The sequence below is a fragment of the Leuresthes tenuis genome, unplaced genomic scaffold (genome assembly GCF_036924035.1).
Source record: "Leuresthes tenuis unplaced genomic scaffold, fLeuTen1.0.hap1 SCAF_22, whole genome shotgun sequence".
Lineage (NCBI taxonomy): Eukaryota > Metazoa > Chordata > Actinopteri > Atheriniformes > Atherinopsidae > Leuresthes > Leuresthes tenuis.
In genome coordinates this window covers 26,829,188-26,968,568 of record NW_027325376.1, presented here as the reverse complement: position 1 = coordinate 26,968,568, position 139,381 = coordinate 26,829,188, and the positions used below count along the sequence as shown (strand labels likewise).

The following is a 139,381-nucleotide window of genomic DNA, read 5'->3' as shown; positions in this document are numbered from 1 at the left end:
TGTGTTTTTTCTGTCTTGTCATCTGGTCATTAACTCCTCTGTCTCACCTGTTTTCACTTAGCCTGAACCTGCTAGTCCGGCAACAGAGCACCCTGTAGCGCCTCCCGGAGGGGAGGAGGTCAAACAGTCTGTGGCTGGGGTGAGAGCTGTCCTTGACGATACTGCGCACCCTCCGCAGGCACCTCTAGCTCTGAACAGTCTCAATGGAGGGGAGTTGGGAACCTGTGATGCGTTGGGCGGTTTTCACCATCCTCTGGAGTGACTTCCGTCTGCAACAGAGCAGCTGCCATACCATACTGAGACACAGTTGGTGAGGATGTTCTCGATGGTGCAGTGGTAGAAGTTCACCAGGATCTGAGAAGAAAGATGGGCCTTCTTCAGCCTCCTCAAGAAGAAGAGATGCTGGTGTGCCTTCTTGACCAGGGTTGAGGTGTTGAGAGACCAAGAGAGATCCTCGGAGATGTGGACCCCCAGGAACTTGAAGCCGGTGACATGCTCAACTTTCGTCCCCTCGATAAGGATGGGGGTGGGTGTGCCACTCTTCTTCCTGAGGTCCACAATGAGCTCTTTGGTCTTCTTGGTGTTGAGAGCCAGGTTGTTGGCGGCGCACCACTCTGCCAGATGCTGAACCTCTTCTCTGTACACCGTCTCGTCGTTGTTGCTGATGAGGCCAACCACCGTTGTGTCGTCCGCAAACTTGATAATGGTATTAGAACCATGTACAGGCGTGCAGTCGTAGGTGAAGAGGGAGTAGAGGAGAGGACTCAGCACACAGCCCTGTGGGATGCCAGTGTTCAGGATGAGTGTAGAGGAGGTGTGGTTCTCCAGCCTAACAGACTGAGGTCTGTTGGTTAGAAGGTCCAGTACCCAGTTGCAGAGGGAAGCATTGATACCCAGGTCACTGAGTTTGGTAATCAGTTTGGAGGGGCTGATGGTGTTGAATGCTGAGCTAAAGTCTATGAACAGCATTCTCACATAGGTGTCGTTATTGTCCAGGTGAGCAAGGGCAGAGTGTAATGCTGTGGAGATGGCATCCTCCGTGCTCCTATTCTGGCGGTAGGCAAATTGGAAGGGGTCCAGTGTGGGTGGTAGGCAGGTTTTGAGGTGAGCCAGGACCAGCCTCTCGAAGCACTTCATGATGGTGGGGGTGAGTGCAACAGGGCGGAAGTTTTGAGGCTCTCAGCTTTGGAATGTTTTGGCACTGGCACAATGGAGGTGGTTTTGAAGCATGTGGGAATAGCTGCTTGGGCCAGCGACAGGTTGAAAATGTTAGTCAAGACCTTAGCTAGCTGCCCAGCACAGATCCTGAGCAAGCATCCAGGGATGCCATCAGGGCCAGCAGCCTTACGTGCATTGGTCCAGCTCAGTGCAGCAGACACGTTGGTGGGGGAGAGTGTGAGAGGTCCTGTCATGAGCACAGCCTTGGTGGTTGGCTCCTGGTTGGCCCTCTCAAAGTGAGCAGAAAAGCTGTTAAGCTTGTTCAGGAAGGAGGCGTCGTTGGATGTTGGGGTGGTGTTGGTGGGTTTGTAGTCAGTTCAGGCCTGGATGCCCTGCCACATGCGTCGGGGGTCGGAGTTGTTCTTAAAGTGCTCCTCAATCCTTAGCTTGTGGCTGTGCTTGGCCTCCCTGGTGCCCCTCTTCAGGTCAGCCCTGGATGAAGAGTAGGCCTGAGCATCACCAGATCTGAAAGCGGCGTCTCGTGCCTTCAGCAGTAGGCGGACTTCTCTGTTCATCCACGGCTTCTGGTTCTGGAATGTAGTTCCAGAGACCGGACACGGTCTCAGAGTCAGCCAATCCGGGTCACGGCACCAATTGTTAGCCCGATTTTTTCATTGGAAGCCCAAGAACAAGCTGGAGAAATCGTTTATTAAAAAAGTATTTATTAGTGGTCACAAGTAGAGTATATTGCAGCGCTGGTCTTGGAGTGCCAGAGCTCCCGCAGGAAATCCGTCAGGCCGAGCCCCGATATCCGGAAACATGTCATATTTATATTCAGCTTTATCTCACAGAAGTTGTATTCACACTTGTCAGAGTATAATTGGCCAGTTTTTAGTGGCATGATCAGGCCAGCTGCTGTCCTTGTTGTGTTCTTTGGATGTGATAAACAATGTGTGTGTGTGTGCTGTTTTTAGGCGTGGATCTAATGTACCAGACCTATCTACTCTACTAGAGATGTTTTGTCTGACCCAGTTCTTTATGTCATTCTAAGGTCTTGGACCCTTTTAAGGTCATCTATTGTGCAGTATGAGCAGAGTGGAAAAGTACCAGCTAGGAACATAGGTTATTTAGGAAAATACAGAATATGAATTTATAATGTCTAAGATCAAAGCCAATTATAACAACTCCCCCTTTTGACATGATTTAATCATGTCAACTAATTGAGGTAGGACTGTTATATTCTGTATTGTGTCACACCTGTTAGAGGCAGCCAACTTAGCAGGTCCCCAAACTGCAAGTGGCCAACTACCTTGAGGTGCAGCACAACCAGACAGGAGATTCTTGTTATCCCCCTTTTGATATAATTTAATTATGTGAGCTGTTATGTGTAAGCTGTTCTTCTTTGCGATTATCAGCAGCAAGCAAGTTTTCATTGCATACGCATGTGTAAAATAATTGTAATGCGTTAGCTAAACATTTCTGTATCAGGAGTGTTTATCATGATGCTGGGAACAGAACCTCTTTCCCAGAATAGTTCAACCTTCATTACTCAACTGATCATAACTCTGCAATGAGCACATTTCTTAAAAGCTATAAGTATCACGCCTGTACGTGTATGCAAGGAATAAATTAATAAATGTTTTAATATTTCTTAAAATTAGTGTGTGTATGTGGCCCCGAACCCAATCTCTGTGTAGAATCTTAGTTCATTTTGGCCCAAAACTATATGTGGTTTGAGCAGTGTCGAGGACCTGCTAACCCATAAGTACCATCACAACATATAACAATCATTAACTAAACTACAACAATTTATAAAATATTGAAACTCCAAAAGTGCTTAAGGCAATTAACATTACCATCAGGATCGTCCACTGTTCGCAGCGAATAGGAGCGAAAAACCCCATGGCTGATATCCGGGAAAATTCTCCTATGGCCCCATTCCCCCTTGGCGACCGACCACTTAATTACCTTTCAGTGCCTAAGGTCCCGCTCCGAACAGCCGATTCACACCAATGGCAATGGACATATTTATGATTGGCTATGATTAGTAATTGGTCTACTTAAAATCATTAAAATAAAGAGGAACATCACAAAACAATACAGACATTTAAACATGACGTGAATATGAAGATATGACCCTGTTGAGAAATGATGAGTAATGTTAGACGTAGTGTAAAAACTGACAATTTCTTTTGAGTGAAAATTTCATGATAACATTGTGCAGAGTGGTACAGTGCAGCTCAGTCTCTTCTGGTCCAATCCTGTCACTGCTTGGTGTTTGGTTGTCCTTCTTGCTGAACCTCAATTCAGCAGTCTGAGCTAACTGGGAAGGAGAGGTTACCAGCACTTCACTTCCACAAAGGGGTCTTTACCACCCGTTTTCCCTAACTAATCTTTTTCTTTGGGACAATTCAGGAGAGTATTCAGATTATCTTGCTGACAGTGGTTGAAGATTGTGTGGTTGTTCAACCATTATCTTGGCATGATCATCATGCCTCCGAGAATTTCAGACTGACGTCTTGTCAGTCACTTGGCTGTGAGTCCTTTAGAGGTTCTGCTGCTGATGCAGTTGATTTAAGCTGTGGATGAATGTTAGCAGGAGAGAACCGAGCAGCACAACAATGCAACATGTCTTTTTCACAATGTTTTATATTCAGAATTGCCTTTTAACAGGTTCAATCCCAGTATTCATTGGTCGACCAATTAAGTTTTCATATGAACCCCAAACAAAAACAAATAAATAAACCGAAAAAAAATAAAAATAAAATAAAATAAAATAAAATAAAATTAAATTAAATAAAAATAAATTAAATGAAATGAAAAACAAAACAACTGGCCAGTTGATAGAAACCATGTTTTAGGACAGTACCGTAAGACTCACCAATCTGCTGTACAGCATTAATGAGAAATCCAGTACCATCAACTTTTTCTGTGGAAAAAACTTCAAAGCATTTAGAGAAAACAGCAAGACAAAGACAAAACACAAGACAACATAGAACAAAAGACAAAAGGAAGACAAAGACTCACAGAATTTTGGGGAAAACTTGAGAAGTGTTAGTAAACTATGATTAATTGTTGTGCCTCCACCCCGATGAGACTTAGTCTCATCCGTATGTTAGTTCTGCTGAACTCTTCCACTGCAGTTTCTGCTCCTGTGTTGCTGCTGCAGGACAGAAATGTTTGTGGTTAGATTTCATTTTGGGAGCAGCACAGCATCAAGAAAGCAGCCATTTCTTCTCAATGAGTAACTGATTAACCTTTTTGGGATAAATATTGTCTGTCCTCTCTTAATTCAGCTCAGAGTGCTTTTGATAAAATTTCAGCATGATCTGCTTAATTCTCACTTGTTACTTTATACTAAATTCTATTTAATTCTTACCAGTGGCTGTGTTTCGTGATGCTGAGCAATCCACAGACAGTTCAAGATCAGCATTAAGTTTTTTTTTTTTTTTTTTTCTGCTCCATTTGAATTAGAAACACTTGATGTGGTACCAACAGTGTGACATCAGAGTTTCTTATAACATCACATGATACAATAACATATTTCCATACAAATTAGAATCAAAGACAAAGGTTTATTCTATTTTTCTATTTGTCTTAATTCCTCATTTATTTATTTTTTAGATGAGCCATGTGGCCTTGTGCTGCTAACTTTTTCCTTAGCAGTGCCACAGCATCGTGCTTGTGTTGTCAGACGTCAGATCTTTGGTTGGTTATTGATCACTGTTACCTTGCATGCATGCTTTGACCTAAGGGCCCAGATTCTTGATATTATTTTGTAATATTTTTCTTTGCCCGTAGCAGTTTTGGAATGTTAGGTAAATTGTTCAGGATACTTCTTGTTTTTTCTTGACACGAATTAGGCCTTTAATCGTGCAGTTCAAAGCTCTGTGCTTTACCTTACGTAGAGCAGCTCTGCCTCAGTTTATTCTGTTTTACTTAATCTTTACTTCTTTCTTCCAGTATGTGTGGATGTATGTGGGTGTGTGTGCGTATAGATGTGCGTGTGTGTGTGTGTGTGTGTGTGTCTGTATGTGGCCTTGGGTTTCACTGTTTTGTTTTATTTTCTTCTATCTTGTGAAGCACTTTGTGCTACATTTTCTTGTATGTAAAGTGTTATAAAAATAAAGTTTGATTGATTGATTCATTGATTCATTGATTGATTGCACCAGATTAAATAATTTGGGTCATCTCCCGTGTAATTTCTCGAACGAACCAGAACACATGATTAAAACGTTCTCACAGAACATTTTATTCATCCCATTCATATCCTTTTCTTTCGACCAACATGTCATGACTGAGCACAGATTGGATTGTACATATTGTTTCTCAATAAATTGCAATTGAAGTGGGTTGTTGCCATTTTTCAGAGATCTTTTAGTCACCTGGTGTGGAGTGGTGGGAAGAGAGGGTGTGTCCAGATTACTGTTGTAGTTCTTTGTCACTTGAGCTTTTAATGTCTGACTTTCACACAGGAGAGGTGTGAAAATTAGTTATTGTAACCTTTATTGTTTCTGCTACTGTGGTTCTACAGTCTAGTCTCCACAGTAGTGTTTTCCTTTGGTTTCATCGTCAGTGGTCCGTTCAGTCTCTGATAGAGTTTTAGTCCCCGTGGTCTAGTCTTTGTCAGTAGATGAGGTTCCTAAGTCAGTCCGGACCTCAGTTAATGTTCTTTCGGCAGGATCTTGAGCCTGAGTACAGTGATCCTTGTGGATCCAGTTACTCAGTCTATTCTCGGTCAACCATACCTTTGCACAATGTGTTGTAGCTTCTGCGTCCTGTCCATATAGGAGAGGACCAGTTAAGTTTGTTCACTTTCCTGGTCCTGTTCCTTGGTGAGTATTTCTGTAACCTGTTGAGATATCCTCATCACCGTGTTATTCAGTTGTTTCACATTCACACAAGTTTCCATACTGCACTACAACAGGGGGTGAGCCTGTTGAGCCTGTTTGCTTCTTGACATAGCAAATTTAGTAGTCCAGTTGGAGCTACTATTTTGCCTTCATGATTCCTGCAGCGTCCTGTGGAATCTTTTTTTTTTTTTTTTTCGTTCCATGCTTGCTTTTCAGATGGTGCCGCTGCTTCGTGAAGTTCTTTAATGTTTTCTAAACATAATTCTCGTTGTGATTTTTCCTCCAATGTTTTCTGAGACATCTGGTTAAATGCAGTATACCTTGCTTTTGTTTTTGCTGCCTTATCTGCCGCATTGTTGCCTCTCGCTACTCTCCCATCTCCCTTTTGATGTCCTCTGCACTTGACTATAGCAACTTGTTTTGGTTCAAGTATGGCATAATATAGTTCGAGTAATTGATTTAAGTGTTTAACCGGGGTGCCTGCTGAGGTCACAAAGCCTTTCCTTTTCCCGTGACACATGTCTGGTATAGAGGCATGTCTTTAACTGTAAACACTGTTTTTGTTTTAATTTCACTCATTTATTCAATGTTTATTGTTAGATTAATTAATAGTTATCTGCAGGGTTAGAATTTGCTAATAGTATTAATCTAGTGTTCAGCTGTACAGCTGTCTGGTTGCTGTGGCTGTTTTTAAATGTGCCATGAAAACAAACCTTGACTTGACTTGTTATGAGTCAGACTTACTGCAGCGCAGCTGTCTTTAAATAGCTAAATTCTTTTAGAGTTTTCTTCTTTAAGAAACTCATTGGTGATATCTGACTCTCGTTGTGCCTTTTATTGCCATGTTTTTGTTAATTTCCTAATAATCTAAGTCACTTTAAACCTTTATATAAAGCATTTTGCTGCTCTGTTAAGATAACAGATCCATTGATTCATAGATCTGCTGCAGTTAAATAGTTAAATGGTTTAATGAGATTAAATATAAATACTGATGATAAATATTAACTCAGAATTGGTTAAAAGAAGCAGAGGAAAAGTATTTAGATCAGCTAAATTTTAAGTCATGTTACTGTGATCTCTAACACAATAAAGGCTAACCTTTAATGCTTTAAGATGGTAAGAAACTGTCTGACACCAATCTGTCTGACCTTGCTGTTAAATCCTGATATTTTCTAATATGTCATATGGTCTGACTGTCCGGTCTCAGACCTGCTTCAGGTGGAAATCATAAAGTCTCAATTTGTAGAACATCTTTTGTTCAGGCAGTTTTTCAATTAAAGGATCAAAGATTTAAATGCTATGTTTGTTTGTCTGACTTTAACTTTTTAAGAGAGCTGTTAAATCTTAATTCAACAACAAACTGGTTCTAATGTTTAGTTTTAAACAGTCTGTTCTTCCTGGATTTATTTTGGATTTTTTTATTTTGTTATCTCTTCACTGTGATACTTGCATTGAAGAGCGGTTTTCAGATTGTCCATTCAATGTGGTATTTCTCCCATTCAAATTTATTTAAAAATAAATTATTGAATTGATGATAAATGCTCTAGTAAATACTTCCATTATCATTGTAAATTTTTCGACTAAATAACTATATGTAACTCTGGTACTCTTTAAGTACAGGCCAATGATCAATCAGAATCTGTCCTCACTCTCAGGGCTGAATGGGGGAAGAAGGAAGCAGGGTTGGGATGTTATAATCTTAGGGTGAGAGCATTTATGACAAAGCTAAGGATATCTAACCTTGTCTTTTCCAATTACACATGTCCACATGTACAGCCTAAGCTGTTTATGCTGAATCTGTATAACTGGTCAGTTTTTTCTTTTGCTAAATGGCATGATTCTGTCATTGAGCATGCGTGATTTTGGGAAGAGGTGTCTTATCTTCTAGTGTAGTAGGATGTGTCCCTGGAAAAGATGACGTTGTGTCTGGCACATGCTGTGTTAGTGGTGCAGAGGACTGCGTCTGAATAGAGAATTTAACTTCTCCTAAAAAAATGCTGACAGTTTTTTTTTTTTTCGTCTTTATCTGCCCTTGCTTTCTGGAATAAACCTGCCTCCTTTAGCTTTGCTGTAGCTTGATTCCTACTGCCTGTTGCTTGTTTTGAAAACATAGAGAAATCACTCAGTTGCGGAGGAGCACTTTCATGCCCTCCAAACATTCCTTTCCCTTGCATTTCTCTAGTTCAGTTTACAAATCTATCTGTCCCTCTTTTTTCGTCTTCTCTTGGAACTTTTTTTTTTTTCAGCCTTCTCGTCAAATAATACCGACCCCAATGAGCCGGGTTTACATGTTTTCCACTTATCAACCAAGGTTTGTGACATATTCAGATATTTCACACGTGTTAATCAGAATGTGTGAATGGCGCAATGCCCGAGTGTTGGACCCGACCAAAAAGCTTCTACACAGAATCTTTTACTCTGTGCGCTTGATAGCTGGGGGTTCTCCCAGTCACTTCACTGGTTTTAATTCACCAATCTCTGTAACACCCTAACTAAATTCCCCTTTAATTTGTAGTCCAATGCCCCCTTTTACAGAACCACTTGAGATCTGTGTCAGTGTAGGAATTCTCCAGCAGTCTCTATTGCTAGATACACTTCCACTAACACAGTAAAATATCAACCAAGTAGCAAACCACCCCACATTTTCATGAAAAATAACAAACTTAGCCCTGTGTCCTTATGCAGAGATAAACCCTTAGTGTATCGTCTGTTCACAACAACTGCAGAACCACCGCCGATTGCGAAAAAAACAAAACAGACACACCTCCAATTATGGAGAGGGAGAGAGAAAAAAAAACAACAAAAAAATAGACACACCGCCGATCGCGGATTTTACAGTCCAAACACCTAATGTGAAGTAATACAGACCCACCGCCGATTGCAGATAAAGGTCCAAGCGCCGATTGCACAGAAATTACTCACTCCGTCTATTGTGAAGTAATACAGACCCACCGCCGATTGCAGATAAGGTCCAAGCGCCACTTGCACAGAAATTACTCACGCCGCCTATAGTGTAGTAATACAGACCCACCGCCGATTGCAGATAAGGTCCAAGCGCCACTTGCACAGAAATTACTCACACCGCGATAGCGGACTAATAGACCCCAGCCCATTGGCTCATCTACTTCCTATTCAGTTTAGAAGACAGGATGAATTTTATGTCTTTTATTTGGCCAAATTGTACTAAACGAAGACACAAATCACTCTTCCTATGTGAGACTATGTGTTTATACTTTACATGTGACCACCCAATAAACCTGCAGACACAAATTTTGTGCTTTTGATTTAGTGATCGGAGGACATCCTAATTCAGACAATTTAGTTTAGAATGACCAATGTGCAGAAATTTCACATATCCTGATACAAGAGGTTTTCTGCTCACCTTGTGTTTTAGGCGCCTCGAATTGTCTGAAGAAGAGTCCCCTCCAACCAGCTCCGGAAGTCCTCGATCGGACACGGTCTCAGAGTCAGCCAATCCGGGTCACGGCACCAATTGTTAGCCCGATTTTTTTATTGGAAGCCCAAGAACAAGCTGGAGAAATCGTTTATTAAAAAAGTATTTATTAGTGGTCACAAGTAGAGTATATTGCAGCGCTGGTCTCGGAGTGCCAGAGCTCCCGCAGGAAATCCGTCAGGCCGAGCCCCGATATCCGGAAACATGTCATATTTATATTCAGCTTTATCTCACAGAAGTTGTATTCACACTTGTCAGAGTATAATTGGCCAGTTTTTAGTGGCATGATCAGGCCAGCTGCTGTCCTTGTTGTGTTCTTTGGATGTGATAAACAATGTGTGTGTGTGTGCTGTTTTTAGGCGTGGATCTAATGTACCAGACCTATCTACTCTACTAGAGATGTTTTGTGTGACCCAGTTCTTTATGTCATTCTAAGGTCTTGGACCCTTTTAAGGTCATCTATTGTGCAGTATGAGCAGAGTGGAAAAGTACCAGCTAGGAACATAGGTTATTTAGGAAAATACAGAATATGAATTTATAATGTCTAAGATTAAAAGCCAATTATAACATAGTGATCCATTTGTGTGTAGTGACACTGTTGATGCTGGTGTTGATGAAGTCCAGCATGGAGGAGGCGTAAAAGTCATTGTCCGTGTGGGAGTCCAGTGTGGCCTGGGTAGCAAACACACTCCAGTCTGTGTGTTCGAATCACTGCTGTAGTTCAGAGTCTGCTACCTCTGGCCACAGTTTGACTGTCCTCACTGTGGCTTTCACACGTTTGATGTGTGGTGAGTACTTGGGGATTAAAAACAGAGAGGTGGTCAGACTGTCCAAGGTGGGGGTGGGGGACTGCTTTGTAAGCATCAGCCATGTTGGTGGTCCAAAGTCTTGGCTCCTCTTGTGGGGCAGGAGACATGTTGTTGAAATTTAAGGCGGACAATCTTCAGGTTGGAGTGGTTGAAGTCACCGCAACAATAAAGGCTGCCTCCGGATGTGATGTCTGTTGTTTGCTAATGGCAGCATGCAGTTCTGTGATGGAGGTAATTTAAGTTACAACATTGTGGCTAAATGGCCGGGATCAGTTCATGATTCTTGGATCTTCCGAGCATCCTTACTGACACAGAGTTTTGCACAAGGTGCGAAAATTTTACTTACCCAAAGAAGTGTACTTTTGAGGTAAGGTGTATTTAGCATAGGCATAATTTTGGTAATCGGATGAGAGGTCAGGTGTAGAGGTCATCTGAAGGAATTTAAAGTGCTCGTCCTATTTCAATATAGATAACCATATAAGGCACATATTGCATCAAATTGCCAAGTCTTAACACATGTATATCCAACCAAAATGTATCTTATTCTGCAGGAGAGTTCAATGGTGTCCTGCTTGAGGACAGAGGCTATGTGTCAGGTCTCACAAATGCTCTTAGGTTTTTTTGTACCTTGTCTTGTCACTTCCTGTTTTATTTTGAAATATTAACAACTCCTCTCGTTTCAGATAACTTGTCCTTCCTCCCGTGTCATGCGTCTCATTGTCTTCCCTGATTCCCAAGTGTTTCCACCTGTTCCCCTTGGTTCCTCATGTGTATTTAGTCTGCGTCTTCCCGTGTCTCGTTGCCAGTGTTGAATTTGTCTCTCGAACGTTCTTCCTCTAGCCTCCACAGTGACCACAGTATAAGTATCAAAGATCTTGTTTATTGATGATTTCCTCTTGAAGTTTTGTTTACCTTTTGTCGTTATCAGTAGTATCTCCGTTAGAGGAGTGTTTCTTGATTTATAACTTTAATGTTCATAGCAACTCCCATAGAAGGAGTCTCTTTCTGTTTTTGATTTATTACATTTCTATAGAGCCTCCGACGGTTCGGAGAGTGATAAGTTCATTTGTAAAATTGATATAACTTTTGTTTTGTCCTCCTAGCGTGGAGAGAACTTTCTTTTGATAAGTTTTATAGCCTCACTCTCCTCTCCATAGGTATCGAGGAGAATGGGTTAGGAATTTATAGCCTATTGCTTTGCTCATCAAAGAGACTATCATTGTATAAATAAAACCATATTATTGATACGACCCTGCATCTGCCTCCAGTGCTTTCACAGATCGTGACACTATGCATGCTGGCCGTACCACCTCACGCCATATCCTGATCCAGGAACAAGGGTGGAGTAGGCATTCAACCATACACATGCTAAAACAAGGGCACAGATAGAAATTACCTTTGGCCAAATTAAATCCAGATTCATTGCTTAAAGTTCTCAGGCACCATGGCTGATGTCTGATAGAGCCATCTTAAATTAATCGTATACTTCATATTTTGTCTTGTGGATAACTTTTCAGGCTCAAATCTTTTCTTGCTTGATTCCCAGTAGGTTCCAGTGCCTGAAATGTTTATGCTTATGTTTCTGTATTGAGCAGACGCTTTTATCCAAAGCGACTTACAAATGAAGATATAACAAGCTATATAAAAAGTTAACAATAAACTACATAGAAGGAACCCACGAGTCCGACTCTGTCAGAGGTGACAGAGTAGAGATAAGGTGCAGGCATAGAAGGAAGTGCACAAAGATAAAGTGCAGAGATAGAGGGGGTAGGTAAGTACAAGGTAAGTGCTAGGATAGGAGATGCTCTCTGAAGAGCTGGGTTTTCAACAGTTTTCAAGAGATGACTCAGTTTCTCCTGACACAGTGAGGGTACTGGGACACATTTCTGTTGATCCTTATTGTTGTGACCTTTTAGTTAGAACTTCTTTTCATAATTCAGCATTGACACAGTAGCAGTTTAAGTTAGAGCAAGTGTAAGAAGGCTAAATGAACAGAGATCATTTATAATTTCCCAAACGTTAGGTCATGGCACCCCACTGTGAAAATAAATGTATAAACACATTTCTTTGCATGAACCGTACAATAATGACAAGTTTTGAGTTCAAGTTGTGTTGAATTGTTTAATTATTCATGTTTTTCAAGCTGTGGAGAGACAACAGAATTAAATGCAGTTCACACCATGACCTTCTCCTTTGTCAGAGTTTATACTTACATCACTCTCCAGTTTCATGTATTCCATATCTTAGAGATTTTTCCCACGCCATTGTTGTTTGTGTTTACGTTCCTCTGCGTGCTCACGCCGAGACCGTGTGTGACATCATCCATGCCATTGTTTTGAGGCTGCAAACACCACAACCAGATGCATTCATCGCCATCTCTGGGGATTTTAACCAGAACTCACTGGACACCACACTACCAGACTTTTACCAGTTTGAAAGCTGCCACACCAGGAAGAACAGCACTTTAGACCTCCTGTATGCCAATGTGAAGGAAGCTTACATGGCCACCCCTCTGCCCCCACTGGGAAAGTCTTATCATAACCTGGTCCTGCTCACACCACACTTCAAACCAAAGATCCAGAGACAGTCCACAATCACACACTGTTTCAGGAAATAGTCTCCTGAGGCAGTGGAGGCTCTGAGGGACTGCTTTGAATCTACTGACTGGAACGTCTTGCAGAACGCACATGGTGAGGACATCGAGGGGGTCAGCCACTGCACTACTGACGACCTGAACTTCTGTATGGATATTGTGGTTCCTTTTAAAACTGTACGCTGCTTCCCCAACAACAAGCCCTGGATCACCAGTGATGTCAAGGACATCCTTAACAGGAAGAAGAGGGCATTCAAGGATGATGACAGAGAAGAGCTGAAGCGTGTACAGAAGGAATTCAAGGTCCAGCTGAGAGTGGCAAAGGAGGAATACAGAAGGAAGGTGGAACAGAAGCTGCAGCGGAACAACATGAGTGAGGTCTGGGATGGCATGAAAACCATCACCGACTGCAAGAAGAAGGGCAGCAGCACAGACGAGGGCAGTGCTGGGAGAGCAAACCAGCTAAACCTGTCTTTAACAGGTTTCATACTCCAGCTCACACAGCCAGTGACTGCCCACTTCACACCCTTCACACCCCCATCACGTGCATCATCATGTCCATCATCACCTCAGACAGCAGAACACCCCCACCCGCCACACCCACAACAGACATTTCAGCCCCCCTCACCTTCACTATCACCAAGGAGCAGGTGAGCAGAGAGCTGAGGAGGCTGCGTCCAGGAAAAGCAGCAGGCCCGGACAAAGTGTGTCCAAGGATGCTCAAGGCCTGTTCTGCTGAACTGGGGGAGCCGCTTCAGCATATGTTCAACCTGAGCCAGAAGCTGGGGAGGGTCCCCCTGCTCTGGAAGAGTTCATGTCTCATCCCTGTTCTGAAGATAAAACACCTCAGGGAGCCGCGTGACTTCAGACCAGTGGCACTAACATCACACATCATGAAGACTTTCGAACAGCTGCTGCTCCATCTCCTCAGACCCCAGATCTTCCACGCACAGGATCCACTACAGTTTGGATACCAGGAGAAGGTGGGTGTGGAGGATGCCATCCTCTATCTGCTACACTGGGCTTACTCTCATCTGGACAAGGAGAACGGTGCTGTGAGAATCATGTCCTTTGATTTCTCCAGCGCTTTCAACACAATCCACCCCCTCTTGCTGAGAGACAAGCTGACAGAGATGAGGGTCGACTCACACCTGAGATGGATTACAGACTACCTCACAGAGAGACCACAGTACGTCAGACTGAAGGATTGCACATCGGACACTGTGGTTAGCAGCAGAACAGAAGTTTCCATTTCTACTGAGTTCGGACATCCTGTAATAGAGGAAATGTGCCTGTGTGCAACAAAGTACGTGGGCAGTGATAGTAATGTGAAGAGTTACTTACTTCACTCTTTGTTGCTGGAATTTGTGTTCCTGTTGCAACCTGCAGTAAAGAGTATTGGTGATAATTAGGCCTATTGTTATAGAATAGTTAGACTGCAAACGCATCCAAACAGTTTCACAGTTTAAATAACAAATAGCTTACCTGTGGCATTTTTGTGTCTACAGACACAGTTTCATCATTGAATGCCCAAGATGTGCTGGAGCCATCAAACTGCAAACAGAGAAACACTGCAGCTGTTGAAGCAGGAGATCACAGGGATGGATGAGATGCAAAGTATTTCCATCGAAAGAAAATTAAATTGAATACAACTACTCACACATGGGTTAGGCATGTCTTCTGTGGTCTGAGGATCAAGCAGGCAGATGATGTCTGGACGAGCTTTTCAGCATCTGAGAGGGAGAGAATGGGACGGAGTTTGGAGAAGTTTCGTAGGTAATAAAAGGAGGTCTTGCAGAGATGGTTGATATGGGATTTAAAGGTGAGTTGGGGGTCCATTTTTAAGCCAAGATTTGTGACTGATGATGAGAGAGGGATATTGGAGTCAGAAAAGGTGATGCTGGTTATTGGTGATGATTTGGTTTGGTGAGGAGTGTCAATCAGGATGGCTTCGGTTTTAGAGCTATGGAGTTGGAGGAAGTTGTACCCCATCCATGCCTTTATTTCCTCCAGACAGATGGTGAGTTGAGACAGGGAGAATGGCGATGATGAGGGTGGGGTTGCAGCAGTGGCATTGAAATAGAGCTGTGTGTCGTCGGCATAGCAGTGAAATGAAAGACCATGATGGCTGATGACCTGACCAAGGGGAGTGAGGTAGAGGATGGGACCAAGAACTGACTCCTGGGGAACACCGCAGGTGACTCTGTGGGGGTTTGAAGTGGAGTTGCCCATGGAGATGTATTCTGTCCGGTTTCTGAGATATGAATGGAACCAGCTGAGGGCAGTGTCAGTGAGTCCAGTGGTGGTGTTGAGCCGGTTTAATAAGATGTCAAATGCTGCAGATAGGTCCAGGAAAATGAGGAGGGAAGGGGAGCCGGAGTCTGATGACATCAGGAGGTCATTTGTGACTCTTACAAGAGCAGTATCTGTGCTGTGGGCGGGGCGGAAACCAGACTGGAATTTTTCATAGATGTTATTGAGTTTTAGATGGTTCTGAAGATGGCTAGCCACTGCTTTCTCAAGTACTTTAGATATGAAGGGGAGATTGGAGATGGGTCTGAACTGAGAGGATCTCTGGGTCAAGGGTGTGTTTTTTGAGAAGTGGTCTGATAATGGCTGTCTTCAAAATGGGGTGGGGCGTGGCCAGTTTGGAGAGACTGGTTTATAACAGAGGTGATTAGGGGACTTAGGACAGTGATATGGGTTTTTTCCAGGGAGGTTGGGAGGGGATCCAGGGTGCAGGTGGTGGGTTTCATCATCTTTATGATATTTTGTACCTCTTCTGAAGAGACCAGGGGAAAGGAGCTCAGGGGTTGAGGGAATGCAGATGTTGGGGGAATGGTTTGGGTGAGGGGACCAGAAAGAAAAGAGCGAATGAGTGCAATCTTGGAGGTGAAAAAGTCCATAAAAAGATTGCACTGTTCTGCTGTAGTGTCAGTAAGTGGAGGAGGTTGTGGTTTGAGAAGATGGTTGATGGTGGAGAAAAGCTGTTTGGAATTTCCTGGGCTGTTTCTGATTGCATTGGAGTAAAACTGTGGCCTTGCCTCTTTTAGGGACTTTGAATATTGTTGTTGATGCTCCCGGTAGATTTTGTAGCGCTGCTTAAGGACCCGCCCTGCTGCCTTCATCCTCCGAATCTGTAAACCAGGGTGCTGCGCAGCAGACAGTGACTGCTCTGGATTTAGCAAGGGCATGGTGGTCCAGGAGGCTACTGAGGTGGCGGTTGTAATATTCCACTGCTTCGTCTGGTGATGAGAAGTGTGTGGAAAGGTGCTGAAAGTCTGCTGTCAAGTGTTCTGGGTTTATCCTTTTGAGGTTTCTAAAACAGATATTGCGTTTGGGCTTGGAGAGGTTGAGTGAGGACAGCAACTCCACAGAAACAACCTTGTGGTCAGAAACACCTAGGTCATACACCTGCAGGTTGGTGAGAGGGGCAGAGTTTGTGATTACTAGGTCCAAGGTGTGCCCTCTGGTGTGTGGGGGCATCAACAAATTGCATGAAATTGAAACAGTCCAGTAATTGAAGAAATTCAGTGGCAAAATGGCAGGAGGGGGAGTCAACGTAAACATTCATTTCACCTCGTATGATAACATCTGCAGACGATGTGTAGATGTGGGATAGATCTTTTCAGTGGCAGTAGCAGACTAAAATCCACTCCATGTTTTCCATCCAGCCCTCAGAGAGACGCCATGGAGACACCCAAACTACTAGTCCCGTCGGAGACATTGCTGTGGCTGACTAGACAGCCCGTATGGTGGGACTTATCCCGGAGTAGAAGAAATTTCTTCGGGAACTTCTGTGGATATAACGTGGACGGCGGAGAAGTCCAAGTTCTTTAATCACCGTTGTGTATGGTGGAATGAAGAAACGGTTGTTTAACTCAACATAGTGGTACCGGCCGGTGGTATGGCGTGGAAGTGCACAGCAAGATTGTTTTTAGCCGCGTAGCTGATAGCAAGGATTCTACGTGGACTTCCAGCTATGTGGTGTTGATAGCAATGGATGGCATCGGGCTTTCCCAAGGGCACTTCACAATGGTAGGGAGGAGCAGGATCCAGGCTGTCCAAGACAAGACTTAAAACGGAGGTTCTCCGGCCATAGTGGCAGCGGCGATAATGCAGATTTAGGGTGTCCCCAAGCAACAGGTTGGTAGGCAGCCAAGACTTGATAACGTTAGCATCACCTTAACTATCCAAAAAAGGTTGAGTGGTCTGTGGCACAGGTAGTAAAAAGGTTACTTTAAAAAGATTGCTTATTTTAAAGCGCGATGCTTATTTATAACTCATCGTTGTTTGGTTTGGCTGGAGAAGCGGTGAACAGGCAGCGCCAGCGTCCTCTCCCAGCTTTCGAATCTTATTTAAGAATTACTATGTGGGTCACACACTCACAATAATATAGTCACAAAGTATGATGCTTGCTGATTATTGGGTTATTAATAAACTGTACAGGGCCAGTATATTTGTGCAGTACAGCTCATACAGAGACAATTCAGCATGCTTTATGTAAAAAAATTATAACAAAGAGGAGAGCATAAATACATGAGGACAGTAAAATAAACATGTAACAATTGACAATGGTATGAAACTTGTATAACTTATTCATTTAGTCTGTCGGCAATTGTTTGCGGCCGTTTTCCTTGCTTTATTTATTACAGCTGTATTGTCTTTTCTGGTGATCACACTTTTAAAATCCTCCTACAGCTCCATCAGCATGGAAAGCTCTCCTTTCCTGCCATTTATCATCTCCTTTTCTCCACCATCCACTTGTCAGGGCTTCCTATGTTCCTCGGGCACTTGCACATATCCAGGCTTTGTAAGCCTGGCTTGAATTAGCCTCGATTAGCTGCAGCTGAAATGTCTTAGTGGAAGACTTGAGGCTTAATTGGGAGATAGTGTTAGTCTAAGCGAGGTTTTCCCGATAAAGCCTGGCTTTCTTTAGCCACGTTCATGGAACACCCCTTAGGCCTCTGGTACACGATCCGAGCTTGAAAAGCCGGTAACCGGCTACAGTCTTGGCATTATCTATCTTGTGGTATTTATCTTTTTTATGATTTATTTGGGCATTTTAAATAAATTTTTATTGTATGTAAACTTTGTATATTATTTAAGCTTCTGTCAAATGTCTGAAAGTGTAGCATGCACTGAAATTGCTGTCTGGACCAGGTCACCCTTACAAAGGAGATCTTTGATCTCAATGATATCCATATATCACCTCAAGAATTTTCTTAAATTCTTTCTTAAGATGTTCTTGATTAAATTCTCAAGGAAATCTCTACTTCAGTTTCATGAATATGTTCTTGAACCGCAAAATTGTTTGTATCTATGCTCTTAGATTAATGAATGCCAGTCTCGTCTTAATTGAAAGGATGTGCCAGCTGTCCCTAATTTGCATAGGTAAATTCCCAAAAATTCACATAATTTATTTGGAGAGTTTCAAGAATTGCAGTATTTTTGTGTGTGGTGTTGAAACGTTATCTTTCTTGTAAAGAATGCAGGAAGTGCACTGCCTTTTTCCTTCAGGGCCCCACTGATGTTTTGAGCCATGTTTGAGCATGGCTGATGCTTGATGTTTGAGCCTACTCATCTTATTTGCAATGAAGCTTTAATCTTGTACAGAGGCAGGTTATTGGCCTGGAGTTTTATTAACCCCCCCCCCACTTCAGTGGATCTTTCATGATCAGGACTGTCTGACCTTGGGTTAACCAATCTGGTTCATTTGTGCTGCTCGGTGTTCAAGGAGCACAGTTAGTTTCTTTAGCCAGTATGATAGATAAGATGGATGAAGAAAACCAGCACACTGTTTCCCATTCACTCGTTTGTATTGAGTGTTTTTACATTAACAATGTACAAACAATACAGTGGTTTAACAATATGACATAAGATGCCTTCAAATCAAGTATGTCAATGAACCAATTTTTTTTAACTCTCCATTATCCAACTTGTGCTTTTATCCAGTACCAGGCAGTATTTTATATGAAATGCACTGCCACCCCCACCACCACCACCCTCACCCTCACCTTCACTGCAGCCATCTCTCCTTCTTCCCACAACACACCTCCCCCCAGACACCACAGCACCTCCCTCCTCCACCCCCACCTCAACACAATCCCCGCCCCACATCACCACAGACCAGGTCAGAGGACAGCTGAGGAAACTCCGACCCAGGAAAGCAGCAGGCCTGGATAAGGTGTGTCCAAGACTCCTGAAGACCTGCACTGCAGAACTGGGGGAATCACTACAACGGATCTTCAACCTCTGCCTGCAGCTAGGGAGAGTGCCCACCCTCTGGAAGACATCCTGCATCGTCCCGGTTCCTAAAAAGAACTGACCCAGCGAACTGAATGATTTCCGGCCAGTGGCACCTCAGGCTCCTCAGACCCCAGGTGCAACACGCCCAGGACCGCCTGCAGTTCACCTATCAGCCGGGTGTTGGTGTGAGGATGACATCCTCTACCTGCTACATCGCGTCCACTCCCATCTGGTTAGGGGAAGAGGTACAGCAAGGATTCTCTTCTTGGACTTCTCCAGTTCCTTTAATACCATTCAGCCCACTATGCTTCAAGATAAATTGAACAGGATGGGAGTGGACCCCCATCTAGTGGCCTGGATCTCCACCTACCTCACCGACAGTATGTCAGACTGAAGGACACCATGTCTGACACTGTAGTCAGCAGCACTGGAGCCCCCCAGGGCACAGTGCTGGCCCCTTTTCTCTTCACCCTGTATACCTCGGACTTCTGCTACAACTCAGAGCTGTTTCACATACAGAAGTACGCCAATGACACAGCCATTGTTGGATGCATCAGGGACGACAGAGAGGAGGAGTATCGGAGTCTGGTGGGGGACTTTGCTGTTTGGTGCCGCACAAACCACCTAGAGCTCAACACCTCTAAGACAAAGGAGCTGGTTATAGACTTTGGGAGGACCAGACCGAAGCCGAGACCAGTCCTACAAGAGGGAGCTGAGGTGGAGAGTGTAGACCCCTACAAATTCCTCGGGCTGTGGGTGGACAATAAAGTGGACTGGTCAACACACACCAGCCACCTGTATGGGAAGACACAAGGCAGGATGTACTTCCTAAGGAGACTGCAGTCTTTCAACATCTGCAGCAAACTGCTCTGGATGTTTTACCAGTCTGTGGTTGCCAGTGTCCTCTTTTACACTGTGGTGTGCTGGGGAGGCAGCACATCAAAGAAGGACACATCCAGACTGGATAAACCGATCAGGCATGCCGGCTCTGTGATCGGCATGAAGCTGGACCCTCTACTGACGGTGGCAGAGACAAGGACTCTAAACAAACTGTTGGACATTATGGATAATGCCAGCCACCCTCTGCACACTGTCATCAACAACCAGAGGAGCCTGTTCAGTGGGAGACTGCTCCTTCCAAAGGGCAGGACCAACGGACTTAAGAACTCCTTTGTCCCTCAGGCCATCAGACTGCATAACTCCTTACTTGGGGGGAGGAGGTAACAGGGACAGAAGAAGAGGAATATTCAATTGCTCAATACACACTACAATTCCTGTACAATTTCCTGTGCAACACATCTATTTATCAAAATGGTCAGCCTTGGTGCAATAACTCATTTCATTCATTTCAACTACAGTGCAATAACCTAATTGAATTTAATCTATATTTAGTTCAGAGTTTATATTTAGCTATTTTATGTATATTGCATACTTTATATAGTATATTTTGTATCCTAATGTGTATTGATCCTTTATTTTGTGTAATTTTTGTATAAGCTGCTGGAGACTTGAATTTCCCTGAAGGAGTCATCCCAAGGGATAAATAAAGTTGAGTCTAAGTCTAAGAATATATTGAATAAATGGAAATATTGCAAAAAGGGAATGTATATGTAGCAAAAGCAATGATAAAAAAGGAAATCACAATAATAATGAATGAATAACAATGAATGAATAATAAAATGAGTGAATAATAAAATGACTCCACTAGAAATTAAACGGAAAAACGTATATCGTGTGACTTTTACACCCTGAACAATTTAAGCACTGTAAAAACTCATCTCATACCAATAATACTGGATCCAACAATCATCATTTAAAACCTTTAACATTACCATTAACATTGTCCACTGTTCGCAGTGCACAGGAGCTAAAATCCCGTCAGGTGCTTCTTTTGTAACTCATGTTCTTATTCACAGGAAAATTCTCCTATGGCCCCATCCCCACTTGGCGACCGACCACTTCATTACTCTCTCAGTACTAAAGGTCGCATTCCGAACAGTTGACTGACACGAATGGCAATGGACATAAGTGATTAGTTATGATTGATGATAAACATAAAATTACTACACAAAAAACAATATCAAATGAATAAATCACAGTTTTGTGCAATGTATGATACAGAAAATCAGGAATACTCCCAACAATAATAATGTGATGTAATGTAGCTCATCCAGGCCAGTCCCGTCACCAGTACTCTGGAGTCATCTTCTTCTGACCGAAAATCAGTCCGGCTGGGTCTGGAACTGCTAAGCTATCTTGGAAGGAGAGGTTACTTGCACTTCACTTCCATGAAAGAGGTCTTTAACACCTCCTCTCCCTGTTAGGCTCTTCCACTCTTTGTCTGAACACCAATTGTAGCACCCACCTCCTCAGAATGGGTATAATGCAACACACCAATTGGGAGATCATTATCAGTATTACCAATACAGTCATTCCCACTTTAACTGCCATCGCCCCCAAGTTCTCAAAATCCCATCCAGACCACTCCACCTCTCTGAGTGTGTGTGTATTGTTGCATCATACTCATCTGACCCAGGTGGGTTCATCACAGGACCCCTTCCAGCCCCACTGATTGTGGGATCCTGTCCATCATCTCCAGATTCTGCTCTCTTGGATAGATGCTGTCTGCCAACACCCACACCTGGATGCTCATCAGTATCAGAGATCTTAACACATTGTCATGAACACATTGTCATGACTTTTTCGAACTTAACCATGTCTGTGTTTTTAGTCCGAACCTTAGTGCAGTGATTCATGTGTTGCTACCTTCCACTTGAACTGCCATTGGTGTTGCTCGCATCACTGTGTACGGTCCTTCTTGTCTTGGCTCGTGCCACTTCCTCCAGAACACTTTGATGTTTTCCTGGTCGCCTGGTACCACTGGTCTCTCAACCAGCTGTTCAAGATCCAAGTCTCTGGCCTTCTCCTGCAGATAGATTGTTTTATGGATAGCAGTTAGTTTTTTCATAGAAGCTTTCAACTCTGTTTGCAACTGCTCAAGTAGGGACCCTTTAAAGGGACCCCTCAACTGAGGTGCCGGCATGGGTCGACCTGTTAGCATTTCATGCGGTGTTAGGTGCGTGATCCTATGGGTCTGCATACGATAGCTCATTAGTGCAAGCGGCAAAGCATCTACCCAGTTTAGTTTAGTTGAAGCACTGGAATGTGTCCCACTGGTGTCTTCACATCCTTTCGCACATTGTTCTGTGCACAGATTTCAATATCTCTCCCCTGGCACAGTGATGCACACTGTGAACATCAGAAATCAGCATTGTTAGCAGAGCCACCGGTGCCACCAGGAGGCCATCATGTGATCTCCACAATCCCTTCTTGTTCTTTGTGGCACCTTTCTGCGTCTAGACATTGTGATCTCTCACACCTGCTTCCTGTTGCATTAAAATTATGTCTTCTGGAGTGACAGCTGGCTCCAGTGACACCATTGGTGCCAGAACAGCCAGCTGGCACTTTGCTGCTATTTTTGCTGCTTCATCAGTCGTGTTATCACCTTGACTAACCATTTCGTTACCTTTACGATGAGCTTGACACTTTATCACTGCCAGCTTCGAGGGGAGCATCATGGCTGCAATCAACTCCTTTATTTGGTCCTCATGTTGCACTGGACTTTCGTCTGCCCTTCTGAACCCTCTCTGCTTCCAAACTGCTCCAAACAAATAGCAAATACCATGAGCATATACAGAATCTGTGTACACATTTGCAACCATACCTTTTGCCAGTATACATGCTTCTATTAATGCCTTCAGTTCAGCCAACTGCGCTAAACATGGCTGTTCACACTTCTCAGCTTTCACCGTCACAAAGTCTCCACCTTCTTGTTTCACAACTGCATAACCTGCATGATTACCCAAATGAGCTCTGAAACATGATCCATCCACAAAATAGGTAACATCAGCTTGTACAAGTGGAGTTGCTTCTAAGTCAGGTCTTAGTTTAGTGTACCCCAAAGTTTCTGCTACACACTCATGTGGTTCTCCTTCAAACCCAAGTAGAATGACATCTGCAGGGTTTGATGTAGTACACTTCTGTATTCTCACATCTGGATACGTCAAAAGATGCATAAACTACAAACCTCTTGCCTGAGTCACTACAAACCTTCCCTGAAAGTGCTTTAAAGCTACATTGAATCAGAAGAAGGCGAATTAAATCATTCCAAAAACATAAAAATAATCATTAATTAATTAAGTTAAAAGCAAAGAGTTTAGATAAAATACTTCCAATTGTCATATGCACAGCTAAATAGAACTATTTTCAGCCTGTATTTAAACATTGTCAGAGTTGAGACCTGTCTCACACCTTCTAGAAGACTGTTTTTTAAACTGAAACGCAGCCTCATCTTGTTTAGTCCTGACTCTGGGTACCAGCAGGAGACCCCTCCCTGAGGTTCTCAGAGTCCCAGTTGGTTCATATGGCTCTGACATGTCAGAGATGTACTTTGGCACTAGCTCATGAAGAGACTTGTACATGAGCAGAACTGTTTTAAAGTCTATTCTCTGAGCGACAGGAAGCCAGTGCAGAGACTGGACTAATATCGTTGTATTTCCTAGTTCTAGTCAGGACTCGAGCAGCAGCATTCTGGATGTACTGCAGCTGTCTTACAGCCCGTTTAGAGCCCAGTGAGCAGGCTGTTACAGTAGTCTAACCTGCTGGAGACAAACGCATGGATTAGTCTTTCTAAGTCTGGTTTAGACACTATTCATTTGATTCTGGCAATGTTTTTAGATGGTAGAAAGCTGCTGATGTTTTTTGATTTAATGCGGCTGTTAAAGTTCAGGTCTGAGTCCAATATTAGTTGTGTGCCGTTCAAAGCGAGGCACTGGAGGTCTTGTCCAAGGACCTTATTAAACACATGAGGGCTATGTTTAAAACCTTAGGGCAGTCTGGTGTAGAGCCCTGTGCGGGACTTTTTCTTCATCCCGCTCTCACAAAACTTTGAGAAATTACGCTCACACAATAATAGAAATGCATTGATTTAGTGTCTTCTCCCGTCATTTTATAGGCTATTAATAAAGAGATTCTGGTTGTCTGTTTCGTTTACCTTGCCAGCATGTCTTTTGAGGCACTGGTCAGGAATAGCACTCCTATTTTATTGTTTTTAATTAAGTAAAGGCTGTTTCATATTCTCTTCTCCTCCTCTGTATTTTATATATTTTTATATCTTTATATAATCACAAAGTGATTGAGGTGATTGAATAAGAAACATTAATGAGATCATCCCGATTCCACAGTTTTTTTTGGCCGCCTGCTCCCACCCGCAGCAAACTTTATACCGCCCGCTCCCGTGAGATTTGAGTTGGGAAGTTCGACTCTTTTTACTGACTCTCGAACAGTAAATTGAACAAATCTTTTTTTGAGTCATTTCGTTAATTTGTCCAGCAAGCGGCGCTGTAATCCTACTGTGGGCAGTGCACAAAAAGGCCACGGTTCTAAACACTTAGCACTGAAGGCAACATAGTTTGCTTCAGCTGAGCTGACAAAATACAATACACAAAATGCCACAAACAATTCAAACCATGTGAAAACCTGGGAAAGCAAATACACAATAAGGTGACTTGTGTCGGTATCCTCCCTGCCATTGTTGTTTAAAGCCCGACACTGACTCGGTAGCTGTCACGTGACAAATTAACGAACGAGAACGATCCGTTCAGCCCTGTCACGTGACAGCTGGTAGAGGACAAGTGAATGTAAAACTCATATTAATTTAGACAATTAGTAACACAATTAAGTGAGAAAAAAAGTAACAATAAGTTCCTTAAAATGTTACATAGTGCATTTATTGTGTCCTATTACTATTATTATTATTTTTATTATCATCGTCATCATCATCATTATTCTCATAATTATTATTATTATTGTCATTATTATTATTATCATACTATATTATTTTATGGTAGAGTATAACACAAAATCAACATGTTGATATAACTTTCAAAAGTATTTATTCACATTATTATCATTTATTTATTTACACACTTCACGTATTATATACACAAGAACACTATACACATCTACGAGAACCGAAGACCACTAATTAATTAGGATTTCATGACAAATGAATGAAAAACACAAATCAGACATCATTCATTTCCTCCTTTGTTTCTCAGTCCACAGCCCCGCAGCTGAGCTGCAGTCACATGTCAAATGAACGAAAGAACGATACGTATGAACAATTCGGTTTGTGAACGAACTGTTGTGCCTACTGCTCTTCAGCCTGAGCTGACTGTCACGTGACAAATGAACGAGGACCCGAGGAGTTGAGTCATCAACAAATCATTTCTGTTTCCTGTCCCGCTGACTGAGCTTATGCAGCTGCCGCCTGCCATGTGGCGAGGGAGGGTACTGCATGAAAATTAAAGAATCACTCACTGAGACGACTTGTTACTCCCGAGTCATCTACAAGATTAGTTCATATTGAACATTCGTGAATGACACATCACTAGACCCAATCCCAATGCAGCCCTCGAGAATGAAGCCTGCGTTTACAGTGGAGCGTGACCCTATTTTAATGTAACAGCGTCACAAAAGTTGCATCACGTTTTTACATGTAGGCAAAGTAGCTGCGAGAAGTCGCTGATTGACACGTGGGTTGCCCTATCACTGGGGCACAGAGGTCAGCAGATTGACAAGCGAGTGAGAGGGGGGTGTCCGCCCTCTCCACAACCACCATTCATACTGTGCATCCTCAAAGGTAGGTATTGAACATGCGTACTGATCAATTAATGCTAATGGAATCTGAATGATAAAGTCAACGCTGTCTAGGCCATCATTCGTTCATTATTTATCATCATGAGTTTATAGGGTTCTGTCCAATGACATCCAGCATTATATTAGCCACCGCATTTAACATTTGTTACAGTCTGAGTGTGATGCTGTAGGGGAGTGTGATGCTGTAGTGTCGCGAGATTGTGTGAGACTATCGGCAGATTCAAACAAGGCGCGCCTCAAATAGAGCAAACAATATAGTAAGATTATAATTACGCCAATAACTACTGTTTAAATAAATATATTATCGGGTGAAACAAAAACAAAACACTGGAGTACAGTGAAGAAAGCCTGGAGAGCCTCACGGATTTCATCGACGAGTGTTTTGACAGGATCGTCATGGGGAAAACTAACCAAACCCCATCTGCTAGCAGCAAGGCTTCAACTTCAAAGAGAAGTCGCAATGAAGAGTCACCCGGAGCGACGTCTCCAGCTGGTAATGATTCGACGGACATTTTAACATCGATCGATAACAAATTATCCAGCTTCGACGCCCGTATGTCTCTGTTAGAAATTCTACACAGAGAGTTCCAGGCATTACGGGAGTCGTTGGAGTTCAGCCAGCAACAGGTGCAGACGCTGGCTGCAGAAAACGCAGCCCTCAGAGGATCGGTGAAAACACTCACCGAGGGAATGAGCCGGATCTCTGATGAGAACAAGAGGATGAAAGAATCAATTTTTGATCTCCAGGCTCATAGTATGAGGGACAATCTGGTGTTTTCTGGAATCCCGGAGCAGGCAGACGAGGATCCTGAACTCGCAGTGAAAAACTTCATTCAAAATCAGCTGAAACTTCCAGGAGATGTAGTGAAAAACATTACTTTTCACCGAGTCCACCGCCTGGGAGGGAAGAGACCTGATGCCCGCCGACCGAGACCGATTGTGGCCAAGTTCGAGCATTTCCAACAGAAGGTCCAGGTGAGGGGCCGCGGCAGGGAGCTGAGAGGAACGGACTTCAGCGTCAACGACCAGTTTCCCAAAGAAATCCTGGAAAGACGCAGGGTTCTGTTCCCCATCCGGAGAAAGTTCATGGAAGGAGGCTCCCGAGCTGTCATCGCGGTGGATAAGTTATTCATCAACGGGCAGCTGTACCGCGACCAGGAAACCACTCCTTGGCTCTTCTAAACTCCAGGTGATCTGTATTCGTTAACTTGTATAAATCATATCACCATAGATGGTACATAAGTAACTCTGAAATAGTCTATCCAATTCACAGTTATCTATCAAGGCAAAATATATAGCTCACTGCCAGTCTCACCAGCATAGGATATATGCAGCTCATATTTGTTTATTTGGGTATGTTTTTTTGTTTTTGTTTTTCCTTTTTCTATCTCACACTTCCACTCTTTTGCACTGTTTTTCTATTCTGTCTTTCTTCCCCAACCCGCTGCGTTTCCACCTTAATAAGTAATGTTAACAAGCACGGCGCACATAGAGTTTTGAGCAGAGCACATAATCAAGTTCCACACAGCATCGACAGCGCAAGTACATATTGTAGCAATCTCATATTGACAACTGAAACACCAACAATGGCATGTTCATGGAAGCATATATGCACACACATGCACGGGATGCTTTTAGCAAGCATCCAGCACTCACTGCGTTAGTCTGAGCATGTCCACACTGAGGTTTATCTCATGGAATGTGCATGGAGCTGGGTCCAGGGAGAAGAGATTAAAAATCTCCAATAAATTGAAGGATTTACAGGCGGACATTGTTTTATTACAGGAGATTCATTTATCAAAGACTGTAGCTGATGTTCTCACCACAGCACAGTTTCCTCATGTGTACTCAGCCTGTTACAACTCCAGACAAAGAGGTGTAGCCATTCTGATAAATAGAAGAGTAAATTTCACCGTAAACAACACAGTTATAGATCCAGAAGGTAGATTTCTAATAGTTAATTTATCTGTTCAAAATATGAATTTATGCATTGCAAATATATATGGTCCAAATGTGGATGACCCCTCATTTTTTCACTCCTTTTTCACTTCACTCTCTGATCACTCAGATAACACACTCATCATAGGAGGGGACTTTAACATGGTATTAGACTCAGGAGTAGACAGACTCAGTACTTCAGGAAGTCAGCAGAACTGGCAGTCCACGAATATTGTTAAACAGTATATGAAAGATTTTGGTCTTTGTGATGCTTGGCGCTCCCACCACCCCACTCTTAGAGAATACACCTTCTTCTCACCGGTACACCACTCATACTCAAGAATAGATTATTTGTTAGTTAGCAGTTCCTTGTTGAGGGATATTTCAGACACCAAAATCCACCCCATCACTATCAGTGATCACGCTCCAGTTTCTATCACACTGAAGAATAACAGAGTTACACCACCAGCTAGGAATTGGAGATTTAATACATCATTACTAAAAGACCCTGATTTTATTAATTATTTCAAAAGGGAATGGTCTGTATATTTAGAAAATAATGACCTGCCAGGAATGTCAGCTTGTACTCTTTGGGAAGCCGGAAAAGCAGTTATGAGAGGCAAAATAATCTCTTTTTCATCAAATAAGAAAAAGAGGGAAAGTTCAAGGATATCAGATTTAGAACTCAGGATTAAATCATTAGAAATTGTCTACAGTACCTCCAAAGAGGAACACACACTGAATGAATTAAGAAAAGCTAAACTTGAATTAAACAAAATTATTGATAAACAAACACAGTTTCTGATACAAAGACTTCGCTTGGAGAACTTTGAGCACGGCAATAAATCTGGAAGGTTCCTAGCTAACCAACTAAAGAGAAACAAGGAGAAAACAACAATCACTTCTGTTAAAGACTCAAAAGGAAATGTCACCCATGACCCCGATGTAATCAACAATGCTTTTAGGGACTTCTATAAAACCTTATATTCATCACAAAATGATCCATCAGACAGTAACATAGATCAGTTTCTTAGTAATATCAACCTTCCAAAATTACAAACCGAACAGACAATGGCTCTGGATTCACCTCTTTCAATAGGAGAACTCCATGAAGCCCTTCAACATATGCCTAGTAACAAAGCCCCGGGACCAGATGGTTTTCCAGCAGAGTTCTACAAAGAATTTTGGACTGTTTTGGCACCTGCATTTCACAAAATGGTATTACAAGTTAAGCAGAATGGCAGATTATCCCCACACATGAACTCTGCTAACATTATCTTGCTACAGAAACCAGGAAAAGACCCCATACTTCCATCCAGCTACCGCCCAATATCTCTAATAAATGCAGACCTCAAAATTATTTGTAAAGCCCTCGCCAAAAGAATAGAAAAAATAACTCCACTTATAATACATCCTGACCAGACAGGTTTCATAAAGGGTAGACACTCATCCACTAACACTCGCAGGCTAATTAATCTCATAGACTATTCTAACATCAACAACCTGGAAACCACAATAGTCTCTCTAGATGCAGAAAAAGCATTTGATCGAGTGAACTGGAAATTTTTATTCGCAGCATTAAACAAATTTGGGTTTGGGTCACACTTCATCAACTGGATAAGGATATTATATAGCTCCCCAAATGTGTGTGTCAGGACAAATGATCAAACCTCTCCAAGCTTCAGTCTGCAGAGAGGTACAAGACAGGGTTGCCCACTTTCTCCCTCAGTTTTTGCTATTTTCATCGAACCTTTAGCAGCTGCTATCAGACAAGAAAGAAATATTAAAGGCATCCAACCCCAAAATATTGAGCATAAAATAAGTCTTTATGCTGATGATGTTTTACTTTTCCTTCAGAACTCTCAAACGTCTCTCACTCACACGATCACACTCATAAATAAATTCTCAGCACTTTCTGACTACTCTATCAATTGGTCTAAGACCACAGTTCTGCCCATTAACTGCAGAGTCCAGAATATACCTGCGATCACTTTACAGTCAGGAAATATCAGATATTTAGGCATAAACATTTCCTCCAGGCTCTCAGAGCTAACAAAGCTAAATTATGTGCAATTATTAAAGAGAGTAGAGGACGATCTCTCTCGTTGGAAGTCCTTACCTATATCACTTATGGGGAGAGTTACAACCATTAAAATGATGATACTACCAAAAGTTAATTATTTGTTTTCAATGATCCCCATAAAACCATCTGCTACTTGGTTTAAGTCACTAGATTCTTGCATCTCCAAATTTCTGTGGAAAAACAAACCACCACGTATTAGTTTAAAAACCCTACAGAAGACCAAGGACTGGGGTGGATTAGATTTACCTAATTTTCAGCACTATTCCTTAGCCAATAGGTTACAGTATATATCAAAATGGTTTAAACCTAGCCCAATAGATGAACCATGGATAAATGTAGAACAAGCATTGTGTGATAATCTGGAAATCTCTGACCTGCCACTTATTAGTCAAAACGTAAAACATCACAAATGTTTCAAAAGCATTAACATCAGCACCTCTCTGACAGCCTGGTGGGAATTTCTTAAAATAACAAAGTCTTCAATTGTCCCATGTAAGCTTACACCCATCTGGAACAATCCTGACATACTGCAAAACAAAAAAATGCTAAACTTTACTCTGTGAAAGATCAAAGGAATCAAACATCTGGAACATATAATCCAAAATGGAAATTTTATTTCATTTTATGAGCTCATATCACAACACGAGATAGGCAGCAATAAATTCCTAGAATATCAACAACTTAAGTCTATAATAACAAAGAAATATATCCTCCACCAACCAGACTTACAACTCCCGATTAGGGTAGCAGAATTTCTAAGCATCTGCACCCCAAAACTACTATCAAAAATATATAAATTATTGTCTAAAATAGATGACACAATGTCTCTTCCATCCTCAAAATGGGAGGCAGATTTATCCATCAGTTCTAGTCATAGCTTCTGGCCACAAATATGTTTGAACACCTTCAGAATGACTCAGAATTCTAATTTACAGCTCATACAATACAAAATCCTTCATAGAACACACTATACAGGACAAAGGATGTTCAGGATGGGTCTAACACACTCAAACATCTGCTCACATTGCACAGATAACACACCTGATGATTATGCACACGCTTTGTGGTTCTGTGCGCCTGTCCAGAAGTTCTGGCTTGAAGTCTGTGCGGACCTATCAACATGGCTAAAGTGTAGCATCCCTGCATGCCCCACACTGTGCATACTGGGTGACTTAGACAACATCAACATGGAAATTAACTCAGCACACATGGTTCTCACAGTGTTATGTATCGCAAAGAAAACTATTCTCATGAACTGGAAAGCGAAGAACAATCTGTGTATTAACCAGTGTAGAAATTTTCTTTTAGATTATATTAGCATGGAAACAATGTCTGCCTCCTCAAAACATCAATTGGCTGAATTTAATTCTCTCTGGTTCCCGCTGATTAGCTTTATCACATAGTGGTGGTGGTGGGTTGCTGTCCCGTCGCTCTGGGCGGTTGGGTGTGTGCTGGGGGGGGCTGTGTGGCTTCGGGCGTCTGGTGGTCTCTCGGGTCGTGGGGACCGGGTTGTTCATTGCTGGGGGGGACTGTGTGTCGGGCTTGGAGGGCAGTTTTGGGGGCTTGCGGGTGGGACTGTCTTGCGGTGTGGGGCGGGGATGGGTACCTTCTGGGGGTACAGTAGCTCCCGCAATATGGTCGCTGCAGGCCCCGAGCCTGGTGGACATCAGCCCCTCCTGCCCTGTGTTGGCTCCCAGGTAGCGGGGATGCCTATTGCAGCCAGTCCCTGGCTGCTCTCTCCGGGGGAGAGTAGCTCCCCCGGTGTATATCCCCATACCCCTCTCCCTTCTGGCTCCTGTACACAGCACACACTCACACATGAAGGGTTTTGGGGGCGTGTGTGTTCGGTGGGGTGTAGTGGATGGGGCCACGTAGGTGGTCCCCTTTGGTTGCACTCTGCAGTTCCCCGCCCCTGTTTTAATTACACCTTAGACATTACTACTTATCAAACACACACACACATTAGGTCTTGGGGGGTGGTTACACTGAGTGGCATCTGGTGGGCGGGGCTCTTTGGGTATGTAGGCTGCCCAGAGGGCCGCGCTCCCAGTCCTACAAGTTTGGCTGCCCCTCAATTTTAATCGCTCACTATTAGAAAATATTGAAGAGCCAGAAGGGTGAGGCGAGGGGTCTTCTTCCCACACCCCTGCTTCCTGGTTGCTGCTCGGGACAGGAGGGGCCAAGAGGATTAATTAATTGTTCTGCTGGTTCGGGGTCTGTGGTGGCTGGGGGGACGTGTGGATGTGTGGATGTATGGGACGTGAAAGTGTGTGTGGTAATGATTGGGCCTGGATCTGGGACTTGCTGTCGCCTGGCCTGCCTGTGCTTCTCCCGATGGGGGGGCGGCGTTGCCTCTCCCCGCTGCTCGCGACTTCACCCACCTGTGGGCACGTCTTGACTCCCAGGGCACTTGGCCAGGGGCGCTGGGGCAGGCGCTGACCCACTGCGTGGCTGTCTGGGGCACTTGGCCCTCCTGGGTATTGGGTGGGGCCTCTGCCGGGGGGTTTGGAGGCGCTCGGGCTCCCGGGGCCCGGGTCCAGTGCACGGCCCATGTCTGGGCGGGGTCGGTGGGCTGTTGCCCCGGGCTCTCTGAGGGCCTCTGCCCTATGCTTATGGGGGCTCTTTCCGGGGGCTTCCTCTGCAGTCTTCTGGGTGGATGCGTGGTTGTCCCTGCGGTGGGCTTCCTGGGTTCTGTGCTCCGTGGGGGCTGCTGGTGGCCTGGGTCTTGTGGCCCTCTCTGCCTGCTTCTGATCGCTGGGGGGGGGGGGGGGGGGGGGGGGGGGCTGTGGATTGTGGCCCTGTACACACTTATACACTCATAACTAAGCACGGTTACCATGTAGGTCCTGTGCCATGGGTGTTGCATGTTCTCACACACACACACACACACACACATTCATTAGTCCAGTAGCATGCTCGCTAAGCAGTTGATGTATTATCATGTTGTCTCAGGTCATCTATATTTACAGCTGTGTTGTATGTGATTACCGCTTCTTGTGCTTGTTTTTGTTTGGTTGTGTGTTTGTTTTTTCTCTGCTTGTCTGCTTTCAGGTGCTCCTGGTGGCGCTAAGGCTGTATTCCCCTCCGAGGGCACGGATTGTTGTCTGTTTTGTTTTTTACAGGTGTAGCAGCTGGTTGTCTGGTTTTTGTTTCTATTTTTGTTCTGTTTCCTCTTCTTTCCTCTTCTTCTTTCCTTGTCCCCCGGTCCGGTTCAGTTCTATTACATGTTATATATTGTAAACAAAAATAAATAAATGGGCATCAAGGGGAGCTTTACATTTATAAAACTTCCCTTGGCAAAGCAAATCTATTTGGCATCAAAGGTATTCAGACTACAATTCTGCTGCCATAATGCTGAACAGGACAAGGGAAGAAAAAAAAAAAAAAAAAAAAAAACATTTGTTACAGTTGGCAACAATGTGCTAACCGAGGTCAGAATGATAAGTTCTAAACTTTATTGATTCCAAATTCACGTCACTGCAGCAGAATCAATTCAATTCAATTCAATTCAATTCAATTTTATTTATATAGCGCCAGATTACAACAATTGTCCTCTCAAGGCACTTAAGTAATATAGTCCAATTCAAGCCAATTGGAATTCAATTCATTGTAATAATAATCCAATTAATTCATATAGAGCCAATTCAAAAATTAATATCCTAGCTAAGGAAACCAACAGATTGCACCGAAACTTGTCTTCAGTCCAATCTCCCGTCCTGAGCGTTCCTGAGGCAACTGTGGAAAGGAACGACTCCCTTTTAACAGGAAGAAACCTCTGGCAGAACCAGACTCAGGAAGGGTGGCCATCCGCCTCGACCAGCTGGGGTTTGAGAAGACAGAAAAGAGGGAAAAGAGGGGGGAAAAACACCATAACGCCATTCAAAGGATATCTGTTGGAACAGGGAAACATACGTTAATAACCACAATAATGTCACATGTACATAAAATCAATTGTGAAATTAAACAGGGGGAAAAAAGAGAGCAAAGTGAGGAAAGGTGTGACAGATGAGGTCCCCCAGCAGTCTAAGCCTATAGCAGTTTAATTATGGGATGTTTCAGGATTACCTGAGCCATCCCTAACTATAAGCTTTATCGAAAAGGAAAGTTTTAAGCCTAATCTTAAAAGTGGAAAGGGTGTCTGCTTACTGGCAGCTTATTCCACAAGAGAGGGGCCTGATAACTGAAGGCTCTACCTCCCATTTTACTTTTAGAAACTCTGGGAACAACAAGTAAACCTGCAGTTTGGGAGTGAAGTGCTCTGTTAGGAAAATACCTGACAATTAAATCTTTAAGATATGATGGAGCTCGGTCATTAAGAACTTTATATGTGAGAAGAAGAATCTTAAATTCTATTCTGAATTTAACAGGGAGCCAATGAAGAGAAGCTAAAACTGGAGAAACATGATCTCTCCTGTTAGTTCTCATCAGAACTCTGGCTGCAGCATTTTGGATCAGCTGGAGGCTTTTCAGAGAATATGTGGGACAGCCCAATAATAAGGAATTACAGTAGTCCAATCTTGAAGTAACAAATGCATGAACTAGTTTCTCTGCATCACCCTGAGACAGGATGTTCCTGATTTTAGCAATATTACGAAGGTGAAAGAAGGCAGTCCTAGAAACCAGTTTTATATGTGCGTCAAATGATAAATTCGGGTCAAAAATAACTCCAAGGTTCCTCACTGTAGAACTAGAAGCCAAGGAAATACCATCTAGAGTAACTATATAACTAGACAATTTCTCCCTGAAGCGCTCAGGTCCAAAGAGAACAACTTCAGTTTTGTCTGAATTTAAAAGCAGACAGTTCTGAGTCATCCAGGTCTTTATGTCTTTAAGACAGGCTTGTAGTCTGACCAACCTGTTGGTTTCATCTGGTTTCATAGATAAGTACAGCTGAGTATCATCAGCATAACAATGGAAATTTATGCCATGCTGTCTGATAATGTTACCTAATGGAAGCATGTATAAAGTAAAAAGAATCGGTCCAAGCACAGAACCCTGAGGAACTCCGTGACTTACTCCAACGTGTGAGGAAGATTCTTCATTTACAAGAACAAACTGGAATCTATCAGATAAATATGACTTAAACCAGCCTAATGCAGTTCCTTTAATCCCAATAACATGTTCAAGTCTCTGTAACAGAATGCTGTGATCGATCGTATCAAATGCAGCACTGAGATCCAACAGGACAAGCACAGAAACAAGTCCGCTATCAGAAGCTAACAGGAGATCATTGGTAACTTTCACCAGGGCTCTTTCTGTGCTATGATGCACTCTGAATCCTGACTGAAACTCTTCAAACAGATTATTTCTATGTAAATGATGACAAAGTTGAACTGCAACTATTTTTTCAAGAACTTTAGACAAAAAAGGGAGATTGGATATAGGTCGATAATTAGCCAACACTTCTGAATCAAGAGTAGGTTTTTTAAGTAAAGGTTTACTTACAGCATCCTTAAAAGTCTGAGGTACATATCCTATCAACAAAGACCGATTGATCAAATCCAATATGGAAGTGTCAATTAAGGGGAAAACCTCCTTGAACAGTCTGGTTGGGATTGGATCTAACATACAAGTTGATGGTTTAGAAGAGACTATTGCTGTTGTTAGCTCAGAAAGATCAACTGGACAGAAGCTGTCTAAATACAATTCAGGTTCGAAAGATACTTCTAAAGCTGCTCTACTTGATGATACATCAGTGATAATAATGGGAAGGATTCCATTAATCTTCTCTCTGATAGAAACAATTTTATTGATGAAGAATCTCATGAAATCATCACTGCTGAGAGTTAAAGGAATACATGGCTCAACAGAGCTCGGACTCTTTGTCAGCCTGGCAACAGTGCTGAAAAGAAACCTGGGATTATTCTTATTCTCTTCTATCAATAATGAATAATAAGCAGTTCTAGCTTTACGAAGTGCTTTCTTATACGTTATTAAACTATCTTTCCAGACTAATTGAGACTCTAAATTAGAGGAACGCCACTGTCTCTCCAGCTTTCTTGCAGGCTGCTTTAACGCACGCAGCTGTGAATTATACCAAGGAGCCAACCTCTTCTGACTGATTACCTTCCTTTTCAGAGGGGCAACATTGTCCAGTGTTGTACGCATTGAAGCTATAGTGCTGTCAACAAGAGAGTCAAGTTCTACTGGAGTAAAATTTAGGTAGCCGTCCTCTGTCATATCAGCACATGGCAGTGAAGAAAAGGATGATGAAATCAACTCTTTAAATCTGGTTACAGCATTCTCTGACAGACACCTTCTATATGTAAAATTCTTCTCAGAAACCGTGTAGTCAAGTAATGTAAATTCAAAAGTTATTAAAAAATGGTCAGACAAGACAGGGTTATGAGGGAACACTGTTAACTGTTCACTCTCAATGCCATAAGTCAGCACAAGGTCAAGGGTATGATTAAGGCAGTGAGTAGGTCTGTGAACACTTTGAGAAAATCCAATAGAGTCTAATATAGAATTAAAGTTAATATTCAGGCTGTCATTTTCAACATCTACATGAATATTAAAGTCACCCACTACAATGACTTTATCTGTACTCAGCACTAACTGGGATAAAAACTCAGAATTCAGAGAGAAACTCAGAATAAGGGCCAGGTGGACGATACACAACAACAAACACAAGAGGTTTTTGTGATTTCCACTTTGGGTGGGAAAAACTGAGAATCAGAGATTCAAAAGAGCTAAAACTAATCTTGGGTCTAGGACTGATTAGTAACCCTGATCTGAAGATAGCTGCCACTCCTCCTCCTCTGCCTGTGGTTCTAGGAACATGAACATTTAAATAGTCAGAGGGAGTTGATTCATTAATGCTAACATTATCCTCCTGCTGCAGCCAGGTTTCTGTAAAACAAAATATATCAATATGATGATCACAAATCAAATCATTCACTAACAGAGACTTTGAAGGGAGAGATCTAATATTCAGCAAACCTCATTTAATAGTTTGATGTTTTTGTTCAGTTAAAGTTTTTGTTTTAAATTTTTTTTTTGCACAAGAGGATTTGCTCCTTTTGTGTTTTTTGATTGGGGGGGGGGGCAGCATCAGGTGGGAAGCCGCAGAGAAGTGTGTAAGACTACAACTCTGCGAGGTATCAAAACGAGGTATGAGCTACAAATCTAAAAAATACAATATACCGAGATGAAAACAGAAATCAACATCAACTGGCGGCCCACGGGCCACATCCGACCCACCAATGCTTTCCATCTGGCCCTCAAAATATTACCGGATTCAGGAATAGCCTAGTGAAGAGGACAAAGTATGTTTCTACATGTTCTTCAAGTGAAATTAAACAAACGCCCTGAGAAGAGTAGCTTGTGCCAAAGCTGGTCTCCAATCAACACTGACAATAAACGTGTTGCTCTTTTATTTACTCTTTTATTATAACAGAACAGAGCACTGTAAGTGCAAGCTGTGCACATCAGCAAATAGATACAAACGAGAAATAAAACTGTCAGACTTTCAGTTATTTTTGCTGCAAAGGATAATAGCAGTTAATGGGATGTGATGCTATGATGTGAACACCATTGAAACAGTGCAACATGAAGTGTTGATGTCTGATATGACTGATAATGCTGAAGTAGGCCAAATTACAAACATTCGTAATGTGATAACACTTAAAGAATGCAGTTCCTTTTGTCACTTTGGTTATTAAATGTTGATTGTTTTATATTCTAGTTTTAAGATGCCACGAGGGTCAACAACAACAACCTGCGTGAGCTGCAAAGCAGCTATTCATGTTGCCACAAAAACCTGCAAATATTGCCAGTCAGTACAGCCAAGAAAATGAAGAAAATTTTAAATTTGAGACCAGGAAGGACATGTGGTTGAAAAAAACATAATTACAGCTCATGATGTTTCAGAAATGTATAATTGTTTATGTTTCTGTATATATTATATTATAAACTGTATATCTTCATTTTCAGGTCAAAAAGTTAAACACGCTGGGGTACAAAGCCATAATGTTGATTGTAAGAAAAAGGAAAAAGTAGAACACCTGGTCCACACTAATCCTTCATCATAAATGGGAGCTGTCAGAGCAGTCTGAAAAATGCATTGACAGGATGAAGGCACTATATGAAGTGTTAATTAATGGTAAGTGTGTGCAATTATTTATAAAATCTCACTCCACAGTCCATATAAAAAAAAATGTGGCACAGACACAACAATTACAGTTGCTACATTTCCTTATGGAGCACACTCACTGCTAGAAAAAAGGGGACATTTGTTCTTATTACAGGAGGTTAATAATTTCCTCTTTTTGTACCACTGAGGTTGTACGAGCCAGCAGCCCACCACCAGTCCTCCACCATCCAGCTCACCACCAGTCTTCCGCCCATCCAGTCCACCACCAGGCCTCCGCCCATCCAGTCCACCACCAGGCCTCCGCCCATCCAGTCCACCACCAGTCCTCCGCCATCCAGCCCACCACGAGTCCTGCCATCAGGCCCACCATCCAGTCCGCCTTCCAGCCCACCATCCAGCCCACCATCCAGCCGACCATCCAGCCTACCACCAGTCCTGCCATCCAGTCCACCATCCATCCTCTGCTCATTCAGCCCACCACCAGTCCTGCCATCAGGCCCACCATCCAGTCCGCCTTCCAGCCCACCATCCAGCCCACCATCCAGCCCACCTTCCAGCCGACCATCCAGCCTACCACCAGTCCTGCCATCCAGTCCACCATCCATCCTCTGCTCATCCAGCCCACCACCAGTCCTGCCATCAGGCCCACCATCCAGTCTGCCTTCCAGCCCACCATCCAGCCCACCATCCAGCCCACCTTCCAGCCGACCATCCAGCCTACCACCAGTCCTGCCATCCAGTCCACCATCCATCCTCTGCTCATCCAGCCCACCACCAGTCCTGCCATCAGGCCCACCATCCAGTCTGCCTTCCAGCCCACCATCCAGCCCACCAGTCCTGCCATCCAGTCCACCATCCATCCTCTGCTCATCCAGCACACCACCAGTCCTCCTCCCATCCAGTCCACCACCAGTCCTCCTGCCATCCAGCCCACCACCAGTCCTGCCATCTGGCCCACCACCAGTCCTCCTCCCATCCAGTCCACCACCAGTCCTCCTGCCATCTGTCCCACCACCAGTCCTGCCATCCAGCCCACCACCAGTCCTGCCATCCAGCCCCCCACCAGTCCTCCTCGCATCCAGCCCACCACCAGTCCTCGTCATAAGTTGTTTAATAATGATATACATGATAACCATGTTAAACATTTAAACTGTCTGTCCTTCTTAAACTTTCCTTCCTAAACTTAAATAATACTCTAAAGAAGAAATTTGGAAATAAATTACAAGTGACTGATTAGTGTGAGGTGACTTCTGAGGTGTTATACCAGTAACTACTAGGGGTGTGACGATACACTCAGCTCACGAGACATGATATTGGATTCACGAGAATGAGACCAGACGAGATTGTAAGAAAACTACAATGACAAAATATATGACGGGACCAACATACTTTTATCTAACCAAGTTGCACATGCATTTTGAAATGCTTTATTATAACTCTTTACATGCATAATGTAAGCATGAGCCTTTAATAAACTTCTTCTTCCACAAATTGAACTAAAACTAAAATTTATAAAAGTTCGAATGATATAAATAAAATATTTCTTTCTTTTTTTCAAGTGCAAACAATACTATGCGCAAATAGTGCGAACAGAGCCCTACCAAGTATGTCACTGACAACTTGCTGCAACTACACAGCCGTGCCTTATCAGTCACTCTACTGACATTTATCATTTCTGCCAGGTACCCAAAATGCTGCCAAACAAATGACTTGAAAGTGGCGGGGGCATCTTCAGTGGTAATACCAGTATTTTCTGACATGATTCTGGCTGCTTGCTGCTTCCCCTCCTTCTCCTCTACTTATTCTTCTCCTTCTCCTTCTTTAGGTTCTGGCAGGCTAGACATAGCAAAGGCGCATTACTGCCCCCACAGGTCACAAATACAAGTTTGGATAGCTGACAAATCTCGCGAGACAGATTTGTAACGTGACGAGAAATATTGTTGAGTTTAATCTCTTAAGATCTTATGGCACAAGATCTCGTCACACCCCTAGTAACTACTGTAATATTTAGGTCTGGATAACTTGCCTTTCAATTGTTACTAAAGGGAAATATAACGTTTCAAAATTCTGACAGGATGATTGACAGATGCTAAAGCAAAAACAAACTTTTGGCAAGTGAATTAGGCCACAATGTGCCACCAGATCAGCTTCAATCTATGTTGGAAGTGATGATGATGGAAAGCACCGTTGCACATCCAAAGTCTGCTGTAGGTGTTTGGGGCCTCATTTTTAGCTGTATAGAATTCACTTCAGTCTACTGTGTATATGGACGAGCTCAGTATCTGCACACACAGACATCAAAATACATGGCCGGAACAATTCATGTCCTATGCTGGTTTCTGTTAATAAATGATAGTCAACTCAATATTCTGTGGGGGAGCATGAATTTCTGTCATCATAAACAGTTTCTTATTTCTCAGTTTGTTTATACATTTATAAATTAGGCCTATGATGATGATCATACAAACCCCTATTGCAGTGAAGTTCCTATATTCAATAAATATACAACAAAAACAAGATATTTAAAGCTTTATTATTTGATGGCAAAGATTCACTCTGTTTGAATGTCATGGGGCATGGGTATGCCATGGACACTAACACACCCCTATAGCATCACAGATGCTGGCTTTTGAACTTAGCGCGCTGATAACAATCTGAGGTCCTTTTCCTCTTTATCCCGAGGAACACAAAGTCCATGATTTCCAAAAAGTATTTTAAATGTGGACAGCACTTGTAGAAGCGATAAACTGTGTTAACTGAGAATTGTTTTCCACATGATAATATCCTTTACAGCAGTGATTCTCACCGTCACATAGCATCCCCAGAAGGCTCAGTCATTTACAACCAAGGATGACTTGCTTGTGAATGAATTCCGGGAATGCCCCTTATAGCAAGTTTGCTGCCACCGTGGGTTCTCTCAGCTTATAGACCTCACAAAGACAGTTGCCGTTTAGCTGTTCTTTTATTTGTGAGGGGATAGTCACCAGACAAACCACATAATATTCAGCCGATCACAGGCTACTTCGTCGCTGCCATCTGGATGTTGGCTTTTCTGTCCTCCGACTGCTCTCTCAGGTCCAGCACACTACTGTGTTAAAAAGGGGAGAGTGATTAGACAACTATATGCAGGTGTGCTAATCACCTCCCCTGGCACTGCTCTCCTGAGCCATCTCCACACCTCTCCCCTCCAGCTGATGTACCACGCCCCCGTCGACACCCCTTTTATGCCCAATCATGAAACTCACATGGTTCCAATGAACATGCTCACCTGTGGAATTTTCCAAACATTCCCAGCCTTGATCCTGTCCCAGGTTTTTAGAAGCATGTTGCAGGCCTCAAATTTAAAATGAGTGAATATTAGCTAAAAAAGTTTGAAGATTAAATGTCTTGTCTTTGTAGAGTTTTTAATTTAATATAGGCTGAAAATTATTTGCAAATCGCTGTATTATGTTTTTATTTTTGTTTTACAGTTGTCCCAGCTCCATTGGAATTGGGGTTTGTAAAACCTATTGAATCATATTGACAGAATCTTCATACTCAAATATACGTAAATCATTCAGTGAGACCCTGTGCCCTGTGAATTGAAGCATTATCAGTCTGGAAGACACAACTCCCATTAATATTGAGATTATAGGATACGCGTAATCTGGGTGGGAGAATTACATTCATTGTTTTCCCCTCATCTTCCAGGCTTTTCCTTCAATTGGTCACCTGTTTGTACATCTTGTAGTCTCGAACCCTTGGTAGAGCGAAGAAGTGACCATACTGCATATGGTTTGTCATGTCACGTTTTGAGTTTTGTTTTTGTCTGGTCTTGTTTTCAGGTTTTAGGTTTATTTCTTGTCATGTTTTTTTCCCTTGGTCCACTCAAGCCACCTGTGTTTGTTTCACAGCTGCACCCCATCACCAATCACCTCCACACAGTATTTTAGTTTCCAGGTTCCCTCAGTTCTTTGTCAGATCCTTGCCACCTTAGCACCGTTCATGTTGTCAGGTTGGTCTGTACTCGTTCTCATAGTCATTGTTTCACAGTTTATGCCAGTTTTTGTTTGGTTATTTATTCATAGTCATAGTTTCCTCTGTTTAGTTTTCTGACTCAGCCTTTTGTTTGTTCCATTTATCATCCATAACTGCTGCAGCCACTTGACTGAACGGGTTGTATTTGGGATTGCCATCTGTATGTGGCTTGCCTTTAATTTATTTTGTGCAAAACTCTTGCTCAAATCTAAATGAATTATAATTTTGTGCTTGCAGGTACAATAAGATTAACTGGATGCATTGTTTAGAAACTAAATAATGATATGTCGCATACTGCCTAAAGTTTAACGATACAGCGCAAGGAAACGGAGATCTACTATGCAAAGCAACTAACTGAGACTGAGTTTCATTTATTAAAATGTGCTATCACATCAAGCTCGTAAGAGGGTGGACAATTTTTTGGCTCTGAGCTTTCAGTTAAAGTTTTACAGTATTTGTGTATTTCATCAGTTATGTGGTTGTAACACCCATTGTTTAAAGGCATTTACAAAAATCCAAAGACTTGGGAGGTCTTTCATGACTAAATTTTCAAGACTAATATTGTGCTGCAAATTTCAGAGATCTTTTACAATGGATACCTTCAGAGCAGAGGCATATGATTTCAAATCAATGGCTACACCGTAGGTAATACATATACAAACCTTAAACAAATAGTGCTGCAACTAACGACTATTTTGATAGTCGACTCGTCATCGATTATTGAAACGATTAATCAACTAATCAGTTAATTACTAATTAAAACAATCCAAAACTGAAAAAGGATACATTCAAGCCATATTATATCTTGACTTTTAACATTAACAGAAAATGCTAAGAAGAGTGCTGGCAGTAATGCACCAACAGCCAAATCAATACCAAAAAATTAACAAATGAAAAAGAATACAGCCTGGTTGTAACTGTGGACTGTGAAGTTGAATAATAAAATTTTAATCAACAACGTCGACTAATCGTTGCGCCCTTAAACCAAAATAAGTTGTTCCTCATTGCCCTTAACCTTGTCATGTTTTGAATTTAATTCATGGCTGATGTAAAGACCTAAATAAATAACAGTCTCTTTTTATTACAGTGGGAAAACTTGACCAGCACAGTGGGTGATGGAGGAGAACACCACGAATAAGAAATAAAAGATAATGTGAAATAAGTTAATAATACACCAGAAATAAGTTCTTGCTAAGACCAGACACGTGGTGGCAGCACTGTGTATGTCATAAGAAACGTTATCAGTGGAACACTGTCTGGCTTTTTATTGAAATATCACGATCGAGGACTAAAACCACAAATAACACGCCAGTCCATATTCTTACAAAGGGAAAATATTCAAACAGCTAACAATGATTCCAACAAGCAAGCTAAAAGGACTTCCTCTTCTTCTTTTTCTTCTTGGGGCCATAACGCGTCAAATCCATAGACATAGCTTGTGTCCGAAATCACTCACTCATTCCCTACTCCCTACATAGGGAAATAAATGTAGTGGACTATATAGTGAACTCAACAGAAAAATCTTTTGGTCACTTTCAGACACTACTCTTGGTGCCGGTATTTACATCATCGCTGTCGCACAATTAAAACGTACCACATTAATGCCGTCTCACACAATACACAATACTACTGCATTGTTGTTAAATTAGATTGAAATTTGATTTCGTATTTTGTTCTCTATTTAAGCTTATTTTCCCTTTCTACTCTCTTGGCTCTTTAGTAACAGCAAGTTACAGTGTAACCTACTGGAATATTTAATTATATTCTGTCAATTTTTGTTTCAATGAATGCAGGAAGCCATTTAAATTGCCTTTTTTTTAAGTGTGTAATAAAATAAACAATGGAATAAATATTCGGACACCACTACAAAATGGTGTGGTCACTATATAATGCACTATATAGTGGTTTGGGAGTGATTTCGGACACAACCATATACATACATATATACATGTATACCTAGCCAGCATGTACATGTGGGCCCCATATGGGTCACAAAGGGGCTGCATGGGTACCAAATGGGCATGGGCTTCAACTGAGCAAATTGTCTTAAGTATCAAATTGATTTAAGTAACATTAGTCCCATATAGGAAGCCCATGCGGGCTGACCATATGGGTCCCATAGGGGTTATGTGTAGGCAAAGTGGGCATGGGGTGGAAGTAGGCAAGTTATGTGGGCTCCATGTGGGTTACCTGACATGGGAAGCCCATGTGGGCCTTTTCAATGGGCCCCATAAGGGACATAAGTTGGCAGAGTGGGAATGGGGTGGAACCGGGTGACATTATCCGGGACCTACATTGTTTCAGTAACATGGGCCCCACATAGGAGACCTATTTGAGCTCACTGGCCTCAGGGATATGAGTAAGCTAAGTGGGAATGGGCCAGAAGTAGAATAGAGGTACAGAGCTAGCAGAGGCATGTGGTGCATGAACTTATGAAGAAAAGAGGTACTCCTCAATCTTAAAGTAGAATTATTCACAGAATTTTGGACCGATTTCCAAACGTATTGATTTGTTAAAAACATCAAACCTGTAGCTGATACAGGGTGATTAGATATTTTAAAAATGCTGGTTTTCACTTGCCTCAGCATTTCCCTGAAGCTGAACCTCATTCTAATGTTGTGAGTATTTGCAATATTTTTCAAACACATGAGAGCATCAGGCCCCATATTAAAACTTATTGCATACTCTCTGCCACTTACACACACTGAAATACACATGAGTGTAGCTGAATAACTGTTAATGTGTTACATTAACATACCTGACACCTTTTCAGCCTGTTGTTCTGCATGCAATTGTGCAGTTGAATAACTTTTCTTTCCAGATGAATGTCTGTTCTTGGACTCAGATTTTGTGAATTAAATTTCTAAATAAATGATAGTCCTGTGCGACTTTTTTCCCTCTTCATGAGGCAATTTTTTCTTTATATTTACCTGTGTAAAAGCATTAATTATAAAACACGCCTGTTGACTTCCTTCAACCATTGTCTTCCTGTCACATTTAGATTTGTCCAGATCACAGTTCATCACACTCTGTTGGAAAGTGTTCTTTGTTGCCACGTAAGTATTTGTAGTCTACTTCCTGCTTCTAAAGAGCGCAGATGCGTCTCCGCTTCCTCCTGCTGCTTACTGCTTAATTTGCTTTTAAATTATTCTATTTCTTTCCACAAGTAAATGGTAAATGGACTTGTACTTGTATAGCGCTTTTCTAGTCTAGCTGACCACTCAAAGCGCTTCAGTACATGCCGCATTCACCCCACTCACACAGCACGTCTTAAGATTCATAACTACGTGCTTTTCTAATCATTCATACACACATTCATACCCCCAATGATACACTGGGGGGGCAACGTGGGGTTCAGTGTCTTGCCCATGGACGCTTCGACATGAAGCCAGAGTCGAACCACCGACCTTCCGATTGGTGGGTGACTGCTCTTCCTCCTACAGCCGCCTTGTCTTGGATATAATTCTATTCTTTTTCTTTTAAGTGAACCAAGACTTTTTAAATCATTTTTAATAATTTTTTATTCTTTTTACAACTTATCTGACAAGCCAGCAACTCCGTGTGCGTGGCCTACACACAGCTGAAGCCTGATTTACGGTGTCCGGGCACCTAGCACTCAGCTAAAGCTAAATAGCCTGGAAAGGTGCTAACCGTTAGGCTAACTAGCAACAAGATGCCTCCCTTCTCCACAGATGACTACTACAGCCTCCTGCAGAAGATTGCAGTACTGGTAGGAGGTAAATGGACTATGTGGAAATTAAAACAACCTTGCCATTGATTCAAAACAGCGGAGATGAGCAAGCTAACACACAGCTAAGGAGCACAGATAACACAACCAAGAAAGTAGACTCTGTGCATTATTATAAATCAGCTAATAATAATCCTCCCTGGAACTGTCTCGGTGCAAAACCAAAGAGTAAATCATGTCTCCTGAAAGTGGGAGGATGAGAAACCGACTGGCCTTCACTCCCTATGAGACAGAGGAGCTCTTCTACCCCTGTACATGGGAGGAAACAGGACTGGACATCTGTGAATGGGAAGGTTAACAACAAACCTCCAAAACAACCGAGTGTGAAACTGCAGAACAGATTTGCTCCACTATCAAAGGACTCTGGATCTCTATTGGATGACCATCCATCCCAAAGCAGCAAGGCAAGGACTGAAAACCAGTTGGAAAGTAAAAGGCCACAGGGAAAGCTAAAGGCTGGGCCTCAAACTCTGATTGTGGGTGACTCTGCTGTAAATGATGTTCAAAGGATGTGCGGTAAGAACACTAAAGTCCTCTGCTTTCCTCGGGATATGGTTAACGATCTAAAGGAGAGAATTCTTGGAATTGCACATGAATATCCAACTGTGACAAACATCGTTCTACATACAGGGTCAAACGATGTGTCCAAGCAACAATCCGAGGTTCTGAAACGGGACTTCATTGGATTATTAAACACAGTGAGCTCGCTGAATGCAGCTGTATCAATCAGTGGACCTGTACCACCAGTCCGAGGAGGAGAGGAAAGATTCAGCAGGTTGCTGGCACTGAATAAATGGCTTTTATTGGCATGTGCTGACCACTCAGTGTATTTTTTTAATAATTTTAACATTTTTTGGGAACGCAGGCATCTTTTTAAGGCAAATGGATTTAATTTTAACAAGTCAGGGGTGAAACTGTTCACCTCCAACATATTTTATTTCCTACGTCATCCATCTGTGCTCGGGGCCAAGGCTGAGATAAACAAGGAGTTATCTCATAGAGAGGAACAAACAAATCCCAGCAGAAACCTTGAGGAGGAACTCCATCTGCCCCCACCCAAGAGGAACTTTGGAAAGGAGAGACATCAGAGGCAAGAAGAGAGGTCTTTATTTGCCCCCAACCCTCTCAACAGCACTAATGACCAGGACCAGGGACCAGGACCAGGACCTTCCCCAGCCCCCCAAACCCCTGACAGGTCATTGTGCTCCTCACCCTCCCTTTCTCCCTCCTCCTCCCCTCACCTGAAATTCACTGAGGAAATGATGGAACGGGTCAATGCTGGGCTTAGATCTACCCCCCAGCCCAATCCCTTTTTATCCCCCATAAACCCCCCACCAAAGCGGCCAAAGGTTCCCCGCCGAGCCCCGCCCCTACTAGAGCAGCCGAAGCGATGGAGCCCAGCCCAGATTTTTCTGAAGACCTCAGTGAACTGCTGTCTATGATCTGTGTTGATTTTGACTGTATAATTATTGTTGGTGATCTTAACATCCATATGGACAACCCTCAGGACAGAGGGACTAAAGATCTGAGTAACACTCTGGACAACTTTGGACTGACTCAGCATATAACAGAGCCCACGCACAATAGGGGGCACACTCTAGACTTAGTGATCTCTAAGGGTCTAAGCATTTCAAAGATTACTGTGTCTGATATGGGCTTGTCTGACCATTCCTGTGTTTTTTTTGAGAGTATGATCTCAGTGCACACAAATGTCTCAACAGCAGTGATCTCAAAACGGTGTATAACTGAAAACAGTAGTAAGATCTTTAACCAGGTCTTCTCTTTAACACCTGCCCTGTCCGGGGGTTCAGTCAGCGAGCTCGTCAGTAGCTTTAATACTAAAATGTTAAATGTTATGGATACTATTGCTCCCATTAAGGTGAAGGTTATCTCTGGAAGGAAGAAGTCTCCATGGCGAAATTCCACACTGGTGAAAAATGGGAAAAGAGAGTGTCGGAAAGCTGAGCGCAGATGGAGAAAAACAAATCTCCAGGTTCATTATGACATCTATAAAGAGAAACTTCCCTCTTATAATTTACAACTGAGGAATGCAAGGAAATACTACTTCTCTGACATCATCACCAAAAACAGTCATAATGCTCGGGCAAAGTCCAAAATATTAGACAAGCAGTTGGTACATCAGCAGCAGGTTCAGCATATGTACTGTGTCCACCGAAAACCGATTTAAACACCATGATACTATTTCAACCCATTAACAGTAAAGACCTGGAGGACATTGTGTCAATAGGTAACTTTACATCTGAGCAGACAAGAATCACATGTGGAGTTCCCCAAGGTTCCATCCTGGGACCTCTTCTGTTTAACATCTACATGCTCCCACTGGTTATAGATTATATAGATTATAAAAAACAACCAAATAAACTACCATAGCTATGCAGATGACACACAGATGTATATAACAATGTCACCAGGAGACAGGCCCTCGGTCTCCTCGAGGGCCTGTCTCCTGGGGACATTGGAAAATGGCCCTTGGAAAATGCATTGAGGAGATTAATGACTGGATGTGCCACAACTTCCTCCAGCTAAACAAAAACAAAACTGAGGTAATTGTCTTTGGAGCCAAAGATAAACGATTGAAAGTCACCACAGAGCTTCAATCTATAAATCTAAAAACTACCAACCAGGCCAGAAATCTGGGTGTAGTGATGGACTCAGACCTAAATTTGGACAAACACATTAAGGTAATAATAAAGTCAGCCTACTACCACCTTAAGAATATATCAAGGCTAAAAGATCTGATGTCTCAGCAGGACCTGGAAAAACTAGTCCATGCATTCATCTTTAGTAGGCTTGATTATTGTAACAGCATCTTTACAGGTCTGCCTAAAAAGTCAGTTAGACAACTGCAGCTCATCCAGAACTCAGCTGCTCGAGTCCTCACTAAGACCAAAAAAGTGGAGCACATCAGTCCAGCTCTGAAGTCTTTACACTGGCTGCCTGTCCATCAGAGGATAGACTTTAAAGTTCTGATGCTGGTCTATAAAGCTCTGAATGGTCAAGGACCAAAATACATCAGTGACCTCCTGACCCACTATGAACCTTCCAGACCCCTCAGGTCATCTGGATCCGGTTTTTTATCAGTTCCCAGAGTCAAAACCAGACATGGAGAAGCTGCATTCAGCTTCTATGCTCCACATGTCTGGAACAAACTCCCAGAAAGCCTCAGATCAGCTGAAACACTCAGTGTATTTAATTCCAGGTTGAAGACACATCTATTTTCAGCTACATTTGAATAAGCTTGAGTTTCAAAACGGAATCATGTTTTAACTATTGATTTTATCTTTCATATATATAATTTTTTCTGATTTTATCTATTGTTCTTATTTCCTTCTTTTGTTTAAATTTTAAATCATGCTTTTTATTTCTTCTGTTTTAATGTCTCTGTAAAGCACTTTGAATCACCTTGTTGTTGAATTGTGCTATACAAATAAACTTGCCTTGCCTTGCCTAGTATATTTTTGTTTAGTGGGCAGAATTTAATGACCCTTGCTCTGGAGGCTGTGGGCCAGGTAGTGCAGGATCAAGAAGTGCAGGTGGTGGATCAGGTAGTGCAGGATCAATAAGTGCAGGTGGTGGACCAAGTAGTGCAGGATCAAAAAGTGCAGGTGGTGGATCAGGTAGTGCAGGGTCAAGAAGTGCAGGTGGTGGATCAGGTAGTGCAGGATCAATAAGTGCAGGTGGTGGACCAAGTAGTGCAGGATCAAGAAGTGCAGGCGGTGGGCCAGGAAGTGCAGGATCAAGAAGTGCAGGCGGTGGATCAGGTAGTGCAGGATCAAGAAGTGCAGGTGGTGGATCAGGTAGTGCAGGATCAAGAAGTGCAGGTGGTGGATCAGGTAGTGCAGGATCAAGAAGTGCAGGTGGTGGATCAGGTCGTGCAGGATCAAGAAGTGCAGGTGGTGGACCAGGTAGTGCAGGATCAATAAGTGCAGGCGGTGGACCAGGTAGTGCAAGTGGTGGACCAAGAAATGCAGGCATTAGATCCGGATGTGCAGGTTGAGGAATATAAGGAGAACAATGTTGATGTAAATCTGCAGTTGGACTTTGACAGTGATGTTGATGACTTGTACATATGTAGTGACTATGATGAAGATCCTGCCTATGATTTTACTGAAGGGGAGTCCCACTCTGATGCGGAGGAAACTAGCTGAATGGGCAGCTAACTGTCCGGTGTCTCATTCTGCACTGTCAGAGTTACTGGATGTACCATACCCAAGGATCCCAGAAAGTCCCAGAACTTTCCTCAGTAAAGTGAAAGATTGTGAAGTCAAAGAGATGGGACAGGGAGGTTATTACCACTTTGGGCTTGCAAGTTCAATACTGTCAGAACTGAAGATGACAAATGAGCATGAACTGACAACAGACACATTGACTATTCTTGTGAATGTTGATGGGCTGCCTCTTTCAAGGAGCTCTTATATACAGCTGTGGCCTATTTTAGGTCAAATAGTCGAACTACCAAAAGCAAAAGTGTTTATCATAGGTGCACATGCAGGTCCCTGCAAACCTGAATCTGTGAATGACTACATACATGATTTTATTGAAAACTTAAAAGCCATCATAACAACTGGTGTAATGTTAAGTGGGAAACAGTACAATGTTGCACTTCCAGATGTTGTTATTTGTGACACTCCAGCAAGAGCTTTTTTAAAATGTATCGAAGGGTATGGTGGCTATAGTTTTTGTGAGAGTTGCACACAGTATGGCATTTATGTTGACAGTAGAGTTGTGTTTCCAGACATGGATTCCAGCCTGATGACAGACACTCAGTTTGAACAAATGTCTGATGAAGACCACCATCATTCTAAATCACCTCTCCAGGGGCTAGGCATTGGTGTGGTTTCTGCTTTTCCTCTGGACTACATGCATTTTGTTTGCTTGGGCTTTGTGCGCAAATTGATTGCTCTGTGGTTTAAGGGACCATTGCAATGCCGGGTTCTATCTTCTGTCCTTTCTGCCATCTCTGAACACTTGAAACTGTGTAGACAAAGCTTACCCCTGGAGCTTCTCTAGAAAGCCAAGATCTTTGTCCGAGTACAACCAGTGGAAGGCTACAGAGTTCAGGCAGTTATTATATACAGGGCCAGTTGTGCTTTTTCAAAGATTGCCAAATCAACAGTACAGAAACTTCCTGGTTTTGTCATGTGCTATGAGAATACTTCTATCGCCTCTGTGTGGAGAGTTCTGTGGTTTTGCCAGGAAATTGTTAAGAATCTTTGTTACCGTCTTTGCTAAGATATATGGGACTAAATTTCTGGCTAACAATACACACAGTCTTATACATTTAGCAGATGATGCTGAAAAATATGGCAGGTTTGCCAGCCCCACCGCACAACACTTAGCCAGCCCTACTGTCCAGCAGGTCGCCAGCCCCACTGCCCAGCAGATCACCAGCTCCAGTTGTGACGCCATGTTCTCAAAACTTCTTACAATTGTGGAAGATATGAAGGAGACCTTGAAGGTTCATGGCAAGATGCTAAATGACCTCCCGAAGAAGCAAGATGCATCAGTAAGGGAGGTTCCTGATGGAGTAGTCTTCCTGCTGCAAAGTCAAGAAGATGTTGAGGCTCTCGAGGAGAAACTGGGGGACCACAGACTAATGTCTGTTGTTGTAAGTCTTTTTATTTTTTTATTTTTTCAAAGCTAATTGTCTTGGCAGTTAATGTAATGTATTTCCTCCTTTTGGCTCTCATCCCTAGGTTGCCATGGTGTCAGATATACAAGTGTCCACGATGCAACAAGGCGAATGATAAAATGCATTCTGTCCAATGAGCTGGCATTGGACTTTAATATGTTTGGTCGTCACGGGAAAAAGCTTTAAAGACTTGCGTCTTTTCAATGTTGTTTATGCTTTTATGAAGTAAACATTCCATCTACAGGGATTAAAGCTCAGGCCTTTTAATGGGAAAAAATGTGCGTCATTTTATTATTTGTACACACCTCACGAAGCTATTATATATTAATTATGATTATGAAGGAGTATATAATAAAATGTTTTACTACATTCAAGTGCTTCATAAATATTTCCTTGTGCTAAAAATCCATAATAATTATCCTTCATACTTTTGCCAATATGGCCCTGAAGTTGGCCATAGTTAAATTCTAAATGTCTATGTTTATGTATTTGGCAGATGCTTTTATCCAAAGCAACTAACAGGTAGGCAGATAGGGTAAGGGGGTCTTGCCAAAGGACCCCTACTGGAGATAGTACCTTTCATGCAGGGGATTTGAACCCAGGTCTCCCACACAGAAGGTGGCAATCACACCACTACACTATCGAGTGTGAAATTTGTTTTACAGAGGCTGTTAAGAAGAGCACCTTCACTGCAAAGGAAGCACACAGCAGGAAGCAGTTCACTGGGGCAAGAGACAAGGGAGGACTAAGGGCATCCAGACAGCAAGTGCCAAATTAAACTGGAATATGTGCAGAATTCTTTATATGTATATATATATATATGTTATTACATTTCTTGCCAATGTTAGCTTAAAAGTTCACAAAATGTTGCATTTTCTTTTTTTCTATTAATCAGTCTAATTTTTGTACTATTAAAATGTTTGACAGAAAACATTCATGAATAAAAAGTTGAAATCGTAGAATGTGTCAATTTTATAAAATTAGATTCAGACTGGTTGATCATTTATTTGAGCTCTAGGTTGGATGTTTACTGTACTCAATTTGTTTTTTTTAAGTAACTAATTGGATTACTTTGTAATGCATAAGTACAATTAAAACTACAAGCTTTAAATTATGGAGCTATTATATGTTATATGAAAAACAAAGTAACCCTAACCCCAGCTGGGGCCTACCTAAGACCTAGTGTAATCCCACTTTAAACCCACATGGGCAATAGGCTTGGGGCCAACATAGAACCCGAAGACAATCCCATATGGGTGAGATCTGAGAATCCCATATGGGGCCCATTATTCAGCCCACTTTATACCCGCATAAAAATGTTGGCTGGGATATATGTCTATGGTCAAAAGCCATCAATGAGATTGCACCACACAGGCAGTTAGATACACAGAGGATCCGGTAGATTTCAAAATAAAACAAAGCGGACAAATGTAACTCAAGTTTAATAACATTAAGTAACAAATAACATTTGTTTCTCCCGCTGCCACGGAATAATGTTTTGATCAGCAAATCAACCTCAGACGCAATGCATGTAGTGGGCAAGGGTTTGATCCATCAGACAGAGTGAAATTACAAGGGAGTCCTATGTGGATTGTGGAGCCACAGCTATGCAAGGCGATAGCAGCGTCCATAGCAACCAAAACGTTTCAGTTTCACATTGCTTCACGAGCAAGCGAGTGATTATGTACATACACTGAGTGAATATTATGAAAATGAAATAAACATTTTTATGCAGAAACTAACTCAAAATATTGTTTTTTTTCACTGAAAATAAGAGAAATGTCCGCCACGTTTTTTATTTGTAACAGTCATACAATTCAAGGGCCATTATTGTAACCCTTTTACGTTATTGCACTTTGGACCAACATAGCCAGGGTATGTTTTCATATGAGACTGGGTTGCCATGAGCGTATGCTTTACATCACTGACTACACCCTACTCGCTCCGAAAGTGTATCTACAATTCTAGTTTAAGCTCATGGACTTATTCCCGGCCAGGGCTGAGCGACTAGTCATTGACAATTACCACCAATATACAGTAAACTCACAATACAGCACAGCTTCCTCCACAGCCACATGATTCACAGACACATCTCACAAGCTGCTGTTTGCCCAATTATTGTCTTAATTCAAACACTCAGCGCTTCTATGCTCAACATCCATCCATCCATCCATCATCTACCGCTTCTCCGGGAATTGGGTCGTGGGTGCAGCAGCTTGAGCAGAGAAACCAAGACGTTCCTGTCCCCGGCCACTTCTTCCAGCTCTCCAGCTCTTCCGGGGGGAGCCGAGGCGTTCCCAGGCCAGCTGAGACACATAGTCTCTCCAACGTGTCCTGGGTCTTCCCCTGGGCCTCCTCCCAGTGGGACGTGCCCGGAACACCTCACCAGGGAGGTGTCCAGGAGGCATTCTAATCATATGCCCAAGCCATCTCATCTGGCTCCTCTCGATGCGGAGGAGCAGCGGCTCTACTCCGAGCCACTCCCAGATGACCGAGCTTCTCACCCTATCTCTAAGGGAGAGCCCAGACACCCTGCAGAGGAAGTCCATTTCGGCCCCTTGTATTCGCGATCTCGTTCTTTCGGTCACTACCCACAGCTCGTGACCATAAGTGAGGGTAGGAACGTAGATTGACTGGTAAATCAAGAGCTTCGCCTTCCGGCTCAGCTCCTTCTTCACAACGACGGGTCAGTGCAGAGCCCGCAACACTGCAGATGGCGCACCGATCCGCCTGTCAATCTCCCACTTCATTTGTCCCTCACTTGTGAACAAGACCCCGACATACTTGAACTTCTCCACTGACACGGAGACGGCATTCCACCTTTTTCCGGCTGAGGACCGGAGCACCGCCCACTGAACTCCCTGAGGAACACGGTCAAAAACCTTCTCCAAGTCCACGAAACACATAGATCGGTTGGACGAACTCCGATGCACCCTCCACGACCCTGCTGAGGGTGTAGAGCTGGTCCGCTGTTCCACGGCCGAGACTAAAAAAACACACTGCACCTCTTGAATCCGAGATTTGACTATCTGACGGATCCTCCTCTCCAGTACCCGCAAATAGGCCTTACCAGGGAGGCTGAGGAGTGTGATCCCCCTGTAGTTAGTAGAGGGGGACCACTATTCTGATCTGCCAGTCCAGATGCACTGTCCCCGATGTCCACGTAATGCTGCAGAGGCAAGTCAACCAAAACAGCCCTACAACATCCAGAGCCCTGAGAAACTCAGGACGGACCTCATCCACCCCTGGGGCCTTGCCACCGAGGAGCTTTTTGACCACCTTGGCAACCTGAGCCCTAGAAATGGGACTCTCTGACTCTGCATCCTCTGAAGGCGTGTCGGTAAGATTGAAGTCTTTTCGAGGCCGTCCGGAAGTCGTTCTCCATGGCCTCACCGAACTCCTCCCAGACCCAAGGTTTCGCCTCAGCAACCACCGAGGCTGCGCTCCGCCTGGCCTGTCGGTACCCATCAGCTGCTTCTAGAGTCCCACTGGCCAAAAAGGCCCAATAGGACTCCTTCTTCACCTTGATGGCCTCCCTCACTGCTCGTGTACACCAGTGGGTTCGGGGGTTGCTCAATGTCCCCCACCTCCCCCAGGACATGGTTGAAGTTCTGCCGTAGGTGGGAGTTAAAGCTCCTTCTGACAGGGGATTCCGCCAAACATTTGAAGTGTCCACTTCTGCTAAAAACTGAAGTTCAATTCAATTCAATTTCATTTATATAGCACCAAATTACAACAATTGTCATCTCAGGGCACTTAATAATATAGTCCAATTCAAGCCAATTGGAATTCAGTTTTAATCTTAAAAGTGGAAAGGGTGTTGGCTTCCCGGACATTCATTGGCAGCTTGTTCCACAAGAGAGGGGCCTGATAACTGAAGGCTCTGCCTCCCATTCTACTTTTAGAAACTCTGGGAACAACAAGTAAACCTGCAGTTTGGGAGCAAAGTGCTCTGTTAGGAAAATATCTTACAATGAGATCTTTAAGATATGATGGAGCTCGGTCATTAAGAGCTTTATAAGTGAGGAGAAGAATCTTAAATTCTATTCTGAATTTAACAGGGAGCGAGTGAAGAGAAGCTAAAACTGGAGAAACATGATCTCTCCTGTTAGTTCTCATCAGAACTCTGGCTGCAGCATTTTGGATCAGCTCGAGGCTTTTCACAGAATATGTGGGACAGCCCAATAATATAGAATTACATCTCTGCTACTGCTCTTCTGTGAATAGCATCTGCCCATTCATCATGTAGATCTACAAACTTGCTGTGAGCTTTGTGCTCTCCTGGACTGTCATGTTCTTATTAATATATCCAGCAGCAACCCTGATAAAATACCTGAGTGCGGAGCTCCTTCAACTTCGGATCCACCAGTCCGCTCCTCCACTGGTACTGCAGTATTTCCCGGACATCGCTCACCGTCCCCGTCGGAGGTACATCCACCGTGGTGCTAGACAAAGCTACCACACTGATGACTCCAATGCCATAAACTCCATCTGGTCCTCATCTCGCCGCCACCCTCTGAGAAACGCCCGCAGGGTGGTTAACCATGGCGTTAACCATGGCGTTAACCGTGGCGCGCTAGTTAGCCTTGTCAGGTCGGCTAACGCTAGCTCCTCCAACCAACACTGCGCCACCAAATTTGGATTAGTCAACATGCGTTCCCTTTCTGGCAATGGACAAGTACTGCAAGACCTCCTCCTTGACTGCAAATATGACTTTCTTTGTCTAACAGAGACATGGCAACAACCTAATGACTTTTCTCACTTGAACGAGTCTAGTCCACCTGGGTTTGTTTACGTCAGCCAGCCCCATCTCACCGGCAGAGGGGGAGGTCTTGCGATAATTCACTGCAAGACTTGGAAGGTCTCCTCTGTCACTGTACCTGTGTTTCGGTCGTTTGAATCCATGGCTCTACAACTGAATGGTCCTATTCCAACTATTTTAGTTAATGTTTACCATCCTCCTAAAGCCAATAAGGATTTCATTGATGATTTCACTACATTTCTCACCCACATCTGTTCCCTCTCATCCAGTATAATCCTATTGGGTGATTTCAACATTCACATGGACAACACCAATCATACTCTCACCAAGGACTTCACTTCTTGCCTGGACAGTTTTGCTCTCCAACAACACATGGGTTTCCCCACCCACTCTAAAGGACATGTTTTGGACTTAGTATGTTGCTCAGGTGTCACTCCCTTCAATTGTTCTGCAGTCCATCTTCCCATTTCTGATCATGTGCTAGTTTAATTTAATTTGAGTCTCTCACTATTCAAAATCAAACAGTCACGTGTTATGTCATTCCGCAACATAAAAAATATTAATTTAGCAGACCTCACAAAGGGCATCGACAATTTCCCCATCATCAATCATCTATGCATCCTGGATCAGCTGGTCTCTATTTACAGTGATGGTCTCCAAACTCTACTGAATTCACTTGCTCCCCTCAAAACCCGGACTATCTAATTTTCTCACTCTGCCCCTTGGTTCACCCCTCACCTGCGTCAGCTGAAGGCCAAAGGACGTCAGCTGGAGCAGCTTTCCAGGAAAGCCGGAGTCACTGTTCACAAGCAGATGTGTCATGATCACATTCTCCACTATAAAAATGCCCTCTCGGCAGCCAAATCAGAATACTTCGCTGAATTAATCACTGCTGGCGCTGGGAACACCCGGGCCCTGTTCTCAGTACTCAACAGCACACTATGTCCCCCAGATTCCCTTCCCCCTTACTTTTACTCCACTGACCACTGCAACTCCCCTGTCTTTCTTCAACTCTAAAATAACCACTATCCACCAGCAACTGACCCCCATCACGTCCCGTTCTCCATCTCCACTAGTTCTCCATGCTCCCCTTACTGCACCTCTCTCATGCTTCCAACTCCTGTCTGCCGCCGATTTATCAGAAGTCATCCGGAAATCCAAACCATCAACCTGCGAACGTGACCTCCTGCCATCGTCCCTGGTTATAGCCTCCTTTCCATCTCTGCTGCCTTTGATAACTGCCATTATCCATTCCTCCCTGACCACTGGTTCTGTCCCACCATCTTTTAAATCTGCTGCAGTGACACCAATATTAAAAAAACCTGGTTCCGACCCCAGCAACTACAATAACCTTCATCCCATCTCCAACCTGCCATTTCTCTCAAAAATATTGAAAAAGGCAGTCGCATCACAGGTTCATGCTCATCTCTCCACCAATAACCTCTATGACCAATTCCAATCCGGCTTTTGCTCCTGCCACAGCACAGAAACAGCCCTACTTAAAATTAGAAACAACCTCCTAATGGCAGCTGACTCCGGACTATTATCCATCCTCATCCTTCTTGACCTGAACGTGGCCTTCGATACCATCTCATACTCCATTCTCCCTGACAGATTGGCTTCAATTGGCATAACTGACACACCCCTAGGCTGGTTCCACTCATATCTCTCTGGCCGTACTCAGTTCATCCATTTGAAATCATTCACATCCCACCCACCCCCCCTCTCCTCCGGTGTTCCCCAGGGCTCTGTCCTGGACCCTCTCCTATTTATTTTTTATCTCCTCCCACTTGGACTGATATTCCGCAAATATAAAATCCTTTTCCACTACGTTTCTTTCAAACCCACTTCCACCTTCCCACCCTCCTCCCTCTGTGCCTGCTTACCGGAAATCAAAGCCTGGTTCTCCTCAAATTTCCTCAAACTCAACAGTAACAAAACTGAAGTCCTTAAACTAGTCCTTATTGGCACAAAGTCCACCCTCTCCAAACATCCCAGCTTCACCCTCTACATCGACAATTACTCTGTTTCCCCTGCCCCACAGGCTAAGAGTCTGGGTGTCATCCTCGACAGCACCCTATCTTTCCACACCCATATCAACAACACCATCCGGTCCGCCTACTTCCACCTCCAGAACATCAACCGCCTCCGCTCTTCACTCACTCCCAACAGCGCAGCTATCCTGGTTCACTCTCTGGTCACAAGCTCCTCCATAAACTCCAGCTGGTCCAGAATGCTGCTGCCCAGATCATCACCAAAACACCATCCATCAGTCACATCACCCCCGTTCTACGCCAACTCCACTGGCTTCCCATCAAACACCGTATCAACTTTTCCTCCTCTTGACGTTTCAGGCCATCCATAACCTCGCCCCCCCATACCTCTCTGCCCTCCTATGATTTTTTTTATTGTTGTACGGCGACCTTGACTTCTATGAAAGGCTCCTAACAAATAAAATGTATTATTATTATCATTATTATCTCTCCTCCCTCTGCTCTCTTTGGGCTCCATGTACATATAACATTACTGTTGTTATTAACTTGTGTTTCTCTTTCTCAGCAGGTATCCTTGGCCTGTTGTTATGGTGTTTGTATTTTTTTCTTTCCACAGTCACTTTGTGCATGCTCAGGACGGGAGATTGGATCGAAGAAAAGTTATGATGCAATCTGTTAGTTTCCCGAGCTTGGCAACTTTTTTTTAAAATGGGCTCTGTATAAATTGGACTAATTTGGAATTTAATTGATAGGATTTGATTGTATCATGATTGTATTACAATTAATTGGATTCTAATTGGCTTGAATTGGACTGTATATTTTAAATGCTCTTAGATGACATTTTGTTGTGAATTGATGCTAGATAAATAAAAACTGAATAAAAATCTTACTCAACGAGTAGTGCCACAAATGATGTTGGTTGTTCCGCTGTGTATGCATTTTGAAGCAAGAACAAACAAACAGGAATGTTGTAAAATAGAAACATACACGTCATAGAAAGATGGCAAAACATCAGAAATTGAAACCAGTATACCTTAAAGTCAGTACCTCTACAGAAGGGGTCTCAAACTCAATTTACCTGGGGGCCGCTGGAGGTAGAGTCTGAGTAAGGCTGGGCCGCATCAAGTATTCCAAAAAAAGTGTAACTGATCCAATCTTCTTAATTTTTTATTTATAACATTCAGAATTTAGAACATGAATGGTTCTTCAGATCATAGGCTTCTCTAACCTACTCCAAGCTACCAGAGAGCTGGCAGCACTTCCTCTCACACAGCTGAGGCCCATTTGGCTTGAGGGAGGAAGCAGTTGGGACCCTGGCTTGAAGATGCTCATTGGTAAGTCTGGACCTGTACTTTGACTTATAAAAGTTCATGGTGGAGAAGAACTTTTCACATAGATATGTGCACTCAAAAAATTGAACATCCTGGAAAGCTCAGGGAAGGTGGGGGGCAATTCTCTCAAAAATTGTCCAAGTTTGTCTTTGAGTTCAGAATTGCACTACAGGTCAATCAGCTCCATTTGAAGCACAAGAGGGTTATCTTGCACATCGAAGGAGAAGGGGTCAGCAAAAATTTGAAAAGTGGCTTTGTGTGTCTTTGTCACGATTTAGGTTTTCTTCATGTCTTTTCTTTTCATTTCCTGTTTTATTTCAAAATTCACTAACTTTCCCCTCTTGTTTCAGGTATCTTGCCCTTCTTCCCGTGTCAAGCGTCTCATTGTCTTCCATGATTCCCAAAGTGTTTCCACCTGTTCCCCTTGGTCCCTCATGTGTTCAAATAGTCTGTGTCTCCCTGTGTCCTGAGCCAGTATGTTGTCTTTGCTTGTGAGCTTCATGATTTCCCTCTTGTCCATAGATTTCACAGCAATCACAGCCACAGTTTCCACGAGCCTGCAATGAGCAATCATCCTGTAGAGCTATCTTGCTTTGTAATTTATTCCTAGCCATAGTTTATTTATTTAACAACGGTTTCATAGCCTTGCTTTGTTCCTCCCGTTTAGAGTGATTTTGATTTGTACCTTTCATAGATACCTCCGTTAGAGGAGCGTTGCGTTCATTGTTTAAGTTTCATAGCCAGTTTTGTTCCTTCGTTTTGGAGTGTTTTATGTTTTGTTCTTGAAAGATTTTGTGCTGCCGTTAAAGGCGAGTTTTAAGTTTACAGTTAAAGTTTCATAGTGCCTCAATTTATGAGAGAGCGTCTTTTGTTTGAACCCGCCTCAATAGGAGAGCGTGAGTTTATTTGGTTATTGTTTCATAGCGTTTCTGTTTTCCTCCTGGAGTGGAGAGTTTTTGTTTGTTAATTTTCATAGTCACACTCGTCCCAGACATAATTACTGAGGAGAGAGCTCAGGACTTTTACAGCCTTTTCCTTTGTTCTGCTGGAGATCCTCAACCTGCCTTATCTGCTGTGTTTGATTTAATAAACATCTTTGCTTGTGAACTGACCCTGCGTCTGTGTCCTGAGTCTGAGGCCTTGACAGTCTTGACGTCTTGCAAATCTGTGATCAACCATACACTTTTACAGCGCTTTGGTCAGCCTTAAGGCTGGATTTCCATTGTGATATACAGTATTTACATGTTTTTATCCCAATACCTGAGTATTTGGGATTTTTATTTAAATTTATTTTATTATGCTCTTTCTATATATTCTGAGAGGGATTTGAAAACTTTATCATTGTTCATAGTTTTTTTGAGCACTTTGTTTTTCTTATCATTGTTAAATTTCTCATATTATATCATTTATCAAATATATGCGGTAAGATGAACTTTTAGCATTGTTTTATAATCAGTATAGTATTCAAGTGTTAGGGTAATGTAGGGGTGCATGCGTGCACCCTAAGGTATGTGTATTTTAATTGTGGGTCGGTCATTTGTTTGTAGGACTGAACCTTGACTGTTTTAAGTACAGAGGTATGCAAGATATCAGCATTTTAACCTCACATGATTATGTCCTACAAACTTTCAGCGCTTTCTTTGTTTGTTTTTTTTAGGCACAGCATTGACTGTCATTTTAGTTTCGTATTTTAGAATTTTAACATTCTGTCTTCTTCTGTGTCTTGTGTTGCGGCTGGTGGAGTCCTCCATTCACCGGTGTGGTTGCGATGCTGGGAGTTCACTTTAGAGGGTGATATGGTTTGTGGTTGCACATTGAATTAATGTGGTGTCTTTAATTGAAGTGTGTTGGGTTTGTATTTCTTTTTGATATTTAGTATACTCCCAGTGTCCCAGTGAGTGGTTTGTCTCCCAGCCGTGATAGTACTGTCTGTCCTCTTGTTTTCAGTGACTGCTTTTTAGACTTTTACTCATTGTACAATAAATGGCAGATGATTGACCCACACTGACCGTTGTGGCCTCCTTAATTGAAGCCCCCGTGTGTTCTCAAGGTTACACTAAGTCCTCTGTATCTTGCACTGGGTGACAGGATGTATTTTCCCTCCACTTGGTGTCACTCTGGAATTGCGTTGCTAATTTGCGTTGACTAATTTGTCAACAAGCACATCCGGAAGCTGTCATGAGTCTGAGCTATGGTAGCCCATAAGAGATTTTATTTAAAAAAAAAAAAAAATTATATACAAAAGTCTCAACGCGACAACTCGCACAACGACTCAGCAAGCGGGTGCGTGTGAGGAAAAACGCATGGGCTGCACTATCACTAAACTTTCTCAAGTAGGGTGCCACAAAATATTGTCCCGCGAGCTGCAATTGGCTGAGTTTGAGACCCATGCTCTACAGTAAATGCACAGGTGTATTTTTTTAATTTTTGAGACTTTCCTCATTCCATAAATCAAAAGTGAGTTTAGTGATGATAACGCCATTGTTAGGATCCCACAGAACAAAGAGTGAAACTATTCTTCAGTAAAGACGCATGAAGTCAGTCACATGGCCAGCAAACAATCTGGATTTCAGTCTGAACAAAAAATCTGTGAAAATGGGAGAAAAAAAAAGGTCCATGACAACAAGCTGATCTGTCAAAGTGCCATTTGAAAAATTCAGTTCCTGATTGATAAAGCCTTTTTTGAGTGAAGATGACTCAAGAAATCAAAGTTATGCAAGCCAAAAGAGCTGAAACATAATACTAACAGTGTTGCTTTGTTTTTTTCTCCTCCCCATGGTTCCAAAAATTTTCCCTCAAGTTTAAGATTGTTTCCCCCTGTACGACACCTGTGAAAAGATTTGCATTAACAAATGACATTTTTAACATGACAAACTTCATAGATTTATGAAGGTTTATTTTTAGGTAAAAAGTTATATTTTTAAGGTTTTGATGTAGAATCCAGCATAAACAGCATATGAGTTATAAACAGCATAAAGGTGGTCAAGGAAACTGTTTTAAAATGGAAGTTTATTTAAAAAAAAAAAAACTAATAAATCCTCTTTCAGATTACTTCCCATGTTTTAAGCTCTGCATGATAATTTATGGGCAAATCTTTATCAGAGAAATATACATATATATATAATTTTAGGCCTGCTATGAAACCTCTAGAAAAATAAATATGAAGATATTCATGCAGGTATAAGAAAATAATGCTCCACAGACAAAAGTTAAATGAATGTGAAGTAGAATATATATTTTAATTTATAAATGCTGGCATAATCACATTGACCTTATATTATGGATATTATGAACATAATGTTTAGTAAATTAAATTACTAACAAGTCAACATCAATCATTTTCCTATTCAGTTTATTCATATAATGCTTTTTCACAGTTCAATTCCAAGGCTAGTCCGAGGTTAATATTTGCTAATTACCACTAGATTGAAAATTACTGCTGAGATTGCTGGAAATATCATCTGTTATGCAGTGATACAGTCCATCCATCTATCCATTCATTTTTTTCTGCTTATTTGAGGTCGGGTCACAGTAGTAACAGGTCCAGGAGGGAAACCCAGACATTCTTCTACCCAGCAACACTCACCAGCTCATTCTTGGGGAACCCTAGACATTTCCAGGCCAGATGGGATTTATAATCCCTCCAGCATGTTCCAGGTCTACCTCTATAATGTAATAGTTCTGTTAAATTTTCTGACAGCAACATATCTTATCAAGCATATCAAGTATGAAGTGGTTGTGTGAAACATAGTGGTGGGTGGAAGCAGTTGTAAATCACTTTTCTACTTCTGTAGGCTTATTGAACCTATTGTTTAGGTAGTTAGGGTTTAATTGCATTACAGTAACGGTTGAATCATTTTCAAATCAAGAAGAAGAGAGAAGAGGCTGTTTCATCACACTAACCATTAGTCTTTTTAGTTACATTCTATCTTATTTTTTTGCTTAAAGAATTTCTTGCAAAGTGAAAGTTTGGAACACAAAATGCCCATGTATGGGAGCAGTTGACAGTGTGATACAAGATCAGTCAGAGAACAGAAGTTTCAACTGCTAAAACAATTTCCTCTTGTTCATTTATCTACCCTGTAGATATTCAATAAAAAACAACTCAGAGCTGCTGTTAATTATTGTAGATAAAATCATGGTGGAGCAACATTTGAACAGCACTGTTATTAGTTAATTCAATATTGCCACCTATTGGAGAGCTCTGAACCCTATTTGTTAGGGTGACCAAACAGGCCTTGAAGTTCTATCATGCTGAGTTATGTTTGTTATAAAAATTACATTGTATGACTTAATCTAGTGCTATTACTACAGTGTAGCATAATGTTAATATTTCAAAAAGTAACAGCAATAATTCCATAGTAGTTTGTGTACCTCATCTTTATTACTTAAGCTATTAGCTAGTGCTAAACAAATACATATATCATTTTAAATTATTTCTCATTTGCTTACATTTCCCTCGTCTGAAGTTCATGCACTGAGAGTTATAACTAATCCATTTTTGTGGTTAATTTTATTTGCAAGTCCAGGGTTGAGCTGAACCAAGTTGTTAAAACAGCCGATGAAAAGTGGTTACTGCACATTTCCTGCGAGAGCTCTGTCACTCCGAGTCCAGTGCTGCAATGTACCTTACATGTGACCACTAATAAATACTGTTTAATAAAAGATTTCTCCAGCTTGTTCTTGGGCTTCCAATGAAAGAATCGGGCTAACAGCTGGCTTCATCGGACGATCAGGGTAGATGCAAGCGGGCAGGGCTCAAAGGCTGAGACTTTGCAGAGGACAGAAGAACCACACGAGTAATGTGAGTTCACAATGGAAATCTGAATGGCTCGTTGTGTGAGATATGTTCAAACCTTGGAGCTTAAAACAAAGTGCCAGGGTTATATGTATGCTCTCAAAAAAAGTGATTTTTCCATTATATGTCCTCCTAAAGGATAATGAAATTAAGTTGTGTGGTATAAATCATTGGCAGTGGCTGGCTTTTAGAATAAGAAAACAAAACAAAATGATTTCTGTCTGAGTTCTTATTCAACTTTGTCAATTTTATTGTAAGCAGCAGGAACAACATACAAACAATAAATTAGAACTTTGGCAGGTATGTTGTATTTTGGTAACACTTTTTTAAATAAATAACCAACTTGAGTTAAACCAACTCACTTGTGTCACAGTAGATGTTTTTTGAACTGTGACAAACTAGATCTTACCCACCTGATAACCTCCCCTTCTGGATGAAGATCCATCCTCTTCACCAACCTGAGTTTAGAGATGAAGCAGCACCGCTCTGTTGCTGCAGCAGCAACAGGAGACAAGTTCTTCTCCACATCCGCACCTGCACCTTCGAGATAAACTTTCCAATATCTTCAACACAACTAAGCAACCACAAGAACAATTATCTTTTGAGCTAACGTGCCATATTATTATTATTACCGGGTGTTTAAGACAAGACTGCAATAGAGCTCTCATCAACATGTTATCGGAATTAAAGGAACTGCATTAGGCTGGTTTAAGCCATATTTATCTGATAGATTCCAGTTTGTTCTTGTAAATGAAGAATCTTCCTCACACACCAGAGTAAGTCATGGAGTTCCTCAGGGTTCTGTGTTTGAACCAATTCTTTTCCTTCTATATTTCCTTCGATTAGACAGCATGGCATACATTTCTATTGCTATGCTGATGATACTCAGCTGTACTTATCTGTTGGTTTTGAATTTTCTGCTGTTGTTGCCTTCGGAGTGCTTCAAAGAGAACCTGTCTAGCTGTATTCCTTCTGTAGATGGCATTTCCTTGGCTTTTAGTGCAACAGTATAGAACCTTAGAGATATGAGGTATGTTTTACCAGAATTTATCATTTGACTCGCACACTGGCATGTGCATACATTTGTTTTACAGATGAAACCAATCAGTTGATTGGACTACCAGCATGTCTTAAAGACATAAAGACCTGGATGACTCAAGAACTTTCTGCTTCTAAATTCAGACAAAACTGAAGTTGTTCTCTTTGGATCTGAGCACTTCAGGGAGAAATTGTCTAGTTATATAGTTACTCTAGATGGTATTTCCTTGGCTTCTAGTTCTACAGTGAGGAACGTTGGACTTATTTTTTTATCAGAATTGATCATTTGACGCACATATAAAACAGGTTTCTAGGACTGCCTTCGAAAAATTGTTAAAATCAGGAACATCCTGTCTCAGGGTGATGCAGAGAAACTAGTCTATGCATTTGTTACTTCAAGACTGGACTGCTGTAATTCTATATTATTGGGCTGTCCCACATATTCTCTGAAAAGCCTCCAGCTGATCCAAAATGCTGCAGCCACAGTTCTGATGAGAACTAACACTAGAGATCATATTTCTCCAGTTTTAGCTTCTCTTCATTGGCTCCCTGTTAAATTCAGAATATAATTTAAGATTCTTCTCCTCACATATAAAGCTCTTAATGACCAAGTTCCATCATATCTTAAAGATCTCATTGTAAGATATTTTCCCAACAGAGCACTTTGCTCTCAGACTGCAGGATTACTTGTTGTTCCCAGAGTTTCTAAAAGTAGAATGGGAGGCAGAGCCTTCAGTTATCAGGCCCCTCTCTGTGGAACCAGCTGCCAGTTTGGGTTCAGGAAGCAGACACCCTCTCTATCTTTAAGATGAGGCTTGAACTTTCCTTTTTGACAAAGCTTATAGATAGGGATGGTCCATGGGAACCTAATACATCCCATAATTATGCTGCTATAGGCCTAGACTGCAGGGGGACTTCCCATGATGCACTCTCCTCACTCTGCTCTCTTGACTTTCCATGTGCATATGACATCATTGTTGTCATTAACTTGTGTTTCTCTTTCTCAGCAGGTATCCTTTGAATGGTGTTATGGTGTTTGGTGTCCTCTCTTTTATGTCTTCCCAAACTAGGTGGATGGCCACCCTTCCTGGTTCTGGTTCTGCCAGAGGTTTCTTCCTGTTTAAAAGGAGTTTTATCTTTCCACAGTCGCCTCATGCATGCTCAGGACAGGAGATTGGACTGAAGAGAAGTTTCAGTGCAATGGTTTGTTTTTTATAATTGTATGAATTTGACTAATTTGGACTGCATTGTTTCTTTGAGGTGCCCTGAGATGACATTTGTTGTGATTTGGCGCTATATAAATAAAACTGACTTGAACTGAATTGTGATCCGGGGCTGTTCAGAAAACATTCAGGGCTGTAGTGCCAGACACCTAGTTCTCAGGATGCCTTACAACACATCACTACATGAATTTGATAATTAACACTGATCAGTCTAAACCTAAGGATTGACATTGTCAATAAACATTAAGTCATATTTGAGGACTAAACAATGCAAGAAGGGGCCAACAATTATATGAATTAAAAGCTGAGAAAGTTTCAGAGCTGCAGAGACAATGTTACTTACTGTAGAAACTCACATACACTCAACCCTGCCTGAGAGCAGCCAGTCAAATTTAACAAGTCAGATATACAGTTTAGCAGCGCAATACTCCGACAAATGATATCAGAGAAATGAACAGTTGTTTACGGTGGATATTTTTTCTCCCTGATTGTTCTGAAAACCTTAATCATGCTTCATAGTGCTTCTTTTTCTGTTTACATGTGCTGTCAGCCCCTATTTTTACAATACATGTGTTATGTGAGGACTGGGGGATAGCATCAACTGAGTCTTACGCTCAGTGACAACCCTAAACCTGTGCATTCATCCAATGTGTTTAAATGGGTGAGTATGGCTTATAGTAAAAAGCACTTTGAACATTTAACAGGCCAAGAAAAGTGATATGAAATTATTAACAGTTAAATCATCTGATGCTGTGTGCTGCAGGTAAGGCGCATTGTATCACTTCCTGTTCACTTTGCTTGTGCTCTGTGGAATTGCCAGCTCCTCTTGACCATCTGAATATCATTAAATTTCTACCTATCGTTATACATTTTGTACCGCTCTTGGGCTCTGCTCTACTACTTATTTTCTTGGAACCTTGTTGTTTTTACATGTGCTTGTCTTTCCTCTGTGTCTCTAAGGTTTGCTAGCTTAGCTACAGACTCTCTCTCACTTTATCTAGCTCTGTGTGTCAGACATTTAATTGCTCCTTTGCCTCATTTAGTGATAATGGCACATACAACAAACATGGCACTTGTCTCTTTGGAAACAAGACTCTCTGAACTAGAAGCTTGTCTTAGCACCATTAAAACAATGGTTAACAACAACGAGTCAGGCCATGTTTTTCAGAGCAAAGCTACATAGTTTAGCTAATCTCATTACCATCCTCCAGCAGGCCTTTGCAACTTGGACATCCAGGCCATGTGGTCCAGAGGAGGCATATCCCTATACTCAAGCTCATGGTTCACCATCAAGTGGTCTGCATTTCTGGTTGATTTTCCCCACTAAGCGACCTAGCTGTATGTCATCTATCTACAGCTGCCTGTCAAGCTGTCCAGCAAACAATGGGGGCTACATAGATAACTGGCAAACCTTTTGGGGAAGATCTGGTCTAATTAGGGGTGATGGCATCTATCCCACTTTAGGCAGCTCTCATATAGAAAAATATGGATGAATTTATCAGCCAACCAAAACAATGACAACCCACCCTAAACCATGGGATCAGGACCAGGACAAGTTCTAGTCTTGCATGATTTTCTGTATCTTCCTACCCGATGTCACATTCCTAAAGCCATATAACTGTGTCTGCTCCCAATCACCCAAGATAAAAAAAATTATATAGGAGGTTCAAATCATGAAAACCTAAGACTACTGTTGTAACAGAAGAAAAATAGATAAATAGATCAATTAAAAAAATAAAAAATCAATGTGGTTTATTGAATGACTTGAGTTTTTGATCATCATATTGATATATTATGTCTGGCTGCAGCAGAAGGATCGTGTTAGCATCAATGAGTCAATTATTAAAACTTTCATATTAATCAAAACACAGGACAAAGAGGAGGAAGCTATCTTTAAATCAAGCCAATCTAATCAGTCCATGGCCAACATCAATATTTCTGACAGCTTGAACTTAAACTTAAAATTGGAATACAACAAAACCACTTTTGTTTGTTGTTGTATCATCCACTTTGTCCTTTATCTGAGTTTTTGTTTGAATTCACAATTTTTCTATCTGAGAGTACAGGTAAACTCATTGTGGTAGATGTCGAAAATAATAGCCTAAATATTGCCTTTAATTCAAGGTTTAAGTTATCTAAAAATGTACATAGACTTACACATTTTCTTAATCATACCCTTAAACTTATTCTGACTTATGAAATTAAAGAAGAATTAAATGAAAAAAAATACTATTTCTATCCCAATGGGAAATGATATCATGGCATGGGAAAAAAGAAAATATAGTATTTCTGCACAAGCTCTTTTATCTGACATCTTTTTTTCTTCTTCTTTTAAATTTTTTTTTATATAACCTTAGAATTAACATTGATTGATTACACAGCACCTGAGATTAAGTTTCAGTCTGGTAAATGTATCATAGGATGTTGTCACCAAATTTAAAGAATTTATTCCATTATCATTTTTTCAGTGCCATGTGTTAATACAACAGAGGGCAGTAGTCTTGATTTTGTTATCTTGTTGACAGAGCCTAAGCTTCAATGTATACAGCACCTGACAATGTTGCCCAATTGTAATAAGTCAGGGGTAGACTAGCTCCTTTAATTTGCAGATGTCTGTTTGACAACATACTTCACGAAAGCTTGAAAGGGTGGTGTTCCATTAAATTTCACTCAGTCATGGAAAAAACAAAAATTAGCATCTCTGAGAAATAAAAGTAACTCTTTGTTGACTAAACCCAGTGAGTATGCCAAAAACAATGTTATGAGTTTGTTCAAGTATAAAGAAAATTCTCCTCATCCACCAGAGATAATCATGGAGTTCCTCAGAGTTCTGTGCTCGGAACATTACTTTTTACTTCATATATGCTTTTGTTAGCTGGTAGCATAGCATGATTTTCATTACTATGCCAATGAAAATCAACTGTATGTATCCATGAAACCAGATTAAACCAATCAGTTAGGACTAAAACTAAAACCTTTATGTCTTCAAAACATAAAGGCCTGGATAGGCAGATATTGTCAAGCTAAGTAAGCTGTAATACCACGTGGTTCTGTAGTTTCCAAACGGAGCTATTTGCTCTCAGATTGAGTTTCTAAAAGTAGAGTGGGAGGCAGAGCCTTTAGTTATCAGACATCTTTCTTGTGGAACCAGGTCCCAGTTTGAATTTTAGAGGCAGACACTCTGCGCCTTCAAGATTAGGCTTAAACTTCCTGGCTTGTGTTTTTGTGGTTGTTTGTGACTCTGTCCTTACCTCTCAAATGTCACTAAGTCTGGTTCTGCTGAAGGTCTCTTACTGTTTAAAGAAAGTTTTAAATCAAACTGAAGATTCTATGTAATCTTTTAGCTTCCTTAGCAAGGATGTAGACTGATTTGAATTGAACAGACTTTGAACAAATTTGTTTAAATAAGAAGTTGATTGGATTACAATTAATCAAATTGCAATTAGATTGTATGAGACTTATATATCAAATATGTCAAATTGAATTGAAAATGTAAAAATATAGTAATTTCATCATTTTTTTTTACTGGTTTGTTTACCATAAAAAGATAGGTATGCTGCATTGATCAAACGATACAAACCCCACAAAAATATTTTTATTCCAGGATTTAATGCAACAAAATAGGAAAGAAGCCAGAAGGAGGGAATGCTTTTGAAAAGCACTATATGGTCCTTTTTTTTTTAATTGACTTGATGCTGATGCTATATACAAAAAAAATTAAACTATGTTTCCTAATTCCCCATTAAACATCCCCAAATTATATTTTTATTTAATCTCCCATGGATCTAGATGAAGCTATGCAAACTTGGACTGTCAAGCAAATTCTTGGGGAAACTCATGTAAGTATGGGACAGTGGGACAGAGATTTACAATAAAGAATTTGATAGTTATCCATTTATGGCTGGGAATGGACACACAGAATTTTTGTTAATTTAGCTGTACCAAGATACAAAGACAGATGTGAGCTTGTGTTTTGGTACTTTCTCAGTAGTTATTTGCACGATGCGATTTTCCGGTGGGGATGGCGGAAACCCCGTACTGGTTTACACGTCCTACCCATGCTGAATTATTTTTATCCTCGGTAAGGACTAAATATATCCCCCCTACCTAAAGTATTTTCACCATTACACCGTAATTATTGACAACCAAAATACAAAGGGTCCGTGTTCATTTTGATTGTGCTGTGATTTTGATCTACTGGGAGCGAGTCGGAGGCGTCGCGCTCGCAGAAAGCAGTTTTATTTTGAAAACTAACCGGATTTTCTTGCGTTTCACAAGTCCAACTTCCTGTCTACGTCATTTGCGCCAAATCAAAAGCTTAAATCAAATAGAGAAAACATGAAAAAGAATCCAGAGCAGCATTTCGTCATATTTTACAGGACCACAACAAAAAATATATACTGTTTTCATAGTCTGACCTATAATCTACCCGATTAACTATTAAAAAAAAACAAAACATCTTGACAGCACATTGTGGTATTTCAAGTTTTTTCTGTTGAACTGATATCGGGAAAGAAATAACATTTTATTTTTATTTGGCAAATTAAAAAACAATATTTTGAGAAAATATTTCTGCAAATGCAGTGATTAAGTTCACGTTCAAAATAGGCCACGTCATGTAGCCTAAGTGTAAGGTTTATCTACACAAGAATCAACAGTTTTCATAATTTCACACTGTTGTGTGGTCATTTTTCAGAATAAAATGTTTCTCAAAATTACCCCCCCCCCCTCTGTTTTTTTCACAAATCGTACCCTGGTTATTCGGATAAAAGAGCTGATTCCAAGCCTGGCATTTGCATTTGAAACCTGCTGCTTTGAGACTGAAACATCCAGTCAAAGGATGTTGACATATGCTGTCCTTTGGCTTCAAATACAAAAGACTTCCATCAGAAGTAATAGGAAAATAAGAAGTGGGCAAATAAACTGGTTGGTATATATTCAGGAAGAAATGCACCAGTAAGCTCAGCAACATGAGGACATGGATTAAGCAGAAAACAGTGGTCGTTGTTTGCAAGATTTTTTCAATGTTGAAGAAAAAACCCTTCACAACTTTCTCCAGGAGGTGGGCATATCTTTATCCACAAGTACTATAAAGAGGGAGTTTGAGAGGGAGTTTGCTACAAGGTGTGTATAATTTAGAAGACTGAGGAATAGAAATGCAGAGATTAGACTGACAAAACACAGGTGCTCTAGGAACTACACAGCCCCTGACCCCCAGCCTGTTTGAGCACCAGTCTGGCTCATGTATTTGAAACAAAAAAATCAAAACACCAGACCAGTTCTGGAACAGCCTTCTTTGGATTATGCAAAAAAAGGTGAATCTGTACCAGAATTGAGGGATGAAGTTATGGAAAAGGCTTGGAGAGTGTCTCATGATCCAAACATACAACATCATCTGTAAAAGATATGAGGGCAATATGATAGCATGCACATCTGTGATTCAAACTTTGTAATGACAGAAGCAGCAAGAACCGAACAGAGTGAGACAATTAATTTCTTAAGTCTTGAGGGACATACTGTCTGCTCATGTTCAGACAAATCCAACTAAGTTGACGGCGCTTTACATGGCAGCTGAATAATGACACAATATTTTCAGTTTTTGAAGAGACAGGATTAAACTGAATCAAATATAATACCAATGGGAAATTACATAAAATAGATATCAGTCTTTGTGGGAGACTGTCTTTAAAGAGGCGGACAGATAGTTCCTAAACACCCCCCCCCCCCCCCCCCCCCCCAAGTTTAGTATGAACTTGAAATTGAAATTGAAAGTTTGAAGTCTGCACCTTAAACTCATAATTATCACATAAGTCTTACTCAAATGTGTTTTGATAAATATTAATGCAGTGTAATTGCTAATGTAATGCTGGTATTTCTTAAACATCTTGAAGTATGAGCATTCTGTCTTATATTATGCGAGGAATTTATAGAACTGGATTTAAATTTTACTTAGAGCTAAGGAAGTTAATTTTATTGCTGCTTTTAAGAGAACATATTAAATTGGAAACATATATACAGAACATTTTACAGTCAACTATCCGGTAATGAAAAAAGACATTGCTCTGGCTTAATGGAATATAAATTATCCAATATTTGTGCCCAAGCTTATTAATTTAATTATGTATGCAGATACTTGTTGATACTCTTTTTAAATAAAAGAAAAAAGAAGAGTAAAAAGGTGTTTTGAGGCTCTAGTAGTCTTAATTTTACAAGATGTTTGACAGCAAAGAGGGCCGAGAGAGGGATATTACATGCAACAAAGGACCCCAGGTTGGGACTCAAATCTGGGCCAGCTGCGTTGAGTACATGGGGCACCTCCCCAACCAGTTGAGCTACCCAGTGCCCCATAATTGTTGAGTTTCTTAAGATAAGGGTAGTCAGAGATGCATCCATCTACTGTAGAGTAGTGAGATCTGTATATTATTTTGATTCAATTCTGAACTTTTCCTTTTCATTTTACTGTAGACGCAACCTGTTTATAGTTTTAATAAAGTGCCTTTAGAGCTGTGCAGATTTAGTAAACCAACTCAGCCTTTGTACATATTTAGAGGTTCAATATTTACAGAAAGAACATAATTAAAATGTTTGAAATTCTGCAACGGTACAAAATTTTGTATGTGTGTGTGTACTGTTTTTGTGAAAGAAGAGCATTTTAATGTTTTTTGCGCTAATTTTAGATAATATCACTGTTACCGGTATAGGAAAGTTATCCTAAGCTCACACCTCTTATCAATCCTTTCTAGCCAATAGGAAATAGGGCATGGAAGAACTATTAGACACATCTGTAATCATTTTTAATCATGTTAATTTTGATTAAGATTAAAGGTGATTCTGATAAATTCTGATCATTGTGAGGCTATTTGTTGTTTTTTCACTTTATTGCATTATTGCCCTCTCATGAGAACAAGAATACCATTTTGGTTGAATATCGATTTCTTTCATTGAAACTGGAGTTTTCTGAATTCACATGCATGGACAGTTAAGATTATGCTGTAACATATATTTGCAATGTTGAAGAGCTGAAAATCCTTTTGACAGCACTGACTCAATTATCCACCTGCTGGTTCACATTACATCTGTAAGGGAGGAATTTGCCACAGACTAATTGTATGTGATTACATGATGTGTCAATGACTTCATGTGACTACCATGAATGAGTTTGTGTGTTAAATGAAATCTACTGCATTCTTAAAAGGTTCAGCTTTGTTGCAATATTTTGTTTGCTTGGTTTCTACTTGATCAGAAAAGAGGGATGTTTTTTTTCTTGTGGTGGAATTGAATTCTCTCTATTCCTTGTTAACCCATGTAATTATTTCTTTCTTGCCCCTTCGTCATCTTCTCCTCTTCATCCATCTTCTGGAACTAGACAACATCAGACTCCACAACACATTGCTCAGTGTACTCTTTCACCAGCTCTAAATTCAAGGTGTTGTGGCAGAATTCAGCCATGGGCTTCCAAAGTGGTGGATCCAGGAATATCTGGCACATGACATGACCCTTCAAGGTGGCAGTGTGGCGCTGCAGGTGGCATAATAACTGCTGCTGAGCCAAGATCAGGTCTTTCCCAAACATGTCAATGTTCAGGTAATACCTAGGTGAAAAAAGTGCATGAGTTGGCTGAGTAAAGAGCATGTCCTACACTAAAATGAAGATAACATACATCTTTAAAAAAACAACACTTTACAGCTGGGGTTAGTTAAGGTAATTTTTTTTTTCAGTTGTCAACATTGCAGAACTTTTTTGCATATTCTAATTCAAGTTGTTTGATGGGGAACTAGACTATTGCTTTTGCTCTTGGCTGTGTAATGAAACTTTAGCAACTGCTCAATAAGTAAGATTTGATACGTTTTATTCAGTTGCCACCCTGAATGAATCCCACCTCCTCCCCAAGTCCACCCTATCCTTTAGCCCATGTTAGAGCCTCTTCTGATGGCCACCACCATCATCTAAACTTCAGGCTTTTCCTCTCATATCCACTTTGATGCTGCACTGGAGTATAACCACCAATATTTTATTCTAATTATATTTATCAAATTTTATTCAAATCATTTGACCTTCAACTTTTATCATTGTTCACTTAATACATGTGTTAACCTTTTACTTGAGCTGTTCTTATTCAATTAAGGTATTAGAAAATAAATGTAGCCTAAGGCAGACTGGCCAATTACAGGCCTTTTTCAAGAAGGTTTTCTTACTGGCTGCTTTGTTTTGAACATTCCTAACAATTAAATCTTTAACCAACTTTAACTGCCAAAGGTTCATGGCTGCAGATGTGGTTATTCCTACTTAAAAATGAGTCAGAGAAAAAGAAAAGAGTTGTAGGGTAAGCACAATATTTTCAAATCCTATGGGGTTTTTTTTTTATTGTTTTGCATTTTCCACATTTATTCCTACCCCAGTTTTAAAGTAACGTATGTATAATACTCTAAATCTAAAAGTCTTGTGCCCTATGTCAAGAGATGCTATGGTAGACATCAATACTTTTACAGTATTGTACACAACTCTTAGATACGTAATTTGCAACATCTGCTTGGCAATATAAATTAAAAAAAAGAACATTTACCAGTCATTTCCAATGGGCACCCTGAAAGGGAAGGTACAGAGGCTGGCCACTTTAGGATTAGACACATCGTCCACCATCCAGTCAATGTCCTTCTTTAGAAGGATGGCTATGTTACTGGGCAAAGGCTTGAATGGCTGCCAATCTTGTATGATGGTTGCATTAGGAAGGACTCCCTGCATCAGGTCAGTGGCTAGATAAAGCTGGTTTATGGTTGTATCATCAAGACGCACAGGAGAAAGATTGGAGGAAGAAGTGGACTGAGAGGAATGGATGCCTCCACTTGAATTAAATTCCGACAGTCGTTGTTTGAGTTCTTCAGCTCTAAAGCGCAGAAGCAGAATACCCTATGAATAAGAAAGCAGATGTGAGAGCTGATAAAAAAGGACAGTAAATGCACTTACTGAAAAAAAGACTAATAGCTCATTGCTTCACAATAGGTTTGGTAGTACTTTAAAACAGCCAAGAACCAAAAGTTTTTTGTCTGGTTATGTTGTTTATACCTGTTTTGTTATGATGCGATACTTCTGGAAGTCCTTGGGTCCAAGCTGATCATCACGGGTCAGGCGGTTCACTTTGACCTCTGGGTACTTGGATTTCACGAGCTCAGCACAAAAGCGCAGCAAAACTCCTGCCACACCCTTTCCCCTTTCCTGAGGAGCGACGCGCAGACCTTCCACGAGCATAGTTTCCCCGTTGTCAATCACGCACACTGACTCCAACGCAATCTACAGAAGATAATAGAACAATACAAAATAAGCTTTCTATGACATGGTCCAATGACATATATATATATATATATATATATATATATATATATCAATAGTTATATATTAACTATTGATCTATTCATCTATATATAAACACCTATATCAGATTCTGATTTTTATTTGTCACATGTGGATGTACACCCATAGTGAAAGGAAATTACAACAAGCTCTCATGTACAACTGTGCAGTATATGATAAAATAAAAGAGTTTATTCCCAGGGTGGTGATTGTCTTTTAAAATTGTTCCGGCTCTGCCAGATTTCCTGCATGGTGGGCAGTGCTGACCTGGTGGTACAGCGGATCAATCTATGAAGAGCTTTCCTTTCCTGAGCCGTACAGCTACCATACCAGGTGGTGACGCTCCTGGTGAGCACAGACTCGACTGTGGGGGTGTAGAAAGTCCTCTGCAGCGCTGTGGAGATTCTAGATTTCCTCAACCGTCAGAGGTGATACAGCCGCTGGCTAGACTTCTTCACCAGGGTGGAGATGTGGAGACGTTTAGGTCCAGGTTATTTTGCTGGCACCATGACGACAGTGCATCCACCTCTTCCAAATCGGCCATCTCCCTGTTGTTGGAGATCAGGCCTACCACCACTGTGGTATCACCGGAGATAAGTTCTTCATTGTAGGCAGGTTCGAGCCTTCAGAGCCTATCGACCCACGGTTTCTGATTAGAGAAGATCTTCACAGTCACTGCGGGGACGATATCATCTATCAGCTTAGCAGTAAAGTCTGTCACCACTTCCGTACACAGACTGATGTTATCCCCGGAGCTCTCCTCCAACATGTCCCAGTCAACGTCACGCAGCGTGTCCTCTGATTGGGCAGACCAACATCTGACCTCCCTTGTAACCGGAGGAAGAGGGTGGCGTGGTCTCGTTTTCCGAAAGCCAAGTGTATGTTTAAGTTTATGCTTATGCATTTGGCAGACGCTTTTATCCAAAGCGACTGACAGCTACCCTTACACGTGGTAAGGGGGTCTTGCCTGAGGACCTGTACTGGAGGTAGTGCCTTTCCTGCAGGGAATTTGAACCCAGGTCACCCAAAGTTGACAATATTACCGCTACAAGGTTCGGCATAACCTCTGTCAGCTTTGCCTTATGAAAGTCTCCCGCCAAGACGAGGGCAGTGTACGGGTGATTGCTGTGATGTTTGTTGATGATGTCATGCAGAGGCCAGAGCAGTGTCTATATCTGCGTATGGTGGGATATAAACAGCAACAATGATGGCCAAAGTAAACTCCCTGGGCCTGTAGAAGGGTTGACAAAGAATCGGCAGATATTCCAGATGTGGTGTGCAGGAACGGGACAGGACATCCTGAGATATTCCTTGGATCACACCAGTTGTCATTGGTCAAAAAACATATGCTTCCTCCCTTACTTTTGCCAGATTCCTTGGTCCATGCGAAACACGGAGAAGGTTTTGTCAGGAAGAACAGCGTGGTCTGGCACTGGTCAGCCATGTCTTGGTGAAACAAAGAACGTTACAGTCCCATATGTCCCTTTGGTAAAGCACTCGAGCCCTGGCCTCGTCCAGCTTTTTGTCCAGGGATTGGACATTTGCCAGTAGGATACTGGACAGAGGTTGACGATGTGCGCTCTCTCGCTTTTTCGCAGAGGTGTAGATCCACTGTTACGGTCCATGTCTCGGAGGATCTCCCTCGGCCAGATGGAGCAGTCATGCGTAAATCCAGAAAAAATTAATGGAGATGACGATGCTATATCCAAAAGTATGTTGCGGTCATATCTGATGTACGTGGGCCTCGGTGTCGAAAAAAGACACATGAAAGAAGAAATAAATAAGTAGATACATATACTATATATATATATAGTATATGTAGCTGTTTATATCCCACCACACGCAGTATATGTATATATGTGTGTATATGTATATATATACACATGTATTACATGTATTGTCTCAACATGTGTTAAAATTATGATGTATCATCAAGTATGTAGATTTAGAAGCTGATTTGCAATTAAACTGTTTTTGTCCAGTCCAACTTTGAGCTAATGCCATTTTAGATCCAATCCCAACCAGACTGTTGGAGATTTTCTCCTTAACCAACACTACCATATTGAATTTGATAAAAAAAATTGTTGCAGCTCAACTTTGTGATCATTTACACAGAAATAATCTGTTTGAAGACTTTCAGTCAGGATTCAGACTGCATCATAGCACTGAAACAGCACTGGTGAAAGTTACCAATGATCTCCTCTTAGCCTCTGATAGCGGACTTGTTTCTGTGCTTGTCCTGTTGGATCTCAGTGCTGCATTTGATATGATCGATCACAGCATTCTGTTACAGAGACTTGAACATGTTATTGTGATCAAATTAACTGCATTAGGCTGGTTTAAGTCATATTTATCTGATAGATTTCAATTTGTTCTTGTAAATGAAGAATCTTTCTCACACACCAGAGTAAGTCATGGAGTTCCTCAGGGTTCTGTGCTTGGCCCGATTCTTTTCATTTTATACATGCTTCCATTAGGTAACAATATTAGACAGCATGGTATACATTTCCTTTGCTATACTGTTGATACTCAGCTGTACTTATCTATGAAACTAGATTAAATCACTGAAATTTCAGCTTTTAAATTCAGACACAACTGAAGTTGTTATCGTTGCACCTGAGCGCTTCAGAAAGAAACTATCTAGTCATATAGTCACTTTAGGTGGCATTTCCTTGACTTCTAGTACTACAGTGAGGAACCTTGGAGTTATTTTTGACCAGAATCTGTCCTTTGACTCACATATAAAACAAGTTTGTTGGACTGCCTTCTTTCACCTTCGTAATATTGCCAAAATCAGGAACATCCTCTCTCAGATTGATGCAGAAAAAGTGCTCCATGCATTTGTTACATCAAAATTTGACAACTGTAATTCTTTATTATTGGGCTGTCCCACATATTCTCTGAAAAGCCTCCAGCTGATCCAAAATGCTGCAGCCAAATTTCTGATAAGAACTAGCAGGCATGATCATATTTTTCCAGTTTTAGCTTCCCTTCATTGGCTCCCTGTTAAATTCAGAATAAAATGTAAAATTCTTCACATATAAAGCTCTTAATGACCGAGCTCCTTAAAGATCTCATAGTTGGATATTTTCCCAACAGAGCACTTTGCTCTCAGACTGCAGGTTTACTTGTGGTTCCTAGAATTGCTAAGAGTTCCTAGAGTTGTGGATGGGTCCAGGGGTCTTTACTGTTTGCTCCTAATCTCTGGGCAAGGTGTGGTTGTTGTCGCCTTCCCCCATTACTGTACACAATTCATGTAAAACCTTTGGCATATAATTGACACAAATGCACAAGCATTCATTCACTCACATGGTCACTCTACTGTTACAATTTGACTTTGTGGCTTTAATATTAATCAGTAAATACAGTGATTTCCCTTCTCATATACTTGTGTTGTCCCAAGTATCATATACTATATATCTATCACACAGTGCTGCGCAATAAGCTGTTTGTTTGTTTGTTTGTTTCTCTCTATTTATGTTTCTGCAGGTGCTCCTGACGATCCTCTGCATGGCTGCAGTTTGCTTGCCTTTCTCTCTAAAGATGCAGCAGTTGGTTACAGGGTGTTTTGGCTGTCTTGCTTTTGAAACTCTCTTCTTTCCTCTCTCCTCACTGCCCCTCTTTCTTCTCAGGATGGGAGATTGCTTTGAAGAGAGGTTTCAGTGCAATCTGTTGGTTTCCTTACCTAGGGTATTTTTTAAACATTTTAATTGGCTTTGTATGTATGAATTGAACTAATTTGGGATTTTATGAATTGGATTTGATTGGATTATGACTGGATTACAATGAATTGGATTCTAATTGGCTTGAATTGGATTGTATATTTGAAGTGCCTTGAGATTACATTTGTACATGACAATTATAGATACAATTGACTTGAAGTGAATTGAAAACCTGACATCTACCCCCAGTTTTAGCCATGAATAGAAGCACTCCCTTAATTTGTCATTTAAATTAACTCATAATTTGCACAACAACAAACAACAAAATATATATTGTAATGAAAGCAACAGAAGCATAGTTTTGCCAAATATAAAACTGAGACACTAAAAACTCAAAACTATGGAGCCCCGCAAGTGCTACCACAAGAAAAAGAAAACCCGGTGGAACTCCGTGCGTACCAATTATTAAATTGTGCTCACGGTTTTGCAATTTGTGCACACATCATTGCAAAACCGAGAAGTTAATGAAATACAAGTTCAGGGAAGTTGCACGCAGTTCTGGGAGCATGGAATTTTACCCCTTGGTTGTTTTGCGCCATAAAGAGCCAAATTAATTCATTAATATGACGGGCTGCGCGGTAGTGTGGTGGTTAGCACCATCGCCTCATAGCAAGAGGGTTCCAGGTTTGATTCCCAGCTGGGGCCTTTTTGTGTGGAGTTTGCATGTTTCCCCGTGTATGCGTGGGTTCTCTACGGGTACTCCGGCTTCCTCCCACTGTCCAAAATGTATGCATGTTAGGTTCAGTGGTGTCTCTAAATTTTCCCTAGGAGTTCTGTTTTGGTTTTTACTTTTCTTTTGGTTTCTTAGTTTTCCAATGTCCTGGTTTTCCTTCTTTTTTTTTTTGGTTCACCTTTTTATCCTGTAGAATATATTCTCCTGGTTTTCCTTTGATTCTTGTCAGATCATTGCTGTTATCCTGTGGTTCTCTGTAATTTCCCTGTTTTTTGCTTTTCCTGCCAGGGTAGTGCCTTTAGTTGTTCTAAGCCACCTTGACCTTCATCACCTGTCTTTGCCTCCTTCCTTTGGTAGTCCTGCATTTAGGTCATTTTCTGCCTCTTCTTGGTTGTGCTATAAATCATGAGTCTAAAAGACTTCGGGAGGAGGCCACGGTTGAATTTACCAGCAGCAGCAGACAGCAGATGGGCACGATTGAATAAAGACCTGAGCACCATTTCTGGACAACACACTGAAAGGAGATGCAACCAAGAAGATAAAGACCATGGCGCAATTTGTGTATCAAGCATGCCAAGATGCCTTTGGTATCAAGGAAAGCAGAACCATCAAGCTACCATCAGGTCCCAGTAGGAGGCAGCATCAGATCACAGAATTGCGGAAAGAAGCGAGGACACTTAAGAAGAAGCTGAAAGCAGGCGAAGATGAGAAAGCAGCCCTGAATGGGATAAGCTCAGAGGTTCAAAGAAACCTGACCAACCTTTGCAGAACAGAGAAAGCACAAAGAAAAAAGCAGACAAAGGAAAGCTTTTTATCAACAACCCCTTCCGGTTCACAGCAGGCCTCCTCGGAAAGCCCAAAAGCGGGAGACTGATGTGTTCTAAGGAAGAAGTAGAGGACAGTGTGGCAGCAGCGCATGGCGACCCCAGCAGAGACGTACCATTTGGGGACTGCCCCTTCCGGCTACCGTCACCTGAGCCACACACCCCCAGTTTGCATGGCAGATTTCACCTTTGACGAAGTGGGGGCAGTAGTGAAAAAAGCCAGAGCAGGATCTGCCCCAGGACCATCCGGCACCACTTACAAAATCTACAAAAACTGTCCACAGCTACTGAAGAGGTTGAACATAAGAAAGATCAGGCTGTACCTAACCCAACACACCACCCAGCTCCTGGTGCAGTCTATGGTCATTTCCCTGCCTGTGCTGTGAAATCTCTGCAGATGGTCCAGAGCGCAGAGGAGATAAGAGTTAAGTAACTTTAATAGTGAAGTAACTAAATGGATCAAAACTTAAATTAAACTAATTGAACTGGAAACCAAATAAGATGAAACATAAGGACTTTATGATAAACGCACTGTGACATTTGATCTTTTAGTTCAGTGGTCCCCAAACTTTTTCTGAAGAGGGTCAGCTCGCTCTGCATGGCTCTTTGAGAGGGCTGGAGGCCCAAGAGTTTCCATGTAAATTACAGTAAATATGGCTACTGTATCTATCTTAGCTGAATTTTAGCTGATCTTAAATGGAACCAGCTGAAATCACAAAATAAGAATAATAATATGTTAGATAAAAGCCTGTTTAAGTATTTTTAAAAATCGTATTTTATTCCAACATTTGTGAATTCACAAACTATTTGGCATAAAAATCTTCCAAGAGTGAACAACAATTAAGAACATTTTAATGCCATATAAAACCATGGCTTAGAATTGTTTATCCATAAATCGCCCATTACATAACTTATTTTGCATTCCAACAGGTAGGCTAACACATTTTGTTTTGACATTTGAAAGTAACACAACTTCTTTGACATTGTTAATCAATAAATCAACAGGCATACATGTTCCAAAGCTTAATTTTTCAAATAATGAGTCAAATTTACTATTTTTCAGCTTATTTAACAACACAATGCATTCAAACATTTTGCAATGTATGTTTTAATAAAATCTTTTAAAAAAAGACTTGTGCAGTACTGTGTGATAGATATTGTTACAGAGATACAGACTTACAGCTAGCACTAATGCTATCAGCAACCTAGTGTGAACTGTGGGGTTGCATCTTTCTGACCAGTAGATTGATGTCAGGTTTCATCCTGGTCACACCCAGTCTCAGTGCATGGTGCAAATGTTCATCAGTGAGTTTAATTCTCTTCTGACTCTTCATAAGTTTCATCTTTGAAAACGTTTTCTCACAGATGTAGGTACTGCCAAACACCATGCACATCTGCATAGCGTACGTTTTAATGTTTGGATATATGTCAATGGGCAGTGCAGCATAAAAGTCAGCCAAACCGCTCAATTGGAAAGCATCCCTCTGTGTGTCACAGCTTTGCAACACGGCCGGTTCAAGACAGTGGGGCCTTATAGATGTACGTTTTAAATGGGTTCTGAAAGAGATGAATGTCTTTTGCTTTGGCATGCAACATATGGAACCTCACCTCAAACTCATTGTTGAGCATTTCAACTGCTTCCAAGCACTTCGAGACAGGGAATGGCACCGGTGGGCCCTGAATGGCTACAGTTTGAGTTGTAACAAGATGAGTGAAATTTCCCTCTTGCACCTGCTATTGAAGAAGCTGTAGTTTTACCTGGAATGTCTTGATATGGGAGTACTTGTCACAGATGAGCTTACCCTTGCCTTGTAGTTGCAGATGCAGACCATTAAGGCATTCTATCAGGTGCCACCTCCCCTCAGGGTCTGACAATTCTGTGACAGTTCTGCCCTTTGACTGGAGGAACGCGTCAATCTCAGGAAGCAGCTGGTAGAAGCGCTTCAACACTCTTCTAAGCCATCGGATTTCAGAATGGTACAATACATCACCATAGTTGCAGTCGAGTTCCGAGAGAAATTCCTGGAACTGCCAGTGACTGAGTCATTCATCCCAGATGAAGTTTACTCTACTCACCACAACTTTCATGACATAGTCCCACTTGAGCACTTTACAGCACAGGGGATGCTGGTGTACTTGCAGTGGCTTCTGAAACCCTCGCTCCTCCATCTCTCTATTTATGTGCCCAATAAGTCCCCTTGCGGTCCCAACCATACTTGGTGCCCCATCCACTGTGACGCTAGCTAATTTAGACCAGTCAAGTCCCGGATCTTCAACTGTTTGCCGAACTTTGCCAAAATGTCCTTGTCTGTAGTGCTGCCCTTAAAGCTTTGCAGTGCAGCATGATCCTCTGTTACTTCGAACGTGGAGTCATCCACTCCGTTGATATAAACCAACAGCTGTGCAGTGTCCTTTATGTCATTACTTTTGTGCAGTGTAAGTGAGAAAAAAGTCAATTGTTTCACTTTATCTCATAACTGATCATGGACGTTAGCTCCCATTTCTTCTGTTCTCTGAGTGATTGTGCTTGCTGACATACTCACGGAACACAGGGTGTCTTTTTTGTCAGACTCCTTGCATATCCAGCATATAGCCTTGTCCACACAATGAATGAAAAAAATAAGCATTCGTCCACCGCTCATTAAAAAGCCTGCACTCATGATCAACTTTTCGTTAATGATTCATAAACTAAATACTGTGGGGAAATTTGACAAGGTGAGGAGGCTATTCTTGACACACAATACTGAGGAGAGAGCAGTGTGAACGTTATGTTATGATGACTACATAGGATTCTAAATACAGTGGCCATAAGAGGACAAAAATCCATTTATGTTATTATATTCGTAGCATTCGATAAATAGGCCAGGGTCCATCTCTGAAAAAGGCTGTGCAACAGCACCAAAACCTACCAATGGCCAAAAAAAGAATGACATATGTACTTGTTAGGAGTCGCCAAAGAGAATGAACAGGTAAACATAAAACTGACGGTGTTGAAGTCCGGTGCGGGAGAGATGGAATACATTACGAATATATTTTTGAGGGCCAGGAAAAATTACATGGTGGGCCGTATCCAGCCCCCGGGCCATAGTACTTTCTTCTAGTACTACAACAAATAGTGCTACAACTTTGGACTGGACACATTAAAGATAGTAAATATATCAACTTCTTGACTCCCTTACAAACAGGCATGATGACATTCTTAACCACTGCAAGAAGTCAAATTTCAGATTATGTTTTGTTCAGACTTTGTTTCAGGAATATTTTCAGGAATATATTCTGAAAAAGAAAACTTTTTTGAAATGCATTACGAAAATCTTTTAAATATTCACATTGCATTGGTTGAACTTACCACTTTCCCCTGTTTGCGGGCCAATATAACTGTGCGATTAGTATCCTGCAGCCAGCTGGTGTATCTAGTGGGAAGGTAGTCTAGGCCTCCATAGATGTCCTGGCTCATAGACATAATTTCATCAAAATCCTCCTCAGTGGCTACAGCAAACTGGAGGCCAGCTTGGGACAGTGACTCTGGGAGTTGGGGCATAGTCAGGCTGGTATCAATCTTCATCTTGAAACTGATGAGATGAAAAAATCAAGAAGAGATTAACAAGAACAGTATTAATCAAGAGTAACAGATAATGACTACATTCTCAATCTGGTCAAAAATGCCAAAGCTCAAAGAAAAGTAGTAAAAGCAATTCTCCTCATTTTATACCAGAATTTAGTACAGTCCAATATTTGCTTTAACTTAGAAATTCTATTTGGAATGACTGTGATGTCTGCAGTAGGAGTCGAAACATCATCACAGCTCAACCATTAAAACTACACTAAATCAAGAAAAATGTGTTCATCATCATAAAACATTGACCAAAGGGCAATCAAACACACTTTATGCATATTATTCCTAAAAAAAATAGGTGCTAAATCAGATTTAGGGACTGGTAGGAAGTGTCCATATGCTTTTACCAATAAAACTTGTAAATCACCAATTTCATCCCCTTAACCCCTACACTATTACTCTCCGATTCCACTCCTTATTACAAACACTGCTTTTTCTCTCTATCTTGGCTAAACTGTTCACAGAATTACATAGAAAAGAGTGAATACCAAAAACAATAAACATTCACACAGATCCTAAAAATACTGTTAATTCATAGCTATGATAAAATATAATATAAAGCCAGTTGTGTGTTATGTAAATGGGTGTACTTGTATAGCGCTTTTCTAGTCTAGCTGACCACTCAAAGCACTTCTAACACTACATGCCACATTCACCCATTCACACACAATCATACAGCATGTCTTAAGTCTATACATCTATACATAACTATGTGCTTTCTAACGTATCTGATGGATACATTGGTAGGCAATGTGGGGTTCAGTGTCTTGCCCAAGGATGCTTTGACATGTAGCCTGGGAAGGCTGGAGTCAAGCCACCGACCTTCTGAATGATGGGTGACTGCTCTTCCTCCTGAGCTACAGCTGCCCCAAGCTGTACTTAAGGTACTCAAATGATATGTGGGTCAATGGAACAGACAGACAAAATTAACTTATTGTTCAGGCAACAGTGTAGTGGGACCTTTCAACATCTAATCTTGAATATCAGATAATGTTGAATAATTTCACCTGCATCAGCTATTAGTTACACCCAGATGTAAGGTGTAAGAGCTTTATATTTGAAGTAATCAAAAATTTGTTTTCTTATTCACAGATTTTTTTCTCACTTAATCGTGACTGAAAACAATGCACGTGATGCAGCACAAAGCAAATACAATTAAACAAACATCTGTAAAAGTAAAACATGCAGTACTGTAAATCACCAAAAAAAAACGAAAGAGAGATGATAGAATATGATAGGACATATGTATAACTTACATTGAGTAAATGATAATATACATAAACATAGAGTTGGTATAACATCTTAGTACCTTTTTAGGATTTTACCAAATTATGTTGAGTTTCAAAAGCTTTCAAGGACTGAAAGTTGCATCCATGAATTAGATACAAGAAAAACTTTCAAGATACCGAGCCCAAGTAGTGAGACTTTTACATACACTATATTGCCAAAAGTATAAAAGTCGTGAAATTTCCTCGCTACTAAATATTCCACAATCAACTCTATGTCAGTGGTATTATAACAAAGTGGAAGTGACTGGGAATGACAGAAACTCAGCCTCGAAGTGGTCGGCCATGTAAAATGACAGAGTCGGGTCAGCGGATGCTGAGGCGCATAGTGCGCAGAGGTCACCAATTTTCTGCAGAGTCAATCGCTACAGACCTTCAAACTTCATGTGGCCTTCAGATTAACTCAAGAACAGTGTGTAGAGACCTTCATGGAATGAGTTTCCATGGCCAAGCAGCTGCATCCAAGCCATACATCACCAAGTGCAATGCAAAGCGTCAGATACAGTGGTGTACAGCATGCCGCCACTGGACTCTAGAGCAGTGGAGACGCGTTCTCTGGAGTGATGAATCACGCTTCTCCATCTGGCAATTTGATGGACAAGTCTGAGTTTGGCGGTTGCCAAGACAACGGTACTTGTCTGACTGCACTGTGCCAAGTGTAAAGTTTGGTGGAGGGGGGATTATGGTGTGGGGTTGTTCTTCAGGAGCTGGGCTTGGCCGCTTAGTTCCAGTGAAAGGAACTCTGAATGCTTCAGCATGCCAAGAGATTTTGGACAATGTTTCCAACTTTGTGGAAACAGTTTGGGGATGGCCCCTTCCAGCTCCAACATGACTGCGCACCAGTGCACAAGGCAAGGTCCATAAAGACATGGATGAGCCAGTTTGGTGTGGAAGAACTTGACTGGCCTGCACAGAGTCCTGACCTCAACCTGATAGAACACCTTTGGGATGAATTAGAGCAGAGACTGCGAGCCAGGCCTTCTCGTCCAACATCAGTGTCTGACCTCACAAATGTGCTTCTGGAAGAATGGTCAAAAACTCCCATAAACACACTCCTAAACCCAGCTCTTCTGGGAAAGCTTGCCCAGAAGAGCTGAAGCTGTTCTAGCTGCAAAGGATGGGCCTATGTCATATTAAACACTATAGATTAAGAATGGGAGTGAATACATTTAACAATATAGTGTATGTTACAACAAATAGACTATAGGACTTCTGTGAATGGCTAGCTCAGGACAGGTCCTGGCACCTGAGTTCATATAACTGAATGTCCTAAAATGAGGCTTCTCTGAGTGAAGAAGTTAGACAGTAACATGAAGTCATTCCTGGGAAGTAAATGTATTCAGTGTACACCAGTCAATGACCTGCTACAATTCCAAATTCAGACATTAAGTACAGAGTACTCTTAATTATCACGGGACCAACAAGAGTAAAGATCTATCCGGACCACTCAATTTTATGAGGAACCGAGACTTTACCTGCTACTTCAAATAGAATGTGTGCAAATTTTACAAAGTGTAATCAAAGCTAGAACAACATTGAAGACATTGAGAAAGAATATGACTGTGCTGAGTCACAAAAGCAGTAATTAACATACATGTCAACACATAAATATGACCAAACACTGATCATTTAGAAAATCTACATTGTTGTTGCTGCCTTCGTTGAATAAAACAGATTTAATCTGCATAACATAAACAGAGCTGTTCAGATTAAGACTACAACATGCTTTTCACTCATAAACCACAGGATCTTAGCTCTGTCATTCTCCACCACCAAATGGGTCGGACGTTGTTCTTCCCATTCAGCTGACTCTTCAAGACTTGTCTTACTCTTTGTAGATACTTGGTTGTCATGACTTTTTTTGCGGACTCTTCATGGTTGCCATTTGTCTGTGGGACCCCAAGGTATTTATAGCTGTCCTGAATGTCTGCTACGGTGCCTTCTGGTAGTTCAAACCCTTAATATGTGATCACCATGCCTCTCTTTGATATAATTTGGCCGCATTTATCTTGTACAAATGACATTCCACTGTCCTTGCTATATGAGGTATGTTGGGCATTAGGCAATATTAGCAGTGGTTATTGGTTATTGGCTTGGTTATTAGCAAATACTAATAAGTGTCTAAGGGCAGTTATTAGTATTCAATGAAACTTTTAATGAAACCAATTTACTACAAGGCACCACTGACCAAAGTCAGAAGCTAATGACTAAAGACCAGTATCAGTCTCAAAATATATTGGTGTCAATCTGGGACATACATGACATGTACAGAACAGATATGGAGGCTACGAATCTCAGCACTGAACTTTGTAATGAGCAGTTATCACAGTACATATCCAAATAACCACAAAACAACTTATCTTTTAAAATAGTACAGTAGAATTTATTAACTTAAACTTAAAATTTAAAAAACAATGATTCAATCAATGTTTTTTTCATCACAAAAATTATTGTCTACTAAGCTCACAACATGTACAAAATAAAGAAGCAACGGGAGACAGCCTGTCTGTGTGTGTGACAGTGGGTGTGTGTGCATTTGTGTGGGAGAAGAGGGAAGGATCATGACACAAAATGGAGACCAAGAATTTGTGATGGTGAGAGCAAATGACGACCATGTTCTCAATAAGTTATTTGTTAGCCAGAAAAGCTACAACAAAGGCAGACATATAGCCCAAAGGCTAATTGGAGATCTCTAAGTTCTTTGTCTGTGGAAGCACATTTGCCCGCATGTGAAAGTGAATGATGGATGTGCCACAGCATGACAGGGATACCATGCAGAGCAGGATGTTAAAGGCTTGTCTGGGTGTCCAGGTATGGTTAACAAAGGCGTCCAATGTTAGTGTGCCATTTAAGGTGCCAGGTTAAACAAAAAGAGGATGGTTAGTTTATGTGCAAGATCATAACTAACATTAACTCAACTAAAATCAGCCTCACTGTCTTAAACATCATCACAACAAAACCTTGAAGACTCACATTGAGACAACTCAATACAATGCACTTTCAGTACAAAGAACACCCTAAGCTTAGACATGTGGTGCTTATGCTAATGGTACTGCCATCATGTTCTGTTTTTACCATGGTTCAGTCCTTGGAGAAAGGGCTGGAGACAGTTCTATGTCCAGTTGAGCTACAGTGTTTGTTGTAAATGTTCATGCTCACGAGAGGAAGGATGTTGGTCACTTCTTTTGGTCCTGGTGGAGTTAGCACTAAAGTTAACTCTGGGTCATCTCTCGGTGGACTCTCAGCTGTACACTTTCCTTGGCTTGGTCAACTGAGAAGGGGTCCATGCAGGCTTTGTGTTGTTATGTTGTGACCTCTGTCCTCAGACATCTGGCAGGAAAGAGAGATATTGCAAGCAGCTACTGGGGTTTGATTTTTGAAGCTGGGGATGTGGCTACCTGGAAAGGAAGCTATGTGCTTTCAGACTAAAGTCCAGTTTAATCCACAAATGAATGACTTCAGTTCACAGGGTCCCCAATATGTGTTACGGTGAGTAGATGCCTCACTCAGTCCTGGCATACAGCTTGAGATCATCCATGTAGAATGGATGGCTGATGGTTGTTCTATTTCAGAATCAGTGTCCATATGCATCCTTTGTGATGATATAGCTGAGGGAGTTCAAGCCTATGCATAACAGCAGCAGCTGGATTTGGCATCCAGGTTCGTCCTCCACAGTCCCATTGAATTCTTGATGACGGCTCTGAGTGTCTTGTTGATGTTGCAGAATTCCATGCATTCCAGTATCCACATGTGCAGCATTTAGTAATCGGCTTTGTTGTAGTCAATCCAGGCATTGCATAGGGTTCTCTCGATAAGTAGCTAGTGTTTAGTTCCTTTGCCGTTTTCCTCAATGTATTTCTGGGCTCTGGTCATGTATTTTGCCTAATCATCTTATCCATCATCTTATCCTTAGCTTCCATGTTGTCCAGAGGCAAGTATGGGTCAGTAGTTGACTGGAACTGCTCCCTTCTTCACGATCAGGCACCCATCAGGGCAAGTGCCTATTATACAAGCCTGTGGATCTAGGCTCTAGGTCACACATTCTCTAACAGTGTGTAATGGAGCCATGATTCACTGATGACTCTCCCAACATTAATACAAGATCTGGTTTAAAAAGAAATATGCAAATCTGAATGGAAATGAACGCTGTGACAATGCATTAGCTTACTGAAACCAAAGCTGAATTTCTGTGGTTTTAAGGTGTGTACCTTTTTAATTGGCCAGGTAGTGTATATAGCTTTTACCAATGCTAAAATACAATTCAGTTAAATTCAGTTTTATTTCTACAGTGCCAAATGACAACGTCATCTCAAAGCACTTTAAAAATACAGTCCAACTGAAGCCAATTAGAATCCAGTTACTTCTAATACATGCAGTCATAATCAAATCATATAAAAATAATAAAATTCCAAATTGGTCCAATTCATACAAAGCCAATTTAAAAAAAAAATTTCCTTGCTCAGGAAACCAACAGATTGCACCAAAACTTTTCTTCGACCCAATCCCCCATCTTGAGGATGCATGAGGTGACTGTGGACATGACTGTGGTGAAGACATCAATGGAGGTGAAGGTGAGGTCAGGATTTTGCACCGAACTGAGGGAACCTGGAAACTAAAGTACTGTGCGGAGGTGATTGGGGATGAAAGTGCATCTGTTAAAACAAAGAGAGTTGACTTGAATGAACCTAATGACGTGACAAGGAAAAAACATGACAAGAAATTATTGAGTACAAATAAACCTAAAAACAAAACCCAAGACAAAAAAAAAAAAGTGTAAGGTGTAAGGTGCCAGTTGTGGTAGGATATGAATGGGATGTATGAAATGCTCTGTGGGGATAGTTTTATTGATGTGTTATCATGATTCAATAGCAAAACCACACACAACAAATGATCTGAGTTGTTTAGGTCAGTCTTGTAAAATTAGGAAAAAAAACAAAATATACAGAAGGCAGTAGTCAAAATGAGGTAAAGCACAGTACACTAAAGGCCTAAATTATTTTGAAGCAAAAAATGCCAAGGATTCAGCAGAAACATTTCATATTTGCTCAGAACAAAAACAAAGGAAGCTGTCATGGCAGTAACCACATCACAGGATTTTGTAAGCTTCCCCAATTTTACACAGTTGGTACCACATATGGTATCACTCTGCTGGAGTGGAAAAGTTTGGACCCCATACGAGACTCCGGAGGGTTATTGTGAAGACGTGTCTGTCACATTAAGATGATGCTGGAATCAGTGAACGACCTTCATCTGCAAGTGTGCAACAAGGCCTCCAAAAGGATGGACAGGGAAGCTTAGCGCTCCACCCCAAAGAAGTGAAAAGCGAAGTTGAGCTATTTGAAACTTCCAGTGAGCTATCCACAACCACTGTCAAAAAAAGTGTCCTAATCACTCTGCTTTAGAGAATTGATGACCTCGATTGATGATGATGTAAGGACCCTGTGTATTCTACGTGCAGTGTTTACTGTCACCTCTCGTAATGACATGTTCTCTAGGTTATGTTCATTAACCTGTTCTTCTTCCAATAAGTTCCAGGGGCTCCAGAGCAGTGTCCATCACAGAGCCAGCCCTCTTTATCAATTTGTTTAGTGTCTTTGAATATCTGGCTGTGATGACTGCTGTCATAGCAGATGGCTACAAAACAGATTGCATTCTCCACTACAACCTTGTAGAAGATATGCAACATCTTGCAGACATTAAAGGATCCAAGCTTCCTTAAAAAATACAGTCTGTTATGTGCTTTCATGAAGACCGTCACGGTGTGAGATTTCCAGTCAAGTCTGCTGTCCAGGTAAACTCCCAGCTAACTATATTCCTCAACGACTTCCACCTCCAAGACAGAAATAGTGTATGGCTTATTCCTTGTTCTCCTAAAATCCACAATCATCTTTCGATTTCTTTGTGCTCAAGATTAGGTGATTGTTCCCACAGCATGCCACAAAGTGAATAAATAGTTCCCTGTAAACAGCCTCTTGACCATCACTGATACTCCTAACCAGTGAAGAGTCATCTGAGTTTTTCTGGAGAGGACTTTGAGTTGCACTAGAATTCTGAGGTGCACAAAGTGAAGAGAGACAGTGAGAATACAGTCCCCTCTGTTGCTCCTATGCTGCTGACCACAATCTCGGACACACAACCCTTCAGTCTCACCGCCTGTGGTTTGTCACATTGTCAAGAACACAGGTGGTGGTTGAGGCATCCACCTGCATTTCCTGAAGCTTCTTACATAACAGTACAGGCTGAATTGTATTAAAGGTACAGAAGAAATCAAAGAACATGATCCTAACCATGCTGCCTTCTTCATCAAGATGAGAGTGGGCTTGCTGAAGCAGTTCAATGATGGCTTCTTCAACATCAGCCTCAGGACAGTAAGCAAACTGTAGTGGGTCCTGAGAGGTGATCACTTGCTTACTTTGGTGAGACAATAGTCTGTCCAGGGCTTTCATGATGTGGGATGTTGGAGCAACTGGCCTGTAATCTCTGGGGGAAGATACATGAGATTTTTTCAGGTACTGGAATGAGGTACGATTTCTTACGCTGGACTGGAACTTTCTCCTTCACAGTGACATATCCAGGATTACACCTTCGGCTGTTAACAAGCACTGCGATACCTCCACCTCCGCTTTTGCTTAAAGCTGTGTGGAGAGGCACTGGAGTCAGATATCTGCTTCAACAGCCATGTTTCAGTGAAACACATCATACTACATTATCAATACTCTTTTTATATCCTCCTGAGTTTATTAACTTTGTCAGCTAAAAATCTGATATTCCCCATAAGTATCAAGGGAAGACCTAGCCTGAATTCCCCCACTTGTTCCTGCATGTTGCTCCTGTCTGACAACCAAGGCATTTCCTCTTCAAATCAAATCATTGACCTCTTTCTCCAGGCTTTAGTTCATATTTGGAAAGCTCAGCTGCTCGCGTAACCGATTCTTGCATGGCAACTCATCATAACAGATATTGAAAAGTATCAAAAATATAGAAAAATTCTCTCAAGTCTCTCAAAACCAGCGCAGAAAAATGTATTTTATATGAATCACAAAATACACAGAATACTTTCAGACCAATTGCAACTTGCTGCCTACTTTGGTGTAGCACATTCTAGAAAAAAATATGTGGAAATAAGGATGAGATTTAGCAGATCGGACTCTGCTAAATTGATATTCAGTCAGAAGCACACAATTGTGAAATGCCTTCGAGAGGATGGACTGAAGGAGATTGAGTTGCACTACACTACTCTGCACATGATTAAGATAATCTCTTTAGAATATTACCAAAATTCCTCTAATAGGCTGCAAGGAGTAATGATTTTCAAATCTTATAAAACATTTAACTTTCAATGGAACAAAGAAAACATATCACATGTTGAAAGAGCGATGTCAGTGCTAACTGGATTCCTGGCGAACCTCTTAGACATTTGGCCATTGTTCTGATCAGAAAATAATCTTTTTCTAAGCACAAGCTTTTTTATATAGAAAAACATTTCAGACAGGTGCTGGTGAGCACATTTACAGTTACTTCTTTCATTTATGATCACAAGCACAGGTCAGGTTTTGTAGGACAAACAGTTCCCCTTCCCAAACTGTCAAAGGTGGTAGAGACCACATTCAGCAAAACTCTCAACTTCGCTATTTTTTTTAATTCATTGTTTGTTATTTTTTCTATGTATCTCTCCCTGTTTGTATATGGCTTCTCTTTCCTGGTGGGCGTGGTGGCTGGTGCTGCCTTGATTCCTCATCGTCCTTACCTGTGGCTCATCCTGTGTCAACAGCTTAAAAGCTCCAGTATTCTCTCCTCTCGTTGCCAGTTCGTCTGTTCTCGTAAGTGGAAGACTGTACAGAAAATGCGAGTGGCTCACCAAAACCATTCTCAGCTGGGAAGCCACTCTGCACCACCACTGTTTTCGCCACCACCAGGCTCTATCAAAGTCTGTCACACTACAGAGAAGGCAGTCTAAGTTTCAAACCAAATTTACCGGTCAGTGTGGAAACCTTTTTGAATCTCACTTTCTTCACAGACCTGACATTAATAGTTTACTATCTCCCCTCCCAGAAACCTGAGCCAGTCATCAGGAGAAATTATTACCAGTCGTCATCACCTGTTTTAGAAATTCAGCTCTTTGTTGTCAATAAATCACTTACCATTCTACTTACCTGCCAGTTTTTGCTGGATTGTGCCTGTGAACAAAACCTTAACAATGACATTCTGATTAAAATAATTTTGAGAATTGGATAAAGCACAGTATTAAGATCTAAGGAGGAGCTGAAAATAACTAAAGGCGTTGGAGGGTGGTGGAGCCTTAATCGTGACAGTTTTTTTCTGTGAAAAAAACAATCACAAAACTGATCTTATCAGTACTATAAAATGTCACACTGTCAGCATATTGCCAAGCAGGGTCAAATAAGAAGTTTTTAAAAAAAATCTTCAAATGTTATTTGAAGAGTTAAAAAAAGGAAAGTTTATACAATAAAACACCCCCTAATCAAATGCTTTTGTAGCCTCTGATCAGCAAGCAATCCAATCACTACAGTACATGTAGATCTGTTGAATTTCCTCCTCCTCATGAAATTATAAATTAAATAAAAAAGCAGGCTGGTCTGGGAATTTTGGTTGCCCTCTTACCCTATGAGATATTTTTGGCAGACAGGGCAGTCCATGAAAGGGATTATCCTCCTACAAAGCCATGCTGTTGTTATAGCATTGTAATAGCATGGTTTTAGCATTAGCTTGCTGAAATATGCAAAGCCTTTCCTGGAGCCCAGACTTTTCACAACTAAAAATATTTGGAGCATCTTGAAATGCAAAAAATATGACAATGCTATAACAAGCAGGAATGGGACAGCGTTCTTCTCCCAAAGGTCCAGGAACTGGTCTCCTCATGTCTAAGAGATTAACACACTGTTAAAAGAAGAGGAGATGCTACACAATGGTAAACATGGACACTTCCCAACTTTTGTAATGTGTTGCTACCATCAACTTCCTTATGAACCTACACATTTTATAAAATAATATGTTTCACTTTCAACATTTATATGTTTTTTATGTTGTGTGAACCAAAAATGATTGGTTTATGAAATATGCAAAGTATCGTCCTATATCTTTATGTACAGTGTCTGAATTGGGGTTGTAGATGTAGTCATAGACGTAGAAAAAATAGACGCCGCATTGACCACTGTTGCCTATTGGTGCTGACGAGCTGTGGGGCCGCCATCTTGGACCGGTCACCCGCTCCATTCAGTGTAATCTGTCTGGCAGGCACAATGAAGTGTCAGCATATAATATGATTGATTATAATCATAACTCGCTGAATATAAAACTAATTTTCACTTTTTTTTTCTCCAAATGTCATATAGGTAGACATGATACCGGTCACATGATTCGGCATATTTTAATTTTCAGAGTAGCCTTAACAGTAATAGAATATTCTGGTATGTGATATGTTATGTATGATAGGTAGGCTATTTTTTTTGCAAAAGACACGAAATATAATATGCGTACACACAAATATAAAAATACTAATATAAGATAGAGAAGCAGAAGCAGACTGTGTACTACTCAGCTATTTTAATAAGTTGAAAAATGAAGAAATAATACATTATACATCCATATATAAGATAAAACACAATAGAGAGAAGTTATATATCAGAAAAAAATGAAAATCTACATCTACATATATTGGAAAAAATAAAAATCTATATCAAGACCAAAATCAAGTACCAAAATACAATTAAATTATAATACAATTACCCTGAATAATTTACATTAAATATTATTTAATTACTATCTCTCTAGATCTGTCTCTCTCTCTCAAATAAATGAAAATCTATATATATCAGAAAAAATGAAGACAGACAGATGGAGAAATCAAATGTAAATTTTCAAGTTAAACAAAAGAACATGACACCAAACCATATTTACACAACGTGCTCATGAAAGTTTAAATGAGCTAAAAGCCCTGAAAGAGGACTGTGTGCAGAGCTTCTTTCTCGTGCTCCCTTTCTGCAGGTCAACAGAGGTGAGTTTGGCAATGTGGTGCAGCCTTATGACTCGCTTACAGGGAATCCTTCCATCCTCAGAGCAACTTCCCACTTCTTCCTCATATCTTTCTTTGGGAAACAAAGAAAAAATAAAAACGGGAGATTCGAGAAAGTCAACACAAAAACATTTTAAAAAGGAGGTCAAGCTTATTTTCTTCCTTCTTTTTCTTATTTTCTTCCTTCTTTCTTAAGAGGGTTCGGGTCAACAAAACTCCCATTTTGAGGCATATCTGTTGATGATAAACCAAAGCTGCTGAAATTGTAAGTAAACTAGTTTGCAAACTATTCTTCAGTCAGATGCTCTGTTGTCTATATTTTTCAGTAAGTGGGGTGGGTATGAGACAGGAGAGATATTTTACTTTTTTAGGATGAAAGTATACAGCATACAGAATAATACAGCCTGTGTCACCTGTGTAAAATTTGCTGCTCACTGTTATATAAGCAATATTTGCATTATTTGTACAATAGCATTCTTGTGTCAGTTGTAATCTAAGCCTGTGTTATGGAATATATGATTCATAAAGTCTCAGTTGGCCTAATAGTCGGGTGAACACCGGCTATAAACATAGCCTAGCTTAACGTTTGCTGGCTACGGTTTCGGTGGCGGACATAAATACAGTACAATAATATTCTATTCACAAAATACAACCAATAATAATGTTGAATCTTACTTGTGAAAAGTAATTCCCGACCCCTGATCGCAATCGTCCGCCGATTTGCACAAGAACACAGTGCTCTGGCATCTTAAATACTCTGCTGTCTATGGGTAGGTTGACCGGTCCAAGATGGCGGCCGTATTTCTCGCGCCCCAGCGGTCGATGCGGCATCTACTCTTTATAATGTCTATGGATGTAGCAATCCAAAGCCACAGTCATGTAAAAAAGAAAAGAACAAATATAAAGACCTGAAAGTGGAGGAGTAAAAGCTGTGTAAAGTGAAGGGAATGGTGTTGCCAGTTGTAATGGAAGTCCTCCGGACTTGACCACATACTGGGAGGGTGGCTTCAACAGATTTCAGGAAGAAGAATGGGAAACTCTTTCATAAAGAGTGTAGGCCAAGGAACAGCGATAATCCATGATCAGTACAAATCACAGTGTCCTGCACGTGAGGGAACGTGAGTTGGTTAGACCGTCGTGAGACAGGTTAGTTTTCCCCTACTGATGATGTGTTGTTGCAATAGTAATTCTGCTATTAAGTCTTGATGTACCAGAACTTCAAGGAAAATAAAAACTATGATACATAATTAGAGACCTGTTTTCTTTAAGAAATAACTGAACTCTAAAAGAAATGTTCTTCATAGGAATGACAATTTATTCTGTTTGAAAACTAAGATGGAATAAATCTTCATTTATACAATATTAGTCTCTTCAGAGATTAAAAAACAGCTTTGATGTGTCAACCTACAAAAGAGACAAAATAAAAACTTTTGTTTGTTTTGTTTTAACATTCCACAACTAAAAAACAGAATTTACATCCTATGTTTGACTACATGTAATCATATCTACAGCACAAGCCATAGCTGTTAAATGCTACAGGAGTTCTCTAAAAACATGCTTGGTTAAAATGCGGTTACAGGGTAAGTTCAGTGTTATGACATAAGAAACCACCTTTCCACGCAAATCAGCTTTGTCTCACAAAAATATAACACAGTGCTTAAATCTGCTGTATTATCGATAGTTATATAAAATTCCTCAAAACTGTGTATTTCAGTTAGAAATGCCATGGAGTTATTTTACAGGAAATGTCTCTTGGGACATACTCGGCTATTTCAATGGTGTGTTTGATTGTTAGGACTTGTAAGTGTATTGTGATGTGAGTGAAGAGGATACAATGATTTATCAAGCATAAAAGGCAATTTAGATTGAGGCATATCTGTGACTACTGTAAGAAAAATAAAGAGAGAAATACATCTCTACATTGAAGCTGGAAAGAACAAAAATGCTCAGAGCCTCTTCCGTACTTGATTTTCCTAAGTAAACATGGAGTCTGTGATAATGCAAGAGATTATTATGCAGGGGCACTTTGAAATATGCTGCATTTATTTCTGTTCACTGAATAAGTAGGCTGTAGCTCAGGAGGAAGAGCAGTCGCCCACCAATCAGAAGGTCGGTGGTTCGACTCTGGCTTCACGAATACACGAAAAAGCACATACTTAAGTATCTTAATGACACCTAAACAACACACAAAAAATATTCTGCTTCTGTTGAACGTAGTAACACATTTGTATAACAGAACCATGGGAAATTTAACATTGTTTTTTTGCTCTTCATATTATTACTTAATTATATTATACAATTAATTGGATATATAATGTTACTATATTTACATATATTTATGCCACAAATATATATTATAAACATTCTGTTTTAAATGCCAATGTGAAAAAGTGTTGAGCAGAAGTTGTCAGGCTCTTAGATAAGTACTTGGTTTGTAGAAGATAACATATTCCAATAATCTAGCAGTGGGGCATTTGAGCAGTAAGAGCTTTTGCAGTGAAAACAGTGTCTGGTCACAGCAGACTGACAAACTTTCCCACTGTCGACACCGCTGGTATTTTCCCATCGTGCTTTGACGCTGTGACATGAACTGTCAAGCTTGGCTGGGTAGTTTGATCCTGCCAGTGAAAGTGATTGTGTTTCTGTCTCTTGCTGACTCTCACACTCTCACTAATTCATTGTTCTTTTTTATTCTCTCATGCTTTTGCATGCTTCCTGTCTTTGGCTGGCAGTGTACTCCAGACAAAATAGAATTTGGCAAGTTTCAAAAGAATGTTGAGCAGCCATCAAATTCACAACTGTGAGCACATGCACACTGCAGATTGGGGTCTCTTGATACAGTGATGGCAATGTGAGACAAAGTTGCTTTGGTGTGGAACACAATATCGAGAGAAAGTGTAGCCAAAAGGAGGCTAACAAATAAGGTCACACTATTCTTTGATGTAATTCTGTAGCATAATACTCAACCGGCTTCTATACTGTTAAAGTTTGGAACAAACCACAAGTTACTTATTCTGCCTTTTGCTGCCTTGGCAGTAGTAAGCAATAAAGATCATGGTTAGAATTTACCACTCCAAGAGAGTTTTGGCATTAGTAAGAAAAACATTTTCTGCATATTCAAACTTTATCTAGAGGACTGTTTGAAGATACAACAAAAACCTAAAGCTTACCCACAAATACATCTGACAAACAGTGTTATCAACAATGACACAAAAATACCTTCACTTAAGAAAGAATAGCTAAGAATTTAGTAATAGTGACTATACATATTGTATATGTATATATATATATATATATATATATACAATACTGTAAATATTAGATGATTGGGTATAAGCAATGTCTTTATTCATCCCTAAACTGTAAAAAACATCAAGATGTTGCATTTCAAATAGCCAGTTCGAAGTTGATTGGTAATCATGAACACTATTTCTATGACACACATACATCACTGACATGCCAAGAACAAAAAGATACTACATTTTACTTTGTCTTCCATGCTGAAACACAAAAATGACATGACCATAAAACAGGTCTTTCGAGCACCTGAATAGTCCAAAAGTCATGGAAACACACCATGTCTTTAGTAGATTATCCTGTTGGTTAAGTGATGAGCACATCGACAGTGATATCATTCATGTTCTGGGTAGATCCTTGGCTCCAGTGCTTCCTGTCTGTAGGCTCCATTCTGATGCAAACATATTAGCATATCATTCAGTTGTTTGATAGCAAGCTCCATTTTTCCCACGCAGCACCGCCTGCACATAAAAAAACCATCAACACACAGGCACCAGAAGATGATTAGTTGATAAATCTGTCAATAATAATTTGGTGCAAAATTCAAGTGATAATCTGTTGTGACTGTGTTGGCCTTTAAGGTTTTCTAAATTTTTAGTAAGGTTTATTTGCCATAACTAAACAAACAAAAAAAACTGCTACAGAAACTATGCCACTTTTGACATAAAGACATTTGTCGACATTTCACTCAAATTATAAACTAAAAAAGAAAAAGCATCTTTGGAGGATACAAAAATGTACCCAAAACTAACTAACCATATCAAAACCAAATGCATCAAAGCAACACACTAGTGGGAAGTCCTCAACTTTCTGAAATAATAAAGATTAGAGTTTCCATTAGCAGCTATTTTTTTTAGAGTTTGGGGTTTAAAACACAAATATGACACCCAGTCATCTCCTATGTGCAAGTAGAGGACAGCTGGGTGTAGCAAAGTGTCCTATAGGAGCATACATTTATCTTCATTTTACTTTTAGATCAGTAATACCCATACTTTTCACTGTACTAAATGTTTAGATATGCCTAAACTAGGGAATAAAAAAACACAACCATGAGTTAAACCCATTTTCCCCCAATATTCTTAAGCAAGCTAGTACAGATAAAACAAAATATAGTAAATATAAATACCACAGAAGTTCTCGTAACCTTTGAGTACCAAATGTAAATCAAATGCCTTTTTGTCATGAAAAAGGTTTGCCAGCCAATACTGGGTTACACTTCGGTGTGGAGAGTCCTTGGAGCTTAAATTAAACCTATAGAACTTACCGACTGAATCTATTTTTTAAACATGTAAACAAAATCAAACAAAATGCACATAAACCCTAACATGAATCAAAAATATACACTGTATTGTACTATATGTTTTTGTGATCTTCACTTTGGCGACTGCCGTTTATCTGACCTATATTCAGTCTACTTGAAACTTGGCAGGTGTATTACTGGTCACCCAAAAAGAGGTAGTGCACATATTTTAACAAAAACTAGTAGATTGACTCAGCCGGAAGGATGCTCTACTCTGTTACTGTTAATTAGCAGAGTAGTAATCTTGGTTTGATGGGATTCCTGACAGTTTGAATTTGACATCTATGAGTGTAGACAAATGTCTGAAATGCCCGCTATAAACACTATTTGCTTGTGAGTCTGCTCTACTGGTGTATGATCACCAAGCATTTCTTCATATCAGAACATTCCAAGAAACTTAGCTAAAACATCATTTGGGTGATCAATCCTTGAGCCTCCCACCACTCATAATGTCCATACTGGACTACCTGGGTTGCTCACCTGCGGTCACTTTTTGGAAGAAGTGTTCCAGAAAACGAGGGAAGCGGGTGTTTTCTTGAGATTCGAGGGTTACTTGAAGTTCGGAAGAGGGGGAAAATTCTCGCCTCTTTTCAAGTGGATTTTCTCTGACATAGCAATAACTAAGGCTCCAGTGGATCTTTGCTCTCTTTCCAGTTCACATGGTTGAGTACCTGCCTCACCTGCAAGTGGAGACTCCTCTTCTCAGGCAAACCTTGACCAGCATGGAACTTGGTGAGCTGCAACTTGATATCAGGCCGCAAAATGGTTCTTCATTTGGTTCTCATAAATGCTAAGTCACGAGGATTCAGGACTTTTTGCTAAACGATTCCTTCACCGCATGTGAATTAGATGTAATACTTGGCTCCATTCTGGTGAGTCCATTTCAGTCTCCAACTTGTTTCTCCTGACCACTTGTCTTTTTGCTCCTTTAGGACAGCTGGCAGTGATGGGTGGGGCTCAGGTCTGTATTCAAATTCAGCTTTCAGTGTTTTGGGTCAGCTCCCAACTCTTTCTCCAGCTTTGGGCTTATTTTATTCTGACAATTGAACGTCGCCTTTGACTTGAAAAGGGCCATGAGGCTTTTAGATTCTCTCTGTGTGTTCTGATAGAATTGGAATTTGGTGTGATCAATTTCATCTGCGTCTCAAAGTAGACATATTATGCCTTTTTTTTTTAACAAGGTGACACAGTCCCCTAAGGTCTCCTTAAAATGTATGCAATAGGCTTTGGTCAAAATATCTTTTGGTTTAAGCACGGAGGCCCTTCTCTTACCCCTGTTGTAACACCCTTCCCGAGACCAGGCAGCTACTTCCAGAGAAAACAAAGACATTGTGCCAGTTCTCCCAGTGGAGAATCACAAGATAACTGATGTCAGTGCACAGATGTCTTTAAGGTACCTAAATGGGGATTTTTTTTTCTGATGATGCCACAGTAAAAGACAAATAGCTGGATATTACCTGAGCAGAGCCACAGTCTGGAAATGCTGTAAGCGACTAAGAGTTGACACAAAGTCATAATGGGCTGATTTTCTATCATGTGTCATCACAGCTGTCCTTTATTCATAACAGTAAAGTATAAGTTTTAGTTCTGCTCCTCAGACTCATAGTGGGTGATTCTTAATTCAAGTGTAGCTAATACTATAAGATGAACATTGGGAGCAGGACCAAACCTTGAACTTTACCATCCTTGTCAAATGTGTATCAATGCCCACCTGCCTTGCACACCTGTTTGTTCTCATTTTTTGTGACCAACCTTAATACCCTCTTGTTTTTCCTTCTCCTCTACCTCTCTTCTCTCTTGTCAGGGTCCTGCAAGCCTGGGAGCCGCAGGTGGTCCTAACAAGCCTTCACCATAACACAATTTTTACCTTATTTCTTATCATTATCATGTATATACTAAATTCAATAAACAACTGTATGCATGTCATTGATTATGTAATCCTTGCTGAAAAATACAGCAACAAAAACACATGGCAGTAGTGTGACATAATTCCGCTCAGTAATTGTATTCCTAAAGATGGTGTTAAAATGGGCTTGTAGAACATTGGAGTGGAGCTGAGCTTCTTCATATCAAAATCACACCATTTTGGTGTGATTTTCATCATAGCTTTATCAACACCCACCTACAAAACTGTTTTGGGACACTTTCTCATGCTGAATGTAGGACGGCCACCTTCCTTTCTTAGTCACACTGTCACTTTGATTACAAAAAGAGGATTACTTTCATTTTTCATTTATATCCTCTGGCATGTCATTGTGCTCTTATTGACCAAAATGTTTTACTGCATGGCAGTTGAGATAGTTTCCTCTTTAAGGCAGATTATGATATAATTTTCAGCTGTTGCCTGAATGTGATAACAGAGCCGTCTTGATATTCTAAAGAAAAACTTAGTAACTAGTATTAGTAGCTTAAATAATCGGTTATATGAAAAAAATCATTTTTATAATAATAAAATTATCACTCCCACCACTATTGCACTAACTTTCTAGATTTTTTATAACTTGCTCTTTCAGCCCTTGATATTTATTTTAACTTATTATGTTCCTTCTTCTTGATGTTGCTGTAGTTTGAGTATGCTACATCTATTGCTACTGCCACCTTCTGTAGTTTGTTGAGCATCAAAGTGGTTGGTTAGCCATCGCCAGTTTTTCAGTTTAGATCTGGAATTTCCACAAGATTTCCTCCCCCTTTGGAGGTATCTCCCACTTTGAGTTTGGAACATCCAACCCATAAATGTTTCTGTACAATATTCCTACCACTTGGTTATGGTGTTCCATGTATGCCGTACCTGCCTGTATCTTACACCCCGCTACTATGTGCTAGACTGTCTCAGAAGCCTCTTTGCACAACCTGCACATGAGGTCCTGTCTGGTATGTTGGACCCCAGACTCTGCTCTTTAAGTTACTTGAAAAGTGATTTTGTCAGATGATGCTGTGTTTCTAAAATCAGGATTTTAAATACTTTAAGAAAACGAGCTGACGCATACTCTTAATGTGCAGATACATTTTCAATCATTATTTCAAACAAGCCTCAAAGAAGATGGCATACCTTCTGAATCATGTAAGATATAAGCTTATTCTTTGCATAAAGCTTTAACCTGCGTTTATGGATCACACTGTGTCCACAATGCGTTCCTGAGCCCATGCAGTGATATCCTTAAGAAAATCATACCTTTTTTTTTTTTTTTTTGGCAGCGTTACCCAAGATCCCAAAGATTATGAGCATCAAATATTGATTTATTGACTTTCAGTTGTGTCCCTTTTGCACAGAAATATCTCTAGATTCTCTCAATCTTTTGAAAATTCTATATATTGCGGATGTCTATACATTTTACATTGAGGAACATTATCCTGAAACTGCTCTGCAATGTGTAGACAAAGTGTTTTTGACTGTTGAGCCTCTTCCCCTCTTTATTTCTGAAAGACTGCCTCTCTGAGGTGCTCGATTTATCTTGTTTCTGACCTGTTGCCAATTAACGTAATTAGTTGCAACATGTTCCTCTAGTTCATCATTTACTTTTATAGCCTTTTGTTACCTTCAGCCCAACCTTTTTGAGACATGTTACTTTCAACACATTCAAGATGACCTCATATTTTTCATAGAATAGAATATAACAGAACAGAATAGCTTTATTGACACAGGATATGCAACAAAATTGCTTTACCATGCTGGTATTAAATACAAAGTAAACGATAATATGAAAGGCACAAAAACACACTCACACACACATGCATACACTCATGCACACACAACACATTAGTCTCTATCAATCAAAAAATTAAATATCTAAAACAGACAATTTAAAAGCAACACAAAAACAGTTACTGCACAGTACTGTCCAATAGATAAAAAGGTTTCTCCAAGTTACTAATCTCAAAGAGGTGGAGAATCATGTCAGTTCAATGCCATAATAAAAACTTGGCAGGTGTATTGTGAATGAAAACTTTAATCTAGAGCACCTTCCAGAGGATTACAGAGAAAAAATGTGGTGAAACATCTCATCTTGAAGTATCTTGTTTGCCTTGCGAAGGCAACGGGTCCTGAAGGTATCCTCCACGGTAAGTCCAACGATTTTGTCGGATGTTCTAATGATTTTCTGAGGTATTTTACGGTCTGCTTCAATAAATACCATGTTTTGAGGCAGCATGTCAAAAGACTCAACGGAACACTAGTAAAAGGCTCTGAGCAGCTCTGCATACAAGTTGTCCTTTTTAAGAGTCCTCAAGAAGTAGAGCTGTTGACCCCAGCAGAGGTCTTCATAATCCGTGTAAGGTCCTCACTGATGTCGGTCCTCAGAAACTTGAAAACTGGTGACCCTCTCTACTTCCTCTCCTCTGATGGTTAGAAGTGCGTGGTAATCACGTTGTCTCCTGAAGTCAACAATGAGTTCCTTTTTTAAACTTGAGTGTAAGGTTATTGTCCATACACTACTCTGTGAACCTATTTCCTCTCTGTAATGTTTCATTGTTGTTAGAAATCAGCCCCGCCACTGTTGTGTCCTCAACAAACTTAATTATTGTGTGTGAGGGGTATGTGGGCATACAGTTATATGTCAAGTGAATATACCATGGGACTAAGAACACAACTCTGTGTTGCCCCAGTGCTGAGGGTCAGACTCGGGGAGGGATGTGTACCAAGTCCAAATGTCTGTGAGTGTTGGGAAATAAAGTCCTTACCCCACATGATTAGAGTGCTATTGAGATCCAGGCAAAGCAGTTTGATGATCAGCCTGCTGGGGACAATGATATTGAAGGCTGAACTGTAGTTAATAGAAAGGATTCTCATGTATGTCCCCTTCTGGCCAAGGTGTGTGAGTGCTAGCTGGAGGGCACTAGCAATTGCATCCTCTGTAGATAGGTTTGCTCTGTAGGCAAATTGGTGCACATCGAAGTTGTAAGGCAGGCTGGATTTAATGTGTTTGAGAACCAGTTTCTCAAAGGAGTTTGTGATGATGGGGATGAGTGCTACGGGTCGACAATAATTCAAACAGGTGTTCTTACACTGTTTGGACACTGGTATGATTATGTCTGACTTAAAGCAGGTGGGTATTGTAGCAATGTTTGTAAATACCTGTGCAAGATGACAGCAGTCTCCCTGAAATGCAATCCGGCCCTCAAGTCTTTCCGACATTTACAGAAATTAGGACCCTCCTCACCTCATGAGTATTTAGGGTCAGAGGGGGGTCAGCAGCATCCAGTGATCGCATTGCTCCATTATCATCAGTTTTAAAGCATGTTTTAAAGTGATTAAGCGCTTCTGTGAGGCAGCTGTCATTGTCTAGGAGTGGCTGTTGACTTCCCCTGTCGCTGGATGCATTGCCACAAACGAGCTGGATCCCTGTTGGAAAAACTATCCTCTATCTTCTTCTAGTAAGCCCTAGCGTGCTTTAAGCGCTTTTTAAGGTTGTGTCTGGCTGTATTGCTCTCTGTCTTTCAAACTGAACACTGCATCTCACTCACTTCTTCAGCAGAACCTGAACCACCTTGGTCATCCAGGTTTTCCTGTGTGGGAAGACTCAGATGCATTTGTTGCAAGTTATAGTTTCAATGAAGGTCCTGTTCTAACAGAAAACAGTAGTGGTGTAAGTCTCTACATCTGGATCAGAGAAAAGGCTCTGATTGGTCCCCTTAAAGCAGTCCAGCAGTTGTAAGGATGCATCTTTAGGTCAGCTCACAACTGTTCTAGAGGAGGGCTTCAGTTTATAAATGGGGATGTATGCACAGATCAGGAAGAGTGATCAGATTGTCCGAGGAGTGATGGGGTGAGGGTTAGGGTCTGTATGCTTTTGTTATGCGAGTACACTGAGTCCAGGGTGTTAAGCCCCCAGTTGCACATTTGACATGCTGGTCAAACTTTGGCAGCACACTCTTGAAATTCTAGCACCTATAAAGACATTATCGCTATATGTGTTCAGTTGTTTGTTAATAGCAGTTACCGTCTGGTGGTATGTAGATGGCTGTCACAATAACGGAGAACTCCAGTGGCACTTAGAGCGGTCTACATTTTACTGCTAGAAACACCAAATCTGGTATATATATATACGCACATACGCAGACCATCACTGTGATTATTACCAGAGTCTTTGGCCCCGTCACTGTGGTGTGCAGAGTGGCCTTCTAGCTCAATAACATTGTCTCAGATCCCGTGTGAAGCCAGGTTTCTGTGATAATTATCACAAAGTTTCCCAGGTGACTGTCCAGTATGATAAATCCAACCCTAGGTCAAACATTTTATAAGCCAGAGACCTGGCATTAGCTACAAAAAGGCTGAGTAGCAGTGGTCTGCTTGGTGCCTTCTTTAGCGTAGCCAGGTGTTTCCGCCTGTCACCCCCTCTTCTGTTTATGTTTCCTCAGTGCCTCTTGCATGTGGTGGAAGGCAGTCTTAATTGTCATTTGGTGCCTTATTCCAATGTTTAACAGTTCATCTTGACTGCAAGAGACCTTTAGGTCTCTACCCTCACTCGACCCCACTTGTATCCACACACACATCTTCACAAACAACATTTTCAGGAATTTCTGAACCGCTGCGTCCATATGTACCACCACCATGACTAAATAGTGTGTGTTCATAAAAACATTATTTCAAAAAGTAAAATGTTTCACTTTCTATATTTGATACTACATTTTTTTTATGTTCTATTGTGAATTAATTGGCAGTTTTCTCAGAGTTTTGCAGAAGTATGGACACGTTTTTTTTAACATTACTAGAAAAAAGAAAAATGAACAGGTTTTTTATTTCTTTGAATACACTTTTGTTCTTACTAACACTCATACTTCTCTTCCACTCTCACGTGTTCAGGAGGGCAGGTTGGGCCAAATGTAAATGTTAAATTCACAAACAGTAACAGTAACCAGCAACAATTGGGGCTTCGTCAGCAGTTATGAGGACACCGCTTCAGTCCGTTATAGTGAAGAGGGAGCTGAGCCGAAAGGCAAAGTTTTCAAATTACTGGTCCATCTTCGTTCCAACCCCCATCTATACTCACGAGTTCATGGGTTGTGACAGAAAGAATCCAGTCACTGATAATAAGTTTCCTTCAGATGATGGCCAGGCTCAAGCCAAGAGAAAGTGTGAGGAGCTTGATCGTCCAGAAGAAGCTCAGAGTAGAGAAACTGCTCCTCTGCATTGAAAGGAGTCAATTGAGGTAGGTTCTCCTTTTGGAGGTTTTTTTTTTTTTTTTAGGCATGTCCAACTGGGAGGCCTTGGAATAGGGATGTCTGGGTTTCCCTCCTGGACCCCTTGCCTCTGCAACCCAACCTCAGCTAAGAAGATGATTGATTGATGGATGGATGGGTAAATCACATCTCTAATTTAACATTTTATCTACACCTCTTTGTTTTTAAAATTCCACAGCTCAGAATAAAACAAGTTTTTGTAATAATTTCTTAATTGTAGCTGCCTTCTTCAGATGGTGTTTCATCAAAAATTGACAATTCATTCTTTCGTAACAACCAATCAGCAATGGTATTATAATAATTCCCCCACTCTCATCTGGACAAAACAGGCGGCACCGTGAGGATCATGTTCTTTGATTTGATCCAGTGCTTATACATTTCATACAATTCAGCCTGGACTGTTATGTAAGAAGCTGCAGAAGAGAAGTGGATGCCTCAACAACCACCTGGATTATATCCTACCTCAAAAACAGACCACAGTTTGTGAGACTAAAGTTGTGTGTCTGAGAGAGTGGCCAGAAGTACACCAGCACCACAAAGGACTCCCTCTGTACACTTCAGAATTTCCAGTAAAACTCATAGTCCTGTTATGTCCTGAATTACTCAGATGACTACAAAACAAAAGAGATCATCAGTATGGACTGGACACGGAGGCTGTCTACAAGAAGGGACAGAATAGACTGTGCATTCTTAGATACAAGCTTCTATAGGTGATGGAGTGCACAATTTGCTTTGTAGCCATCTGTTGGGGCAGATCAGTGACTAAAATAAACTGTTAAAAAGGTCAGCTCTGTGCTGAGGACTGCTCTGGAGCTGACTGTGCAAGAAAAAAGGGAAATATCACTAAAACACAAGGAAATTTATTTACATTGATGATAATGTTATTCTGTAAAATGCTATTTTGTCACATTTCAGGGCATTAAAATTCAAGGAAAGAAAAGTCATATATTCCTGCAATTTTCACCGAAAAAAAGCCTAATACCTAAAGTAAAGCTGTTCTTGAACTACTTGGAACAGAGGCATGGCCTGACAGAAATTTCAAAACATTTGCAGCAGCAGACTATGTAGCTTTATGCATGCAAGACTTGTTGTGGATTAACCATTTTACTGGAGTACATTAACTGGACCCTTGCCAACATAACAAGACCATTTTTTTGGAGTTTCATCTGTTCATAAATGAATTGCATATTTTTTTGTATTTGCGACTGGAACTTTAGCATTCCAACAGTGTTTAAAATGTGTAGGTACATAGAAAGTGGGGCTGAATTTTGTCATGAAATATGCAACCCCTAGCAGGACATAAGAACGTTAAGGGATTATATCAAATCTGTATAATATTTAACTGGTTGATACTGATTGATCTGTTCTAGCATTTTAGATCCTGGTCACTCATAATACCTTTCAAATAGAATTCACTCTCTTAAGACTTGTAAGATGTATGGCCAGCAGGACTCAAATGCCTGTGTGGTATTCTGAAAGTTTTAAAAGGTTTATTGTACACTGAAATGTATGAATTTTTGCAGGAAATCCAAGATCCAAGCCCGAGCAGCAGATACCACCAGGAGCGAGACTGATCTGAACCTGGACATAGAAGTAAGCAGCCTGACCAGAATGATAATGGATATTGACCATCTTACTGGTAGGGAAGGGCCCAATGAATTTTCCCACCAAAGTGGGAGGCCACAGAAATGGAGAGCCACACTTTCTACCCCACTCAATAAGTGGAAGCTGGGGCTACAATGCTTGTTAGCTTGTCTCTCAGAAGAAGAACGAGATGCGAAAATGACAGAGATCCCCAAGAGGGCAACAGAACACGACGCAGAACCGAGCAGTGAATTGGGGAGCCCCTTCAGAAACAATGTCAATAGGGAGTACATGAAGTTGGAAAACAGGATTTAAAAGCAGAGCTGCCGTTTCTCTGGCTGAGGGGGGTTTGGAAAGTTAAATAAAATTATCTTTAATGTGTTGCATTATTGTGGAAAAAGATTTATAGAACAAGTACTACGCAATGGATAAGACAGATCGCACCTTCCATTAGAGAGAATAACTTTATATTAAAGGCTAAACGGCATGTATTTTACATATGGAGCCCTTTCATCAACTACATTAAGGACTTGGATTTAATAGACGAAGAAGTGGATGACTGGTCTTTGTGGACAATGCAGATCCTGATCTTGTAAGATCTGTATTGTTTTTCTATATATGTTTTAATTTGCATTAATTAAAAATACTGATTGCATAAAGATTACCAGTTTCTTTAATAGGAGGAGCATTCCTGTTTTGAGTGTTCTGTTGTTTTTATTTTAGTCTCTAAATAAATGCAGCGAATTACTGTACAGAAGTTGAATGAAGATATGCAAACGTAAAGGCTATATGTAAAAGTGTTAAATACTGAAAATAAAAAATAAACCATCTTTGAAAAGCAATCAACAACTGTGAGGATGTATGACCATCAGAAGGGGGTAAACCAGTGAAGAAGTAAATAGATATGGGACCATAGGCATCAAGGCACAGGAAGTGGGTGTAGGAGTCCTGATGGACGTTTTGGACTGGATGCAGACAGAACAGGCAGATACAAAATCCTTAACGTCCGGATGGAGAATGGACCACCAGAGTGCTGAATCAAGAAGTGGGTGCAGGCAATTCCAGGGTGGCAAGCAAGATAGGAGTATCACCAATCCAGGACTCTGGACTTGAGGTGGTCTGGGACATAGAGACAGTCAGTGGGACAGGAGCATGAGTACTGAAGACATTCTCTTCAATATCCCGCTGAGTTAGACCAAGTTGAACAAATAAAAAGACAAAATATAAATCAGGTTCCTCACCAGATTTTGAGGAATCAAATTGACATATCAACTTTAAGATTCTTAAGAGCAGGACAAGGTAAAGTTCAAATCACAGAAGAGACCAGTGAGCTTGACAGGGATTAAGCAGTTGCCCTCAGCTGGGGACAAGCGCTGAAGTCACATTTGGTGTGCTCTATATCGAGTGAAAGTGTGCAGAGAACGTCCCCTTGAGTTGTGTCAGGGATCCAACAGACCTTTGTTTTAGATGATGGTAGCGGATGTAAGAGGCAGGCAATGGAGCTGCAGTGGTGAATGAATGAGAATTTTGCAAATCCTAAGAAACATTGCACTACTTTGTTTTCAGAAGTAGGCTAGTTCTTAATTTCTTCCACTTTAGATGAGTCCATCTCAAATGTGGAATTGGCACTTCTCAGCTTTCACAAAGAGATGGTTCTGAAGTAGTCTTTGCAACACAGCCCACACATTTCACATGATCCATAGAGTTGGAGAATATAAGAATGATATCAAGATAGAAAAACATTAAATGTCATTGACCAGATTCTGCAAATATAGTGGGAGTGTTGGTGAGACCAAAAGGCATGAGACCAAATTCTTGTAGTTTCAGACCGGCTGGTCTGGAAACTTATCAGTCTTGACTGAGGTAGATGAAGCTGAGAGAGGAAGTAGCCCGAAGACAAAAATTGACACGAGAGGTCCAAACCAATCATCTTGCCAGAAGTCCAATCACTGTGAGGGTTATGTTTGCGTAACCAAGTGGCATGCAGAACCACTGGAAGATGAGGTGGAATGTTATATCTTCATGAGGATTATCTATCGAGAGAAGAATGGTTTAGAACAGAGTGAACAGGAATTAATGATGAGATTATCGAGTGCCTTTAACTGAACTGGTTGAGGAAGCGATTCAGGCTCTTAGAAAAGGCTATCCATGAAGTCTGAATCTGCACCGGAATCAATATGTACTTTGAATGGAAAAGAATCAAAAAAGTGTAACAGGACCCGAGTTAAAGATCAGGGGGAGTTGATGTAGACAATGCTCGGCTCAACAGCGCTCTCCATCTGGCTGCCGAGCCCTTTACTGGACAGTCTGCTGATTGGTTTCCAGCTCCTCAATACAAACACAGGTCATTCCTAAATCTTCTCCCTCTTCTGGGGTCAATTTAATCTGCATGAGTTCAGGAGAGGACTTTCTGGTGTAAACAAATCAACTACGTGATTCAGATACAGGTGTGGAAAAGGCTGGAATCGACAGGGAGCTGCAAGTGGGTTTTGAACATGAGAGCTAGTCTTTTCTTCTTATCCATCTGGTAAAGGAGTGGAGTTGGCTGCAAGAGTGCAGAAATCAATGACGTACCTAGAGACTGACCTTAATCCCTGATTAATATTCGCCAAGAGTGTGGCTGCTTCATTGTTTGGTCTGGCTGGGTAGAAGGTGAGTAATAATTATTTTACAAAGCATAACAGTTTGATTTCAGAGACCACTCAACTGTTCCCAACTGACAAGTCGATCTGGACAACAATGAAACCACATAAGCAACTTTAGTGGACTCTGTGGCGAAAGACGAGGGTCTGAATTCGGACTGAACCTCACATTGTAAAAGAAAAAAAAAAAAAAGGTTTGGAAGGAAGCGGAGTGACTACTACTTTTAATTCTGAAAGTTGCTACGATAATTCCTGGAATGAGGTAGTCATTGCTTTTAATGTTTTCACATAGGTAGCAAAGGGCTGTTACACTCAAGCCTCCCAGCTCATCTCACTGGCGGATTCCATTTTAGTAGAGAGATTGTACTGTAACGCATACGGCCAGAAGGACTCAAAACTGCCTGTGAGGCATTCTGAAAGGTTTATTGTACAACAAAATGTATGTATAATTGCAGGAGGATCAAAGAGCAAAGTCCAAGCAGCAGATACCAGCAGGAGCAAGACCTGATGGATATGAATAAGCTTGGTACTCAGAGGAGTGTAGATAATGGAATCTGTAGGCGAGTAGATTGTACAAGGCTTGCTGAGTAACCGAGTTCCAGGAGGAGATGGGACTGAACTGGGGAGAGACTTGGAGATCAGGTAGGTTAATGCAGAGGATGGATGAGGACTGAAACACTCCGATCCAAAATCCTTAACAAAATTTCCAATATAACAAGCTGGGTCATACACAGGTCCAAGGAGAGCAGGGAAACAAACCAGGTCAGAAAATCCAGAGATCCAAAACTCCAATCCAAAGAACAGATCCAGATCAAAAAACCAGATTACTCACGATTTTAGAGAAAGCCAGAATCAGGGTCAGGTCCAAAAACAGGGTCATACACAGAAACCCAATCCAAAGAATAGCGCTGGAATATTGCTGTGCTGGGGATCAGGTAAGCAGACAATCTGGAAGAGGAATGGGGCTGGCAGACCTGCTTATAAAGGGAGGAGAACAGGTGAGTGCAGTTGAGTTGATTGCAGGCTGATTAGAGAGAGCAGAGTGAGGGGAGAGAAATGGCAGGGGATATACCAACTCAGGCACAGACCACAGAGCAGAGCCATAGACTGTCACAGTACCTTTCAAAGTAAAATTAAAAGAAAATATTTCCTTGTGGGCCAGGCATGAAGGGCATTAATCAGAGAGGTAACAAAAGCCCTTTTTAAAGTGGGCAAAACATCAGCTAAAACCCACTTATATCTAGCTTTTGAGTGCTATGATAAAGTGTTTAATTGGCAATGACCTTTTTTTTGTATTCTAATTTACCACCCACCTGGCCCTAGCAGCACATCTTTAAATCAATTTTGTGGGGGATGGGGGAGACATGTGCAGATGTATGTGATGTGCAAGTCTGTGTGGTGATGACTAGGCCTGGGTCTGGGACTTGCTGTCTTCTGGCCTGCTTGTGCTGTTCCTGATGGTGGGTGAGGCTGGCATGTCTTGACTCCTGAGGCACTTGGCCAGGGGCACTGGGGCATGCACTGGCCCACTGTTCTTGACTGTCTGGAGCGCCTGTTCCTCTTGGGTATTGGGTGGGGCCTCTGTAGGAGGGTTTGGGGGCCCTCAGGCTCCGGGTCCAGTGCATGGCCCATGTCTGGGTGGCTGGGGCCTGGCGGGGTCGGTGGGCTGTTGTCCCTGGTTCCTGGGGGATCTCTGCCCTATGCTTATGGGGGCTCTGTCCGGGGACTTCCTCTGCAGTCTTCTGGGTGGATGCGTGGTTGTCCCTGCGGTGGGCTTCCTGGGTTCTGTGCTCCGTGGGGGCTGCTGGTGGCCTGGGTCTTGTGGCCCTCTCTGCCTGCTTCTGATTGCTAGGGAGGCTGTGGATTGTGGCCCTGTACACTTATACACTCATAACTAAGCACAGTTATCATGTAGGTCCTGTGCCATGTGTATTGCATGTTCATGCACACACACGTTCATTAGCCCAGTAGCATACTCGCTAAGCATTTGATGTGTTACCCTGTGATTTGAGGTCATCTATAGCCACAGTTGTGTTGTATGTGATTGCCGCTACTTGTGCTTTTTTGTGTGTTTGTTTTTTTCTCTGCTTGTCTGCTTTCAGGTCCTCCTGGTGGCGCTAAGGCTGGATTCTCCACAGAGGTCGTGGATTGTCATCCATTTTGTTTTTACAGGTGTAGCAGCTGGTTGTCTGGGTTTTCTTTCTATTTTTGTTTCTGTTTCTGCTTCTTTGCTCTTCCTCTTTCCTTGTCCCCCGGTCCGGTTCGGCACTATTACATGTTATATATTGTAAGAAAAATAAATAAATAAGCAGTTGATGGGCATCAAGGGGAGCTTTACATTCATAAAGCTTCCCTTGGCAAAGCAAATCTGTTTGGCATAAAAGGTTTTCAGATTATAATTCTGCTGCCATAATGCTGGACAGGACAAGGGGAAAAATATATATATATCATCTATATTGAAATTATATATTATTAATTCATTCTTTGTGACTTCAATATCCATGTTGATAATGCCTTCAATAAATATGCCTCTCGTTTTATTGATATTGCAGAATCTTTTAATCTCACTCAGCATGTTACAGGCCCTACACATGTTAGAAGACATGCTCAGGGTCTCGTTTTTAGGCTCAGTTTAAATATTGGCTCTGTTTACTTCAAGGATGTTTTCTTTTCTGATCATCACTGTGTTTTATTTGATTTGTCTTTTAATCTTGATCTTTTGCCAAGAGGTTCATTCTTACATTCCCAACAATTTGTCAGCCTGTAAATTTTCAGCTGCCTTTCACAGGAGCCCTGTCAAGTTTCCATCTTCACACACTGATACTGATTAGCAAGTATAGTGTCTTAATAACCATTGCCTCTCTGTTTTAGATAGAGTCATTCCTATAAAAATGTGATTGGTATCAACAGCCAAGTGTTTCCCTTGGATAAATGACAACATTCAAGCTTGCCGGCCAAACAAACTTGCCAGCCAATAATCCTTGAGAATTTTTCACCTAATTCACCACAAGAGCTAAGGAGATTGGCTGACTTAATGAAAACCAAGTCTACTTAACATCATACCCAAATTCTTATTTAAAATGTGTTTGATACTATTGGTCCTCATGTTCTGTCAGTAATTAATAAGTGACATCTGGTTATGTCCCTGCTTTCTTTTTTTTTTTTAAACAAGCTGCTGTTAAATCACTTTTCAGGAAACCCAATATGGATACTGGAGCTATATAAATAAAATTACTTTACTAAAACAAATGTAGATAGATGTGTCATGGGCCACCTCTGAGTATGGTCTAAACAATCAGATCTTATTGCATCTTCAATCTATCCTGTGTGTTCACAACTGCATTTAGAGCCATCCATTTATAATTTGATTTCCCAAGACATACGCACACAGAATGTGACCAGGCCCTGAGTCCTGCTGTGTGGTCCAACTTTTATGTTGATGTAAACAAATAATGAACAACTAATAATTTAATTAAGCTGTGCTTGAAATAAATTGTGATCTAACAAAGCCTCTAGGATATAATGTAATACAATCTCTTTGTGTTGTAGCTTACAGACTTGTTCTCTGGAGGGTATCAATAATCACTGTATGTAACTCTAGTTCTTCATATATTGTAGTACTTGGAGTATTGAGGGTAAACACATATTGAATGGCAATGGAAACAGATTCAATATACTTGTTTTAGCAGGTATCCACATATTAAAAAAAACTTTAAACAAATACTTTTGCTATAAAAACTATAAGAATTCAAAGATGAAACTGAGGAAGCTGTGAAAGGAAAGGCAGAAATCCAAGCTGCTAGATGTGGCAAATTTTTAAATAAATTTAGAAGAGACTTTGCTCCTGTAGACCCATCACCTGCACGATGCGCTGTAAGGGTTCAGTGAATTCTGGATAGGGGGGCAGTCAAAGGCATAGCAGCCCAGACCAATGGGATATTGCTTAACTGATGGCGAAGGAGCCCAAGCTTGTGTGAGAGTTTGAGAGATGCTGGCTAGATATAGTCAGGCTCACCTCGAAGCATAGCAAAGGTTCTGGAACCAATCTCCTTGACAGGGGCTGGCTTTATTCCTCTCGAGTTTTCCTGGGTGAAAGGTGGCAGACAAAGATGGGCTTCCTCCTAGTCCCCCATTTGTTTGATCAAATGTTGGGGTTTTCCACAGTGGACGAAAGAGGGGCTTCTCTGTGCCTTTGGGTTTAGGTAAAGGGCTCTGTCTGTCTGCGCTTATGCATCTAACGACAGTTCAGACAAGTCAGTCTTCTTGGAGTCTGTGGGTGGGGTGCTAAAAGTTGCTCCACTTGGGGACTCAAGTGTTCTGCTGGGGTACCAGTGGGGATCTACTGGGATACAACCTCTTATAAAAATTGGTTAAATTGTGGGACTTTGGAGGAAGCTAAGTTACCAAAAGGTCAAAAGAAATAACTAAGGAAGCAAAAACTTCAGTGTGACTAGAGTTTGGTGAGGCTGGGGTAAATTACTTTCAGTCGACCTCAAAGAAATTCTGGCATGCCATCAGCTACCTCAGATCGAGTAAGCAGTGCTTCGCCATCACTGTTTAAAGTGGGGACAGAGTACTGCTGACAACAACTGCATATAATGTGCAGTGCAAAGAATGCTCTTCTCAATCTGACTGGTATGCCCTCCACAGTGGAAGCAGAGGCAAGGGACTTTGAATGTGACTTACCCCTGATCGAAGCTGAAGTTGACTGCAAACACTACCTATGATGTTATCAGCTCAGCCATTGCAAAGTTACAAACACAATATCCTAACGCAATTGTGCCAACCTTTGGATTATAACCATGTCTCCCTCTCTGCTAAACCAGAGAAGATGAAACGTTGTATTGAAACGGATTTATTCTATGCAAATCAAAAAGATGCATACAGCTCTACTGTCCATCTTTTATTAGGAAAACAGACGAAATCTGGTAAAACCAAGGAGCTCGTGTTTAACCCTGGTAACAAGAACTACATTTATTTGTAGGGGAGACTGTAGCTCCGAAGAAAATGCAGGTATCTAGCAATTGTAAGGCCAGTGGCCAGTGTCCACGGGCAAGATACTCAAACACACATTGCATCTGATATGTCAATATGATATGCAATATGATATGAAAATGGTTAAATAAAGAAGGCTCAACAGTGTTTTTATTTCTTCTGGCCTTTCTCAGTTGGTGCTGCTCTACTACTATCGTAGTACCAGAGAGTATCCTATCCTACTATATCTGTGTGTGGTTCCACAGATGCACCGAAGCTGATCAAAAAGCACTACAGCAGGTGGTAACAAGAGCTGCAGCTCACAGCCATGGAGAACATTTACAACACACACTGCCTTTGAAAGGCAACAAACACAGATGCCCAGCATTGTGCTAAGTGCAACACTTGCCCTTAATCAGTCCAGCAAACATGATGCGCAAATGGCACTACAATGCAACTACTACTATGACTGTTTGCACTGTGTATGCACTCTGACCTGACCCTGCACATATGTGACTTATAACCGTTTAGGGTATGTTAGTTTTTGTTATGTTCATGGGGTTTTAGTTTTTTGCATTTTGGGGTGGCTGTAGCTCAGCAGGAATTAGAAAGTCTCCAATCATAAAGTTGGTGCTTCAGCGCCAAGCTTGTTAATCAGAAACTAAGCATATACACACGTGGACAAAATTGTTGGTACCCCTCAGTTAAAGAAGGAAAAACCCACAATTCTCACTGAAAGCACTTGAAACCTACAAAAGTAACAATAAATAAAAATTAATTGAAAATTAAATAATCAAAATCAGCCATTACTTTTTAAATGTTGATTGACATAATTATTTTAAAAAAACTAATGAAATAGGGCTGGACAAAAATGATGGTACCCACAACTTAATATTTTGTTGCACAACCTTTTGAGGCCATCACTGCAATTAAACGATTTCTGTATTTGTCAATGAGCGTTCTGCAGCTGTCAACAGGTATTTTGGCCCACTCCTCATGAGCAAACTGCTCCAGTTGTCTCAGGTTTGATGGGTGTCTTCTCCAAATGGCATGTTTCAGCTCCTTCCACAGATGTTCAATGGGATTCAGATCTGGGCTCACGTAAGGCCACTTTAGAATAGTCCAACGCTTTTCTCTCAGCCATTCTTGGGTGTTTTTGGCTGTGTGTTTTGGATCGTTGTCCTGTTGGAAGACCCATGACCTGCGACTGAGACCAAGCTTTCTGACACTAGGCAGCACATTTCTCTCCAGAATGCCTTGATAGTCGTCAGATTTCATTTTACCTTGCACACATTCAAGACACCCTGTGCCAGATGCAGCAAAGCAGCCCCAAAACATTGCTGAGCCTCCTCCATGTTTCACCGTAGGGACAGTGTTCTTTTCTTCGTATGCTTGGTTTTTGAGTCTATGAACATAGAGTTGATGTGCCTTACCAAAAGGCTCCAGTTTGGTCTCATCTGTCCAAAGGACATTCTCCCAGAAGCTTTGTGGCTTGTCAACATGCATTTTTGCAAATTCCAGTCTCGCTTTTTTAGGATTTTTTTTCAGCAGTGGTGTCCTCCTTGGTCGTCTCCCATGAAGTCCACTTTGGCTCAAACAACGACGAATGGTGCGATCTGACACTGATGTACCTTGGCCTTGGAGTTCACCTTTAATTTCTTTGGAGGTTGTCCTGGGCTCTTTGGATACAATTCCAACGATCTGTCTCTTCAATCTGTCATCAATTTTCCTCTTGCGGCCACGTCCAAGGAGGTTGGCTACTGTCCCGTGGGTCTTGAAATTCTGAATAATATGAGCCACGGTTGTCACAGGAACTTCAAGCTGTTTAGAGATGGTCTTATAGCCTGCACCTTTAAGATGTTTGTCTATAATTTTTTTTTCGGATGTCCTGGGACAATTCTCTCCTCCGCTTTCTGTTGTCCATGTTCAGTGTGGTACACACCTTTTCACCAAACAGCAGAGTGACTACTTGTCTCCCTTTAAATAGGCAGACTGACTGATTATGAGTTTGGAAACACCTGTGATGTCAATTAAAGGACACACCTGAGTTAATCATGTCCCTCTGGTCAAATAGTTTCCAATCTTTTATAGAGGTACCATCATTTTTGTCCAGCCCTATTTCATTAGTTTGTTTTTTTAAATAATTATGTTAATCAACATTTCAAAAGTAATGGCTGATTTTGATTATCTAATTTTCAATGAATTTTTATTTATTGTTACTTTTGCAGGTTTCAAGTGCTTTCAGTGAGAATTGTGGGTTTTTCCTTCTTTAACTGAGGGGTACCAACAATTTTGTCCACGTGTTATATATATATATATATACACGAAAAAGACATTAGAACATAATCTTTATTTTAACTGTTCATTATGCTGCTCGCTTTCATATTTTCGATCTAATTGTGGCTTGAACACATATGAATGGCTTTAAGATATGTTGCCATGCTCAAAAACGTAGCATTTGTCAAAGTTTTTGAGTTAGCTTCCTGACTAGGGCTGCCATGATTAGCTGACTAGTCACGATTATGTCGACTATTAAATTCGTCGATGACTAATTCAATTGTCTTTTTTTTGTTTGTTTGTTTGTTTTTCTCTCAAAACTGCTGTGGCATCTTCCGCTGCTGTGTCTGGATTTCTGTCCTTGACACACATGAGCAGTATGACTGGGGGTCAGCCATAATGTCACAGGAAGTTAAACCAGACGGGCTCTGGTAAAGTGAGGCAAGGCAATTTTATTTGTAAGCGCATTTCATACACAAGTGTAACTCAATGTGCTTTACATAGCAGGAAAATAAATAACAGAATTAAAGGATGAAAAGATAAAAAGATAAAAACGTGCAAAGACACGTAAAACAAAGCAAGACAATAAAACCTTCTGTAACAGCCGGAACCAGAAGTGGTGCAAGATAGAATTAATAAGCAATAAGCAGCACAATGTCTGAATGATGCTTTTACCATGTTTTGTCTTAGGACTATAAACCGTTAGCAGTCCCTTTCCAAGTGACCTCAGGGTTCTTGATGGCTGATAGGGAATAAGAAGATTTAGCAGGTATTTTGGGCCCAAACCATTTAGGGATTTGTAGACCAGCAAATTAATTTTAAATTCAATTCTCTCACACAGAGGGAGCCAGTGCAAAGATCTGAGAACTGGTGTGATGTGGTCATATTTTTTGTCTTTTGTGAGTACCCGTGCAGCTGCATTTTGAACACGCTGCAATTTTTGGATGGTTTTCTTTGGAAGGCCGGTTTAAAGCCCATTGCAGTAGTCCAGTCTACTCGAGATAAAAGCATGGACAAGTTTTTCCAGGTCTGGTTTAGATAGAAGGCCTCTAATACTTGCTATATTTTTATTTCAAAAACTGTGGTAAACTGCCGACTTAGTGAGAAAATTAATCTGGTTTTCAAAGTGTAAGTCAGCATCTAATATAACACCCAAGTTTCTGGCATGGCTTGTAGTCTGTAGTGATAGGGTTTTCAGATAAGCACTGACCTCAATTCTCTCATTTTTCTTAGGGCCAAAAACAATAACTTCTGTTTTGTTGTCATTTAGCTGTGGGAAATTGTGAGACATCCAGTCATTTATCAGTGAGATGCAATGATAAAGGGAATCAATCGGGCTGTAGTCATCAGGAGAGAGGGCAATGTAAATTTGAGTATCATCTGCATAGGTATGGTAGTTGATATTGTTGTCTCGCAAAAGTTTTCTTAAGGGAAGCATGTAAAGGTTAAATAAGAAAGGACCAAGGACTGAACCTTGAGGAACTCCACACCTCATATCAACCTTCTGGGAGACAAAGTTGTCAATGGAAACGAAATAGGCTCTGTCTTGTAGGTATTATCTAAACCAGCAAAGGACTGTATCAGACAGTCCGATCCATTTTTCTAATCTTTCTAATAGTATAGAATGGTCGACAGTATCAAATGCAGCACTTAGATCCAGTAAAACCAAAACTGACATATTACCAGTGTCAGAGTTTAGCCGAATGTCATTTATCACCTTAATTAGCGCCGTCTCAGTACTGTGGTTTGGGCAAAATCCAGATTGAAAGATATCAAACAGATCATTACTATTCAGGAAGCTATTTAGTACAGATGGGTCTAAAGTGCTCTTTTTTAGTAGGGGTTTAATAACAGTAGTTTTTAGGCCCTGTGGGAAAATACCAGATGAGATCGAGCAGTTGACAATCTGTAGCAAGTATTTAGAGAGATGATTAAAGCACTGTTTTAGAAACTTTGTAGGCAAATGATCTAAACAGCAGGTGGATATGTTTAATTGTGAGACAATCTTTTCAAGGGTAAATAGGTCAACGGTCTTAAATTCAGACATTTTTACTGCCGTAACTTCAGTGGGATAGGAAGGTAATAAGTTTTGTGCAGGCTTATTTATAGAACTTCTGATTGTTTCGATTTTGTCTCTGAAAAACTCAGCAAACTCATGGCTACCCGGCAACAGAGCTCAAAAGTGTGGGAACATTTTAAGAAAACTAAAGACAAATGTGTGCAATGCAATTGCAGGTAGTACTTGCAGTATGGGATTTGAACCCAGGTCACCCACACAGCAGGTAGCAATCATACCACAACACTATCCAGTGCCCCCCTTCTGTAACTACTTTAAGTTATGATGGCTGTAAAGCTAATGTAGATATACTAAAGTTTAAGAATTAAATTACAAGAAAGAGTCCCAGTATGTGCCCATTAAAATCCATCCATTATAAGGAAACCACACAACCACACTTTACAGCCTCCAACGCATCAGTGGATTACATGGTGGCCATGGCCCTCCACTTACCCTACAACACCTGGACAGCAGCAGAACCTTTAATACCATCAGACCAGGAAATCGGCTCCCGACTTTCCCGACTAGATTTTGGACTTTCTCACAAACAGACCACAGGTGGTGAGGATGGGAGGCGGGATCTCCTCTGAACTCACAATCAGCACAGGATCACCACAGGGCTGTATTCTCAGCCCTAAACTCTTCACCCTGTACACCCATGAATGTGTCTCCACCCAGATCAACACTGTCATCATCAAGTACACTGATAACACAACCATCCTGGGCTTTATAAAGTGTGGGGATGAGTCTGCATACAGGAACTTGCTCAAAAACATTCCTGTCTATGGAGAGGAGAATGACCTAATCCTTAATGTAGTGAAATAATAATACAGTTTAGAAAACACACACCGCCTCTGCAACCTCTCTACATTAATGGGAATGAGTTGAAGAGAGCTGACAGCCACAAGTTTCTTGTCCTTCATGTGACATCGACCTGAGCTGGACCGTAAATACCACAGCCACAGTGAATAAGGCACAGCAGCGGTTTTATTTCATCAGCTGCTCAGGAAGGCAGGAGTGATCAGTTGACATTTTACTCAAGCTTATAGAGGACTGGTAAAGATCATCCTCACCACTGGCATCACTGTCTGCCATGGAAACACCAGGCAGAGAGGAAGACTCTCCAGAGAGTCATAAAGACTGCAGAGAGGATTATTAGGACTGATCTTCAATCAATGGACTTCGTATACACACAACACTGCAAGAAAAGAGTACAAAACATTATCAACACAGTCATCATCCAGGTCAAACCCTCCTCAGACACAAACATTCAGCAAACAGTCTGACAGTTTCATCATACACAACACTCTTACACAGCAGCTTCCTTCCTGCCATACTCAGACTGATGGCAAAAACAAAATAAGGACTCACTAAAATACAAACAAAATCTTAATTTCAAAGTGCAATATCAATCAAATGTGCAATATTTATCATATTATTCTGATAATATAGCAATAACTATAGCACTATATTACTCAAACGACTGGAGAACTAAGCGGGTCTTTCCGTAACTGTACTAAACTGGTTCAAAACATACTTAGAGAACAGGAAGTACTTTGTGTCAGTAGGTAACTTTACATCTGAGCAGAAAAGAATCACATGTGGAGTTCCCCAAGGTTCCATCCTGGGACCTCTTCTGTTTAACATCTACATGCTCCCACTGGCATAGATTATAAAAGACAACAAAATAAACTACCATAGCTATGCAGATGACACGCAGATATATATTACAATGTCACCAGGAGACCGAGGCCCTGTACAGGCCCTTGGAAAATGCATTCAGGAGATTAATGACTGGATGTGCCACAACTTTCTCCAGCTAAACAAAAACAAAACTGAGGTAATTGTCTTTGGAGCCAAAGAGAAACGATTACAGGTCACCACAGAGCTTCAAAACTACCAACCAGGCCAGAAATCTGGGTGTAGTGATGGACTCAGACCTCAGACCTAAATTTGGAAAAACACATTAAGGCAATAACAAAGTCAGCCTACTATCACCTTAAGAATATATCAAGGTTAAAAGATCTGATGTCTCAGCAGGACCTGGAAAAACTAGTCCATGCATTCATCTTTAGTAGGCTTAATTATTGTAATAGCATCTTTACAGGTCTACCTAAAAAGTAAGTTAGACAACTGCAGCTCATTCAGAACTCAGCTGCTCGAGTCCTCACTAAGACCAAAAAAGTGGACCACATTAGTCCAGCTCTGAGGTCTTTACACTGGCTGCCTGTCCATCAGAGGATAGACGTTAAAGTTGTGATGCTGGTCTATAAATCCATATATACATTTTCTATACCCGCTTAATCCGTCAGTCGGGTCTCTGGGGGGCTGGAGCCGACCCCAGCAGTCATCGGGCGAGAGGGGTACACCCTGGACAGGTTGCCAGTCCATCACAGGTGATGTATAGTACTGCACATCAATTCTGTCTACAAACTCATCCACTGTCAGTGTCAGAGACAGTGTGAAAAGTGTGAGTAAATGGTAAATGGGTAAGTGGAGAGAATAGGATCGGCATGTTTTGCTTTCCTGTTTTTCACTACCCTGCGTGATTAATACGATAATGCCACCAGTCTTTCAATTCCAAATACCAAACTGTCGAAAGACATCAGATCATGTTCTAACCTCCCCATCTCTATTCACTTCTCTTTCTCTGTTCTTCTCTTACTCTCTAGCAACCATGCAAGCTTGAAATGCAGTTAAGTATTCAATTCATAACCCATAATACACAAGAAAAACACATGGATGTGATCGGAAGAGTACGATGTTGAATCAACAATCTGATGAACTACAGAGAATTCAAATCAGCTCTCCAAACTTTCAATTGTTTGAAGCAAATATTTTGGCTTCCTGAAATGTATTTAACAAGACTTGAATTTTAAAAAACAACCAACTCAAAATTTACACAAACTTAAGTGAAGAAATAAAATTTGTATGTACATATAGCTAATGACAAAGAAATTATAAAAGAGCATGTTCATATAGTAGTAGAAGAAAAACATTTTTTGCTAGTGAGAACAAAACCAAACTTCTAAGATGCAATTAAAAACTTTTTGATTCAAATCATACAAAATTTAAGCTTTAAAAGCTGGAATAACACACCAAGATCACATGGTTGGTGGTTAGTATATCTGTATGTACGCATGTATATGTTGAACTAGACTTAAATGGGTCACGGTGCTCCACACATGCTACAAAACTCCATCTTTTTGTAAAAATGATCCAGCCAAATTCCCAATAAAGCAACTGTAATTCGCACATTTTTCTTTTTAAGTTTAGGCTTAAACATATGACAAAATAGAAACATTTCACCTTGCAGTTTGTGCAAATTACTGTGTATGTGTAGCAACCACTTTTCATCAACTGTTTTATTAGCTCGGTCCAGTTCAACGCTGGACTTTTCTCTTTTAGCGGTAACTAATGTCAACAGCTTTGGTAATAAGCTTAGCACACACTATCTTATAAGCAGTAATTACTGCTATTACTTTATTAAGATTAACAATCGTGTTAACCCATCATTTAATTACTGTTAATTGAATGATTTCTAGTTAAACAGTCATGTTCTGCGATTCAGAAATCCTGCACCTCTTCTCATTCTCATTGCGACACTGAAAGCTATGTACCGTTCTCTGTGTGTTAACATTACATTATCGGTATGTTTCTGATAAAGATGAAGGTCTCTGAGTACAATTATTTTATGACATAAATATACACTGCAGTGCCAAAAGTATTCGCTCATCTTTCTTTACACGCATATGAACTTAAGTGACATCCCATTCTTAATGCATACGGTTTAATATGACGTCGGCCCACGCTTTGCAGTTATAACAGCTTCAACTCTTCTGGGCAAGCTTTCCACAAGGTTTATGAGTGCGTTTATGGGAGTTTTTGACCATTCTTCCAGAAGCTCATTTGTGAGGTTGGACACTGATGTTGGACAGAAGTTCTGGCTCACAGTCCCTGCTCTAATTCATCCCAAAGGTGTTCTATCAGGTTGAGGTCAGGACTCTGTGCAGGCCAGTCAGGTTCTTCCACACCAAACTGGCTCATCCATGTCTTTATGGACCTTGTGCACTGGTGCGCAGTCATGTTGGAACAGGAAGGGGCCATCCCCAAACTGTTTCCACAGAGTTGGGAGCATGAAATTGGCCAAAATCTCTTGGTATGCTGAAGCATTAAGAGTTCATAGACATAGATCATGACAGTCCATCAGATTGGAGTGACGAATCACACTTCAACATCTGGCAGAGAATGCATCTCCACTGCTCTAGACTCCAGTGGCGGCGTGCTGTACACCACTGCATCCGACGCTTTGCATTGCACTTGGTGATGTATGGCTTGGATGCAAGCTGCCATGGAAACCCATTCCATGAAGCTCTCCACACACTGTTCTTGAGTTAATCTGAAGGCCACATGAAGTTTGGAGGTCAGTAGCGATGGACTCTGCAGAAAGTTGTCATTTTAAGTTGTTGTCGTTCCCAATCACTTCCACTTTGTTATAATACCACTGACAGCTGACTGTGGAATTAGTAGAGAGGAAATTCCACGACTGGACTTGTTGCACAGGTGGCATCCTATCACGGTACCATGCTGGAATTCACTGAGCTCCTGAGAGCGACCCATTCTTTCACAGATGTTTGTAGAAGCAGTCTGCATGCCGAGGTGCTTGCATTTATACACCTGTGGCCATGGAAGTATTTGGAACACCTGAATTTAATTATTTGAATGGGTTAGTGAATACTTTTGGCAATATAGTGTACGGTTGTAGTACAGTAATAGTTTAGCTACACTGCTAAAAAGTTTCCCTTTCTGATCAATAGTGTAACTATGTGTATTTTCACATGGAGTGTTTTTGGTATGACTGGACAAATAGCTTGATAATGTTTGCATTTACTGCATTATTTTGTCCACCGGATATTTTGATGACATGTCATGTACCTAAACACATGAAATGATATAAACTCGTGTCAGCGCCAGCCAGCATGCCGGTGTGTTAGCCAATGTACAAACATACATACACTAATCCCACATTGATGTCCTGTTGAAGCCTTGATATAAATATAAACATGATTGCAGCATCTGCAAACAGTTTTAAAAAGTTTTTGTCATTTGCTGTTTCCCATTGTCGGAAAAATTTCAAGATTGGCAAACTCAAAACTCAAAAATTTGATCTCCAGCAGCTAGCTGGTTTCACATCTAATCTCCTGCAGTCAGTCAAAGCACGCTTTGGAGAATTTGGTGAGTGTACTCGTCTTTTTAAGTTCATCACTCATCCACAGGAGTGTGCAGTGGACAAAGCCGACCTGAGTTACATCCCTGGTGTCTCCATCAGATATTTTGAGATAGAAGTTGCTGACCTGAAGGCCTCAGACATGTGGATGGATAAATTACAGTCACTGAATGAAGATTAAGAAAGACTTGCACGACAGCAAGCAGAGCTGGCGAGCAAACACAAATGGACAGAAATGAAAAAACTTCAACCAGCAGACCAGCTGATTTTCAAAACTTGGATCGCGCTTCCCGTAACATACCACACACTGCAGCGTGTGAGTATTGCCATATTAACTATGTTTGGCTCTACGTATGCATGTGAGCAGTCATTCTCACATCTAAAAAACATTAAGACCAACCTACGATCACGTTTAATGGATGGAAGCCTCAACGCCTGCATGAAGCTTAACCTCACCACGTATCAACCAGACTACAAAGCCATCAGCAAAACCATGCAGCACCACAAGTCACATTGATGGGTAGAAGTATTTTTTGTTATTATTGTATAACAACGTTGTTGAAAATAAATTCTGAGACTTACTATACTCTAAAATGATTGGTCTTACTTAAAAATGCATGTGTTTAGTTGTATTCAGTGTTACAAAATATTATATGGCTGTCACAGAAATACATTTTATAATATGTGGCTTTCATGGCTCTCTCAGCCAAAAAGATTCCAGACCCCTGACTTATACCCAACTCCCTTAACAATGAGACAACAGACTTTGCAACAAATCCTCTACATCCTGCTTCCACTGGACATATCCTAACTTTCCATCCTTGCTGCTCTGCTTCTGCCCCCAACTCCACATACCTAAGCTTTTTCCTTTTATATGCTTCTACAACTAAGTCCTCCTAAGGAAGAGTCAGCTCTATGAAATATTATTCTACTCCTAGACCACAAGACTATATCAGGCCTTAGATTTATAGAGGCTATTTCCTGAGGAACACCAAGCTTTTCTCCTAAATCTACATGCATCTCCCAAAAACAAGCATCCTCTAAGCTGCCTTGCCTTCTAATTGTCTCATTAACTTTCTCCCCCTCTTGAACAAACTGAATTGCCACTTTCTTCACCTCAGACCCTCCTAAATTTACCTGCCTTTGTTTATCTTCAATACCTGCAGCTAAGCTTCTTAATACTAAGCTTCTTCATACTAACCTTACAGCCTGACAAAATATGCCTTAGAATTGCGGTACTTGAACATAACGAACATAAACATTTATCCAGAGTTTTAGGTTCTGGGGAGTTGACAATACATCATATGTTGCCCCTATCAAAAATCTAATACTCCTTTCCTCCATACTCCACAGCTCTTTCCAACTAAGCTTTTTCTTCTCTACACCCTCCCAATTAAACCACTGTCCCTGCTTAGCCTGAGCCACTTCCTTTGTACCCCTTAACATTTCCTCCTGTCTACGAACCTGCTCAAGAACAAGCTTTCTCTTCTCCTTGGGACCTGCTCTGCTCTATACCGGTTTGCCTGGACCAAGCCCCTATTTGAACATTACCCACAATCTCTGTATGTCTAAGGGTTGCTTCTGCCTCATGAGCTGGCATTTTTGGATTCTATTTCCTCCCCTTGGTTGGGTTTGGAACCACCTTACTAACTACCACATCTTTACTCCCAGCTAACAGGAATTCTATCCTAACTTAGTACATTTAAAGTCCTCTACTAGACTAGATACTGGGAGCTGGAGTAAGCCTTTCCCATACAGTGCCACAGTACTTATACATCTAGGAACACCTAGCCACTTCCTAATGTAAAGGCTAACTAATCTTTCCATTTTTTCTGAAACAGAAAATGGAATCTCATACACAGACAGTGGCCACATCAACCGAGGAAAAAATCCAAACTGCAAACTAAAACTTAATTGGGGTGTTACTTTTGTAGCTTGACAACAATTTAGCTAAAGATGTCACATAACTCCAGCAGAGAAGACAAGTAAACACACAACATGGACAGAAACTCATAGCCAACACTTTAACATCCAAGGTACAAAGATGCTCCCATGAAATTATGTCCATAATTACACCATCTGTTGTTAACAAGCAAGGCAATCACACTTCCTTTAATATTATCTATGTATCTGCAGTCTTTGCCTGCCTGTAGAGACTAAAGCCAGGTCGAGAGGTGTAAAAGTTGCACCTGCAGCCATCTCTCAGTGAAACAAATAATATTGCCTTTCCTGGTGCATCCTTGTCAAGGCTCCAAGTTTGTGCATTTAACCTGCCAGTGATCTCACTTTTCCCATGACATTTGAGAAAATAAATTTTTCTCTGTGTTGTTCCTAACCAGCATTACTTGGGCTTTAGAAAGCTCAGTCAGCTGCTCCAACATGCAAACAACTTTCCCATTGGCATGGTTACACATACACATGGTTACACATACACATCACAACATATGTGAAAATGTGCAAGAAATACCAGCAGAAACATTTTCAGCAGCACAGTACGCATTTTCTATCCCGGGTGGGGCTCTCTCAGCTGTCATTGGGTGAGAGGTGGGGTACACATTGGAGGGGACGCCAGTCCATCATAGAGCCACACAGAGACAAATGAGGCAACCAACCATCCACACTCACTCCTAGGGTCAATTTAGAGTCACCAATGAACCTGACATGCATGTTTTTGGATGGTGGGAGGAAACTGGAGAACCTGTAAAGAATCCACGCATGCATGAGGAGAATGAAGTCGTGAGTGTATGCTGATCAGTCATTATCAGTTCATGATGTGGGGATGGGGGTGGGGGTATTGGAATTGAATTGCTCACTCCCCACTCTAATAGTTTTCCCTTCTATTTTATTTTGACCAAAGCATGACATTTCATTAAGACCTCAGAAATATCTGTCAACTTCTAAAAAAGGCATAATATGCATCTTTTAAAGCTAACTGAGTTTTGGATAATAACCACACCACAGAGGTCATCGGAAATTTCAGTTGAGACTGCTCTAACATGTTGCCAGGTATCAGCAATGTTTATTTTCTCGGCACAGAAACACCTCATTAGTTTGTTTGTCATTTCTAGTAATGCCATCTAATGTACAACTTTATAATGTGAATCATAAACTGTTCATCAAAACACAACTAATAAGAATTCAAAACTCCTACAAAACTGATAATGAGATTGCAGCTTTCATCATAAAGCATGAAGTGCTTGAGTGGGCCGGTGTAACCCACATGGTTGTGATACACAGGCCACTCTAAACTTGTTACCAAGTCAACAAAGCCTCAAACTTTGAAGCTGCACAGCAACTGTAAGAAACACTAAACCAATGCATCACCCGAAACCCCAAGCCCCTGACGTTTTTCCTTTAGGAGGTTAGATGACATCAGTTGTTCTGTGGAGATGGTGAGTGTTTCTAATTTCTTTTCTGATGATAAATAATAACGATGAAAAATGCTCTATAGGTTGATTAATAGGTAATCAATCAAGATAACTGTTCATTGCATTTACACATACAGTTTTGTGTGAAAATGTTGTAGTACACTGAGTTAAAAACAAAGGGCAATTTATATGTTGAATGAGCTAAAATTATGTGCAAACAAGCAAACAATGAGGAGTGGATGATAATATCTGAAAGTTGGTGAATACTCAAACTGTCACAAGTCATACAGCAGTGTGCAAAAGTAATTCAAATTAAATTTTGGGGGTGGATTTATGTAAATGGACTGTAAAAATAATCCAAAGTGGTGAAAATAAATTAAAGAAAGGAAGATCTTTTTCACACTGAATAAAAACAGCAGTGGTACATGCATATGAATTCATCCAATTTGCAATGAAGCCCCTAAATTTCCCTTCGGTCTTTGGTTGCAGCCCTAACTTGAAAGTGCTAAATAAGTGTGCCAGGTTCCTCAGTGCTAATACTACAACACTATTTCCAAAAAAAGTTGAACATATCAAAAGAAAACATATCAAACATAGGAAGTGAGACGTTTTACTATTTAAAGAAAAATATTAGTTTATCTTTAATTTGATTGCTGCAACACATCTCAAAAGAATTGGGACAGGACCAGGTTTACCACTGTGTAGCATCAGCATGTAAACATCAGAAAACTGAGGAAACCTGGACCTTTGGGAGAGGGACATTGTCCCATCATTGTCTGATATAAGACTCAAGCTGCTCAAGAGTCCTATTTCTTCTTTGATTTTGCATTTCTTGATGTGTTAAATGTCCTCAATTGGCGAAAGGTTTGGCATATAAGGAGGCCAGTGTAGTACCTGGTAAGAGTAGTCAGTTCCATAGTCACCCCCATACCAGAGATGCACGCTTTTGAAGTCAGCACTGATAACGATCCAGAAAACGAGGCATCCACAACTTCAAAAATATATTTTTAGATTTTAATTAGCCTGACCACAGAACAGTTTGCTTCAGTCGGTTTTAAATGAGCATAGGCTCAAACAGGATGGTTATGTGTCTGGTTCATGTTCACATGTGACCTCTTATCATGCTAGAGCTTTAACCTTCATGGTGAATTGTGTTCAGTCAATGATTTCCATAATAGAATCATGCCTGTTTTTAATGCAGTGCTGCCTGAGAGCTTGAAGATTACTGACACTTGGCCGTGTCCCTTCAGCACAGAGATGTCTCCAGCTTCTCTGAATCTTCACAATTTTTGCAGAATACTGAACCTCTGCTCATCTTTATGCATGAGAAATCCTGCTTCTCTAAGGTAGTCTTTTTATACCCAACAATGTTTCTGATCTGTTGCCTGTTAATTAATTAGCTGTAACATGTTCCTCCAGCTATTTCTTTTCAGTACCACTTACTTTCCTTGCTTTTTGTTGCTCCAGTCCAAATGTTTTTGTGTTGTTGCCATCAAATTGAAGATGAGCTAATATATTTTCTTTTAAAAATAGGAACATTTTACATTTACAACATGTGACATAGTTTATATGATTAAAATGTTGGTTTATGTAATTTGGAAAGCCTTGCCTTCTGTTTGGATTCACATTTTAGATGGTGGACAGCGATCGCTCAGCTGTGTTCTTAAATTTGACCTTTTTTTCCAACACATTTTACAGCCCACAGATGGCCCAGCTGTGACACAGCTAAAAATGTACATTACAGTAACTAAGTATAAAAAAATATGTATGTTACTTACAGTATAACCTACTATAAGTAGCATACTGACTTCTGATATCTTATTACAAATATTATATTGTAGGCTGTCAAATTTTCATTAATCCGTTTCAGCATGTTTTCATAATTCTTATATTGCATGAAAGGAGTAAGCAGGTGGGCAGAATTCATGCACAGGAAACACGCATTATGACCGTTCTGACCTATTTTCCCCACATTCAACATGAAATGTTTAGGACTGCGTTCAAATGGAGATAATTGACGGACGTGCCCGTGAATATTTCTTAGCTGTCCGAAGCCCATCTTCAAGGTTTAAGCTCCAAATGCAGCTTTTGTGTGTCCTCATTAGAGATGGTGCCTACCGTGCGATTAGGTCTAAATGATCCAACAAGGTCACTTCAGATACCTGTAATTCCTGAGCATCCTACCACAATTAAGTGAAAAAACTAAACAAAAAAACACGAGAGATTAAAATCAAACAATACCATCACATCTATACGTCATAATGAACTCTGCGGCCCTACTAAACACCACCATAGCCGATACAGTGATGCTACTAGCTGGTAATTTTCCCCCTCAGAGCCTATAGGACAGTGCTGGGTCGTCTGTTTTGAACCGACAGACGCTCTCCAGCCCTGTGCACTGCGGGTCTTACCGCGAATGATGCTCAGTGGTGGTGTCCTTGATGTAGGTGGTTGGAGGAGACAGTATGGTCAAAGGTATCTAACTGCTCCACGCAATGCACCGTACTCCTGATGAATGAAAGACATACAGACCGGCGCTGTCGGAGATTCATTGGATACTCAACACGAATTCTAAGCACCGCCCCTCTAAGTCTCTTACGTCAGCGTTTGAATATACTCTCCAATTTGGCATCATCTCAACATCACTGTTATCTCAACTGCAAAGCCATGTCTGGATGTGAACCTCTATCACGTACAAACGATGAAACACTAGCAAACACTATTTACTCCCATCATCAACCCCAAGCATCTCCTGCATCTTTGATGCAGCCCTTGAACGTGACATTTCATTCACTGTGCCTCTGAATGTGATCCAGCAGGGATTAAAACTGCACTGCAACACAACTGGGCAAATACTTTGATTTAAAAAAGATATTTCAACTGCTACCATTGAAGTCTGATCTTTATCTATCGCAATTATATGTAATCAGAATCTGATGAACGTGACAATATAAGAATAGTTTAAATGTTCATGTTTTTATTGATAACATAGAGTAATCACTCACAATGCGGGTTTAAAAGTTCTTTGGACAGAAACTATCCAGACAAATTCTGCACAAAAATTATCATGAATATGGAACCATTCTTCCCTACAAATGTTTCTATTCAACAATATATGTCTTCATCTAAAAGCTACTTTTTCATGCCACAGCACAGCAAGGTAGGTCAAGTGAGTGGATCCAATGGCTCTGTTATGATGTTTGATTTTTAAGGCCATAGCTTATGTTTTATAGTGACACATCTGTTAGTTTCCAGGTTCCCCCGTGGACTCTGCCAGATCCTCACTGTCGTTCATGTTGTTTAAGGTTGGTCTCTGTTCATGTCAGGTTTTCCTCATAGTCACTGTCAAGTTGTTTTCTCATAGGTTAGGTTTTCGTTTTCTGGCCTTGTGTTGTTTTTGAGTTTGAATAAATCAAGTTTTACTTTTTGAAAAATATCTGCATGCGGGTCCTAACTTCCACCATGCATCGCACCCAACCTCACCATTCATGACATATAGTGCCTTTATGCTAATCAAATCACTGACTGAGCTTTCGTACATTTCAAACTGATCAGTTGGGTTTCTTTTTAGAATTTTTAATTAAAAAAATAAACGACTCCAGAAAAGCCTTTGTGAGGTTCCCTTTGTTATCAGAAATATTCACTTAAAAAACAGAAACAAAATTTATGCTAATCAAGTGAATTACGTTGTGAAGCCACACGGTATTGGAGACAGAACAGCAGAATGGGTTTCTAGCGCATGCAAGAGTGAGCATCCGATGTGGAAATTTTCTTTACAACACACTGAGAATTGTAAATAAGGCTCCTTTGTGTGGTAATACGAACACTCCATCTATATTTACCTATCCACGACAGCTTGACCATATGGAAAGCAGCATACAGGTCAACCTCGACAAGCATACACACCTGTACACCTGCACAGCGGCAGCAAACGCTTCAGAGTATTTGCTGACATATTTATACATTTTCTCACATGCTGAGGTGCTTGGAAACTGTTCTAAGAGGCTGAGTGGAAAATCCAGCGCTAATGTTTCGAACATTTACTTTCTCACATGCCGCCTTTTTAGAACATCTGTACACAAGTACGGGGCTATATATCAGATTTTAGATTTAATTGGCTTTGTATGAATTGGACCAATTTGGAATTTAATTATTTTAAATTGATTTGGATTATTTTTGTATTAGAATGGATGGGATTCTAATTGGCTTCAATTATAATATCTCAAAATATCTTTGAAGTGCCTTGAGATGACATTGTGATTTGGTACTTTATAAATAAAACTTATTTGAATTTAAGATTAAGCTTAAAACTTTACCTTTTGACAAAGTGATAGGTGGCTCATCCCATAGTTCTGCTGCTATAGGCCCAGACTGCTGGGGGAGCTCCCATGATGCACCTCTCCTCCCTCCATGTACATATGACATCATTGCTGTCATTAACTTGTGTTAAGCGCTGACCCACTGCGTGGCTGTCTGGGGCACTTGGCCCTCCTGGGTATTGGGTGGGGCCTCTGCCGGGGGGTTTGGGGGCGCTCGGGCTCCCGGGGCCCGGGTCCAGTGCACGGCCCATGTCTGGGCGGCTGGGACCTGGCGGGGTCGGTGGGCTGTTGCCCCTGGCTCTCTGAGGGCCTCTGCCCTATGCTTATGGGGGCTCTATCCGGGGGCTTCCTCTGCCGTCTTCTGGGTGGATGCGTGGTTGTCCCTGCGGTGGGCTTCCTGGGTTCTGTGCTCCGTGGGGGCTGCTGGTGGCCTGGGTCTTGTGGCCCTCTCTGCCTGCTTCTGATTGCTGGGGGGGGGGCTGTGGATTGTGGCCCTGTACACTTATACACTCATAACTAACCACGGTTACCATGTAGATCCTGTGCCATGGGTGTTGCATGTTCTCACACACACACACACACACACACACATTCATTAGCCCAGTAGCATGCTCGCTAAGCAGTTGATGTGTTATCATGTCGTCTCAGGTCATCTATCCACAGCTGTGTTGTATGCGATTACCGCTTCTTGTGCTTGTTTTTGTTTGTTTGTGTGTTTGTTTTTTCTCTGCTTGTCTGCTTTCAGGTGCTCCTGGTGGCGCTAAGGCTGGATTCCCCTCAGAGGCCATGGATTGTTGTCTGTTTTGTTTTTTACAGGTGTAGCAGCTGGTTGTCTGGTTTTTGTTTCTATTTTTGTTCTGTTTCCTCTTCTTTCCTCTTCTTCTTTCCTTGTCCCCCGGTCCGGTTCAGTTCTATTACATGTTATATATTGTAAACAAAAATAAATAAATGGGCATCAAGGGGAGCTTTACATTTATAAAACTTCCCTTGGCAAAGCAAATCTGTTTGGCATCAAAGGTATTCAGACTACAATTCTGCTGCCATAATGCTGAACAGGACAAGGGGGAAGAAAAAAAAAAAAAAAAAAAAAAAAAAAAAAAAAAAAACTTGTGTTTCTCTCTCTCAGCAGGTATCTCTGGCCTGGTGTTACGGTGCTTGTTGTCCCCTCTTTCCTGTCCTCTCAGCCCCCAGCTGGTCCAGGCAGATGGCAGCCCTTCCTGGTTCTGGTTCGGATGGAGGTTTCTTCCTGTTAAAAGGGAGTTTTTTCTTTCCACAGTCGCCTCGTGCACATTCAGGACGGAGGATTGGATCAAAGAGAAGTTTTGATGCAATCTGTTGGTTTCTTTAGCTTGGCAACTTGTTTTTTTCATGGCTTTGTATGACGTAGACTCATTGGAAATGTTATGCTTTCATTTGATTGGATTGTGATTGGCTTGAAGTGGATTGTATCTTTGAAGTGTCGTGAGATGACATTTGATGACATTTGGCACTATATGAATAAAACTGAATTGACTTGAATGCAAAACATTCTTAATAATACAGTCTTAATATTGTTTTTTGTTAAAGTCCACAGCTGGAGTGAAATGCAGGTAATGTATACTATATGTATACATTATCTTTAATCACAATAATATGCACAATCAAAACCTTAAAACACTGTAGAATTTAAATAAAAAGACAATGCAAGGATTTGTATGTCTCATAAACCAATGAGTATTAGAACATGAAACAATATAAAATGTTGAAAGTGAGACAGTTTCACAAAAGATTTTAGTCCATGTTGAACTTGATGGCAGCAACTAATCTCAAAAGTATTGGGATAGGGCCATGTCTATGACTCTGTACCATCTTCTCTTCTTTTAAGAACAGTCTTGGAATTGAGGACAGCAGTTACTTGAACTTTGGGAGAGAAATGTTGTCCCATTCTTTTCTGATATAGTATTCAAGCTTCTGATTCTTCGTTCCATGATGCGCCAAATTATTTCAGCTGATCAAAGGTCTGAACTGCAGGTTTATCTTTCACACAGAATCTTCTACCATGAAGTCATTCTGTTGTAATAGACGTAGAGTAAGTTTTAGCATTGTCTTACAGACATATGCAAGGCCATATATATATACAAAGGATGTTTTTGGATGGGACTAAAGGTCTCCCAGCACCAAATAAAGGTGAACCCCCCAGATCTCTGTGTCCTTTCACAGATTAAGGTGCCATCATGGAATCAGCTGAGTGACAACAGTAACATTGGTAGAATGGCGCGTTCCACGATACCTGGTTAATGTTTGAAATCATGCACAGAGCGGGATTGTTTCGCCTCTGTCAATACCTCCTTTTCCGACACAGAGGGGTAACAGTGGCAGGTAAACTTCGACCCCCTGTTTTGCCTCTGTACTTTCACACACATGGAATGATGCGCAACAACGGCACATCAGTCCTGGCTTGAAAAGGCATATTTGAAAGGGGATTCTGTGTCCCTGTGTAATTGTAAAGCTGAGAAGAGAAGTATTAGAGTTGTTGCTGCTGCCATTTCTCAGTAAAAAAATTATATAGTTTTCCTAATTCTCCTGCTAAGTCCTCATACGCCACACCTAAGTTTGCAGCGAGTTGCAGTACCTCTGATCGTATTGTGTGTATTTTGTATTATTCTGATTTGTACTCAACTGTTTTTTCATCATTTCTCTCCATTTTCCTAGATATCTCTCCCTAAACTCACCTGTATTAGATGTCTTATTCCAGGCATTGCTTGGGCTTTGGAAAGCTCAATCAGTTGCTACCACATGCAAAACATGTATCCATTGTCATGATTATGCATCATAACAGATGTAAAAAATAATGGTGCCAGAAATCATTCCAGCAGCAGAGCGCCCACATCAGTGTAAAACTTTTTTTAAATTTTTTTTTATAAAATCTGTTTTTTCACAGAAAACAGCTCATCAGAAAATCTCAAAAAGGTACAAAGAAAAACACAATATGTTGAAGCAAGCTACCCCTAATGTGGCTGTCATTGGAACTCAATAAATGTGTTATAAATTTGGTATAGTAATTAATTGAGGAATATCACAGTCCTCCAGCTGTTTCTCTTTAGTGCCACTTATTTGCCCAGCCTTTTATTGCTCCCACTCCCTTTTTTATTTCAGCCTAATTGAAAATTAGTTAGATCATGTTTCTGATGTTTTATTGTGAATATAATATTGGCTTTTGAGATTTTTGTGTTCTAACATATTTGGAATATGTATTGTATACTTTAATTAGAGCCCCACCTCTTTAGGAAATGTGGTTGTAGCTCTGTACTTTTACAGTATCATTTTAAATTAGTTTCACAGTTAAATTAAATGTGGTGATTTTCCTTTAATATTTGTATATTGTGGTTTGTGACAACATAGAAATTTGCGATTTGGTATTGTTTTTGTTTTTTCTTTTGCTTAAATGCTCAAACCACTGGTAACATCATCATTAATATTGCTAGCCGGCATAACAAATTACCAGATGAACGATTGTGCCACGCTCAGGCACAGTTTAAAGGAACAATCATGTGGTTTGCACGCAAAGACAAATAATCATGCATACTCACAGTTCAAACCTTGCTGAACACTGTATGGCTGTCCTTTCCACATGTGATGTTGGGTGAATTATTGTGGTGACATGCAGATACACAGTAGATCCCAATGTGTGGAGTCAATAACTCTGCTCAGGTCCGCACCAATGAGGCCCCACAGGCACATTGATTCAAAACGTTATTCAGTTCAATAGTGCTCTAAAAGTTCCCATCACAGGCTGGCTCTGACCTTCTACGTCATTTAAAGAGTCAAGTGTTCCATGTTATTCACACATCACTGACGTAATATCTTTTTAGCTGATGTCTTTATTCATTTGAAAAATTTAAATGGACAAGTGTTAAAGATTCATAGCGGTCTAGTGGTAATCTCAAATATCTTGTAGTCTGATGTGTAAGAAAAATTAAACCTATGTAAAGCTACAACCATTTGTTTCTAATTATTCATTGAAGAAAGGTGTTGCAAACCAAAATGTGTCCTCTTCTTGCTCCCCATGTATTTGCTATTATTGCTGTTATTAGCGTTTTTTCTTCTTTCCCATAGCCTGGTGTTTTTTTACATTTTTTTGTGTCACTGTCCTTTCCTCTTACCTCCCAACCAGTTCATGAAAATGACTGCACAGAGTCTTGTTCTACTGAAGGTCTCATCCTGTCTCATCCTAAAGAGAGTTTTCCTCTCTGTTTCACCCACCGTGTCTGTGCTCTGAACACACACACAGGGTGGTGGGTGACAGTGAGACAGTATGAATATTTTTACATTAAAAGGGCAAAATTTGGGCTGAACGTCAAACTGAATCAAGTATGATAAAGAAAAAGCAACTTTTTTTGGGAAAAGGGCTCAATCTCTAAAGTTGATTTTGAAATGTAAAAACTATTTATTGAAAAGTCCTGCATTATTGTAAATGAAGGATGTGTTTTAAAAAAAGATGAGTATCTGTGGAAGATTGAATTTATCGCTTTAAAAAAAAACATTCACAGAATTGATAGAAATCTGAGCCTTTAAACCTCAAGCACCAGAAAAACATTTTTAAAGAAATATTTCCAATAGAAATTATGAGATGTAGAGCACCAATCTTCTTCAAAATGCTATGATAAATAGTCTATCTAACATACACTACAAATGGCATTACTTTCCTGTGACTTGCAATAGACAAACTTCTGACATATGATGTCACTTTTTAGCTTCATAACAAAGTGTGAGGAACACTTTGCTATGAAGTGTTGAATATATTCTATGATGAGTTTTTAATTAACTATTTCTCAATACTATACAAGGTGTTCCTCTGGCAATTGATGCAGATTTGGGTTAAATGTTTGGCCCAAGGATACTTGAATGCATGCAGAGGCCAGGAATCAAACTGCCAGCCATTTGACTATACAACCTGCTCTACTACTTCAGCTGCAGCTGCACTGAACACATTTCCAAAAACAAAAGGAAAATTCACTAAAAGTATCCTGTGTGCAGAGTCTCAACCATCGAATATTCTTCGACTCCTGAGATTTTTATATATAACGCGGGTTATTTGGGGCTACATTTCAAGCTATTCTCTCAAGGCTCCAAAGGAGCTTTATCTGACTTTCAGTATAATAGA

At 41.0% G+C, this 139,381-nt stretch overlaps 1 protein-coding gene across 2 annotated transcripts; it reads right to left on the bottom strand.

Moving 5' to 3' along the window:
- Positions 1 to 69,344: 69,344 nt before the first annotated feature.
- Positions 69,345 to 132,484, bottom strand: nat16 (N-acetyltransferase 16). Of its 2 annotated transcripts, XM_072376683.1 has the most exons (6): positions 132,331 to 132,484; positions 99,595 to 99,776; positions 84,433 to 84,655; positions 75,580 to 75,804; positions 75,080 to 75,423; positions 69,345 to 74,107 (listed from the first exon to the last, which is right to left on the bottom strand). In XM_072376683.1, exons 2-6 carry the CDS (start codon positions 99,651 to 99,653, stop codon positions 73,879 to 73,881), a joined length of 1,080 nt encoding a protein of 359 aa, XP_072232784.1. In that variant the 5' UTR covers positions 99,654 to 99,776; positions 132,331 to 132,484; the 3' UTR covers positions 69,345 to 73,878. The 2 variants fall into 2 exon arrangements, with proteins under 2 accessions (XP_072232784.1, XP_072232785.1); XM_072376684.1 differs by lacking the exon at positions 99,595 to 99,776 and having other exon boundaries at positions 132,331 to 132,483.
- Positions 132,485 to 139,381: the final 6,897 nt, after the last annotated feature.

Bases quoted from the DNA above. Each gene is read 5' to 3' on its own strand.
- nat16 (XM_072376683.1), bottom strand. From the start codon at position 99,653: ATGATATCACTGTCGATGTGCTCATCACTTAACCAACAGGATAATCTA. The intron at 75,805-84,432 runs GTAAGTTCAACC...TATCTTCTGTAG, and splicing joins CCCGCAAACAGGGGAAAGTG to ATTGCGTTGGAGTCAGTGTG. The intron at 74,108-75,079 runs GTAAATGTTCTT...TTTTTCACCTAG, and splicing joins GTGCCCATTGGAAATGACTG to GTATTACCTGAACATTGACA.